Source organism: Homarus americanus, unplaced genomic scaffold (assembly GCF_018991925.1).
Source record: "Homarus americanus isolate GMGI-L3 unplaced genomic scaffold, GMGI_Hamer_2.0 scaffold43707, whole genome shotgun sequence".
Taxonomy (NCBI): domain Eukaryota; kingdom Metazoa; phylum Arthropoda; class Malacostraca; order Decapoda; family Nephropidae; genus Homarus; species Homarus americanus.
Genome location: NW_024724449.1, coordinates 73,723 through 212,500, shown reverse-complemented (window position 1 = coordinate 212,500; position 138,778 = coordinate 73,723). Strand labels below are relative to the sequence as shown.

The following is a 138,778-nucleotide window of genomic DNA, read 5'->3' as shown; positions in this document are numbered from 1 at the left end:
CACTCTGGGTCCCTTCCATCATTTTCTAATACTCTACGCTTTTGTTTTTCTATAGATACTTGAATCGCCTCCTCTGCTATTTTGTTCTTCTTTCCATAAATTTCTCTATTATTAAGTCTATATGTTTTTTTTACATCTGTACGTCTGTCAATATCCGTCACCTTAATTTACTGTACACACACACACACACAATATTTTCCACCTACTCTGCCAATACTGTATTGTACATTCCAGTTTAATGACCAATAATAACAGTCATATCTTGAAATACTCCCGAGTCACCAGCACTCACCAGCAAACACACAGACGATCTCAGCATAAACATACCCTCCTCCCCTCCTCTTGTTCTCTCTTCCTCTTCCCTCCCCCCTACTCCTGTCCCCTCCTCCTCTCTCTCTTCCCTGTACCTCTCTCCTCTCTCCTTCGTTACCCTAAACTCCTTCAAGATCAACATATCTTCTGGCTTTGTAATTTCAAGTCTCCTTTAAGACACACAAAGACACACGATCTGACACCCCTAGAATCACCCTCCTTCAGAAACTACAGACGGTGTAAGAAAGTCCATCAACGCGTTCGTCTTAGAGAAGTTATCATCAACGCGTTCGTCTTAGAGAAGTTATCGTCTTGTCGAGGTTAAGGTGTGTTGTGGGGGTGGGGGGAGAGATGTTGCTCGCGTTTTCTGTGTAATAAAAAGAAAAATATGTCATGGGAGTCAGAGGTTCCTCTCCTCTCCTTGTCTCTGCTGACGTCCTCAGCACCTTCTACCTGACCTGGAGGTGAGGCTTGCAGGTGTTGTGTTGAGGGAGGGGAGAGACACCTATGACCCCTCCAGGTGCCAGAGAGTAGTGGGGGATGGGGGGGTTGATGAGGGGGTAGGGGAAGGAGGAGGAAGTGCATTGTGAGAGTTTGGTTATGGTGTTGAGAGAGAGAGAGAGAGAGAGAGAGAGAGAGAGAGGTATGAATCTAGAAGACAACGGCGAGGGTCAGGAACGTGTACAGATGATGTTTAATTAAGGTAGAGATGATATTGTGTTAGAGATACTCTCTTCTCTCTCTCTCTCTCTCTCTCTCTCCCCCAGTTTTCTTACTCCTAGTATATTCTCCCCACATCTCCTGCCTCTTCCCCATTCCATCCTCCCTACTTCCTGTTCTTCATCCCTCTCACCCCATATAGACACTCTGGTCATTCCTTCATAAATTACCCTCCTTCCTTCCTTCCTTTCGTCCCTCTCCCCTACCAACCAACCACCACTATTAACCTACCAACCACACAACAAACTACCACTAGCCAGCTACCACCACCATCGCCATTAGCCTGACCAACCACAACAAACTACCACTAGCCAGCTACCACCACCATCGCCATTAGCCTGACCAACCACAACAAACTACCACTAGCCAGCCACCTTCAGTAGTCAGGGAGGTTTAGCAGCAGCATGAGGCCAAGGTAAACAAAGGCTTGAAGAGGTCAGCAGGTGAGAGCAGGAGTGAAGCAGGACACGTGACCTTCATCAGTCAAGGGGTCTCTCTCTCTCTCTCTCTCTCTCTCTCTCTCTCTCTCTCTCTCTGTGTCTGGATGTCTGTCAAGTGTTAAATAGAAAACAAATGATTACCTCGAGTAGTGTGTTTGATCAGTGAAACTCTGTAATGATTGGCTGTCATTATGCAGGTCAATCACAGTCCTGGTGTTGTCTGATAGTAGATGGAGATAATGGGACGTGTTAATGGGTGGGTAGGTGGGTAGGGGAGGGTGGTAATGGTAGTGGTGGTGGATGAGTGGGTGTAGTAGAGTGGGGGGTCAAGGAGTTAGTGACAGATGCCCCTACCACCACTACCACCACCCACTACCACTACTATTAACACTACTGCTCAAGGCCACCAACACCAGTCTCTCTCTCTCTCTCTCTCTCTCTCTCTCTCTCTCTCTCTCTCTCTCTCTCTCTCTCTCTCTCTTTCTGCCAGTCCTTGTGATTCAAATTGGTTGGGAATTATGAAGAAGGGAATGAAGTGGAAATTGACAAGAATGAAAGAGAAACTAGATTAAAACACGTAAGGATGTTTATAAATGGTTAAATTGTTGTTAATATCTCATCTTTTAACGATAAATTTATCTATTGTAGACAACACAAACTCACAAGTACGAGATTTTTAAAGTAAGGCGGAATAAACCAGCGCCATCTTGTTTCCATAGACACAACAACAACACCAACCCAACAAGAGAAGAAACAAATACGCATCGCATCGAGTCAACCAGAGCTCTGTGAGGACCTCTGGGTGGGGAGGGGGGGGATCAAGGAGTGCTAGTAGCGGGTTTAGACTCCTTGTAAACACCTTCCTCCCGTAAAATAAACACAGATGAACAACATAAGGGAATGATGATGACGGATGTTTACAGAGATGAGAGAGAGGTGAAGAGGGAGGTAGGAATGTGACCTGAAGACTGGACAATCTTGCAGGTGTTGTGTTAGTGTACACAGCGGGCTGTTGGCAGATAACCATCCTTAAAAGGCCAGGAGAGGAGAGGAGTGTCTATGACCATAACAAGATCGATATACAACATGGACAACATCCCCGGTAAAGTAAAAGAACAACCCTAGACTTATTTACTTATTAAAATCAATTGAAAGTAAGGCAACCATAATTCGTGAAAAATTATACAAATTTTATGTTTTAATTAGGAAATATATTGTCTTAAATGACTGAAGAATTTAACATTGAGTGAAAATGATCGTTGTCAAAAGAAATTCACCAAAAAATAAGTTTCTCAAGTCATTCTTTATTAGGTAGAGTATAATGTAAGGTTTACTGCACGGTGGTGTAATGTACAGGTGAGTCTCTGAAACTGTAAACACTGGGGCACTAATGATCACACCTGTTACCTGTCTCAAACTGAAACAGCTGATTTAACCTAAAACAAACAGAGATAACGACTGTACAATAACACACACAGTTTTTAACAAGGGGGGGTTTTAAGTGGTGGATAATCTTGTAAGCAACTCCTGATAAACACATTTGGAATTCTACGTTGAATTAGTGTGACTTACAATGTGGTAGCAGAGCGTGTAGCAGCGAGGGAGGGAGAGAGGGAGAGGGAGGGAGGGAGAGAGGGGAGAGAGGGGAGAGGGAGGGAGAGGGAGGGGAGGGGAGGGGAGGGAGAGAGGGGAGGGAGGGAGGGGAGGGAGGATGGAGGGAGGGAGGGAGGGAGAGAGGGAGGGGAGAGGAGGGAGAGAGGGAGGGGAGAGAGGGGAGGGAGAGAGGGGAGGGAGAGAGGGAGAGTGGGAGGGAGGGAGAGAGGGAGGGGAGGGAGGGGAGGGGATGGAGGGAGGGGAGAGAGGGAGGGAGGAGGGAGGGAGGGAGGGGAGGGGAGGGGAGGGAGGGAGGGAGGGGAGGAGGGAGGGAGGGAGGGTGGAGAGAGGGAGGGGAGGGAGGGAGGGAGGGAGGGAGGGAGGGGAGGGAGGGAGGGAGGGGAGGGAGGGAGGGAGGGAGGGAGGGAGGGAGGGAGGGAGGGAGGGAGGGGAGGGGAGGGAGGGAGGGAGGGAGGGAGGGAGAGAGGGAGGGAGGGAGGGAGGGAGGGAGGGGAGGAGGGAGGGAGGGAGGGAGGAGGGAGGGAGGGAGGGATGGAGGGAGGGAGGGAGGGGGGAGAGAGGGAGGGAGGGAGAAGAGGGAGAAAGCAGGAGAGATGGAGAGGGGAAGGGAAGAAGAGAGGGTAGGATGAAGAGAGGGAGAGAAGGAGGAAAACTGGGAGAGAGGGAGAGAAGGAGGAAGGATGGGAGAGAGATATGAAGGCAGGAGGAGTTGGAAAGAGAGAAGATGAGAGGAAGAAAGGTATGGACCAAAAGAAGACAAAGAAGAAGACTTCGATGCACCAGAAGCGAACAATCCTCACTGTTTACATTACCAACCCCGACTCCGGATTCTTAAGGATTCAGATGGATTCATGCGGATTTGTAAACACACGTGGATTATTACAGATATGAATTGCGGATATGAAATCACGTATGACTGACTAACTTAAAACATAAAAAAAAAATATGGCTAAAATGTCGCTAAAATCACACTGAGACTTGAGTTTATGTGATATGTAATTTGACTTCAAGGACGACTAAATTTCGACTCTAAAACGACATAGAAACTCCTCTGGCGCCGTATAGTAACTCGGGGGCGTTCACTTACCTTCAATCACCAGAGGAGAGGGAAAAGAACATGTAACATACGGGACTTTAATATGAATTACGACTCGGATTACGCCTCCATCTTGTTTACATCATGAGTCCGGAAGTACGACCCTTGTTTAGAGGGATCATAAGGCTGACAGGTGGGAGTGAAGGGAGAAATTAATGGGGTGGGAGGAGGGAGAGAAGAGGGAGGGAAGAGACGAAGAAGAGGGTGTGGGGGAGATGGGAAGAGGGGGTTGAGAGAGGAGAGAGGGGAGGAGAGGGGAGGAGAGAGGGATAGTAGGGAAAGGGGGAAGAGGAGAGAGAGTAAGGAGGGAGAGGAGAGAATGAAGGAGGGGAGAGTGGGAGGGCGGAGATAAGAGAGGAGAGAGGGGAAGGAGGGAGAGAAGAGAATGAAAGAGAGGAGAGGGGGAGGGCGGAGAGAAGAGAGGAGAGAGGGGAAGGAGAGAGAGAGGGAGGCGAGGTAGAGAAAAATTGGAGAGGTGGTTATGAGAAGGGCGTAAGAGAGGAGAGAAGAAAAGGGAAAGTGACGAAGAAGGCAGGAAGAGGAGAGAAGGAGAGAAGGAAAGAAAGAGAGAAGGTTAAGGAGTGACTAATGGCCTCTGTCTCTTGTAAGTCTTTTTATCAGATAACTAATAAATAAATGAGTTAAGAGTTACTATATACCGTAAAAGGAAGAGAAGGAGGATGAGGAAGACTAGGAGTAGGAGATGGCGGAGGAGGAGGAGGAAGAGGACCTCGTCACACATGACTGATGGTGTTTACGTCTCCCGCTGACGCTATGACTCCTCCGCCTTGATGGATTCACTCCTTGTCTAGATACTGTGTGTGTGTGTGTGTGTCGTCAGTAGCAGTAATTATGGGAGCTCCTGAAGGTGCCAACTCGTGGTGTACAGGCAACTAACCACCTTGATGATGTTATATTAGACAAACTCCCACAACAACATACAGCACGTGTTTTTGTTCCTCTCTACACTACACCATTTAGTGAACATACAACGCCAGACGCACCTTCGCCAGCCTCCTCATTTCGTGTTACCGGGATCCTTCTTCTATATAGTTTTAATCTGCTACACCTCTACCACTCTCCTCCGTGATTACAATGGTCTTGGTAGAAGCTTTCACCCACGACAGTAAAGTTTGGACGCTACGTGTGATGGCAGACTGACACACCCGGCCGCCTGTTGTATTGTACTAATTTTTCACGTGTCATTATTATTGCTTTATGGGTGCGTTTATTTGCCCTAATTTCCCGTAAGTATGAGAGAGAGAGAGAGAGAGAGATAATGTAAAGAGAAAGTGGCTTTTCATCGTCAATCTGGATACATCACCACACTGTACACAAACTGTTCGGTACACAAGGAGGTGGTGTGACTGTCATTGTGTTTCACCTCCGTCACTTCCTCAGGTACACACATACACACCTGGGTCAACTACACCTTCCCCGAGCCGATAATTCATTGTGATAATAAACGGTGTGCCAATGGTTCAGTATAATTTAAAGATAAAGAAACAAGTACTATTGATTAAAGGTGATTAAGCTAGACCTGTACCATAGCTTCAGGGTGATCCAGCGCCCCGTGTGTCGACATACTAACACTCTCCAGCAGGTGTTGCAAGACAGGATATTCACCACGGCGCCCAGGATATGACCCGGTGTTCCTGTCACCACCTACTGCGTCAGGCGGTGGTGGTGGTGGTGTGGACATTTCTAGTTTCCCGATGCCTTTCCTTCTATAGGAGTTATAGGGAACGTCAGGAATAGAGATTCTGGGGGGAGGGGTCGCTATCGCCTTCTCCAGCACCCTCCTGAAGGTGATTACTGCATGGGGGGGATGTGCTGCTTCCTAAATCGGCAGTTACCTCCTGTAGGCATACTGACGGGGGAATCTTTACCTCCTACGTCTGTAATTACCTCCTTCAGTTACCCTTCTCGTCAGTAGCTAAACACTCGCACAGGAGGAGGCCAAACAGGGTCATGGAAACACGGTGAGAAATCCAAGAAAAATAAGAGATTTACTGAGAAATTATTTGATAGATAATTAAGTTATGTTGTAAGATGGTGATATTTCCTGTGACCGGACCGACAGAATTAGGCGATTATTATTATTATTATTATTATTATTATTTTAAAACCAGAATATTTAAGAAAGTCACCAAGGAAGCCAATGCCTCCCCCCCCCCGCCCCACAAAAACAAACTTGGTAGGTAGGGGCGGCGCTCCACCTACCCCGTCCCTCCTCCTTCGTTATCGTCGGGGCGGGGGCGGGGCGGGGGAGGGGTGGTGGCACATTAGTCGTGAGCCGTGTTGATAATGTGGCTTAATGTTTGGAATGTTTGTAAACCTGCTCCCTCATGTAGCGTAAACATCGCCAGCCCCCACTCCATCTACCACCCACGTCACTACACAGCCCAACACACTAGGTCCCCGTCCAGAGAGATACATGTCAATGAGGTAGGAAGGTGAGAGGGAATGGAGAGAGTGGGCGGGGGAGGAGGGAGGTGGGTGGGGGGAGGGTGGGCGGGGGGGGAGAGGGCGGGGAGGGAGAGGCGGGGAGAGGAGAGGGCGGAGGAGGGGAGTAGGCGAGGTGGGGAAATGGGCTGGAGTGGGGAAGGAGGGAGTAGACTGGGGTAAGGGAAGGCACAGTGGGCGGAGGTTGGGAAGGAGGGAGTGGGTGGGAGTGGGGCAGTCGGCGAAAATGAGGTAGGAGTGGACAGAATGAACGGGGTGGGAAAGGAGGGAGAAGACGGGAGTGGGTAAGGGATATGAGTGGGAGTAGGGGAGTGGGCTGAGGTAAGGGAGAAAGGGGGGGGGTGGTGAACTTTTTAAAACAAATTGAATCAACGAATCAGAATAAATTTCCTGTAGTGACGGTTCTGAAGTAAACATTACCATTATCATTATTTTTTTTACTATAGACGCATTAAAAGTTATAATAAACAATATGTTCCTCTTATCCCCCACCCCCCACCCCCCCACACACAGTTTCAATTATTGTTACGTTTTAACCTAACTTAACCTTACATGTTCCGGTGTGTTGTTGATGACGGTAGTAACATTATTTTGAACCATTCTCTATAAAGTCTCGAACCTTGTGAACCTCAGTTGGTCCAGAAAATAACAGGGTGTAGTAACATCACTTTGAAGCATTCTCTATAAAGTTTCGAACCTAATGAACCCCAGATTCTCTATAAAGTACCCTGGTCTTGTGTCTGTTATTTTCATTTGTTCACTTTCTTTCAAACTCCTTTTCCCTTCCCTGACTCGAGACAAAACAAAACAAACTCGAAGACTCTATATTCTAAGTTCATTATTAACTACAAAGGTCAATTTACTATTCAACAAATTAAAAAAAAATCCACTAAACTTGGATTAAGTTGAGTTACTTACTTAACCACTTCATATAAGTTGAATTAAAATCATGATCAAAAGAGAATACAATATTTATTCTAATTAAAGCCTTTTGAGTCGAATCTGAAATGCTTATACACTACTTATTTTATAGAATACTGACCCGAATAAAAATTTTCACAGGATAATGAGATTTTTTTTTAAGTCAATGTAAGTCTTCCCATCTCCTCTGACCAGTTTTTTAAGGGAAGTCAATATATAAAACTACCTTAAAATACACCCTAAAACACCTTAATTCTTGAAGTGTAGTAATAACTCAGGTGGTGGGGGAGTACACAATATAGACATGTTTACCTTGTGTGTTGTGAAGCTCCGGGGTTGTATCTCTCTGTTGTTGGAGGTGTGATGAACAGTGTATGGTCAGCACTACACGGTGTAAGTTAGTTCCTGTATAGACACAAGGGGGGGAAGTCAGTCTCTCTTAGTACATCGTCTCCGTCTATTGTTGATTAATACTGTCACTTAGATCACCACTCACTCACACAGTCCACCACTCACTCATTCCCTCCCAGGTACTGACCCACCAAACTACACACAGGCTCATCTTTACAGTCAGTCCTCACCGCCAACACCTCACCTGAACTACCCGACTACATCGTTACAATCGTTAACATACTAAGTTAATTATTTATATTTATGTGTCAGATATTTTTTGGTCTTTAAACCTTCTGTTAAACTTTGGTGGATTTGTTTACATATTATTGAATTAGTTTTTTATTTATTTACTTTTATTTGAACACTTTGCATTTTACGTTAGGGAGAGAGGGAGGGGGGTGCGGATGGGGAGAAGGGAAGGGTGAGGATAGATGGGATAGGTGGGTATGGGTTGGGGACGAGAGGAGACAGGGTAAGGGTGGAGACAGGGGGAAGATGAAAAGAAGGGAAAGGGAGATAGGGAGCTTGTGGGTATGATTAGGGAGGGAAAGAAGAGTATAGAGTGGGGAGAGGGGAGGGTGGAGATGGGAGCTGGGTAGTAAGGGAGAGAGAGGGTTGGGGGCGGGGGGGGGGTTAAGCGATAGGTAAGAGAGGAAGAGATGGGGAGGGAAGAGTAGGAAGAGGTGGGTGAGAGAAGAGAAGGAGGGGGAGGAAGAGGAGGAGGAGGGACTCCCCACCACTGAGGAGAATCACTTCCTACTTAACTCTTTCACCGTGACCGCCTCCTCCTCCCCCCCCCCTTCTCATCCTCCTCCTCCTCAGCTTCTTTCTTCTTCTTCCCGTCTTTATGTTCCTCTTCATCCGTCTTTGTCTCTTCATTCCCGCATTTCTTCTTTCCTCTTCTTCCTAATTCTCTTGTATTCCTTCTCCTTCTTTTTCATCTCCCCTTTCACCTCCCCCTTTCCTTCCTCCTCTTGTTGATTTTCCTCCTCCTTCTCCCTTTCTTCTTCCTCTGTTTTCTTATTCACATCTTTATCGAATGACTTTTGCTTTTGGTTTTACAAGCAGCTCTATGTCTGCTTTACTTAACTTACTGATAAACGCTTTTCTGGGATAGGTGAGGGAGAAGAGGTGAGGGAGGAAGGAGGTGAGGGAGGAAGGAGGTGAGAGAGAAGCAGCTGCCTCTTCCTTCTCTCCCTCCTCTTCTCCTCCTGTTCCTCTTCTTCGAATTGCCTCTTCCATCCCTTCCACCACTCTGGCAACATCCCTTCCTTCTTTCCTCATTGTACCTTTTCCCTTCCAACCCTCTACTGCCCCCCCTGGGTGGCGGGTGTGGGTGGCCGCCCGGGCAGCGTGTCATCGGGTAATTTGGTGGGCGGCTGTGGTGGCACGCAGGAGCAGGGCGGCGCTCTCCTGTGTCGCCCTACCGCCCATCACGCCCACCGTGCCACCCATTATATGCCCAGGTCACCTATCATTTATTCAGGCAGCCCATCACGCCCATAAGATCTCCCATCACACCTACCACTCCGCCCACCACCCATTCATCACACCCACTCTTCCGCTTATCACCACCCACCAAGGCCACCCATTAACCCGCCCATTACCCACCCAGGACGCCCATTACGCCCAACAGGCTTTTCCATCATTCTTCTCTTGTATAACCAGCACCACCCACCACCACCATCCTCTACTAACACCATCCACCACTACCACCACTATCACCATCCCCCATCACCACCATTCTCCACCACCACCATCCCCACCATCCTTCACCACCATTTACCACTACCACCATCCCCACCACCATTCCCCACCATCTACCACTACCACCATCCCCACCACCACCATCTACCCTACCCACCACCCATCCACCACCACCACTACCACCATCCCCACCACCTCCACCTCCCCCTCATCACCCACTAACAAGGGGCTGGCGGCTCCTTCACAGGTACACACAAGAAAATAAACGATGATTATTACCTGACGGGGCAATACTCTCACCTTTAACTACCTGCTTAAGGCTATTTTACCACGCTATATTATATACAAATCAACCATATTATCAAGGTTATATTATGTGTGCTATTATGTGTGCTAGTTGATGGTTTACTATAACAAGACAATACTCCTTAACTCTACCTATTTAAAGGCTATTTTGATACGCTATTTTATTTATATACAGACAAATTGGCGATATTTCTAGAGGAGGGAAAATATAACAGTAATATAATTTAAGTAACGTTATACTATTTTCGTGTTATAATACTTATTATATTATATTTAGTCGATATTACCACTTAGAGCAATATCAATATGGTCAATGATATGTTTATTTACATCATATAGAACGATATCTTACACATATTATTTAGTAAGTTAGAATTATATAAAACACAATGTAATTATCCTTAACTACTCTTGTAAATATGTAACTACTTATTTATGAGGTTATTTCAAGGGTTGTGACACACACACACACACGCGCGCCACGCTGTGTCATGCTCCGTACACAAATTGGGTAGTTACTGCCATCTTGTTCCATACTTGTTGATAATACTGGAGATTATTCGACCTGTGTGGAATGGGGGGGTAGCTCTGAGAGTACGGGGAGGGGCTTCAGGAATCCAAGTAAGGAAAAAGGAAGGTAGGAGGGTAAGTAGGTAGGAAGGGAGGAGGTAGGAGGAGAGGGAGGGAGTTAGGGAGACGCCCTCTCATATATGCCAGTAACTGAGCATGTCTAACCCGCCATCCTTCCTGGGTATGTTGACCTGAGGGAGATGAGAGGGAGAAGAGGGAGAAGTGGGAGAAGGATGATAAGGAAGACGGGGGAGATGGGGAAGAGGATGACAGGGATATAAAGAGGGGAGGGAACGAGAGGAGGAGGAGGAGGAGGACGGGGAGGGGAGGAGGACGGGGAGGAGAAGGGGAAGGGTTGGAGGAGGAAGAGGTAAAGGAGAGGGTGGGGGGAGGGGGGAGGGGGGGGAGATATTGCACTTCTGGGACACCCTACCATCATCTGGGACACCCCGGGACATCAAACCATCTTCTGGGACACCCAAGGACACCCAACCATCCTCTGGAACACCCAACCATTCTCTGGGACACCATGGACACTCAACCATCCTTTGGGACACCCCGGGACACCCAACCATCCTCTGGACACCCCGGGACACCCAACCATCCTATGGACACTCCGGGACACCCAACCATCCTCAAGGACACCTCGACTGGACCACCCGGGTGCTCCCATTATCACTAGTTCCATGCTAATCTGTCCGATCCGTCTTGACCCTATTTCCACACCTGTAACTATCCAATTACCTGCCCACGCTCTACCTGGCTACCTGGAGAGGACCTGGTGCTGTATCTGGCTACTTGGAGAGGACCTGGTGCTGTATCTGGCTACTTGGAGAGGACCTGGTGCTGTATCTGGCTACTTGGAGAGGACCTGGTGCTGTATCTGGCTACTTGGAGAGGACCTGGTGCTGTATCTGGCTACTTGGAGAGGACCTTGGTGCTGTATCTGGCTACTTGGAGAGGACCTGGTGCTGTATCTGGCTTACCTGGTGCTGTATCTGGCTAGAGGACCTGGTGCTGTATCTGGCTACTTGCTGTATCTGGCTACTTGGAGAGGACCTGGTGCTGTATCTGGCTCTACCTTCTGAGGATCTGATGTATATGGCTACCTGCATACTGTTACCTGGTGCTGTAAGGCGGTGAGTTACCAGAGGTCGCAGCGTGTGTACTCTTTGTATCATCACCCCCCGCCGTCAGCCGCGTCCTGTGAGGCTACACACACACACACACAGGCGAGAACACCACCTTTGTGTCGGCCGCTCGCTCCTGGGGCGCCGCGACCAGCCAGGAAGTGCCCAGACCAGTATGGGAGGTGGAGGTGGTAGGGTCACGTTGGAGATGTTGGAGGTGGTGGGGGTGTCTTTGTAGGATGTGGGAGGTTTTGGAGGATTGTTGTGAGGTGGTATAAGGGTGGAGTGTATTAGTAATTGTGTAGTAGCTAGGGAGTGGGAGTTGGGGAGGCATAGGCGGGGGAGAGAGTAGGGGAGGTAATGGAGGTAGGGGATGTTAAAGCATATAGTTGGGGTGAATAGCGGGAAGTTGGTGGGGAGAATAGGGGAGAGTGGGGGAGGAGGGGGGGGGGGTTGAGTGCCAGTATACAAAGGGACATACTAGTAGTTAAACAGAAACTAAACAAAAATACATCGAGATACAATAATCATCACTTACCATCATCATGTTAACGAGGTTTGACTCATTCCTCCATACAGGTGATGCCTTGACGTGTAAATCAGTCAATCACGACACAGGTGACAGAAATCCCCCACCAACACAACACATCCAGAGGTGTAGACTTGTGTGTTAACGTTTGTATGGACCAATCATAGAGCAGGTAACAACTCTCGTCCAATCACACTCCACGAGACATCTAGGATAGAAAGGTTTTGTTATGGTTGAAGAAATAAATCAAACTTTTCTGAATGACTGTTATGATTTTATACATATTACCAATGCTACAGGAAATATATTTTTGTAGGATGTTTAAAATATACTTCATAGTTGTTCCTTTACCTTGAGCAAACTTTACTGATTATCTAAAGGGACGAATTATATAAACATTAGTCATCACAAATGGCTTTACAAAATGAATCTTCACTTATTCTCACATGAACATTTATTATTGGAAAGTGAACAAATGGCCTCAACTGTTTACACTGCTTTAACTGAGTTGAGACATAAATGAGATCCCGTATGAACAGAGGGCCGTGTTGGATCATAGGGCCGTGTGAGTGGATCAAAGAGTAGCGTTGGATGAGAGGGCCGTGTAAGTGGATGGGAGGGCCGTGTGGGTGGATGAGAAGGCCGTGTGGGTGGATCAGAGGTCAGTGTGGGTGGATCAGAGGGCCTTGTTAATGGATCAGAGAGCCCGAGTAACGTACTGTACAATGAACTACTAAAGTCCGTTCGCCTCTCCCACTGAACCACGAACCAGAAGATTCCGACTTATGAATCCGAAGCACCAAACTGATCAAATTAAACTACGGTGCAAAACAGGTTGGCTAAAATACTCGTGAACACATACCAAGACACGGACATAACCAGATATGGCTTTATGTCTTTTTGGCTGAACTAAAAAAATACGAAAACATAAATAATAAAAAAAAAAAAAATGACGTACGAAACTTTGAGGATCCGACTTAGAGGTATTAGACATCTTGAAGACATTGGCGGTATTGTACCTTAATGTCTGTTGACTAGCTGCTCATAACAAGACATAACTAACGCGAGAGAGAGAGAGAGAGGGGGGCAACTACATCCATATTTTAACACTACCAATTTATATTTTTTCTCTCCAAGTTTGATCTTACTTTAATTGTTAGGAATATATTGTTGTATTCTTTCCTCTTTAATTAAATGTTATGTTGGATTAGCGATAACGATTTGTTTTGTCTGTGTGTTTCAATGTTTGTCTTTTATTATTTGAGAGAAAGAAGAGATAATGAAGAGAAGAAACAATGGAGATAAGAGATAAATACGTAATAAGAAATGACAGAAAAATAGATGAGAGGAGAATGGAATAGAAAGTATAGGAACAAGGATAAAACGGGGGAATAAAATGGACAGAAAGGATCACCATCACTACTACTATCACTATCACTATCACTACCACCACCACTATCACCACCACCACCACCACCACCACCACCACCACCACCACTATCACCACTATCACCACCACCACCACCACCACTATCACCACCACTACTATCACCACCACTATCACCACTACCCACCACCAGCACCACCACCAGCACCACCACCACCACCACCACCACCACCACCACTACCACCACCACCACAACAATGCACCATTTTACTCCCAGGGGCTAACATGAAGGTGACCCAGAACTGATATATTGTATAGTACTTTTTCTCTCCTTTCTCTTTCGATCTCATTTCTTTCCCTTTCTATTTTTTTTTCTTTCTGTTCATTTTATTCCTCTTTTTGTCTCTGTTTCTGTCTCCAAATGATACTTTCGTACCCATTTTGAGACAACAACTACTACTACTAATACTACTACTACTTTGCTGCCACTCGGAATCGGGTATGACGATCATCCAGCCATGATACAATGATATGAGTTATTAAAGATGTCACCTAGGTTGGTGAGTTTTGAGGTGACTAAAGAGACCGATACGGGACCGGCAGGGTCGATTACAGAAGTTGCACATGTGGGGGGCTACATCTAGTGCGGGAGGGGCGACGGCGGGGGGCGAGGGGGGGTCACTAGACAGACATTAGCTCTTCCTCATCTCACACCCAAGTAGTCAGTTAAAACAATAATGTTATTTCAGCTTGGTGTGGGTGTAGTTAGGACAATATTTGTAGTTTGCAACATTTTTTTTTGTACTTGGTCCCGCCCAGTTAGTCATCTGGCATTTAAAATTCTTTACCATTATAACCTTTTATATAACTTACCTCAAATATTTTACGGCTTCATATCGACGACTTAACACTTTAAATGTATTTTCGTGAAGCTGCATTATTAAGTTCTTTAAAATAATTCAAATATACTTGCAATAGTGTTAATGTCAGAAGACGACACCCGTCCGTCCAAGGCTGGTGGGTGACTAACTCGCTCCCCTGCAGGTAACAGGTAATGGCGGGATGATGTGAGGGGAAACACACCTATAATATACTATTTTAATTTTTATTATAGCTATTCAACTTTATTTCTTATTCGCTTATATTTAAGATCATTCATATTTTTTGTTACTTTTTTATTTATATGATCAGTTGCGTAGATAACATAATAAAAGTGTTGAAAATTTTAAATGAATAATTCCGTTAAAACATGGATCGCTCTTTTATTTTATAACCAAGTAAAAATTAATAACATAAAATAAATCTAAATATATAAACAGAATAACAACATGGTTAATATTATAGAAAAAAAATACATACCTAACAATCAATAAATTAATTACATGAAAAAACCCCTAACATTAACCATCTAGTTCGTGGAATATCGTTAACACCGGCCATCATAACACTCGACAGCGTTTAAAGAACAAAATGATTTAATTAAGACTGATTAACTTAATAAACTGACTGACTAACTGACTTAAACTTACTAAACTGACTGACTGACTAGAACGAATGACTGTGGTGGTATAGTGAAGGTATTGGTGGTGGTGCTAGTGATGGTAATTAGTAATAGAGGTGATAATGATACCATACTTACCTGTATTGTACCTGTACCTGTATTTTATCAGTCCCTGTACCTGGAATTTTATCTATACCTGTAATATAATCCTTATCTATAACTGTATTTTAATCAAGATCTGTACCTTTATTTATATCAATATTTGTACCTGTAAATATTATCAATACCTGTAACCTGTACTTTATGTCATTACTAGTACGTGTATGTATGTATGTATGTATGTATGTATGTAATGTATGTATGTATGTATGTATGTATGTAATTCCTCCTAAAATCATGAAAAAAAATATATATAACTAGATTTCCCAAACATATTTTCCCCCGATTGGACAGACAGGCAGACAGACAGGCAGGCAGACAGACAGACAGGCAGACAGACAGACAGACAGATAATGACAGGCACGTGTATGACAGTATGTCTAAATATTGGTTCTGTCCCACATTAATGGTGCAGTGAGTGTGGCGTTTTGTTTATCACGGCGCCATTGTCCCAGTCTGTGAACTGACACACCACTCACCATCTCATTAACGAGGGGAGGGGGGCGGGGGATGGGGGAGGGGGAGGGAGGGGGCGGGGAGGGGGCGGAGGGGGATTTTTTTTTGTTTCATTGTCTATTGCATTAAGTTGACTGTTTGTTGTTGTTGTTGTTGTTGTTGTTGTTGTTGTTGTTGTTGTTGTTGTTGTTGTTGTTAGGTGTTTGTCTTTGTTGTGTCTGTCAGTTTGTCTGTCTGGGTAGTTTATTTTTGTCTATTTTTGTTATTGTTTACCAGTTCAATGGCTATATAAACTAGCCTGTGTGGCGTTATTATTATTATTATATCGCAAGGTCATATAGTAACGCACACACACACAGCCCCTGCCATAAAATATTAAGCGTGTATGATACAGTGTTTAGCGATGATCCCAGCGGCTCAGGACGTGATGTGAACAAGACACAAACTCATGTTATTAAATCTGGACGGGACTATGAACGTGTCACGGGGACGGGGAGTGATTCAGTGTGTGTGTGTGTGTGTGTGTGTGTGTGTGTGTGTGTGTGGAGGTATTCTGGTATAGTTCCTTGACTCGTTGACCTTATTACTCGACTACTTTACACACACACACACACACACACACACACACACACGTTTTTTCTCACATTTCCTTTATCAACTTTATTCATTGAAGACCTTAACAGAAGCCACCAAATGCGTTGTTTACAGTGATCCATCCCTCTGATCTCTTTACCTTACCTTGGCTCTTAGTGACCTTCTTCACCAATCCGGTATCAGCTTTTATATCAGAGTCTTTTATCATTGGTTGGAACCCCCCCCCGATGGATGATCCTCAGTGACGGGATTACGAATGAACCTTCTACACTAACACCGTAGGCAGCGGATTATACCAGAAGTTCTTTATCACAAGTCTTCACCCTTTATAGCCCACGTGACTCAAATTACAAGAAGCAAAATAGCGTAAAGAAACTGAACTATACTGAGAAACTACTATAATTGTTGTGGCCGAGTTGATAGAACACTCACCATGTATCCTAAGGGGGTGTTGGTTTGCATCAGACACCCACAGTACAGAACTAGGAATTAGGTGACCCGACTTTGCAGTTTGGGATAGGAAGGTTGGTCGAGTGCAGTGTTGGAATATACAGTATGAAGAGATAAGAGAAGGGAAGGTTTTATAAGGGAACCTAACACCTGTTGATGGTGATGTAGTTAGGTGAGGCAGGTAGGTAGTCAGGTAGTAGGTAGATGGTCAGGTAGGTTGATAATTATGTAGGTAGTCAAGTAGATAATTAGACCAGGTAAATAGGCAGGGTAGATAATTAAACAGGTTGAAGTCAGGTAGGTAGCTTAATTAGTTAGGTAGGTAGGTGCGTAGGTATTAGACAGGTATACAGGTAGGTACAAGTCCTCGTCCAGGTATCTGGTGGTGTGATAATGGTAATCCCTGTGTAGACTCAGTGTGGTATACAAGTGGGTGTCTTATAAGGTAACCATATAGTCCCCCCCTCCCTTGCACCTGGTGATAATATTTTTCACCAAGATGAATTAACTTAAACCATCCTCGTCATATAGTTAAACCTTAAACTTTCTTTCTCAAATAATTAAAACTTAAACCCTTATCAAATAGTTATAGAATCGAATATCCTAACCTAACCTAACCTGACCTACCCTAACCTAACCTACCACTGCTAGACCTGGTGACCGTGAGCCTCTGTAGTGCTGACGGTTATGTAAATAATTAGATGGTGATTTTTTTTTGGCCTCTGGTTTATGGCAGTGAGATGTGTGTGTGTGTGTGTGTGTGTGTGTGTGTGTGTATGTATGTGCATATTTCTGTGCAAAATATGCGTTCTTGTGCATGCGCCTACAATAAATGTATATGTATATATGCCTACGTGTGTATGTATATATGTCTCCGTGTGTATGTATATATGCCTCCGTGTGTATGTCGATCATTGTATGTGTGTGTGTGTGTGTATGTCGGATTCGGATTCATGTTTAGATCATGTTAACATCCTGACGTAGAAGGATAAACAAACCTTGGGATACCTGACGAATCACCTGTACCGGGTGTTGTCATCGTTACGTCATTCAACAATAGTCCACGTGTGTATAAGTCATCTCGGTCAGGTGGAGGTCAGTCATCATACTCATCATGTTTATCAGTCATCATTGTCATCGCAGTACTCTCTATCCCTATTGTATTATAATTATTCTTGTATTGCTGTATTAGTTCATTGTATTACAGCACTGTATTGTACACCCCTACTACACTAATGTATGATAATGTATTGTTGGTATTCTAGGTTATAAATATTATTGTATTATTGTAGTACTCAAAGATATTGTATTAACGAACTGTATTTCCCTTACCCATAATCCTTCTCACCTTACCTCACCACCATGTTGACTTCTTAAGATCTTACCTGCCACCTCACCTCACCTGTCTGTAAATCTTCACCTATAGTCTTCAAGATATTCACCGCCACGTCCTGAGCTGTGTCACTGGAGTATCACGCCGAGTTACCTGCTAATTTATGCATCCTGCCAGTGTCTCTGCTTTGCCTGCCTGCCTGCCTGCCTGCTTGGTTGCTCGATACCTCCTTGCTTCCGTCTGACCTGCTTGCTTGCTTGCTTGATCTCTCTCTCGTCTTTGCTTAAATAATTTTCTTTTGTCCTATTTTCTTTATATTTATTTTTTTTTCTTTAAGTAAAAATCTATGTTATTATCTTTTTAATTTAACAAAGATTTTTATTAGGGTATTATATTTGTGTTTATTTATTTATTTCCAATTTATTTGTATCTAATAATTTTTTCTATCTCTTTTAAATATTTACTTAATTCAGAAAAGACTTTTACTGTATTTAGTCAACTTTAAATAACGTCTCTCCTCAATGCCTTTCCAACCTGGATAGTCATTGATCAAATCACCAATTTCCATTTTTTAACACCGGGTTGCATTGCCGTAAAGAGGGAAGAGAGAAATGAAACACTCGTCAAAACAGTTCATTTTTTATTAACAAAATATAATTTATCAACGGGTTATGTACATCTACATTAACTACAGAGCATAAGTTAAAAATGAATACAGTTAAGGTCATTGCACACAACTCACACCTAGCGACTCTTGGCCTATCATAATTATTGGGGTTATTGGAAAAAATTTCACAAGAGGCAGAAAAAGGACAAACATGGAAAATCTATATAAAAAAAACATTATCTGCAGAGGTGACCCATTTATTCTAAATATTAAAATAAAGACACGAACTGAACACGAACGCACCAGGATTATCAACGTTGAGTTTCTGGTGTATTCTAGTTTCATACACGATAGATGATTGAAGTCTTTCTTTCATGTTTGTTTCCTTTAGATTAATTGAAAGAATTGACACATACACAACCTGAATTGATTAATGGGATGCTCTTGTTATTATTTTTGTTTAATTAGTCATTATTTCTCTGTCTTTGGTAACGTGATAAAATTTCCTCTAACCAGTGAAGCAATTATTTTTTGTTTCTGAATGCTGAATGAAAATACTTCTTTTATTTATACAATCTACTTATTTACAGGATAATTTTCTTTGATCATAAGGAAGAAAAACTCTTCCTTATGTGTAAATTGATTTAGATCCTTGAGAAATTGTGTGCATTAGTCCCCCTTCCCCTCCCCTCCCCCCAAGGTAGGGGAGGGGAGGGGGGTTGAGAGATACACACATAACCGGGATTTGGGATTTTTACTTTGATCACGGATGAAGTCGACTCCTCTGGTGTCTTAGCGGGTGATCCTCAGTCCAGCCCGCAGTGTGAGACGCGTCACTCACGACAATGTGAGCCCCGCGTCTGCGTGTGTCTGAGCCTTCGTCAGTCTTTTATGTACAAGTCCCACCTCGGGGTTCTTTTTGGCTTTTTTTAAGTTATAACTCTACACCAACGTCTGCTACTCCACTCGGACCCTCTTGACCGCACACTCGGCGCTAACGCTGTCGTCGTTCGAGGTAGTCACGTCGATGTGTTGTTCCTTGTCATCGTCGTCCTCGTCCACCGCCTCCTCGTCGCCGACAACACTGTCTGTGGTGGAGTCCGTTACCTTGTCCACGAAGGAACGGATCTCGTCGCTGAAGAAGTTGGCTGACGTGTCGACGGCGGAGCTGCTGGAGTCTGGAGCCTCGGGGGAGTCCGGTGGATTAGGTCCTTCAAGTTCGTGTTTCTTGAGGTGTCGGTCAAGGTTGGTCTGCTGGCCGAAGCAGCGGTCACACAGCGGACACTTGAAGGGCTTCTCCTTGTTGTGGATGTTGCGGACGTGACGCTGCAGGTTGGACGAGATGCTGAAGGAACGCTCGCAGTACTTACACTTGTAGGGCTGCTCCCCGGTGTGAGTCCGCAGGTGGCGGGTCAGATTGGCCGAGCGCGGGAACACTTTGCCGCAGAACTTACAGGAGTACCGGTCCTTAGCGCGAGGCATATGTGAGCCCATCAGGTCGTAGGGGCGACTAATGTCTCCGTAAGGACGTCCTGTGCTAGACATGTGAGCCTTCAGCATATCAAGACCTGTGTTGCGGTTGAGCCCGAGGCCCATACCAGCCATGCTAGTGGGAGGGAAGTAGGGTGGTAGCATAGGGTAGCGGCTGCCCGCCAGGCCGCCCCCTGGCAATAATGGACTGCGGTCTAAGCTGCGGTCGAGGGTGCGGTACATATCGAGGAGAGCTGCGGGGTGAAGAGGTCGAGGATATGCCAGAGGCAGTTTGGTGGGCGTGTCTAGTAATGAGGGTGGCTGGGGCGGAGCTGGGGTGACGGAGGTTGTGGTTGTGTCTTTCAGTAGCTCACTAATGCGTAGGAAGGGGTGGTCTGGGCGTGGCCGTGGCTCTTCTACTGATTTTACCTCGGGCGGCGCAGGAGAGCGAAGCCTCTCTTCTGCAGAGTCGCTACTGTGGGAGAGAATGTCGAACCTGCCGAGGAACAGTTCCTCTCTCTCTTCTTTACGCCGGAGAGTCAAGTCCAGTGGCTGTTCCTTTCTCTCGACAGGCCCCCGAGTTGACTCTGCCACGACCTCCTTTTTAAGCGGCTCTGGAGTCCGGCGCCGGAACTCTGGAAGTTCCCTGTGATCATCAGAGACGTCGTTGGGCTCTGATCTACGTGGGGACTCCCTCATGGGAAATACTGATGCTTGCTTTGGTGAGTGGGAAGGAGAGAGTCGAGGGGGTGGCTGTAAGGAGGCGGGCTCCCTCGTCGCAGACTCTGTGGACTCAGGTCGTGGAGATACTTGCATGGAACTACCAATGTCATTACACTCTTTCTCCTCTTTAAGAACTGAAAAAGAATGGTCACGAGAGCTCGCGTTCTGGAAGGGTAAGAGGAGGGAGGAAGTGAGGAGAGGGTGTTGAGGTCCGCCCACGAGGGAGGGAAGGGAAGGGAACATGGGATAACCTGGTAAAAGTGAGTGTGGTAGGAGGGGCAGCGGGGGTCGTGGGTACATCATGAACGGGTTTGGTGGTGAAGACGACATGTTACTCATGGACAGACCGGTATGAGATTGCTTGTTGTCGTGCATGGAGGGGGGGCCATGCGTTAGAGACAGTGATGGCGCAGTGTCGCAGAATCGTTTGTGCTTCGCTAGTGACGTCACTGTGGAGAACGCCTGCCCACACTTAGTACACTTGATCTGCAGGCGACAGTCGGCGTGCATGCGCTTATGGCGGCACAGGTTGCTGAACTGCGTGTAGGCCTTGAAGCAAACCTCGCACTGGAACGGTTTGACGGAGGAGTGGATGTGTGTGTGCTGCTTGAGGCCGGAGCTGGTGGCGAAGGTCTTGCCACACTCAGGGCAGGCGTGGGAGCGCGCCCCAGCGTGTTGGTTGCGGATATGTTTCTGCAGGACCATAGGATCCGTGAACACCCGCGGGCAGTTCTCACACGGGTACCGCTTGAACTCTCCGTGAACTGTCTTGTGCTGGATGAGGTTGGGGCGCCAGGCGAAGGCTCTCGGGCAGTAGTCACAGCGGTACTGGCCGGCGGCGTACCCGTGGGCGGTCACCAGATGGTCGTCCAGTCTGCAGGAGAAGAAGGTGGTGAGTGGGTCGTCATGGTACTAGTGTGTGTGTGTGCATGTGTGTGTATTGTGTGTGCGTGTATATATGTGTGTGTGTGTGTGTGTGTGTGTGTGTGTGTGCGTGCCTGTGTGTGTGTGTGTGTGCGTGTGTGCGTGTATGTGTGTGTGTGTGTGTGTGTGTGTGTGTGTGCGTGTATATGTGTGTGTGTGCGTTGTGTTCGTGTATATGTGTGTGTGTGTGTGTGTGTGTGTGTGGTGTTCACTCACATCCCAGAACAGATTTCAGTTTCAAAGACCAAACACACACTCGCGTTCCTGTCGACTCAGATATAATAACAAGGAATACATTTCATTACAATAGACTGATTTCAGAAACTGAGGCTTTGAGGCAGAAGGGCTGAGACTCATAAAGGTTTAAAGAGAATAAACATTGACCAAACTCGTCTTCCTCGTCAACTTACTCGTCATAGTCAGTGAAGTTCTTGTCACACTGGAGACACCTGAACCTGGAGAGCTCATCGTCCTCGTCCTCCTCCTCCTCGTCGTCACCTGTGTTCTCGGAGCGGTCCTCGGGGGAGCCTACCTCGACATGGTCATCTGCAGGAGGAGGAAGAGAGAGAGAGAGAGAGACACGTTAATAAGACTGTTGGTTGGGGAGGAGGGAGGGACGGAGGGAAAGAGGGAGGGGGAGAAGAAATAAGGAGGGAAGGAGGTAGAGTGGGAGGGAAGGAGGGAGGGAGAGAAGGAAAAAATTAGGGAGAGAAGGAAAAATGGAGGGAGGAAAGGAGAGAGGAGAAGAATGGAGGAAAATGGAGGGAGGAAAGGAGAAAAGGAAAATAAAAGGGGGAGAGAGAGGGGAAAGCATGGAGGAGAAGAGAGAGAGGGAGGGAGGGGAGAAAAGGAAAATTAGAAGGAGGAAAAGAGAGGGGGAGAATAAAAGAGGGAGAGAGGTAGAGAGGGAAGGATGGAGGGAAGGAGTAAGACAAGAAATGGGGGAAGAATGGAGGGAAGGTGAGAAGAAATAAAGAGGTGAAGGGAGGGAGGGATGGAGGGTGAGAGGGAAAGTGAGAGGATGTGAATGACAAGTTTTTTTGTGCATGTGTTCGTAGAGAGCACAATAACTAAACAAAAGCACAAATCCCCAAACAGATGAAGGGACAAATAGACAAACAGAAAAAAAAAGAAAAAGAAAAAGAAACAGGAAAAAACTTACACTCAAACAAACAGACAGACAGAGCCAAAAATAAATGCTAGACCCTCATTCTTTACAGCACAGGACATAAACAACGCCTCAACGCCTGTGTTAGTAAGCGTTCATCAGGCCCGCGTCCACCTCCAAGCGTTGATTTTCCATAATAAGAAACATTTTCACGAGAGACACCACACGCCACTCACCTATGGCTGTGGTGTCCAGGTCTATGATAGCCTTGCGGATGAGGAGTAACTCTTCTGAAGGTGGAATGTCACGCACTGCCTCGTAGAAGATCTGTACGAGTGGAGAGAAGAGGGAAGGTGTTATAGTGGACAGCAGGTGGGTGGATAAGACGCACACACGTACATACACAGACACGCACACGTACATAAGAATATATTAACTATAACAAATGCTGATTAGGACTGAGGCTTATCTGGGTAAGGTTAGGTTAGGTTAGGTTCCCGGAGTACATGTGACAGTTCGCTCTTAGGGATCAGGAAATGAATAGTCAGAGGTGTTACTGTCAATATTGTGTACAGAACCTGTCACTCTGTCGCTTCGAAGCCTCGTAATAAGCTAATCTAAGGAGGAGACAGCTACATGAAATAGACAGTAACATGAGACAGACAGCTACATCAGACAGACAGTTACATGACACTCACCTGACCAGCCAATAAGAGGTGACGCAAGTTGCCATACACAGGTGAGACTGCGACTCTAACATGCCGCAGCCAGTTGCCCATCTCGCCCGCGTCCAGCCATCCCCGCAGCCCTGACCGCATCGACACCACCTGCGGGAGGGAGAAAGCCTTCTATTAAGTTATAAAGGTCACGAAAATCCTGAGTATACTCATTGTTTATATATATTAAAAAAACATAAATTATTACAAATTATCTTTTACTTAAATATTTCTTCTTTATCTTAGTTTATCGATTTTTTTTTCAATTTATTTATCGAATACATTACAATACGACGATTTTTTTATATAAATAACATCTTAAGAATTCTTCCATCAACACGACACAACTTCAAAATCCCAACCAAACCTAAGTCTTTCTCTCCCTATGGACACTTAACCCCCCACCACAACCTACCTACCCTCCCCACCTACCCTATAGCTCTCATTCTCCCCTCCATATACCCCTCCCAATCACTAGAGATTACCCAGTCCCTTCCTCGAGGCCTCACACCCCTGGAGATTGGACACCGTGAGCTAATCAATTAAACACGAGAGCCATAAACCCAGATTCTTCAAGGGCTCCGGCGACTTCTGATGAGCTGAGAGAGAGAGAGAGAGAGAGGAGAGGTCATAAATACACGGTGTTCATTATGAGCCGCGACGAGTCCTCCAGCTCCGTGTTATCTTTACCGCTCTCACCCCGCGGATCAACACTAGTTATAACCTTATCGGTGTTGGCCTTCTCGTGTACAGTAGGTGCTAGGTACAATCCCTCCCTTCCTCCCTTCTCTATCTCTCCCTCCGTCCCACCGTCCCTCTCTCCCTCCCTCCGTTCCTCCCCCTCTATCCCTCTCTCCCCTGTCCCTCCACCCCATCTATCCCTCCATCCACCACCTCCAACACACTGATTACAGGTATCTACTGAGGTATAAACATCATGTCCCTCTGTAAATCTTGGGATACGCACACGCTACACTTTCGCCTTAATAAACAGTATCTTATCATAACAGGCTTCATCTAGTCGCGTTTTACACCCTCTAAATCAGCGATAATAACCCCCTACTTCTCCCACCAGAAGATATGTCCGTTCTCAGGGTATTGTCATGTAAGTTCTTTTCTTCGTTATAAGTTCAGAGATATAAAGTTTCTCTTGTGGGTACTCATGAGGCGGTCCTGTACACGGGCGAGCATGAGGTGGTGGTAAACTATGGCCTTCAGCTAACAGTCGTGTCCTCAAGAAAGTTTTAATTGCCAGGGCTTGAATTGAACTCAGGACTTAGCCGGAAGCTATACTTTAGACATGGTAGTAGTACTCTGTTGATTTACACCCCTGGCTAGAGTCCTGTTTGTACTCTCTTGTGGTCTGCAACTTTCCAAGAGTCGGTCAGAAGCGCAGCACCCAGAAATGTCGACAAAATCATTCAGTCAGTGCAACTACCACCAACAAACGGTTAGTAGAACACCTTAGAACATCACCACTAGAGAAGAACATCATCACAAAATCCTAGAACATCACCACAAACCCTAGAACATCACCATAACACCGTAGAACATCACCACAACACCCTAGAACACCAGGACGAGGCGGGAGTATCTGGCCGACGGTAGTAAGTTGTAAACACGAAATACATTTACGACCCCCAAGACTCTTACTTAACTCGGCACAATGACTTGATCATCTTCACACCCTAAAGTCTTATTACCTGGTGGCTTAAAGGCGCGTCCTGTGTGCCTTTATAAACCATGGTTGTAAGAAGTACCTGGTGGCTTAGTGACACATATTTTGTCTTTGGAAACATAAGCACATAGGTGGCTTCACATTTATGCAATTTTCGTTTTTTTTTCAAATATAAAATTACCCTTTAACCCCCCCCCCCCCTACCTTGACCTCCCCATTCCATCCTTCCCCTCCCTCAACCTTCCCCTCCCTCAACCTCCCTTCTCCCTCAACCTCCCTTCTCCCTCAACCTCCCTTCTCCCTCAACCTCCCTTCTCCCTCTCTCAAAATGACGCCTCTATACCTTCTCCCCCTCCCTCCCGCGCTGTAGATACCTGGTGTGGTCGACAAGATAAGCAAAAGTGTCATAAAAGTGACACCGACACTCGATAACAGAGATAACAACCAGGGAGGTGATCCTAGAGTTATCTTGGTAGACAGTAAACTACATTAAATGGGGAGGGGTGTATGGAGGAGGAGATGGGAACGGGAGGGGGAAGGAAGGGAGGATGGGGAGGGGAGGGTAGGGCAGTCGTCCAGGTGAAGGGGAGAAGGGGGAGAAGAGGGAGAATAGGTAGAAGGGGAGAAGAGTGTGAAGAGGAGAAGAGAGAGATAAACGAAGGTAAAAGAGAAAGAAAAAACAAGAGTAGTTAAAGATAAGTGTTGATGATACTTGGAATGGTGTCTGTCTGTCTGTCTGTGTGTCTGTCTGTCTGTGTGTCTGTCTGTCTGTGTGTCTGTCTGTCTGTCTGTCTGTCTGTCCTGAGTTGTGTGTTGCCAGGGAGGTAATATCTTAAGTCTCGCTGACAACACTCTCTCCCTTCCCTCCCTTCCCTCCCTTCCCCCCACCCCACACTGCCATCACCCCACCACCCCTGCCTGATAACACCACACCTCCATCACAACACATCCCCTCCCCTCTCCTCCCCCTCCCCCTCCTCCTTACCGTCCCCTCCTCCCCCCCTCCCCCTCCCCTTCTCTCTCACTCTCCTCCCTGGAAAATTAAATAATAATAATAATAATAAATCTAAAATATATTAAATAAAATGATAAATATAATGAAACAAAAAACATATGAAATAAAATGAGCAATCACCATCGTCTGCCACTAGCGCTCGTCAACGGAATGTACTGTACGTGTGTGAGTGTATCCATTACAAGCGTCAGTGATAACCCATCGAAGTGTCTTATCTAGGCCGGACGTGTTCATCAGTGACCTAAATTACAGCGTAGGTGGATTAAGTGGGTGGATTTAGGATGGAGGGGGGTGGATAAGGTGGATTAGGTGGGAGGATGAGGAGGAGGGGGGTGAGATGGAGGTAGATTAGGTGGGTGGATCTATAAGAGGAAGAGGGGGAGGAGTGGGTGGATCTAGGAGGATGAAGAGGATGAGGTGGATTGGTGGTGGATTAGGTGGGTGGATCTACGAGGAGGACGAGGATCAGGTGGTGGATTGATGGTGGATAGTAGTAGTAGTAGTAGTAGTCTAACATAAGCTGGGTTGGTATATCAAGCGTCATATCTCCCGGTTATATTTTCGTGATGTCTCGTGGAGTGGCGTTATATAAGTGGTTTATAAAACACTCTACGCATAATATACGCCAGATATAACACACTATGATATACACAACACAAACACCCATGCTTGATAAATACGCATATTCGCATACTCGACACAACACAAGCGCATAGTCGACACTTATACGCAATTTCAACATATGCGCATACATTACACACATACGCAGACTTCACACATAAACGCATTCTTGACATGAATACGCCGATTATGAAACATTACACCACACTAAGCACATCACATATTTACTGATAAAGACTAAAGCTCACTTATTACGTGCAACTAGACGTTACTTGAAGAATTAAGACTTTAAAAACTTCGTCAATATTACCATTAATTATATTTATTTAGATGAACGTTCATATGTGTCCAAACTGTGTTGTAACTAATAACAATAATAATAATAATAATAATAATAATAATAATAATAATAAAATAATAATAATAATAATAATAATAATAATAATAATAATAATAATAAAATAATAATAATAATAGTAATAAAATAATAATAATAATAATAATAATAAAATAATAGTAATACTAGTAATAATAGTAGTAATAATAATAATAATAATAATAATATTAATAATAATAATAATAATAATAATAAAATAATAGTAATACTAGTAATAATAATAATAATAATAATAATATTAATAATAATAATAATAATAATAATAACAGATCAATTGAACAGTTTATTGCTTCATTAGTTTGTTTGTTCACATAACGCTTACTGTTACATTGTCAATAACAGGGTCATAATATTGGCTTTGATAACTGTAATGACCCAATCACGTCATCAAAGGTATTGGGGGAGAGAGGGGAGGAGGGGGATAGGGGAGGGTGGGAGAGAAGAGGGAAAAGGGAGAGGTGAGAGGGGAGAAGGGGAGAGAGGGAGGAGGGGGGTCTCAGGTTGTTAGTGTGTAGGCCTTAACCCCTCCCTACCCCCCTCCTCACCCCCTCCCGATCTCCTCCTTCTCTCCTCCCCCTACCTATCTCCTCCCCTTCGTCCTTCTCCCTATACTCACCTCCTCCTCCTCTTCTTTCTCTTCTATCTCTTCTTTTCTTTAATTTCCTCCATTGTTATCCTTACTTTTGTCTTCCTTCCCCTCTTCTCCTCCCCTTACCGTATTTATCCTTTCCCCCTCCTTCTCCTCCCTCCTCTTCTCCTTCGCCCTCTCCCACAGGTAAGTCAGATAAGAATATAATCCTCGACGTCCGGGTTGTAGGCCTAGGGGGAGGGGGATGTGACAAAAAATTTAGGCTTAGGGGGGCATAATGTCATAGATATAGGCCTAGAGGAAATGATGTCATAGATAGGTCTGTATCTATGACATCGTGATGTACTCGTATATAGGCCTCAGAGGCATGGCGTCATAAATGTATGCCTAGAGGATCATGATGTCAGATATGTCGGCCTAGGGGATGTGACGTCAGAGGTGTAGGCCTAGGGGATGTGATGTCAGAGGTGTAGGCCTAGGGGGGTGTCGTGAGGTCTCATGGTGTGCTGGATTAGCCACAACACACCCCAGGGAACGCTACCGCTACATCGCCCGGATAAACCTGTCTGGCGACCTGGTGTTATCGGCTCTGTCCTGTGTGGCGGGGGGCTGGTGGGGAAGTGAAGTTATAGGAGGGGGAAGGGAAAGGGGAGGAGGGGATGAGGGAGGAAGGGAAGGGAAAATGGGAGGAGGGTAAAGGGAAAGGGGGAGGAGGGGAAGGGGGTAGAAGGAAGAAGAAGGAAGGGGAAGAAGGGAAGGAAGGGAAAGAGAGAAGAGGGTTGAGCAAGTAGGAAGAGATAGATAATGAATATCAAGTAAACTATATCACTATAAGCTTCACTTTTAAACAAACAAACTCAAAAGAAATCGAAGGAAATTATTCATCCTTCTGAGGCCTGAGACTCCTGAAAGAAAATTCCTCAGTCTCAAATGTTCTTAAGTCAGATTTTTTCCTGAATGTTTCGGATTTTTTTTATAATTTTTTTCTGTACGTGTTTCCCGAAATAACGACGTGACACAGACTATTTCTAGTTGACTCTCTTCAGCCTTGGCACAAATACGGTGGTCAAAAATGTCGTCGATATTACACTGAGACTCAAGAGTAATCTGATAATTTACCTTCTCTCTGATAAAATAAATGCTTCAGGATTCACCCCTTGTGGTAGAGACAGCCGGGGTGGCGTCAGTACCCTGGGTGGCCCTACAGCTGCTCGGGGTATTACCGCTGCTGCCCCCTATCATACCTACCTCACCCCTTCACGCCGGGCCCCTTCTCCTACTCACTCCCCTCCCCATACCAGACTCCCCTCCCCCCCCCTCACTCAGGCCCTCAGCTGAAGATAACTAACTAGCAGTGTAGGGAGCACCAACACCTTCTTGAGGGAGGGTGTTAATGTGTGCTCGAGCATGCACGGGCGGCGGGGGTGGTGGTATCCCTGACCTGGACACCCGACCCTCTACCCCTTCGTCAGGCACGTCCTGCTGGTCCTCTTACACGGTCAGGTGGGGCGCAACCCAAGCATCCTCGCTCACGGGCAAGATGGAGCAGGTCGGGCGCCACAACGACGGGTCAGTGTACTATTTCCTTCACCTTTACAAACTACTACAAAATACCAAGACTCCCATCGAGAGACAACGCCACCACGAGCAATCACAAGCGCCTGGCGTTCACCTGCACCAAGAACTAAGATTCTGGTAGCTATATCAGACGAGCTTACCACCTCTCTACAGGTGTGTCCAGTAATGGCACGAACAAGAGTCACTGTCCAGTAGTGTCAGGCTGAGGTCACCACACACAGCGGCCTGGAAGACTGACCAGCGGCGGTAATGTCTCTCTATGGTGGAAATATTACGAAGGGAAAAATAACCCACTTTTAATTACCATTGAACAGGAACCTCGCCCTCGTTATACACACAAATATCCTTGGACTGTATGAGCTCTGTTGGTAAAGGATTCATACAAACATACAGTGTTCGGTGATGAATGTATAGTTAATATTGTTCACTGTATATCACGTGGTTTACAGTGCGTATCTCCTTCCTCTCACTCATTCATGTATCAGTTTAAATGTATTACTAATATTCACTCAATTATACATTTATTAATTCATATTCACTCTGTATGTGTTGATGCATAACTCGACTATACATCACATGAACCTTATTCAATATCAATGCATTACATATTCACTATACACCTAACACTTCCTACTCACTATCCGTTGTTATCAAAGTATCATTCACTCACTATAATAACTCACCTTCACCCTATATTAACAAATCACACACTCACTATACATCACCATCAACACAGTAGTCACTCACTCACTCACCCTTCGTCACCAGCTTCTTGAGGCCGTACAGTATATGTGACCCACAGTGAGGACGGCGGGTCATTTTTCCACACCCCTTCTGGAGCTCACCGTGGTCACTCAACCCTTTTGTTCTTCGTGTTCTCCTTGTGTACACGCGTGAGTGTTTATTGTTCCCTGTGTGTACTGTACGTCTGTAATGTATTCCCGGCCAGGACATCACTGCCCTTGTTCTCGTGTGTGTGTGTGTGTGTGTGTGTGTGTGTGTGTGTGTGTGTGTGTGTGTGTGTGTGTGTGTGTGTGGTGTAAGAATGTCTCCCTCTCCTCCCTTCAAGAATGCAGACCCCATTCCCCCTCCCTTAACCTTCCTTCCCTTAACCTTCCCCCCGCCCTTACCCCCTCCCCCGCCGATGTTTACACTGAGCCCCACGTCTCTCTCCCTCACGTAATTGTTTCGAGTGAGTCTCTCCATGTCTCTCCCGTTGGCTAATTGGCACATCACACTGTAATTGACATACATCATTAAATCAGCACATTCCGGAGGAGGAGGAGGAGGAGGAGGGGGAACAGGAGGAGAGTGAATCATTGTTGCTAGGTCACATGAGGTCACTGATGAACTGGAAAACTCAAGACGATCAACGATAGGCAAGGGTCACCTTGTTCCTCAGAGCCACAGCGTGTTGCGTGGCTCCCTCCTGGTGGCGGCCCATGACACTACTAAAAGTAATCATTTGGTCACACAAACATTAACAACAGTGGCAAGAATGATGTTATTTAAGTGAGTGGAAGTAAGTCTTACTCCTGACAGTTAGAGGGAATGTGAATACAACACGCTGGATAATAATAATGATGATGATGATGATGATGATGATAACAACAACAACAACAATAATAATAATAATAATAATAATAATAATAATAATAATAATAATAATAATAATAATAATAAATAAAGAAACTTACATATCAAGTGCTCCAGGCAACGATTTAACTAACACTAAATAATTATATCTACTAATGAAGCTCTAATTGACCAGGTAGTACAGGTGAGCATCAAGATGAGTAGTAGAGGAGGACGGACTCTCCTAGTTACACCATCACCTGTGTTTTACCAGACAATAATTGGCATCCATCTTTCTACCTCCCCAATTGTCTCAGCTGACACAGCAACCATCCCTTGTATAGTCTATCATGAACATATATTTTTAATCTTTTAGGATGCATCTTGGTGATATTAAGTCTGAACACAGGTGTATACAATTACTCTAAGCTCTTTACCTAAACAAGTTAATGAGTGTTACCGGCTTGTTGTGTCCTCAGCTTACACCAACGGAGGGAATGAAAATAAAAATATATAGTTGGGTAAAGTGAGTGGGTTCTCTGTGGCTCCTTGTCGTACGCCTGTGAGTGCAGTGATGGTGCGGGAGTTTCAAGGTCTGTCTGTATGTTTGTCTCTTCTCTTGTTCAACCAGATGGGTGGGTGAACGATAGGAGTTGTTATGACTGTATGATAAGGTGGGTATGACCGAATGACTGTATAGTGTATGAGTTTGTATAACGATGATACATTCTTCACTAATCGACTGTAGTGTGATTGTATAGATAAGAACAATGTGTATGACGACTGTTGTGTGATCGTGTGGATAAGAACCATTAGATCTACAACAAGCTGGACGTTGCACATCTTGTAAGCGCTGCAGTGTTTAAGTAAACCCTCGTTACACTGCCTCTGTATTTGTCCTTCGTCTCGCCTCACACCATAGCAAGAGTCAGGAATGAAAAGCAAAAAATAATAAACAGGTGTATGGACACACACACATACACACACACACACACACACACACACACACACACACACACACACACACACACACACACACACACACAATGTACACTATGAAATAAGTTGATCAAGAGGCATTCATTGGTCTAAAAATCAAAACAACCTCAAGACATCTTTAACACAAGACAACGAAATACTTATTATACTTTCGAAAAATACTTACAGAGTCTTACTGGTGTGTGTGTGGGGGGGGGGGGGGGTGTTGGGTGTTCTCCGAGGTGTCTGTGTTTTGGTTCTTAATGCTGAAGTCACCCCTTGTATACCGCTCCCCTCCCCCCTTTATCACTTGCTTGTAAAACGACTTCGTCCATGTTACACGTTTCGAGAGACAGTGAGGGTTGTTAGTGTGAGTTGTTTAGGGCGAGACAACCTTGACATTCGCTCATGAGACAAGACAAGATTTGCATCGCCAGTCCGTGTCCTTTTGTTATGAAGTTGGATATGGCAACAGTCTGGTGAGGCAATGCTCTTGCTTACTCTTAATATCCTATACTTATCGCTGTGTTGCTGTTTGGTCTCTGTCAGCATCTCTCTCTCTCTCTCTTGAGTTTCTTTCTCTGTCACCTCAAGAAGCGATAATGAATCATATACCTTCGTCCAAGTTTTCTCCTGGTTGACTCCTTACTACCGTCCTATGCAGCAGCGAACTACTCTCCCCCTCGTCAGTGTGTGTGCAGCCTCTGGTAACTGCCACTACCTCCCATCTGAAGAGCTTACTCCAGTTTACCACTAATCTGCGCAGCGGGGACCCACGGATTACGTCGGGAATAATTTGGGGACTTTATTTCCCGAGCCCGTGCCCGCTATTGGCCCAGTCACATCCCATCGGCGGTGTGGCGGGTGATGGCCGGTCGCCGCCTCCCAACCCCTGGATTCTTGGCTTCCCTTGGCACCAATGACCATGTTATATTACCTAAGTTTTCCCCATTTGTGGTAACTAATACGTGTTTTAGGGTTTATTTTCCCATTTCTGAGTTATTTAAAAGCGAATGATGAGTTATGGAGGAATATTTGATGAGAGTAAATGGTTTGTGATGGGTTTAATCGTCGTTCTGTGTTGGGACTCAGAGGTGGCAGTGGTAACATGGGACTGTGGAGGCGCGGGGTAATCCCTCACGCGTCCTCGCCTCCACACAGACACGGCCACCACCTCCCCGCATCTCTTTCACACAACCTTTTCACGAAATCCCTCCGCCTCACTAACGCCTTTCACGCCAGAATCCCCGCGCGAATCATTCCCTCATCCTTTTCCCGCCTTTTTAAAACCGCGTGTGGATTCGCGCCAGGTGTGTAGGGTGACACTGAACAAACATGGCGGACAAAGGGGGCCGCTGATCCTGATGGTAATTGTCTTCATGTTATCATCTGGTGGTTGGCTAAAACCTCGACCAAGTTGATGATTAATGAAGAATTATGTGTCTTCATATAATATCTTCAGCGTCGAAGTTTTAACTGGCGCTCCATGAGAAAAAAAAATAAAGATTCTACCTTTGGTCTAAGAAAAATGGTCACAAATCCATGTTCCTCTTTTAGGCAGGAGGGAAAAGGAAAAGAAAATAGGGGCAAATAGAGCGATTACTGTGTGTGTAAGTCCATCCAATTCACGTCCCGGTACAAGACATCTATTTTTCTCCCTTTGCAGCCCCCCCGAGTCCAGGTATACGAAGGACGAAAAGGTCCGAACAATCATTAAGGCAGAATTCTCCAAATCTTCTTAACCATCGTCACCTTTTCAAAGACAAAATGAAAAACGATTGAAGAGCCTCACATCTCTCTCTCTCTCTCTCTCTCACTCTCTCTCTCTCTCTCTCTCTCTCTCTCCGCCGAACTGACCGACCTGGCGGAGGTATTAGGGAGGCCTTACCGCCGACTGGTCACACCTCCACTTTAACACTTCAAGGAGGTGGACGGGAAGTATTGCCTCTGTCACAGCTGAGGACTATAGCCCAGGGGAGGGGGGGGGTGATCTGTTTGACGTATAATGTTATTTTCTGGTGAGTGAGAGAAGTTAGAAGGATAGAGAAAGTATAAGTGAGGAAAAGAGATATAAAATGTGAGTGTTTAAAGGAGAGAGAGAGAGAGAGAGAGAGCATATTAAAGACCACTTTGAACCTGACAATTAGAGATAATGACGAGAATATATCAGATCACATAACAACTCGATGAAAATAATAAGAATAACCAAGAGTCAGAATCACAACCTAACGGAGACGAGAGGAGGAGCTGAGAGAGAGACACAAACAACTATTTCACAGAGGTGGAAAAGAGGACTAAACAGATGTCACAGCCCACCAAAGACGCCACCACGGAAGTCAGGGGAGGTGGAGGAGGGGGGGAGGACCAGTTAACCTTGACAAGAGTCTTTAAACCACAACAACTACCCAAAAAGATGTATAGTACTACACAAACACACAGTCACACAACCCCTTGATGGACACACACACACACACACACACACATATATATACTTGATCACTTAATTACGGTATCGGTGTGGCTTTGGGACACTTAATTTACCTGGTGGGCATTCCGGGGATTACAGAGCCACAGTATTTTCTGTCCTGGGCCGCGATTCTCCATTGAGAGGCGTTGGTGTGGAAGATCCCATTCAGAGCGAGGGATTCGACGGGACCCCAAGTCGTTGTTTATTGGCATTTAACAGCTATTTTCATCGATTTCCTCCGTCTATGATGCACGAAGCTTGACAGTTAATATTTACGTGACTTATTAAACATCTTAAGCAGTTATTAACACCGTGAATAGGTATATATATCTCTCCCCAGGATCGATGAGGGTGTGGTGGGTAAATTTCCCCGATCGACGTTTGATGCGGTCCGCGTCAGAGGTCTGTCCGCGTCACTGATGTATCTATTTAGATCCCCAGAGTTCCTTTCTGTGGGTCCCTACGGCGGGGTCCTGCTGGCGGGGCGTCCATCAAGGGGAGGAGGAAGAGGAGGAGGGACACAGTATCAGGAGGAGGCGGGATTCATGAGTTTTAGAAAGTTTCTTGACTACCACTATCATCACCTCTACCACTATCACCACCACTACCACTATCACCACCACTACCACTATCACCACCACTACCACTATCACTACCTCTACCACTATTATCACCACTACCACTATCACCACCACTAGCACTATGACCACCACTAGCACTATCACCACCACTATCACCATCACCACCACCACAATTACTAATACTATACAATTACCACCACCAGGAACTGTTTGTATGGCAGCTTTAAGGGTCCCATGATATAATTGGCACGGTGTATTGCTGTTGTTGTTGGGAATTTATAAAGGAAACACCTGAATGGGAGACGCCGACAGACATTTAGACATTTTATTGGCACGATGCAACACAAAATAAATGATTGTATTAGTGGTAAAGTATACCTTAGTAATAGGCCTATTATCGTATAAGCCTAAAAAAAATTATGTTTGTATAAGTAGTATGACACATGACTTAGATTATAGAAGTGACTTATATTATAGGAAATATACTTCAAGTTCAGTTTTATCACCCTCTTGATTATATAACCTGTATCAAACACTAACCTAACCTAACACTCGCTTATATAGTTGTGTTCTTTTGTTGCCTCGAGAGATTATGTTCGCTATTGAATGTGATAATAATAATAAGATTTTTTCTACATAGATTTTCCCTTACTCTCTCTCTCTCTCTCTCTCTCTCTCTCTCTCTCTGCTCTTCCTTTTTTATCTATCTTTATCTTTTCCCTCTTCTATCTTCCTCTTTATCTCTTTTCTTTTCTCTCTCTCTCTTTTTCCCTCACTTTCCTCTTTCTACCTCCCCCCTCCCACTCCACCGTATCTTACCAACCTCTCATCTCCCTCACCCCTCTCATCTCCCTCACCCCTCTCACCCCCTCACCCCTCTCACACCAACACAACAACATATTCGCAGCGTATCTGATCCGTCATACACAAAGCCCCCGACACACACACACACACACTTACGTAGCCCCGTTAAGGAGTTTCTTTCATCATTGAGGGAAAAATTTTTAACGTACAAAAAAAATAATGATATCACATGAGCTTTTGAGAGTCTGGAGTGAAGGCAGGAGTGTGTGTGTGACGGAGGTTAACCACAGGACTTCTCTCTACCTGTTAATTCATATTGTTAACTTAACCCACTGTTCACTATAGGACTAAGGGCCAATTGCAAGAACAGTCGTGGGGTGTACGACGCCATTTACGATGACCTTCTTGCCCTGATCTTGTTTCAGTTATACCATCCTTTTGAAGCTCTGGAGAGATCTCGAAGTTTCGATATTTTGAGTACAGCACTAGCTAATAATTCCCACCAGGAAACATGTTTCGAGACTCCTCCAAAGCTTCGAAAAGTGCAGAATTCCATGTGTTAAAGGCGATATTGCTGAAAAAAGACCAGGGCAAGAAGGTCATCGTAAATGGCGCCGTACACCCCATAACCGTTCTTGCAATTGGCCCTAACTACGATAGCTGAGAGGCGCTATTCTCTCTCTCTCTCTCGTTGACCGCAGCTGTACCGCTACTTCTCACCTCCTCTCAACCAGGAAATCTTAAGTGGTTCCTCCTCAGCAGCCCATGAACCGGTAATTCAGAACGGTTACCGGTAATTCAGAACGGTTACCGGAAAGTCCAAGATGTTACCTGCTCTCTTCCGGAAATTGTGAGCGGATTTGGGTAAGGAAATTATCCTGCTGGCTTGAGATGGCTCCTACCTGGATGAGCCATAGCTTACCTGGTACCTGATTTAATTAATAAGTGTAGCAGGTAAGTATATTATCATCCATCCTTAACAGCTAAACCTCCAGCTAAATATTCGTACAGCTAACTCCTTCGTCATCCCCGTAGCTGGCTCTATCATATCGAGAAGCTGTCTAATACCCAACAGCTAACTGTCTAATACCCAACAGCTAACCCCGTAATACCCCGCAGCTAACCCCGTAATACCCCGCAGCTAACCCCGTAATACCCAGCAGCTAAACCCGTAATACTCAGCAGCTAACCCCGTAATACCCAGCAGCTAACCCCGTAATACCACAGCTAACCCCGTAATACCCAGCAGCTAACCCCGTAATACCTTACAGCTAACCCCGTAATACCCAGCAGCTAACCCCGTAATACCCTGCAGCTAACCCCGTAATACCCAGCAGCTAACCTCTCGTGCAGCTAAGCTTATGGAGTTAGCTGATGATCACCCGAGTCACAGAGGACAGCCAAGCTAACCACCCGCGGCCTGGACCTAGAGGGACACACACACACACACGCACACACACACACACACACATCCCCACAATGGCGACCCATCATTCACTCCACCACCACCTCCTCACCTAAAACAACCCTCCCAACCCCCCATTTAACCCACCCATTCCCCATTTCCAACACCATAACCCCTCATTCCCACCCACAATAACACACCATTCCTCCATCTAACGTGAAATAATCTATAAATACCAGAATCAGTGGATAAGAGGGAGTGAGTTTTTAGCATCGGGGTCGACGACGTTGAATGGCGTTGGATTCACACTCTGGTATTCCATTGGCCAAGAATGCTACCGAATGCCGTTCCTAGACGATGGATGAGCTGGCGGGTCGCGTATCTATAGCTTCCCCAGATGTAACCAATCAATGAGGTGTATTCTCAGAGTGTCCTTCTCACACGCAAGTCCTTCCTCCTCCCCCCTCCCCCTTATAGAGGATTCATAAGGGGGTCGTTTCTTCGTTGTGACTGTTAACTGTAGTGACTGACCCTTCGAGGACTGTGTTGTCATACAGGTAGATGGGATATAGTCAGTTATACAGTAGTGACAGTTACACACACACGCACACACGTAGAGTCGTACTGGCTTCTAATGATCGACTCACCGCTTAAGAGTCATCCCCCCCAAGGCCAACTTCCCCCACTCACCCTATATTCTCATACTTGAGGGCCAGGTGAAGGACGCTTGAGCGGGAGAGGCGAGGAGACGCACAGAAGGCAGAGAGGGGAAGACAAAAGCGGAAGGGGAGATAGTTATAGGTACAGTAGGAGGAAGGGAGAGAGGATGGGAGAGGGAGAAAGGGGGGAGGGAGAGATAGGTAAAAAGGCAAGGAAAGGGAGACAAATGGAAGGGGGGAGGGAGATGGATAAAATGAAGGGATAGAATGGGGAATGGTGAGTGAGAGAGAGAGAGAGAGAGAGAGAGAGAGAGAGAGAGAGAGAGAGAGAGAGAGACCTTGACCTAACAGATCCCAGTCCAATTGGGTCCCAGTACCAATGTCAATCCCAGTGGGTCCCAAGACTAATGAACCCCAATCGTAAAAGGTCCCAATCTTAAAGGGAACCAATCGTAGGGGTTTTATTTGAGACTAAGACACAGTTAGGACCCATTATGACTGAGGTTAATTATGGGGTCTATTAGGACTCAAGGCTAATAGGGATGGGGCCCATTTGACTGCTGGAGGGAGGGAGTCATATTGTGAATACTCTCCCTCACTGAAAACTGGATGGAGGAGGCGAAGGAGGAGGAGAGAGGGAGGGCGGGAGGGAGAGGAGAGTGTGAGGAGGAGAGGAGAGAGGGAGGGCGGGAGGCGGGTGAGGAGAGGAGGGCGGAGGAGAGAGGGAGGAGAGAGTAGAGGGAAGGAGGGTTGGGAGGGAGGAGACATTACATATTTAATCGTAATTAAGGAGCCAAATAAAGAACAAGCTTAATTGATGCTATAGTGATGGAGAGAGGGGAGGGAGGGAGGGAGGAGGGAGGGAGGGAGGAGTGAGAAAGGGAATAGAGGGAGGGGAAGGAGGGAGGGAGCTAAACTAACCTTTCCTCCCTTCAACATAGATGGAACGCCTCATAGACCCATCATGTGCGTGTGTGTGTGTGTGTGTGTGTGTGTGTGTGTGTGTACAGGTCCCAACATCAGAAGGTAAAGGGATCTGGTCTGGCTATTGAAGTATAACAGGTCCAGTGGAGATGAATAAGACTCTGATGATTATCGAGAGGAGGAAGTTGACGTAATGAAGAGGTGAAGAGGAGAGAAGGGGGGGGGAGAAGGAGAGTGAGGGGGGGTGAGGAAAAGAGCGAGGAGTGGGAAGGAGAGGGAGGGGCTTGTGGGGGTAAGTGGAGAAGAGGAAGAGTGAGGGGGTGAGAAAGAGAGAGAGAGAGGAGGGGAGGGAGAGTTATAGAGAGAGTGGGTGAGAGGAGGGAAGAAGAGGGGTTGTGGTGGGGAGAAGATAGGTCAGTAAGAGTACTTGAGGAGGAGGAGGAGGAAGAGGTGGAGGAGGAGGAGGAAGAGGTGGAGGAGGGGGAGGAGAGCCAGGTTATAGGAGATGGCAATTTGAAGCCGGAGTTAGTTCTAGTAAACCCCGTGTGTGTGTGTGTGTGTGTGTGTGTGTGTGTGTGTCGGTGCACCTTCCTTGAAATAAATTTAAAATGAATCTTTTCCTCAAAATATATATCCCAATCTTTCACCTTCCAATCCACCACACCTTCCAATCGACCACACCACCAATCGACCACACCACCACACCTTCCAATCCACCACACCACCACACCTTCCAATCCACCACACCACCAATCCACCACACCACCAATCCACCACACCACCAATCCACTTAACACTGTATCATCCATAAACAACATAACTAAACCAAGGGACCTTCATAAACCCTTAAATAAAACGACAAAATAACACTCGGGTTTATTCACTCTATCATGAATAAATAACAGTCGAAAAAAAAAATTCCCATTCCCATTGAAACAGGAATCTCGCGTGGGAATATTCCATGTTATTACGTCAAAAGTGGGAATATTCCATGTTATTACGTAAGAAGTGGGAATATTCCATGTTATTACGTCAGATGGTGTGAGAATGACCCCCCTCCCTCCTCCCCCTCCCTCACATACTCTGCCATGTTTCATCTTATACACAAGACTCGGGGAGGGGGAGAGGGGGCGGGGAGGGGGAGAGGGGGCGGGGAGGGGGAGAGGGGGCGGGGGGGTGGAGGGGGGAAAAAATGTGCCTTTATATTTTACGAAAGACATTTGGGTAATGATCAGTTTGGGAATATAACAATATGGTGGGAAAGACCGACTATAGCAATTGGAATATATCTGGAGAAATGATGGTATTTTTTTAATGTAAATATATCGTAAATGACATATTGGAGATAGAGATAGAAGAGACTGGGAGAGATAGAAATAACCTAGAGATAGTGGCGATTAATTAGACAAAACCTCACCTCACACGAGCAGGTAAAGGTGTTCAAAGAGATTATTGAAGCCTCAGAAATACTTTGAAGCCTTATATATATATATTTACCGTCAAGGCTTCATAAATGGAGCGTCGCAAGTCATAAAGGAGCTCATAAACACAACAACAGAAAGGTGAAGAAGAAGAAGAATCAAAGAGAAAGAAGAAGAATGAAAGAAGAAAAAGACAAATCGTAAGGTAATAATATAAACCTAATAATTAGAAGAACAAATAAAACGTAAATAAAAAATAAAAAATAGCAATAATAATAATAATAATAATAATAATAATAATAAAAATAGGTCTTTCAAGATGGCGGATGATAAGATGACAGAGACATAAATAAAAAAATATAAAATCTTACAAAAAGTTAAGAGACATTGACACGTGATGATGATGATGATGATGATGATGAAATTTTAAAGGAAGACACACAAGAAAATACTAATATATCGAAAGAATAAAAATAATAAATGTTGAAACGAAGAAAAAAAATACCGATTTACCGTAAACGCAAAATCAAAATCATAACCACAAAGAAAAACAAATCTGGTATTCTGAAAAATAAAGTGAAATCCGTAAAGGAAATCCGGAAAGTTAAACGAAATCCACAATCCACAGAGAAGAAAGATCTATCTCACAGGATTAAAATAGAATTCCTTTAAAAACCTTTAGGATGAAGTCTGGAATCCACACCCACTACAGTAACTATATGTAGTCTTGTGGGTATGTGGTGTGGGTATGTGGTACACGGGTCGGCTACCACATACCCCCCCCAACATCCCCTCCCAAACTTAATGACATCCAGCATATGGTGATAAACCCACCTAGATAGTGTTATACCACAAGAATAGTACAAGGGAGAATAAACCCTGGAACAAGGGGACATTAAGCTCGTTTTCCCCTTCGCGTCGTAGTTCAAGAGACGACTCGTTCCATCACTAAAATGACGATCACGGAGCAGGAGAAAACGACGCGCTGGGGTTGACTGTGTTGTGGCTGACAGTTATTTATGTGAGTGTATTGTCAGCAAGCCCAGCTGACATCTATATCTCCCCTATCCCTCCCTCCTCTCCCTTCCCTTCCACTCCCCTCCTACCCTCCCTTGCCCCTCCCTTCCAGCCTGCAAGTTCATGGGTTATTGAAACCAATGCCCCCCCGCCATCTTTTTCGTTTTGTGTGTGTGTATGTGTGTATATGTGTGTGTGTGTGTGTGTGTGTGTGTGTGTGTGTGTGTGTGTGTGTGTGTGTGTGTGTGTATGTGTGTGTGTGAGCGTCCCGTTTCGTTTACATCTGTTGGTGATGTTGCTGATAGAGTTGACGGGAGTTGATTACTTGTAGGGGGACGTGGATGACTTTCTGGGGTGAAACTGGATGACTCTTGGGGATGGATGAGTTTCTATGGCCACGATTGACTCTCTGGAGGTGTGGGTGACTTTCTGGGGAGGGGGGGCTTTGAAGATGTGGATCAGATCACCAATTTAACCATTTCCCTTCGCTGTCGTTCGTGTGACGTCACTAAGAACGGGTCCCGGATTCTTGCATATTCTTGTTTGTGTTCTTCTGCCTAAAATAATGATCGTTCACCACCTCTAATTACGGTAGAGTCTTGGTGTAATTTTAGCACCATTCTAGTCATCTTTTATACAATGAGCCAATTAAATTTGCTCTCACATTCATTATATTTCATTACCTGTCAAGAGCCAGTACTGTCAAATCCTTGTCAAGTTACTGTCAAGCACAACGATTACTCATGCCAATTAAGGATAAAGACCCTTTGTTATTACTGCCTGTCAAGCAAATACACTCCTACCCTGTCATACCAATACTGTCAAGCCTCTGTCAAGCTAATTCCGCTAGACTACGACAAAGCCTCGTTCTCAAATCGATATCATCAGGTCCTGTTAAGCTATCGGTGTCAAACACAAGGATGACGCCCTCTCGTCCTGTCAAGCCAACACTGTCAAGGAGGATCATCATCAAGCCTCCCCCTCCCTCCCCATCAAGCGCTTCTCTCTCTCTGGGTCACAAGCATGGGGCGGGGTGGGGCGGGGCGGGGTGGGGCGGGGCGGGACGGTCAAACAGCTGCTGGCATGGCCGTACTTATGGATTATCTTCCACTAACATCTACCACGTCAAATAAGCTTGATGGATGACTCTCTCTCTCTCTCTCTCTCTCTCTCTCTCTCTTGTTGTCTATCTCATCCAGTAAACAGTAAGTCTTTATACAAACATCTTAATTAATCCTTCACTCTTCAGTAATTTCTCTCTATATAATCCGGTTAAAATAAAACTATATCCGTAATATTAATAAATTCGGGAGTTAATTCATTTATTTCCTCTATCTAATCCGAATAAGACAGGGTTTATATTCGGATAACTGAGTGAGAATTTGGATAACTGAGTGAGTATTCGGATAACTGAGTACGTATTCGGATAACTGAGTGAGTACTCGGATAACTGGGTCAGAATTCGGATAACTGAGTAAGAACTCGGATAACTGAGTGAGTATTCGGATAATTGAGTGAGAATTCGGATAACTGGGACGCTCATATTATGGACTTTCGGGGTAACTAATATTATGATTATTTTTTGTTACGGGCCGCCCCTCTTTCCCTGATTTCATGGATACAAGCCCCTGTGAGCATCCTGGCTGTGAGGGGCGGAGGGGGGGATGGGGTGAAGAGATGGGGAGATGGTGGGGGGACGGAGGGAGTGAAGGGGTGAAGAGGAGATGGGGAGGGAGTGAAGGAGGGAAGTGGGAGATGCAGGAAGGTGTATGATGGGATGAAGAGGGAGATGGGAGGGGAGGAGAGGAGGGGAAGGGGGAGGAGCAGCTGATGATGTGATATACTCTCCCCAACTTAGGATCTGAGGGAGAGGGGTAGGTATGAGGAAAGGTAGAAAAGGGGTTAGTGGCTTAGGGAGTTGATAGGAAAGGATAAGAAGGGGAAGCAAAGGAGAGATGAGTGAGGGGAAAAGGGATTGGGTATGAGGGGAGATTTGGGTACGAAAGAAAGGAGGAGAGAAGGAGGAGGGGAGAGAGGGAGAGGGAGGAGGAGGGTTCTCGTAGGGTGAGTCTGAATTACCGGGTATAATTTTGATAATTACCAGAGGGGTGAGGGTGTATATGACGTGAGGGGAGGGGGCTTAACAGAAGGACGTGAGGAGGGGGTTTAACAGAAGGGGACGTGAGGCGGAGGGGGCTTAACTGAAGGGATATGAGGGAGGCTTAACTGAAGGGATGAGGGGAGGAGGGGTTTAACTGAAGGGGATATGAGGGGAGGGGGTAACTGAAGGGGACATGGATGGGAGGGAAAGGTAAGGCTGAAGGGACATGAGAATAAAGGAATATGAGGAAGGAATGAAGTACGAATGAAGGAAAATGAAGGGAAGGAGGAACAGGAAGAAGAGAGGAAAGAAGACGATAATCATGAATACAAATCCTATTCCCTCTACATCGTGTAAGTCCCGTCAACTCTATACATACAAAACGAGATAATATGTGGGTTAATACATATGTAAACATGTATATTATTTATTCTATTTTATGAATATGTATAGCACAGGCAGGGGATAAAGAGAGAGAGAGAGAGAGAGAGAGAGAGAGAGAGAGAGAGAGAGAGAGGGAGAGAGAGAGAGAGAGAGAGAGAGAGAGAGAGAGAGAGAGAGAGAGACGTTACGAAAAGGGAAGAGGGGGGAGGGGGTGGGGAAGGGTGGTAATGCACACGATGACACCAGAATTGAGCGATCACTGTCCTAATCTTGACCGAAATCCTCCAGTAATTCCCATCCACTCCCACCCGTCAATCCACTTCTTCCCGCGTCTCGTTTCGGTGGTTTTCGTCCCTTATACCCTGACATGATCCTAATACTTGTCACTAATCTCGGGTTTTCGACACTATTCGACGGGTGTGTAATTGGGTTAAGGTGGTATCAGCCCCATCCCCCCCCCTATTTCATCCCCCTATTTTAAGCCAGTGAGTTAATTGGATAAGTACACAGGGATTGAATAATTGATCTTCTTATTTGTAACTGCTGCTCTAAGTCGTTGTATATTTAGGGTGGATGGTGGGGAGGAAGGATGGTGGGGAGGGGATGGTGGGGAGGAAGAATGTGGTGGGGGAGGAAGGATGGTGGGGAGTAGGATGGTAGGGGAGGGGTGTTTGATCTATATCTGATTATTGCTCAAAAATTTTCCTCCATTAATTTTAGACAAAGGTATTTTACAAATGACAAAATTTATTGGCAAAAGTTCTTCAATAAGGGGGATTTACACTTTACTCCCACGGAAATTCATAATACATATATAATATTTGACATTATACCACTGCATCATGACCTTTGACATCATATCATTATAAATCAACATTCCATCAGATTACTTTTACAGACTTGCCGATATTATTCACTGACAGATCACGGACAATACACAGTCAGCCGTAGGTATGAATATGGGTGTCTTATGGTACTCGGAGCCATAAGCCTCTCAAACAGTCTTCTAGCAGTACGGCATTCTATTTCCGATAATGTTACCGTGTATATATTGTAATATTATCAGTGTTATTAATATTTATCCTAGTGGGAGTAGAGTGCAAAAAAGGGTTTACAAGGGACATAGGATAGGTTATTGTGGTGACCTCATAGCTATAGGTGAAAGGTCAAGAGGTCAGTTGTTTGATGCCCCGTGTGGTGACTTTAGAGGTCTTCAAATATAGACCTTTTAACAATGACTTATGTTGGGGTGATGCTTGTTCAATTGTTTATCAAATTATATAAAAAAAATCTGGTATTTCTGTATTTCTTTCTGTCTATGTTTTTAGCTACATATCTCCATTTATCTCTCTACCTGCCTGTTCCTAACTTTATCTGGTACACACAACAACACGACTCTGGTGATGGGAGGAGCAGGACGCAGCGTTTATGTCATCCCAGAGTTGATGTCAACATAACGATGATGTCAGCACAATGTTCATGTCAGCCTCACACCTTCGCCCTGACCTCCTGACACTTTTGCAACAAGATGCTGATGCTAGCAACGCCTCTGTCAGCCGTCTTACATACAGACGGACAACGGTAGACGGGTTCTAATTCTTAAAGGGTTAAAGGTTCCACGTTAAAAAAAATATATATAAGACAAGACATTTAGTTACATTGGTCTCAGTATAATTCAAGCCATTATGTCCACCATTTTGGTCCACTATCACAGTATCTCACAACAAGAATTAGTGAACAAAAAATAAACTTAAGGGAGAAAATTGGATGTGTACAATATTATAAGAAACAAGTTATTATTATACCCAGTTGAAGTTTGTTGTTTTATTTCATTGTCGACGTAAATCAATTCCTCTTACCAGACCAGACAATCAATTTCTATTTCCAATCAATTTATTTCTCTATGTTTATCTCCACTCGTCGCAGCTGCCCCATAAACACCCACAGCACGACACAGACACAAACACAGACACGAGAGGAAGGCTTCATTACTAGCCATTCACCAGAGCCTTTGTACAGGACGCCTATCTCTGCCGTATCGCCCCACCAGGATTGTAAACAAGCGCTCTACCAACACCCCCTACCCTCCCTTACCTCACCTCTACCCTAGTCCCCTATCTCGTCTGCTTATGACCCTAGCATATGGACATGCCTCATAGGGGGAGGTGGGGGAAGAGTATAGGAAAAAAAGAAGGGGTGGAGGGGGGGATGCTAGGGAGGGAAGGGGTGAGGCGATGAGAGAGAAAATGATGGGGTTGGGAAGGGGTGGAATGAGAGAGGAAGGGGGAAGAGAGAAGAGGGGGGAAAGAAGGTAAGGGAGAGTATGGGAGAAAGGAAGAAAGTGAAGAAAGGGAAGATGGTGAGGGAAAGGAGGGAGGAAAATAGGAAAGAAGAGGAAGGGGAGATAAGGAAAGAGAGGAAATGGGGAAGGGGAAGAAAATGATGGAGAAAGGAGGAAGATGAGGGTGAAAGATGATAGGTAGAAGAAGAAGGAGGAGATGAGGGAGGAAGGGAACAAGTGAGGGGGAAGGGACAAGTGAAGGGGCATGTGAGGCGAGGTGAGGTGGGTAGACATGCACTCGGAAGCGCCCACGTCCTCGTCACGATGGTACGAGTCACGCCCACTGTTTGTTCCGGGGTGAGGGCGGATGGGCGGCCTTCCTCCCATACTGGCCTTATCTCGCCCCTACCCCCTCCCTCCATCCTCTCTTCCACCTCCTCTTCTCCCTTCACCTATACTCTACCTCCTTCCCCTTCCCGTCTTTCTATAATACAACCCCAATCTTCCTCCTCCTCTTCCATCTCCTTCCTCCTCCCCCTCCTCCTCTGTTATCGTATTATGGAGTATTAAATTCATTAACATATAAGTAATTGATTATTATTATTATCATCATCATCATCATTACTTACACCTGATACCTGTCACCCCCGTCGATGAATCACGTCAACTACCATCAATAACAAGCTACTGTCCTCTTAATGCCTCCCAACCACATTCCACCATGACTCCCCCTGGTGTTAGAATCCCCCTGGGAGGTGTTTAATCCCTTTATGATCATTTAAGGCGTCTATTGAAGGCTCTCGCTCCAGGTAAACATTAGTAATAACATCGGATTGAATCGCCTATGTCGACTTAACCGTCACTTTCGTCACTGTCACTGCCACCGTCACTGTCACTGTCACTATCACTGCCACCGTCACTGTCACTGCCACCGTCACTGTCACACACCATCACCCTATCCCCTGCCACTATCGTCTATATCCTGCCACCAAATGCTGTCACTGTCACTATACTTTTCCACCGTCCTGTCACTGCCACCGTCACTGTCCTGCCACCGTCCTGTCTGCCACCATCACTGTCACACGCATACTATCACTGCCACTATCGTCACTGTCACTGCTGTTCCCACTATCACTGCCGTCACTATCACTGCCACCGTCACTATCACTACCACCGTCACTGTCACTGCCGTCTGTCACCGCCACCGTCACTGTCACTGCCGTCACTTATCACTGCCACCGTCCTATCCACTGCCACCGTCACCGTCACTACCGTCTGCGTCCTGTCACCGTCACTGTCACTGTCTGCGTCACTGTCCTGCCACCGTCACTGTCCTGCCACCGTCCTGCCACCGTCACTGTCACTGCCACGTCACTGCCACCGTCACTGTCCTGCCTACCGTCACTGCCACCGCTGGTTGGTTTGTGTTGTTATCTTTATTACCTTTTGCCATTATCGTTATTAGTGTTATTATCATCTACCTGCCTCCTCCTCCTCCTCTTCCTCTTACTTTTTCCTTCTCCTTCTTCCTCTTTCTCCTCTCCTCCACATCACCTTTGTTTATCTTATATTTGCTAACTGCTGTCTCCATACCAGCTAACGTTTTACTATCATCACCTCAATCTGCATCATTCATCATAATCATCACTAACCACCACCACCACCACCACCACAGTCCGCCTACAGTCACCACCACCACCACAGTCACCACCACCACCACCACCAGTCACCACCACCACCACCACCACCAGTCACCACCACCAATATACAGTCTACCACCACCACAGTCCACCACCACCACCACCACAGTCCACCTACCAATACCACAGTCCACCACCCACCACCACCACAGTCACCACCCACACAGTCACCACCACCACCACCATTGTCAGAGTCGTCAGAAACTTTGAATTTATATTACCACTTGAGGTCGAGAAGGGCATAAGTGAGAGGGGGGGGGGGGCAAGTGGTCACCCCTCACCGGAAAGTCTTACCTGTAATTCACACCTGGGGATCAGCGCATCAAGGGCGTATATACTTAACGGAGATATCAATGTAAACATCCACACACACACACACACACACACACGGAATAACTCATATATAACTAAGGTGGACGAAGAGGCTCTAAGGTGGAGGATGAGGCTCTAAGATGGATGAGGCTCTAAGGTGGACGATGAGGCTCTAAGGTGGACGAAGAGGCTCTAAGGTGGACGAGTGGACGGTGGCGTTGGTATTCAGTGACAATAGAGTCCTCAACGTTTAGGGTCGTCCATGAGGCTTCACAAACAGTTAGAGGTCAATAGGCGGATTTAGGTCCCTCAGAAGCGATGTCTTTCACTTACTCACTCACCCACTCACTCACTCACTCACCCACTTACTCACTCACTCACCCACTCACCCACTCACTTACTCCCTCTCACTCACTCACCCACTCACTCACTCACCCACTCATCCACTCACTCACTCACCCACTCCCTCACTCACTCACTCACCCACTCACTCACTCACTCACTCACTCATTCACTCACTCAGGTATTTTGGTCGAACGAAGGTGTGTGATTGTAGAGGCTTGATGGTGAGTGGTGGTGATGATGGTGATAATGTTAGTGGTGTTGGTTATATTTAGTGTAAGTGTGGTAATGATGGTGGTGACGGGGTGTGGTGACAAGAATTTAGGTTATAATCGTTGTTGTAGTGATGATGATGATGATGATATAGATATTGTTATGAAATGAGTATGTTGTGGTGGTTGTTGTGGTGATGATGGTGATGAGATGGTCTGTGTTGTGGTGACTATTATTAGTGATGTTATTTATGCTGTTGTTATTGTGGTGATAATAATCTTGGTAAGTAATTAGTGTTCTTGTAACTATATAAAGGATAATTAATTGTGGTTCTTGTTAATGATCTTTGCCTAACTACCATGTTATTAAAGGTGATGTAGGAACACTTAGTATAAATAATAATAAAAAATCAACACAAACAATAGCTTATATGGTAAACAAAACAGAAAGTAAAAAATAAAAATAAAGTTATATGTACTTTTCAAAGACTTCCGTTGGCGGCCTCAGTCAAGGGCGACACCATACAGTACACACACACACACACACACACACACACACACACACACACACACACTGCCGCTGACCCTAAAGCTATCAAGAAACAATTTTACAGAACCCGGTGCATTTTGAGCGGTGGTGAGGCGGCTATACCCTGGCCTGCCACGACACACACACTGCACTAAATCTTCCTTTCACCACCAGCCTCTGAGCCACAACCAGAATACATAAAACCCATCGGAAACAACAACTAAAATGGTTCAGTCTCCTCGCCTCCTTTTCAGAAGCTAAAAACCGGTTATTCGGTTAACTTGGTAAAGGAACCTTACTGGTTTTTTTTAATATTTATAAGATCGTTTTCTATTTTTAGTTTGGTGTATTGTTAGTGTGTTGTTATAGTAATGTGATATATAAGTGACTTGAGAGTAGAGGTCTAGGGAGACATAATAAGGGGTTGGTCCGTGACTGAGAGAGACATCACAGGTATCGAAAAGAAAACGACGCGAGAGGATGAGGGCAAGAGGGACACTAAGCTTTACACTTCTACCAGCGTTTGGGGACCAGTATGACCGCGACAACAATAGTCCCCGGTAGGTCCCCATACGGGTCCCATAGTGGTCTCCATAGTGGTCCCACAGTGGTCCCGATCAGCGGCGACAATAGGGCCTGATCCAGCACCGTGGGCAGCCAGTCACGGAGGCCAGCCAGCCGCAGTAGATACTGACGGACAGAAGTGAAAAGTGAAGAGCTCGGAGGCTGGAGATAATTGATACACGGATGAAGAACATGGATGAGAGTCACCCAGATGAACACATCCATCACGAGGGCTGATAACAACCCACAACAACAGAACAAAGACCACTTCACCGTATCATCGTGAGTGTACGGCGGCGAAAAATGACATTGAATGATTAAAGCAAAACTAAGAATACAACCATGACAATATCCTTGGTGGAGACGCGAACGAGCTCCACAAAAGTCTTGTCCGCTCACTCCACCACTCTAGTCCATACTGATAAACCTCCTCCTCCACCGACCATCACACAGCATATCAATTCCACCCACTCACCCAATACGGAAAAAAAAAATAGAACTGGGAACTCCAACATTTCACTTGGAATATCAGACGCTCTAAAAACCTCCCGAGGTATTAATGGCAGCTGCTACTGCATCGCTGCAATAAAAGCCAAGCCCGACAAAGGCAATATAGCAAGCGGGTATTCACAAAAGCTGAAGCCATTGATAAAGACGTTTCGGGAAGACTCGATTCAAATGTCGAGGTGGTGTGAGCTGCGTCTGCCTGGCGTACGAGAGCCAGCCAGCAGGTACAGCAGGTAGGTGACGGGTGACATCCGAAGCTGATACAGTCTTTTGAGGGTGATTTTTCGACCGGTTCTCACGAGGGAGCTGACAGCGACGGTCTGAAGGGATTATACCGCCTCTGGGACAATGGCGGGGCGATCTTAGTGCGTTCATCAACAAGGAGAGTCGGTCGAGTCAGGATACAGGCGAGGGTCTGTTCTCTTGTTTTCTGTCTTGTCTCTTTATATATTTTCATTCCCTTTTCACCTTCCTATTTTCTTTTTCTCTCTTCCCCATTTCCCTTTTCTCCTCCCATTTCCTCTTTCTCTGCATCTTATTTACCCCCCCCTCTCTCTCTCTCTCTCTCATGGTCATTCTGTCGGCACTTATCTGTCTTTACCCTATTGTCTCTGTCACACCGTCTCTCTCACTGTCACTTTTTGGGACACTAATCTGCCTCTTGATTATTGTATTACCGTCTCTCGCATTATCTCTCTCTCTCTCTCTCTCACCGTCCCTCTCACATTATGTCTCTCTCTCTTTCTCTCACTGTCTCTCATACTATTAAGTGTGGGGTGATACAGGTGTGGGGTGATACAGGTGTGGGGTGATACAGGTGTGGGGTGATACAGGTGTGGGATGATACAGGTGTGTGGTGATACAGGTGTGGGATGATACAGGTGTGGGGTGATACAGGTGTGGGTGGAGACTGTGTTCACCTCTTGTCACTGGCAAGTCAGGTACAAGGGTTCGATTTCAAGTCATCAATGCGAGTCTGGGGTTCTTTGTCAACCTTTTGCTTTTATGTTGTTTTTTGTTTGTTTATTTGTTAGTTGTTTTGGGGGATTATTTTTGTATTTGTTGTGTTATAGATATGAAATTGAGAGAGAGTGTGTGTGTGTGTGTGTGTGTGTGTTATAGTGTTGTATGTTGTATTTCTGTCCTGTTTTCATCTTATACAGTTACTATACACACTTCCGTCTACACATACATACACACACACACACACACACAGGAACAAACACAAACATATCCGCCCCTCAAGGATCCCTCTACACATACACGGCTACACCCACACATATACGTACATGTACACAATCTCAAAACACTCACACATACATACCTGTACATCTCCCCTACACACACGAACCCACCTCTATATCCCCGTACACACACACACACACACACACACACACACTTATCCCCTCCCACCCACCTACCACACACGCACCCTACTCCCACACACCTCCCCACTCCCACCCACTCCACACCTACCCACACCCCCACTCCACACCTACCCATACACCTCCACAAACACACAGATTCGCGGCATCTTTTGATAAATTGATAAACAAGATCTGGTTTGAGACGGTAAACTGAGCCATTATCCTTGACGACACACACCAGGATAATCTTGTTTTCCCCAGTGTCAGAACTGATGTCTCTCTCTCTCTCTCTCCTCCCACCCCCTCCCTCTCTGTCATATTTCCCTCTCTCTCTCTCTACACCCCTCTCTCTCTCTCTCTCTCTCTCTCTCTCTCTACACCCCCCTCTCTCTCTCTCTCTCTACAGTACACCCCTCTCTCTTTCTATTTCTCTATTTCTTACCTTGTTATCTCCTCCATCTTTCTTTTCCATTGTAATTATTTCTTTACTTGAGAGAAAAAAATTATCTTACGATCATATTTTTGTATGAATTTTAGATGTGGTTTACCTGCTTATCACTACCCACTCCTCCACTACCCACTCTCTCACTACCCACTCCTCCCCTCCCCACTCTCTCTCCCCAACACCACTCCCACCCCGTGTTAATCTTCTTTCCTCCCCTCCTCACCCCGTATTAATCCTACTCACATGGAACAAATGGCCAGTAAGAGGAGGAGGAGGAGAACTAAAATGACAGTAAATGGCTAATTAGGCTTTTTGACCTCGTTAATGGTCGTTAGTGATGAAAAGAAAAGCTGAGGATTTCGATCGGTGAACACATGTCTATTTTGTGTTTAGCATTTATCTCCTCTTCATCTTCCTCTTCCTCCCCCTCCTCTTCCTCTTCTTCTTCCTCCTCCTCCTCTTCCTCTTCCTCCTCCTCCTCCTCCTTCTTGCGTCTCTATCTTGTGCCGGATCTATCGCCCTATCCAAATATTTTTCCCTCACACTTTTCTTCAATTTCTTCTTCTTCTTCTTCTCCTTTCATTTCAAGATTTCTTCCCTATTTACTTATTCTCATTCACTTTCTATAGTTTTCTCCCACTTTCTCCTTCCTACTTTTATTTATTTCATTTCCTTTTCTTTTATATTTACATTTGAATTTATCTTTTTTTTATTCCTTTCTTTATGTCGGGATTTTCTTAACGTCTTGAGTTGGGGATTTTCTTAAACATCTCTGGTTTAATGTTTTTAATTCTGTAGGTTTAAGGCACTTGGGATTGTCTTCGGGATTTGAGATTTTATATTAAATATTTTTTGTATATTTGGATTTTTTTCACCACATTTGAGTTAGGGATTTTTTTTAGGTCTTTTTTATAGGTTTAACTGACTTGGGGATTTTATTCAGCCTTCAAGCTTAAAGTCTATTGTATATAAGGGATTTTCTTTACATTCTCTATTATAAATTTTTGGGGGATTTAGGGATTTTATTAAAAGTCCTCTTGAATAAAAAAAAAAATCCGGGTTAAAATACTCCTAGGATGTTCCCCAACGACTGACTAATCCTACTGGTTAAAATTATTCACCAGTTTCATATACAACTATACACAAAAATATACGATATACACATTACCCAGAGGCAAGAAACCATCATTAAAATACCCCGAGAAAGGTCGTAAAGACGGCATTATATCTATTATTCTTACATTATACTCATTATACGCATCATATACTCATTATACGCACGTGGTTGACTCATTATCACACCCCCCCCTCACAGCGTTAATCATCCTAGGTGGTTGAATATCCCCAGGGACCCGAATGATAAGATATAATTCAATGGAGACGGTCATTAACGGGTGGATCTTTAGAGCAGGGATGCCTAGGTAGGTATAACATGGGGTGGGGGTGAAGAGGGTGTGGGTGAAGGAGGGGTGGGGGTGAGGGGTGGGGTGAAGAGGGTGGGGTGAGGAGGGGTGGGGTTAGGAAGGTGAGGGGAGAGGTGGTGGGTGGTAACACAGCATAATAGTTAACGAGGTTATGGTCTAATCACCTCTCCTCCCCCCCTCCCCGCCACCTACCCATTTACTATCCCTCCTCCTCTCTTGTTCCTCTCCTTCTCTAGTGATGAACAGCTGTTGAAGAGAGAGAGAGAGAGAGAGAGATTCTCCCCACACTTCCCCCCCTCGACACTCATGAACCAAGATAATCGCAAACCACAGCGGTAATTAGAGTCGTTAATCCCACTTGGGAAGACCTCTACTGCAGCTCTTAATGACTCTCAGACAGTTGGATCCCTGATGAGTGGAAGGACTTCGTTTAGTGATCATTATCTCCTTTAATCACTCTGAGTTGTACACTGAGTGAAGACTGCTATTACGAGTGCCAAGAGTGTGTTAGCGGTATTAATGTGGAGGGGGGGTGTGTGAGGGGAGGAGGGGGTGTGTGTGAGGGGAGGAGGTGTGTGAGGGGGAGGAGGGGAGGGGGTGTGGAGGGAGGGAGGAGGTGTGAGGGGAGGAGGAGGAGGAGATTTGGGGAAGAGAAAGAGGGAGTAGAGGTGGAGCCGTGGGAGGAGAGGGAGGTTGAGGAGTAGAAGTTGAGGTGTGGAGGGAGAGAAGAGGAGGGTGAGGGATGTGAGGAGAAGAAGATGTGGATGTTGGAGAGAGAGACAGAGAGAGTCATTACCTCTCTTAATTAAGGTACTTTAAGCTGGCCACACCCTTCAGAACAACCTTAAATTCTCCTCAAATACACCTCATCCCTAAAATAATATTTCACATCCCTAAAAAATAACATAATAATACTTAAAATCAACAAGGCTCCTTAAACCACACTTACCTATCCTAAACACGTGTTATTCCCCTTAGTCACTTCCCCTCTCACCCCCTTCCTCTGCCCCCTTCCCGAGAATGCGATCAGCTGTTACTGGAACAAGTGTGGGACGTGTTCGACCATCCGTGGCTCTGTGTACAGCTGTTTCTGACACCACACACACCCTCCCAGTCACTCACCCATAGCATAACACACTCACGCACCCTCTGACAATATATTAACACAACTACGCACTCAGCCACACACCCTCCCAGACACGCACCCATCTGACAACATATATTAACACAACCACGCACTGACGCACTCATCTGACAACATATATTAACACAACCACGCACCCACGCACTCATCTGACAGCATATTAACACAAACTACGCACTTATACACCCACCCAGACACATGCACCCAAACCGATGTTAATCTCACCCACTGTTAAATTCACCAACAAATTAACTTTATCATAGTTAACCCAACAGCAGTAAACCTTAACAGCTATTAAGAATCATCTATTGTTAACTACCGCTATGAGTCAGTTCGTTTGTCTTTAATTCCACTATGTTAATCTTACCCCTGATGTTAACCTGAGTTACTATTAAACTAACCTAAGTTTAATCTCTCTCTCTCTCTCTCTCTCTCTCCCGACATACCTGACCAAACTCACGGAAAATCATCCAATTTGTAAGCGACGTCTCCCACCCCCTTACTACAACCTGTTCCAAGATGCGTTAATGTAGCGGAAGCCAATAACCTCAATCACGGTCAGTCAGCCGGTAAGCCAGCCATCCATCTAGTCAGTAAGCCAGCCGGTAAGCCAGCCAGTACGCCAATCAGTAAGCCAACCTTCCATCCATCCAGCCAGTAGAGAGAGAGAGAGAAAGAGAGAGAGCGTATTGAGATGAAATATAGGGAGGGATAGAGGCGGAGGGAAGGGGAGGGGGGTGATGGGAGAGGGGAAGATGGATGGGGGAGAGAAGTGGATGGAGGAGGGGGTGGTGGGAGAGAGGAAGATGGATGGAGAGGAGAGAGGAGAGAAGTGGGAGGGAAGAGGAGTGGGGAAGGTGGGAGGGAGGAGGGAGGGGAGGGTAGAAGATGTTTAATGGAGGGGTCAGGTTGTGTGCAAAGAGGCTTCCGTCTCTCTCCGTCCTACTCCTCTGAGAGACAAAACAGGGCGGAAACTGTGTCTTTAACTTCCATCATCAGTGAGAGACGACAAGGGGGGGAGGGGGTGGTGAGGTGATGGTGAGGGGAGAAGGAGGGGGGGAGGAGGAGGAGGGGGTGAGGGTGGGAGGAATGAAAGTGAGGGAGGAGGCAGAAGTTAGGATTGAAGGTAGAGGGAGTAGTTTAAGAGGAAGGGAGGAAGAGGATGCATAGGCGGCATAAAGAGGAGGTAAAGGGGATTCAGGTGTTGTAGAAGGAGGTAATAAAGTGGAGGGGTGGAGATAAAGAGACTCAACCGACGACAGAGTTAAAGTAGAGGTGACAGCCGGGGGGTAAGTGAAGGAGGAGGCAATACAATTAAAATAGAGAGAAAGAGGAAGAAAATAGGAAGTAGATTTACATGAGAAGGGAAGAACACAGAGAGAGAGAGAGAGAGAGAGAGAGAGAGAGACGCAAAAATCCAGGCCAAAAATCTTTCTTCTTAAGTGTTGTGCGGCATTTCCACCATCCTTCCATTTGTTACCTTCTCCTGTGCGTCTCAACTCTGCTCACACCCGCGTAAAAACATGACCCCCACACACACACTAATGGCGGAGAGAGCAACATTTTGAAGCTTTTTCCAGCCTCGCGGCATCAAGGAAAGTGCCATGCCGAACACAACAATGACGGGGCACGACAAACTTCCCACCTCGACCAAAGAACCCACATCATTATTCCATCTGGCGCTGGAAATTTTGGAAGGAAAGCCTCCAGTACCCCCGAGAGTGTGACCTGTCGCTAATGGCTGGTGCTTCCTGGAAAGCTTAATGCCTCCTGCAGACAATGGACGACCTGCACCCGACCTCCACCACAAAAGGACTCCAGTTTCGATTCGCGGCCACTTAAGGTCTGACGATGACACATAATGACAAGACCCCTCAGGTCAGACAATCCTTTCTAACCTCCCTCCTCCCCTCTCTCCTTCTTCTACCTCACCCCCCTTCCCCTCAGCTACCTCCGCCCTCTCCTCCGTCACTACTTTTCCAGAAGACTTTTCAGTATTTCAATAGTTGTGGCGGAGAGCAAGAGCGCATAAGGACTTGTTCTTTTCTTTTTTTATCGTGAATCATCTCCCCCGGATTAAAGTTGAAGCTACTGGGGGGGCTGTGGAAATGGCTCAGGATGGAAGGATCTCTGCACTCACGGAGATAATTGTCGGGATTTGAAAACAGAAAATATAAAGAATTGTGAGTTACTTACCTCCCATGCGAGGCCAGGGTCTTTAGCGTTGGCTGTCCACTTGCCGAGGAAGGGGCCGTAGCGGGTGCCTCGGGCAATGTTCTGCTTGGTCCACACGCCCACGCCTACGCCCGTGCTAGAGGGCCGCACCTCCAGCTCCAGGGGCACAGCTGACAGCTGCTGTGTAATGAATCTCTCGGCGGCCGCACTCAGCTCTGCCGCTGCACCTGCAGCGTTCATGTTGAGATCGTGGGCGTCTGCGTTGGTGGGCGTGGAGGAGCCGCGGTGGGCGTGTGGCGAGGACAGAGGGTCACGGGGAGACACTGACCCACCTTCGGAGTCAGCCTCGCTCAAGTCACACAGGTCACGGAAGGAACGATCGCCTTCCTCGCCCGGGACTGGAAGAAAGATAAAAAATATTAAGTGATATTAACAGACCAACACAACAACACGGGTCTCCTCACCTCATCCTAATATTATATAAAAATCCTTTTACCAAACCCCGCATACAGGAACCATCATTAGCGTGACATCCTTTATCTCTTGGGCTCAGTGACGTGCCCGTTGGACATAACAAAGCCCCGGGGGAGCGCATGACACATTGCAGCAGATGCGCATCCCCCCGCCCTCAACACGCCAGGCGTCCGCCCCACACCTTCCCTGACGCGGCCCCGTCACCCCTATATCCATCACAACACCAATTACCACATTCAGCAGAAAATTAACCAGCAATTATAACCTCCTTAGCTTGCCTGCTCGCCACAATGCGCGTCATCTGGCGGGGTAAGCTAGGTCTACTCGCCCTCGCCCTGGGCATTGTGGCGCTCCAGGACCTCGCCTGCCGAGTGTGGGAGCCTTTGTTTTATGCCATTGTGCGCCGGCAGGGGGGTACGAGGGTGTCCTGAGGCCCCACGTGACACCCCTGGCTAATATACTCCTCCTTGTGTATGATGATGATGATGATGATAGTGAAGAAAGACTGGATTATAACTAACTAATATTGATGATAATGATGGTGAAGATGAGAGTGAGAGAGAACTTGCTACTGTCACCATGGTGTAACTACTTGACTTTGCTCTTTAAGGTGATGGTGATAGTGATGGTGAAAGACCTCCTGACGTTGATGATAGTGATGGTCATGACGTCTTTGATACCCCCTTTTGTTATTATTATTGTTCTCATCACCACAGCTGTTGTTGTTCTCATTACTGATATTGTTCCTATTGAAGTCACCGCCTTAAAAAAAAAGTCCTATTTAGACCACGAGACGCCGGTACCGGATCGCGTTTCCAAAGGTCTTTTTTTAATCTTGATTTTTTAAGTGGGGATTTTTTTTATATCAAGGGAATTGTTACTCTACGGAGGCTACTGTTTTTCTCGGCTTTTGTTTACCTCAAGTCCTTTTGTTTTTTCGGCTCTACGGTCGCGGGCGCACGTAACCTGAAGACTTTTTTGTCCATCTAATAATTCGAAAAAAAAGACAAGATTTAAAGGACTATTTTTTATTCCTACTCGGGGTCTTAGTTTGATATTTTGTAAACAAGAGAGAGGAACGGAACATAACTAACCCTTTGATGATTGTAGAACGAGTGTGTTTGCTTTTTTTTTTACACGGTGTCTTTGTTTTAGTTGATATTTGTAAACAAGAGAGGAGGAAAAGGGAATTTTTTTAAAGGTCTGTGTTTACCTGATCCTACGATACATTTCATATTTTCTATTTATGTTTTGTATGTATGTATGTATGTATGTGTGTATGTATGTATGTATGTATGTATGTATGTATGTATGTATGTGTGTGTATGTATGTATGCATGTGTGTATGTATGTATGTATGTATGTGTATGTATGTATGTATGTGTATGTTGTATGTATGTATGTATGTGTATGTATGTGTGTATGTATGTGTGTATGTATGTATGTATGTATGTATGTATGTATGTATGTATGTGTGTGTATGTATGTATGCATACAGTGTCGTTTTTCTCTCCACATGTACACATGAAATATCTCCGTGTACGGATATGTATGCACTGTATGTGTGTGTAAATATCGGTGTGTATGATTACGTCCGTCCACTGTGTACGTATATTCGACATGGGCGTGCGTGGGTTTGTATGCTTAAGGACAGTGTGCCCGTGTATGAGTGTGTACGTAAGTGAGTAGATATGAACGTGACAGTGAGTGAACGGGCGTGTGTGTGTGTGTCAGGCCTGTGAACGTGCGTGTACGTGACTTAGCGTGCGCACTTGTACGTGAGTTAGGTGTGTAATAGTGATGAGAGACACATGGTGAAGGGCGTGGGCATATGTGGGAGGGCGTGGGCATATGCGGGAGGGCGTGGGTATATGTGGGAGGGCGTGGGTATATGTCGGAGGGCGTGGGTATAAGTGAGAGGGCGTGAGTAGACGTGGGGAGAAGGTGGGGTATATGTGAGGGCGTGGGTATACGGGAGAGGAAAGCGTGGGAAGGGAGGGCGGAGTAGACGTGGGAGGCGTGGGAGCATGTGGAAGGGCGGGAAGACGTGGGGAGGGCGGGTAGACGTGGGGGAGTATGTGGGTATATGTGGGAGGGCGGGCATATGTGGGAGAGGGTGTGTGAGATATGGGAGGGCGTGGGGTGACATGGCAGGGCGTGGGTATACGTGGGAGTGGCGGGGTATATGTGGGAGGGTGTGAGTATATGTGTGGTGGGCGTGGGTATATGTGGAGGGTGTGAGTATATGTGGTAAGGGTAGATGGGAGGGCGTGGGTATGGGAGGGCGTGGGCAAGGGAGGGTGTGAGTATATGTGGCAGGGCGTGGGGTGACGTGGGAGGGCGGGGCATATGGGAGGGCGGGTATATGTGGGAGGGTGTGGAGTATATGTGGGAGGGCGTGGGTATACGTGGGAGGGCGTGGGTATACGTGGGAGGGCGTGGGTATACGTGGGAGGGCGTGGGTATACGTGGGAGGGCGTGCAACATCGCTGGAAGACACAGGGTGTGGGTGTGGCGACCATTGTGGCTCACTGGTGCACACTGCTGAAGGCTTTGTGTCCACATAATCACGCAGGCCACCCCGCTCCGGGAGGCGTCGCAGCAGCGGGCATGACCTGATTCCTGTGTAGGGTGGAGGAGGTGGGGGAGGGGCGCTTTGCTGTGTTGCTGTAAAGGGGGGTGGAGTGTTGTGTTGTTGGGAAACGGAGGTTGTATTGCCGTGAAAGGGGGATGCTTGTGAGAAATGGGGGGGAGGGGTAGGGTTGTGATTATACAATATTGGGGTCACTGGAATGTTGTGTTGCTGTGTCGGTGGAAGGATGTGTTGCAGTGAGAAGAATGCTGTGTTTGTGCTGTGTTTTCGCTGTGTGTTGTGTGAATCTGTTGGTGGCACACACAAACACACACACACTCGATCAAACAAGGGAAGGAAGGTTTTGAGGTAAAGCAGGTCCCCTTCTCCTCCCGGTGGTGGCGATGATCGTGGTGATAGTGGAGGTGATGGTGGTGGAAGTAGTTGTGTTTGTGGTGGTAATGATGGTGGTAGAAGAGGCGATGGTCGTCATTGGTGGTCGTTGGTGGGGTATTTAGCCAAGAACACTCACTCCACATTGTTTACCAGGCCCGAGGCTGTGTGCGTGGACGTGTCCCAGCACCTCCCCTACTCCTCCCCCCCCCCACCTTTGCTCATCACCCCACCGACATGCGTCCCCATAATCCTCCCCCATCAACACCCATTTCTCCCCATCCTATACAACATCCTGATTAATGTTTCTACCCATGAGGATGAATCAAGGAGGTTTCTGATGGGTCCGAGTGATGGGGAGGAAGCATAGAGTGAATAAATGAGGTGGAAAAATTGGAGATGATAGTGGAGGCACAGCGAGGATGTACGTGCTGTGGGAGACACTGGTGTTGACAGAGTGGAGATGGGCTGGCCGCGGCGTCGTCGCTACACTCACACACACACTTGGCTTGTTGGCTCGCTATCCCTTATCTACCTGCCTTATCTCTCTCTCTCTCTTTGTTGCTCTACAATTTATATCTTACGTTAAAACAAACAAGTATACTCTTAAAAGACGGCGTAGCACAGGTAATGTTTCTAGTGTATTACGTCCAACAGTGAAGAGAGAGAGAGAGAGAGAGAGAGAGAGAGAGAGAGAGAGAGAGAGAGAGAGAGAGAGAGAATAACAAACACCCCGTCCTAATAAACCTAACCGTCCCTCATCATCGACTTTACAACCCGGGATTAACAAAGTGCATCAAAGGTTCCCACTTACGTTATCGAGACGCTCTCAAAATGACTGAGGTATCAACAGCTGTTAATGGCGGTCGGTGATGTCATAGAGGATCTTGTCAGGTGTCCACGACAACCTGAGGCGGCCATCTTGGGAGACATTGAGACGGATATTGGAGTGTCGAAGAGGAGGGGAGGGGGAGAGGGGAGGACCTGGGGAGAGGGGAGGACCTGGGGAGAAGGGACGATGAGGGAGAGAGGAGGGCGGGGAGTGGGAAGAGGAATCTGTGGTTGCGAAGAGGGTGGTCAAAGGTACCTAAGTGACCGTGTTTAGGGAGGATTGTTAGTGCTGAACAGGAAGAGGTGGGGGGGAGGGGGAGAGTTGATGTCATGTGGACAGTCCGTGGGAGGTATAAGACTCGTCCGTAGATACTAAGAACCGTTCGTAGGAGAGTTGAAACTGTCTGTCCTTACCTCTCCTCCTTCACCGCCTGTTCAGACACCCACAGGGACCTCACACCCCGAAAATTTTACGTGTTTAGTCGAGAGTTATGCAGGGAGGAGTGCCGCCCATCTCTGACACCGCATTAATGCCCATTTATATCCCGTGTGTTGGGCGGCACCTTTGTCCTCCGGCTATCAAACGACCCGACCACCTCGTTCGCTCATCAAACTCTCCGCACATCTGGGTTTGAGGGTGATGACGGAAAGCTCTTTTATGTGCGGGCGAAGATGGGCATTGGCTGAACTCTTTGGGGGTTGGGCAACGGTTGTCAGGATCAGGGGCGTCCGTGTTGGGTGAGGAGGAGGTGTGTTGAGGGAGAGACTGGGGAGCAATATATGCTGGGAGGTGGAGCTTATCAAACCCCCCAGCCCCAGGGACAGGAGGTGTCGATGTGTGTGTGTGTGTGTGTGTGTGTGTGTGTGCCCGAGCGAGGCAAGCCCGTGTGTCACTCATACAAACATGGACCACAAACCCACATTCCACTCCCACTCTACCTGCACCCCTGACTCTACCCAGACCACCCATCACTCCCCTACTCAGACCACCCCATATCACCCCCACTCCAGACCACCCCATCACACCCCTACCTGTGACCACCCCATCACTCCCTCACTCAGACCACCCCATCACTCCCCTACCCGTGACCACCCCATCACTCCCTCACCTGCAGACCACTCCCATCACTCCCCTACCCGTGACCAATTCCCCATCACTCCCCTACCCGTGACCATCCCATCACTCCCCTACCCGTGACCACACCCCATCACTCCCACCCTCCCATCGCACCCTCCTGACCACCCCATCACTACTCCCCTCCCAGTAACCACCCCATCACACCCCACCCACTACTCACTCTTGCTTCACGTCCTGTGCCTCGACACCCTCCTCCTCCATCACCCAGCGTTATGTCCCCGCTGACAGTTGTTTGGTAACTCCTGAAGGAGGTAGGGGGAGGGGGAGGTGGAACCTGGCTGAGCATTTCGTCAATATTTTGGGTCTCGGAGCCCTGGCGACATCTTTGTTTCTCCTCGTTCCTGGCATTGAATCGCTGTTGATACCTACCTGAAGAAGTTGTCGCCGTCACCTCCTCAACTAACATATGAAGAACAAAAATAATCTATCTGTCCGGTCCACTGATAAATGCTCCCCCATATTCTATAACATATTTCGATTGACTCTTTAATTCGAAGCGTTTTTAGGTTCTCTCCAACGAAGCTTTATTTATGATTATATCTCAACCTAATTGGTTCATTTCGATACCGTGAACTTTGATCCTCTGCTTCGTTAGGTTGACCAGGTGTTCGATCTTCTGTGACTCAACTAATGGTTATTCGTACGTATATGATAACGATTGGCGGAAAATAGAGAATTATTTAAGGGAAAAAAGGGAAGTAGTATGTGTGTATGTATGTATGTATGTATGTATGTATGTATGTAGTGTGTGTGTGTGTGTGTGTGTGTCTGAGTTTGATCTTATCTAAAAATATCCACATATAAATAACACAAAAAAATTATCTTTAACAAATAGAAGCGACAACACCAAACTCTTCCACTTTCTCCTACCCTCAGTTACTCACCTCCCCAATTCCTTTCTCCTCAATTTATTGCCTCCTCCTACTGCCCCTCCGCTAATTCCATATTCTCACTATCAGGACTCTCCCCCCTTCTCCTATCCCCGTTACCGCCTCCCCCACCTTCTCCTACCCCCATTATCCCCCACCCCTTCTCCTACCTGTTACCCCCCTTCTTCCTATCCCTGTTACTCTCTTCCCTCAACACCACCACCATCAGTTTCTACTAAATCCGTGTTAAGTCATGATGGTATCAGACATCCTACTTGACCCATTTCTGCTAAATCCGTGTTTCATTGTGGCTCTCAACACAGTATCTCTCCATTATGATTGTACTAAATCCGTGTTCCATCGTAACTCCAAAGAATAACAAAAATAATAATTCCGTGTTATATTACAAGTATACACACACACACACACACACTTGCCCAACCCGTTTGTATTAAATCTTCTTAATATCCAGGTTAAAAAAACTAAAGATCTCATATCATTATTACTAAACCCGGGTCGTGTCATGGCTTACGAGAAAAAAAAATACTTCTCGACCAAATTCTGCTAAATCAGTGTTGCGTTGTGAGTTTGAGTGACTGAGAAAACACCCTTAAGTTTGTCATTTTCCTTTGTTCCAGTTCACATAATCAGCATTATAAAAGACAAGGCAGAGAAGTTTAAGAGTTTGTTTACAGATGACAGGTTGCAGAGTTGGTGCTGGGTAGTGTGTGGCGTCAGCACCTCTTAAGAGTCTAATAGCGTCAGAACCATTATAGGAGGATTGTACCACCAGCACCTCTGAGTCTCATAACGTCAGCGCCACTAGAAGCAATATGCCGCCAGCACCTCTAAGAATCTAATACTCAAGGCGACAAGAGGTTTAATGGCGCTTTATATTTATAATTATTCATAGATAAATATTTATTTATATTGGCGTCTTAATGGTGTTGATTATTCACGTCAGGAAGAACAAATCTAACCATAAAATAAAAAATAAAATATTTTGTTTGTCAGAGATTGAAATAAGTTATGACGTCCTTTTAGGTAATTATTTTATAACTTTATTATCAATAAAATTCCTATCACGTCTGAAAGGTTATAAGATTAGTTAATTAGACAAATACCACCAATCTAATTATGGATTATTTAAAGTTAATTATCATGCCTAATAAAATATTATGACGTATGTAAAGATTAATAATGGAATAAAACACTTAATTACGGATGATTGAGAATGATAATTAAATATCTCTGAAACATTACGACGAAAGATGGAGATAGAACTATAAAAATTAATTGGAATCATAACTAATTATAAATCTAATTGCCAAGGTGCTTAAAGTATCTCGATGAATGAAGTAACTAAGATAATTATACACGATTAATTATACACAATTATTTATCAACGATTATAGAAATAATAATTGAGAACGTAAACAACTGTAGTGGAAGGTCAATGAGTCATGGAAATTGTTGTTAATGAGAGATGTAAACAAGCGGCGCGAGAGACGGAGAGATAGATGGAGAGATAGAGAGAAAGACGCATGGTAGACGATCAGACATGAAGGAGTATTTTTAAACAGACTAACGGATAGTTTTCGTGCTGTTAAAAAGTAGACAAAGGAAAGACAGACAGAAAGAGATAAGAGGGTGTATGAAAATAAATAAAATCCAGGCTGATAAAATTGATAATAATATTTTCATTACCTCTAAGCCCCCAGTCTCTCTCTCTATCTCTCTCTCTCTCTCTCCCTTAACTGTTTGAGTAGAGAGGACCGGTCACTCAGTCTTGGAACAGTTCACAGTCACGTTCTGCCTGGCCTGGGGTCGGTCTAAGGCGGGACTCTGCGACCATCTCTGTTTACATCCCCAGGTGTTTTTCTTTCATTACCTCAGGTGAACCCACGAAAGTTCGAAGGCATCACAAAAGTCCAATTATTTCACAAAAAAAGTTCTTCTACTTCATATAAATTAACTTTTTTTCACGATACGTCTAACAGTTTCATAAAAATTAATATTACCCCAAAAAATACAACTATCACTGATATAAAGAGTCTTATTCCGTGTAAGTCCATCTGAGTTTAGGAATATCTACGCAGCTGTTATAATATAAGGACAATTACATCAAAACAAAAGTTAATCTCCACATACATACATACATACATACATAAATACACACATACATACACGACACAACAAAATACAACACGACACAACAACAAAACACGACACAACACAACACAACATATCACGACACGACAAAACTACGTCAGGAGAGGAGGCGAGAGGAGTCCTTTTTTTTTCATTTAATTAGTTCGTCCTTTGTCCCTTAAAATCCCTTATATTGTTCAAGGCTTAACTAAGGGTTCCCTCAATAGGTGAGATGATACGGACCATAACCCTGTCAAGTACCGTCCCCCCCCCCTCACTGATGGTGCACCGTATGTTTGTTATGTTGTACCGTGTTCCTATGTTGTTGTACCGTATTTCTGTCTATGTTGTACCGTATGTTTGCTATGCTGTACCGTGTTCCTCATGTTGTTGTACCGTATATTTGTGTTCATGTTGTACCGCATTCCTGTCTCAGTCGTTGTACCGTATGTTTGTTATGCTGTACCGTGTTCCTATGTTGTTGTACCGTATTCCTGTCTATGTTGGTAACGGTATGTTTGTTATGTTGTACCGTGTTCCTATGTTGTTGTACCGTATTCCTGTCTATGTTGTACCGTGTTCCTGTCTCAGTCGTTGTACCGTATGTTTGTTATGTTGTACCGTGTTCCTATATTGTTGTACCGTATTCCTGTCTATGTTGTGGACGAGTCATTAGTGTAACGAGTCCCAGTTTAACGAGTGTGTGTGTGTGTGTGTGTGTGTCCGCTATACGCTACAGATTATGCGCATTATAACCACTGATAAGATGTTCATTACAGTATCGGCCGAAGATATAATGTGGAGAGAGACGTTGTATTGTACCATAAGAGAAAATATTTGGTATTAGGTTAGTATGAGAATTGAATTTGGGGGATTAATTTTTGTTATGTTTTTGTTATTTTATTTGTGGTTATTGATTGTTATTTATGGTGTTGTTATAGTTTGGTTATTGTCGTTGTTGTTGTTGTTATTATTATTAGTAGTAGTAAATATGATTAATTATCCATAAAATACAATAATAATATATGTAAAAAAAGTTGAAGAAAAGTTTATTAAAGAAAATATAACAATCTCCAACCCTCATTATAATTTCCCTGAAGAGATATTGATTAAAATAAATACTCTCATTGACCACAATACTTGAGAACTATTCCTCTTCATGTGCTCTTTAACTCTTCCTTCAAGTGTCACGCTGATGAATGATAAGATTATTTCAAGAGTTTTTTTTTTAATTATTGTTCAAAGTGGATGAAGAGCCTCGAGTGTCAGGTAGATTGTGAGTATTTGGTATTAGCTCGTTTATATAGTATGTGTAATGTGATTGGAGGGTTGGTTTTATCTGCAGGGTTATCATTGGTTAGTTTCGAATCAGTGAACGACCCTTCCGAACCAATGAGATCTCGACCTGATGAATTTTCGAACTACATATACATATTAGAGTCACACTCACACACACAGACACACTCACACACACACACACAGACTCACACTCACACACAGACACACTCACACACACACACAGACACACTCACACACTCAAGGCTGTTCTTATTGACGTTTCCGACGACATAATTCAACATCAGAATTCTACAAATTTCTTCGTTCACTTAACAAACACTTAACACTCAACAAGCTTCTACATGTAACACTTTAGAATGAGGATTTAGTGAGCACTTAAATCTGTCACACTTTACACATCCTGTCTTACTTAGAACACTGCGAGGACAGGAAACAAACCTCTACTTACATGTGTTTAAGTATTAAGTATTAGGTAACATGTCACTTAACAACTTACACTTTGTTTTGATTCTTTAACCAATGAAATACGTTTTTTCTAATAAGTCTAGATTTTGATTGGCTAAACACACGTTAACTACTTACACTATACCACTCTTCGTAAATTTGTCTCAGATGTTTTGACGGAAATAGCCAATGAAATTAACTATACCCATGATATTCCCTTGTGATTGGTTGTTTTATATAGGTCATATGTATGTATTTTCGCCTTAATATAAAACAAAATAATTACCTTGTCTCTATAACCTTCGTATTACTACTTAACAAAGGATTTTTTTTTTACATGATACTAAAAAGAAAATATTAAGTTCATTCTACTTTATTTGTTTACAGATGGCGTTGGTGAGGGTTGAGCTCGTGTGTGGAGGGTCCGGGAAATACATTATGACAATACTGTAGACAAAATACAATAAGGTTAAGCTTAGAATTATATGCTTAAGGTTTGATAGTTGATATTTAGTATATGGTTAAGCTTAGACTTCACGCTTAAGCTTTAAGTGTTGATGTTTTGTGTATGATTAAGCTTATACAACAACACGCAAAGCACTAACACTATTTTATATGTAAACTTCTGTCGTATATTAATAAACACACACACACACACACACACACACACATAAACACATATATAAACACACACACACACACACACACATAAACACACACACACACACACACACACAAGCACTAACACATTATACACCATATATATTCTATTAAACCTCTATCATAATCCTCACTATAGTATATAATTATAAACGCTCTTCCGTCTAATTAAATAATACTTTTTGTTAATGATACCTTTCAATATTAATTATCACTCTCCTATATATAATCTATAATGACTATATTCTAGGTAATTACGTGACGGTTAAGTAATTAAGGGATAATGATTGATGGGTCTGGCTCTTAAATATCGCCAGTGTACTTGACGGCGAAGAGTCTCTTGGGTAGATTCTTAAAACCTAACCTAACCTCATCTAAAACTTAACCAAACCTAACCCCCCCAAAAATAGCATTAGACAATTATAGAATGAATATATACGTTGAAAATTGTACGTTGGTCTTAAATTACGATAAATATTTGTAGATACGAGGTTTTGTGAAGCAAGACAAAGGCCTCACGTTAACCCCTGGTGACTCTGATTATGTTCTCAATATATGATTTTTTTTTATTTTATCGTCGTGTGTGTGAGTGTGTGGGTGTGTGTGTGTGTGTGTGTGTGTGTGTGTGTGTGTGTGTGTGTGTGTGTGTGTGTGAGTGTGTGGGTGTGTGTCTGACTCCTTGATTGCAAAAGATGATGAAAGGGACTTGTTGCATTGTTGATAGTTAAGAGGTCATGCAACTGCTTAACTATTGTGGTTATGAGAGAAAGATATAACTTATTTTGTCTCAGGTTAGGTTCATGTGTCGCCTTTAATTATTTTTTGTATTATAATCTATATTTATACTTGTTGATATCTGTTATAGAGATATAATTTCTATTGAATTATCTGAGTGTTTGTTATAGCTCTTATATATTAAATGTTTCTATAATTTTTGACATAAGCTTTTCTTTACTTTATATAATTAAGAATTTTTTTTTATTTCCACCCTAAGATTTTATTCTTAAGTTGAATCCATTGTTATAGATTTTATTTTATCACTATTCTATATTTTTCTATCCACCTCTTACCGTCTGTTAACATGTTTAGTACTCGTGTTTATATTTTCATCTAATTATGTTTATATATGTTTTCTACTCTCTCTCTCTCTCTCTCTCTTTTAGGGGGTTTGTGGCCGCTGGTTCCCTTACATACATCACCTCGCATTATTATTATTTACAACCTACTGTACTACCACCTAAACAAGCCAGTTATCAAGGTAATGACCAACCGGGGTCGTTACGTCACTCACACCGCCAATACGTGCGCCACTTGGGACGCAAATTGCTTAATCAGTCGTATGCAACATTTATTTACACGTAACTATACCCCTCACGCGGTAAATTCACGTAAAAATGCTCTTAAATTCACGTAAGAGGGGGTGATAAATTTGGCATGATAGTCATAAATTTACGTGAAAATGGTCTTAATTTAACGTAACTCTATTCTAAATATACACGTATGAATCATAAATACATTCAGTTAAAAGAGAAATACTATTATATTCACGTATTTAAAAAGTTACTAATAAATTTCTAATAAATTAAAAAAAAAATTGACCTAATGATTTTTGTAATGACTTCGCTGTTAAAATACTGTGATACTAACTTAATACACATAAATTCACGTTAAAATATAGTAATAAATTCAGGCAGAGATACTAATCCACTCACGTTAAAACACCCATAAACCAAATTACTTAAAACACCAATATATTCACGTAACTGTACCAATAAATTCACGTAAATATACCAATAAATTCACGTCACTCCACTAATAAATTCATATAAATACACGTAAATACAGCTAATAAATTCACGTAGAAATAATCATAAAGTAGAAACCTTAAACCGAATAAATAATCGATTGTATTAAACACCGGCCCAAAACATCACCTTAATTGCCAGGTGTCAGCTGTAAATTAACAATCGATAAGGTGTACTTTCTCTCCTCCTCCCCTCACTGTCCCTCCCCCCCCTTAACTAGCTTACTGATGAAATTGAGCTTAATGACTAGGGAACAAGCGAACGAGGGTCACAAAAGTCTAAGAACAAAAAAAAAATAAAAAGAACAATAGGCTATTATTTACATACCAAGATAGAAAGTTGTTTTTGTTTTTGGGGAGAAGAAGCATTTGTTAGGGAGTGATTGGAGTCTTGGAGGTGTTAGTTGAAGGGAGACGAAGGGAGACGAAGGGAGACGAAGGGAGACGAAGGGAGGATGATGATGGTGGTGGTGGTAGAAGAAAAAATATTGAGTGGGGAAGAAGTTGATGAGGATGAGGAAGAAGAACAAAGAAGAAAAAGAAGAAGATGAAGAAGAAGAAGAAGAAGAAGATGAAGAAGAAGAAGAAGAAGAAATAACTATACCGGTAATTGAAAAAAAAATACTCATCACTTGAAATATTCTACAAGACATAATTCTTAGATACCAGTTAGACAAGTCAGTCCTAGACACCAGTCAGACATATTCCTAGACACCAGCCAGACATATTCCTAGACACCAGCCAGACATATTCCTAGACACCAGTCAGACATATATCTAGACACCAGTCAGACATATTCCTAGACACCAGCCAGACATATTCCTAGACACCAGTCAGACATATATCTAGACACCAGTCAGACATATTCCTAGACACCAGCCAGACATATTCCTAGACACCAGTCAGACATATATCTAGACACCAGCCAGACATATATCTAGACACCAGTCAGACATATTCCTAGACACCAGCCAGACATATTCCTAGACACCAATTAGATACCTGAAAACAAGCCACTGTAACATCACTAACTTCAATAATACAAAAAATTACAATAAAATAAATATTCCCAATTAAACAATGAACCAATTTAATCCTATACATAAAATTACGATAACGTGAAATATTTTCCTTATTATTTCTTTTATTTTTACATAAACTTGGAAACCTTTTACGAAAAATAATAAACAATGATAATAAAAAAAATCCCTGGGCAATATAACCCATTTGAATCACTTAATCCTTGAAACTGAACCCAATTGAACCACTAAATCTATGATACGAAACTCAGATGAACCATTGAATCCTTTCCCTGCATGGCTGTATCAACCAACCATTTAATATCTGCTAAATCCACGCAAATCCGAAGCACTTACTCGAATTCTCAAAAGCTGGATGGTTCGATCACCTCTTTAGTTCAATATCTAAAACAATGATTCGAAGCCATGCAGTCTAGGCTCGACAGTTTAATTTCTACATTCTATTTTGTTTCAGTCTTTGTCCGACAGTTTAATTTCCAGTCTAATTTTTTACAGTCTAATATAAATTTTTCCTACCATCATGAAGAATATTAACCTGACTTAACCTAACCTAACCAAACATAACGTAAACTAACTATATACACATTGAATTTCAGTTGTTACGGGTCACTTCCTCCTAACCACAAAGCTGACCAATCAAAGGCTTTACGAAGTCTGAAACGTCGATTACTCTAAGTGCGAACGATCCTCTGGAATTGTATTTACGACTATTGTATGAAGGATTTGTTATTGCATTTACGAGTGTCTATTGTATTTCCGATTTAGTGATGTATTTTCACCTTTGGACGAATGATTTTATACCTTCACATTTCTGAATACATCCGTTGAATTTTTACTAACGAATTACTGACATTAATACAATTCTAAATACATTATTGTTATATATCACAAAATTATTAAAATGCAGAATATATCTTAGAAAATTATATAATAATTTGAGTTAATAAAAATAATTCCGATTAATAATACTGTAATTATTTTGATGGAAAGTTATACTAATTACGTTAACTAAATTATTAATGAAAAGTAATTTCCATTGATATTTGTTCTTCAGGCAGCCAGTACTTTGTTCATAGTATTTACTGTCCCTAGGGAATTGGACCCTTTACTGTAGTACCCTGAAATGATTGGCTAATTCCCCTTCGTCCCTGATATGATTAGGTTACTGTACTTCCACGCTTCACTCCCTGAGATAATGAAGCACTCCAACGCCCTCCTCCCTGAAACGCTATAAGGATTCACAACAGATTCTGAAAAGACTAAATACTTCAGTAAGATTCCTGATTAGTTCCAAGACGTTTCAACGCGGTCCCTCAAACACCGAATCATTCAACAACGTCTCACCTGAAGATTAACCACCCCAATGCTATACTTAAGAGAGAGGGTTAAGTTAAGGTGTATTAATCTTCAAATGACATAAGCTGAGGGGGGAGGTGGGATGGGGGGTGAATCTTCAGGTGATCCGAAAGCAATAAAGGAATTCTATAAATATTTCAATGCAGTTCTTTAGATTACAATTCCCTGAAGATCTGGACCCTGATAGAATAAAACCCTTGAACCCTGACCTTGTATAGCCTCAGCAACAACAGCCAATACAAAGCAACTCCCTAACACATACACACAGACGCATACACACACACACACACAGACGCATACACACACATAGATGAACCAAGATAGAAATAACATTCCCATTCTTGAACCAAAAATATAAAACAAAGATAAAAAAAAAACAAAAAAATCTGGGAAATGTTAAAAAAAAAACCATTAAAAAAACAACAAAATGGTCCCAGAAAAAACACAGAAGGTAAAAGCGAACATAATCTCCACAACGACACAACATTTAAATACGAGGTCTGGGGCAGGTATTAAGTAGATAAACAGCCGGTGTACATTAGCGGGATAATCAACAGAGCGCTAAGTGGCCACGAGTTCCCTCAATCTCTAATCCGGGGTCACAATTACGCACCTTATCGATTCGCGGGAAGTAAATGACATTATGCGCCAATTACATTTCCGTCGCTACCAATTCGCGGTGTGTAATCTGCCGGTGTCATGTGTGTGTGTGTGTGTACGTGTGTGTCATGTGTGTGTGTCGTGTGTGTGTGTGTGTCGTGTGTATGTGTGTATTGTTTGCTTCACACACTATATCATTGTTCACAGGTGTTCAGTAGAGAGTGAACGCGTGTGAACAAATGATCACCTAATCGTTGAACACAATAATGAACACGCTTGACAATGTGGTTTTCAGTATATATTTCACCGCTACACTACAGGAAAGGGTGAACGAGGCAATTACCCGCCAAACAAAATTGAAGAAAAAACCGCAATAGTTTAATTGTACACGCACGGTAACTGCTCAATTAACCCGTGTAATAGTTATGCTTTAAAGTCATCTCACTCTAATATCTGACTTCCCCCCCCCCCCTTTCCCTCACAGTGTCTGGTGTGGCTGCATAGTCTAAGGTTGTTGTCAAACTTTAGGTGATTCAACTATTAGGATCGTTAAGGGCAGGTCATATAGTTCCATACCACATCATCACACGGGGTCGTAAGAATTTAAGTTCGGCACAAAGTCATTAACGTGATGGTGGTGGTAATGTCACCTCAACACACCTAAATAATTGGTTAAAATAATCTTTCTCTCTTCAAATATACCACAAAAAGTTGAATTTGTGATATGTTAAAATTACGATGGAGGAATTAATTATATGGAGGGAGGCGAGGGAGGGCGACAGTGGCGAAGACTTACCTAAGTTGTCTTGTTGTGGTGGGAAGAGCAGGGACGTCATTGCCTGAGCGTCTCCCACCTGCTGCTGCCCAGATAACGGTTATTGGCACTGGCACTCTCTCTAGCTTGGCACTCTCTTACATTTACCACTATCCTTGTTCTTGGGAGAGTTATCGCGGCACTAACAACAGATGTCTCTCTCTCTAGTGTCTCTGGCTGTTACAGTTCACGGCACATGATCACAAGGTCTTGTTGAGATGGTTTGTTCCTTGAGGGGGTGACTAGAGTCTGGGGTGGGTGGGTAGTAGGGGGGCTGAGCCTACACAGGACACGGAAGGACAGTCGCCACGTCCTCCCAGGTCCAGGCCGCGAATGAATCTCGGCAGAAGAAACGTCTTGTGCTCATCTCCGGCGCGTCGCAGGGGGCGGAGCCAGAGACTAGTAGGAGGAGCTATTGGCAGGGGGCCGAGCCTTGCTAACACCCAGCGACCAATAGGAGAGCGCGACACATCCCAACCCGGGCGGCCGCTATCGCTTTACCAGCATGTAAAACCACCTCTATATTGAAGTTGATTCCTAATGGAAAGGGACGGAAATCACGTACTTGGGTGTTCATAACCACGTCCGCATGTGAGGTGAGGGAGGGGAGCAGATCTCTCGGATTGGCACCGACTTACCCTCACCCTTCGTGTCTCTCTCTCTCTCTCCTTCTCTCTCTCTCTCCTCTCTCTCTCCTTCTCTCTCTCTCTCCTCTACCCTCTCTCTCTATCTTTCTCTCCTTCTTTCTCTCTCTCTTCTCTCTCTCTCTCTCTCTCTCTCTCTCTCTCTCTCTCTCTCTCTCTCTCTCTCTCTCTCTCTCTCTCTCTCTCTCTCCCCCCCTCTCTCTCTCTCCTCTCCCACTCCCCCTCTCGCATCAGCACGGTCTGAAACCTTCCGAGACAATCCGATATTGTCGAAGCGCCGAGAGTAATGCGTCTCTCCACAGCGGTCTTTAACAGCCTCGTTATAAATTCGGTCGGGGACTGGTCGGGGAGGTCCTTGTTGGGGCATCTCACGGCCCATTAGCTCTTGCTCAAGTAGGAGGAGTTGTGTGGAGGGAGGTGAGGGAGTGTGGGGGAGGTGAGGGAGTGTGGGGGAGGAGAGAGAGGGAGACGGAACTTACAATACCAGCACCACGCCATCCAACTCCAGCTCACATTTGCAATATTTAAAAAATTATATATAAAATGTTCTTTTGCACCGCCTTCGGGGGGTGTGGTGGGAGGTAGAAGGTCCTGTGAGGGTTGAGTGTCTACCGTGTTGTTGTACTTAGCTCGGTGACACCTTCTGCATGTTCCTGGCCGTGTCGTGTGTTCCGTTCCTTCCTCCTGACCACTACCTTAACATAATCTGTGGATCGGGTCTTCAGCTAATGAGATGTCTTATACCAACTACATTTCAACCACTAAGGTCTTCCACGTACTGTCCGTCTTGCTCTACCCGCGGCCCCACTCCATGGCGTGTCTTCTGTGCCACCACACCAGACCCGCACGCTCGTCCTTGTCTGAGGTCCTCCACACAATGTTCTTCTTTTCCATCCACAATACTTACATGGCCTATGTTTATCCTGTGTCTGGCCTCCAGGTCGTGCCACAATGCCCAACTACGACTGGCGGTGATACGGTGCGCTAAAGAGCCTCCACACAATATCGTCCCATTATGTCCACTTAAAGTCCATTACTGTAAGTGATCAATAGAGGAACATGTCGAGTCTTCAGACCTCTGGTGTTGACACAGCGCCGCCGTACCCTCACTTCCGTCTCGTAAATCCTGTCAACTGATGGGAATTTTTGAATAATTATTGTTCAGCGTCTTGCAGTGGCCACACACTCGCCCACACCATCGACAATCAATGGCTTATTACTTTCCTACACACAAATCGACGCTAGGGGAGAGGTCATATTTTCTTCCTGTCGGCGTGTGTCTGTCTGTATATCTGGAATGTGTTTGTCTGCTTCTGACATTAGTTATTTACGAGGACATGTTTTGGAGGAATAGCTTTAGTCATCATCAAGAACCATCAATAATTATTTTTTTGGAGGGGGAGGTGAGAGGTGAGGGGTAAGGGGAGGGGTACTTTCTCTCCCTTCGTCTGTTCCTCGTTCAATAGTTATAAAAGAGAATATGTAAACAAAAAGTATACCCCGACCTTGAGAGCTGTACAGTGACTACAACAACTGTGTGGGCGAGAAACAACACAACCCTCGTCCACACATCAAAGGCTTTCTTAAAACGCCAGTAATTGTTGTTATAAACCTGTTGTTGTTTTTTTGCTCTCTCTCTCTCTCTCTCCTGCGGGTTTAAGGACACGTCTGTGTTAATGTTTTAATGGTAGAGTTTCCTTACATGTTGATAAAGGTTTTAGCGTTGATTGTTACCTTTGTTGTGATGATGATGATGATGATGATGATGATGATGATGATGATGATGATGATGATAATGATGATGATGATGATATGTTGGGAAATAGACTTAAAAATTTTTTTCAATACACCTGGCATATTTTTTCCTCTAACTTCAGGTGTTCAGAATTATTAACACTGATATTTAGGTCCATAAACACTACACTACACACACACACACACACACACTCACACACACACAGCTTCATTTTCAACTGTTGACATTCCTGTTTTTTTTATGAATCTTTTCTCAGTGAGTAAAAAAAAAATCAACAGGTCAGCAGAGAACCGCAACTCTATTTCTGTCCACCTGTGAGTGAGTGACAGTGACAAAGGACAGGTATAGAGCTGCTGACACACTGAATTTAGTTATAACTTATAGATCAATTTAGAATAGAATGAGGTCATATCAAGTCGAACTTAGTATGTTGTAGTAATCTATAACAGAGAGTAATCTATAATGTATTTTTTCCTGTGAGTGAGCGAGTGAGCGAGTGAGTGAGTGAGTGAGGTCAAACAGGAGGTAGGGAGGGAAGGAGAGGAGGGGAAGTTAGGAGACCTCGAGAGAGTGATAAATAAGGTAATAAAGAAAATAGGAAGAGGAAATGAAAAACAGAGAAATAATAAGAAAGAAAAAGAAAGGAAAAAAAAGAAAGAAGTGTAAAAAAAGAGACAGGGGGAAGAGAAAGAGAGAGAAAAAAAGAGAATAAGAGAAAAGAGAAGGAGAAAATGAGAATAAGAAAAAGTAAAGGAATAAACAACGCAAGACATAACACGATAAAGAAGGGGAGGAAGAGAAAGGAAAAGGTACAACAACAGAATGGAGAGAGAGAGAGAGAGAGGATAAAAGTAAATGAAAGTACGAACCAACGATTCTTAGCACACGGGTCGAGTGTTGTAGCCATTCATCCAACGTACTCCAGAGGTTAAGGAAGATTACATAAATGAAGGAAGGACTGAAAAAAGGAATGAGAGAAGAAATGAAAGAAGGGTAATGAAGGAAAAAATGAAAAGAAGGATTGAAAGAAAAGTAATGAAGGAAGGAATGAAGGAAGAAATGAGAGAAGGGTAATGAAGGAAGGAATGAAAGAAGGAATGAAGGAAGAAATGAAAGAAAGAATGAAGGAAGGAAAGAAAGAAGGACTGAAAAAGGGAATGATGGAAGGAATGAAAGAAAGGTAATGAATGAAGGAATGAAAGAAGGAATGGTTAAGATTAGATTGCGTTAATTCAAGTTATAGGTTATGTCGAATTTGATCACTTTAAGATAGAGTAAATTTAGATTATGTTAACTTAAGTTAGGTTGGGACTTATTATTAGACTAGGACCCGTTCGACTAATCAACTTTAGAGTCAGGTAAGATCCCCCACCCATCCACCCCCACACCCCTATCCCCTCACACACCCCATCACCCACCTACCACCCCGGCCAGGTAGGTGTCACACTCTGGGAATCTGTGGAGGTAAACGCTGGCTGAGAGGTGGATGATGGATCAATGAGAAGCGTCAACACACACGGCGATGACACGAGGGGAGGGAAGGGGGAGAGGGGGAGGGAGGGAGGGGAGAGGGGGAGGGAGGGTAGAAGAGGGGGAAGAGAGCGGAGGAGAGAGAGTGAGAAAGGGAAAAGAGAAGGAGGCAGGGAGGGAGGGGGAAGAAAATGGTGGAATAAGGAGAGGGGGGAAGGAGGGAGAGGAAGAGGAAGGGAAGATGGGAGTAGTGAGGAGAAAATGACAGCCGGGGAGGGACTAGAGAGGAAGAGAGAGGCATAGATAGATAGATAGATAGATAGATAGATAGTAAACACAGTGGGCCTACAATCGCCGGTGTTCAGGTAAGGCCGGAAAGGTGTTTCTCGCACAGGTATAACAACTCATACTTGACGACACGCATCCGGGACCCGCGAGTAGAGAGACAGAGAGAGAGAGAGAGAGTGTGATATGGTGAAGAATTCCGATATTTACACACACACACACACACACACATATTGGAGAGTGTGATGATGCCAGACCCACAGTGTCACATTACCTGGCCAAATTACCCCCTCATTAAGTTACGTAACCAGGTATATATATATATATATATATATATATATATATATATATATATATATATATATATATATATATATATATATATATATATATATATATATATATATATATATATATATATATATATATATATATATATATATATATATATATATGTATATATATATTATCGTAGTGTCCCCCCCGGTCCTACAACCACAGAAAACGGGATACACATACACTCATGACAAATAATATAATATACACGCCTGATCAAACTCATTAGAGTGTGTGTGTGTGTGTTATCAGTATTACCCACATACATCGACCAGGTGGGAAGCCAATTTTATCACCAGTGTACACCTGAGGGTGTTAGTTAGTTCGTCAGTCTCTCTCTCTCTCTCTTTCGATCTTACCTGACCTCAGCTCAGTGACCTATTCTGGCACCGACATGCTCATTAAGACCTCCCTGACCTAGCTAATGACCTCGTCCCATGACACCCGTGGTTCTGATATACTCATTACCACCTTGTTTGACCTGTGTGGCGACCTGATAATGACACCTGCCGTAATTGCCTTTATAATAATAACAGTAATATCGAATTAAGAATGATGGTTATAATATAAAATACCGATAATAATAATAATAATAATAATAATATTAATAATGATAATAATAATAATAATAATAATAATAATAATAATAATAACAATAATAATAATAATAATAATAATAACAATAATGTACCGGTACAGCTACAGTCACAGGTACATTAAGTTACTTAGCAATTACAGGTACAGACTCGGGTACAGATGCAGATAAAAGTACAGGTACAGAAATCCTAATATGGCAACAATTCACAAACATTATTTCAAATCATAATATCATCACACCATCTTGTACACACGCACACACACACACACACACACACACACACACGCACACACACACGCACGCACACACACACGCACGCACACACACACACAGAAAACGGACGAGGGCACACAATAATATTTCACTCACTTGAACATTTTATTCGAATCAAATCATCAGGAGAGACTATTGAAGTTTGAGAGAGAGAGGGAGAGAGAGAGAGACCCATTAGTCAATACACTGTGGGCTCTTGAAGCGTGTTTCAATAATTGGTCTTTATTTCATCCTACTTGGGCTGGGATAAAAGTGTGTGTGTGTGTGTGTGTGTGTGCGTAGTGAGGATAAAGTGCAATACGTAATAAGTCTCAGTACACAGGGATATAATGTGACCGGCACTGCACTCGACCATCTTCACGTCCTCAGCTGTAAAGTTAGGTGCAGCTATTTACACCTGGGTCGACCGGAGGTGCCCAAGGCTTGAACTAACGAGTCTAACTCTTAAGGTATAAGGCGAGTGTTGTATCCACTTGGCCACATTTCTACAAGTTAAATTACCGCAAATACACACACACACACACACACACACATCACACACACACACACACACACCACAGATCAGGAGAATCTCTCTCTGTTAGGTCAATGACTGTGACAAATTGGGTCACGTGCCGGAGTGTCGGTGACCTGAGCGGGAGGAAAGTGACCTTGATGGATCACCTGTTGACCTGAGGTGACCCATGGAGGGGCGGGGTCATGTTACAAGAGGTCAAATAGCGAGACTGGGGCGGTTTGTTGACATTGACGGATACACGGAGTCTGGTGAAGTAATTGTAGGGGTTAGGGAGAGGGTTAAAGGGATGGTGGCTGCTGGTCATAATATACATAAGAGGTACTGTAACTTTTTATAATTTTTCCTCATAGAAAAACATATTATTTATCTTAGGGTCCAGTTTGTGAGTTGAAGTTGAAGGTGTGAATACTGTGGGGCCTGGGCGTGAATACTCTGGGGCCTGGGCGTGAATACTCTGGGGCCTAGCTGGACATTACTTAAAAATAAAGTCCATATGGCGGCTCTTTGATAATTTTATTTTCAGTGGATATCATTGTTAAAGCAGATAATCCGTCATTCACCGCGGTGTTCAACAGGAAAGTTTGGATTCTTTTCAAGGTTCAAAAACACCTTTCTGCCTCAGCCATTGGTGAGTTATCACTATCTTAATAAGCTTTACAGTTTCTGAGAATGTTAACTGTAGAAAGCTTTCATTATGCACGGAACAAAGTCTGTCTACTGTTTAGTCTAAGCGCTGCTGTTTCACCCCTCCACCGCACCATCAGACACTCACTGGACTGCAGAGATCGCAGCCCAAATTTTAGTGCAACACGGGAGGTAACTGCGTCAACAGAGCGTACAGTTGCTGACTTGCTGTGAGTATCAGCTGAGTTTAGGTGTGTTATTCTTATTGAAACAGTGTCAATATATAGTGAAGACAACATTCTAACTACAGCCGTTATGGACGAGTCGCCACGGGTAGAAGGCTAAGGGATTAAGGAAGAGGTATAAAGTTCTAAGGGAGAGGAGAAAAGGTTAGGGGAGAGGGATAGGACGATGAGAGGTTCAATAAAGGAAAGGTGAAAGGTTTAGGGATAAGAGGTGGAGAGGAGGATGAGGGGCTATTATTATTATTATTATTATTATTATTATTATCGTCGTATTTCTTATGATAAGTAATATACCCGAATAATTTTTCTTCATTCTTTCTAAGGAAAACTAACACATTTAACCCCCCAAAAAATAACTAATACTTTTCCTTTTCCTTTCAAGCAAAATTAAACTAACTTAGATTAACATCAAACATAATTAACACCTATTAAAAAAATATTCACAATATAAACACGAAAGAGAGTAATGTCCTTCAATTGCTGGCTATTTACTGGTTAATATAGACAATTAACCTGTAATTTACACTTGATCTTTCCTTTCAATAATATTTCCACCTCTAAGCCTCGTCACAGGACCTGGTAGGAGTGAGTGAGTACCTCAGGCCAAGACCATCGACACGTGAGGGGTATTTAGGTCTTATTGACGCGAAATATAACACCTGTTTGACACTTCCGTCGGCCCCCCATCACCTGTAAGTGCCACGTGTCTGAGGCTTGGTTCACTACGGTCCAAGTAATTTATAAATCCGGTCCACTGTCGTCCATATAAGGGTTAAATTCGGTTCAATGAGGTCCACATATGAGTAAATGAAGGTCAAGTTTGGTCCAGTCAGGCGTTAATTATGGCCCACTTTGGTCCACTTTGGTTCAGTCAGGCGGTAGTTATAAGGCAAAAATCAACTGATATAAAGGTAATGAATAATGAATGACTCCATAAATAAACAAATGTATGAACGATGAAAGCCTACTACTACTACTACTACTACTACTACTACTACTATTACTAATAACAACAACAACAATAATAATAATAGCTAAATACATAAAACGATTAACAATAAACAAAGATAAACTAAATAAATCAGTACTCTATTATCCTTATATAACATTAATATACACTTTATATATGCACACAGGTACAGTATATATTCCATACCTGTTTTTGTAATCAGTAGAAATGTTTTGTCAGTAAAATTGTTGGTACTTTAATATTTTCTTAGGATAGGGTAGGATAGGTAGAGTTAATTTAGGATTGGTTTGGTCTGGTGAGTACACAGCTCTAGCTCTCTGAACACAGCCCTCCATCACCCTGAACACAGCCCCCATCCTACTGAACACAGTCCTATCTCCCCGAACACATCCCCCATACCCCCGAACACAGCCCCATCCCCTAAACACAGCCCCCATCTCTCAGCACTACCTAGGGCCCTTAGTTCCCTTAACCCAATCCACAATCCTATGGCCTAAGCAGTCAGTCAGCCTCTTGTTTCCAGCCCCCAGACCTTCCCAGTGGTACAATGGCCCCCGGAGCCCCCCTGAACCCAGCCACCCCAAAGGAATTTGAGGAACCCTTCTTCAGCTCCTCCAGCTCCCCAGGAACTCGATAATCCCCCCTTCAGCGCCTCCGTCTCCCTACAGACGCAGCTCCGCCCCCAGAACTCGAGCGTCCCCCCTTCTTCAGCGCCTCCATTCCCTGAACTCAGACCCCCCCTTCAATAGGTCCCCAGGCCTCGAGGACCCCCAAGGACCCCTTCTTCAGCGCCCTCGTGCGGCGCAGCCATAAAACAGAGGACGTGGGCCAAGATGTGGAGCGCCTTCTCTCGAGCTCTCTCACTTTATGCCCAGCCTGAATGGCATTTCGCGGACGAGCTTCCGGTTGCAAAGGATCCCTAGATTCGGTTTCACGGGCGGCTGGTCATCTTTGGGTCTCGACTACATCATTAAAACGGCCGGGTCGGTGCCTCGGGGGCCGGAGTATACAGAGCACTTGGTGTTAGTAGACCCGCTATGGCTCCTGACCCCTTGTAAATCCTACTTTAGAAGGGTTTATTGTTATTATTTTCGTCTCTCTTCCTGGTTTATTGTGAGTTTCTTGTTGTAGTTTGGCTCTGGGTGTAGTGTGGAGGTGGGAAGTAAGGTGTAGGTGGCGGTGTAGTGTGGGCAGCAACTGGTAGCGCGGTTAAATGGCGGTGAGGGGAAGCCCACTATCTGGTGTTTAGCTGGTTCACGCCTGAGGGAGTCGAGGTAAAGACATGTGAGGGGAGTGGGGTTAGCGAGGCCCTTCTGCTGATGCTGGCACTCCCCCCTGGCGCCCCCCTCTGACACCCCCCTGGCACCACCCCTCCTGGCACTCCCTCTCACTCGTCTCTCCTCCGACCCACTCGACTCCTCGACCTCATAACAACCACCAGGTCGACTCACAGATGACTTGACCTGCCGCCTCCACTCTCACGCTGAATATAAATGCAGACAGGTAGAAAACCCGTCTATAATGAGTATATAAATGCTGCGTTATATATATAAATAAATAAATATATATATACTGCATTTAATGTTCAGTATAAGGTATCGAATTGTGGCTTAACTACCCATAATAGTTCTTCATTTAATCATTATTTACTATTTATCATATATAATGTTCTAATAATATCTGTGAGTGTTTGTTTGTGTCTAACTTCCGTTTACCGTCTCTCAGTAGTACCAGAGGACGCTCGTTCAACACTGGTAAAATCTTCAGGCGCTAACTTTCTGTCCTTTTATGGTATAGAAATTACTTATGTTTTAGTCTATGTCTGTCTCTCCACTGCTCTCCCTCGCTCTCCCAAGCATCTGTTCTCTTACCCTCTCCTTCAATTTTCTCCCCTTTCTCTCTGTTTCCCCTCACTCACCCTTCATCTTCTCCCCTTGTCCCATGCTTCCCCCCTACCTCCTCCCTCTTACCTCATCCTCTCTTCCTCTTCCATCTCTTTACCCTCCTCCTCCCCCTCACTCTCCTCTCCTGTTTCTTCTTCCACCACCCTCTCCCCACCCTTACTCTTGCCTTCCCTTCCTTCCTACCTACCTCCCTTCTTCCTCTCCTCTCCTCTCTCTATCCTCTCGTTCCCTCCTCCATATCTCCCCTCCCTCCCTCACCCTCCCTCACTCTCCCTCACCCTCCCAGTCGTTTAGTGGCCCCCTCACCACCACCCATAATGATCACTCACCGGAGACGTAATTCACACAGAATTATTTGATGTCTTTTCCAGGTTCAGTGTTCACCGCCTGTCTAACTGTCTGACTGTCTGGTAGACTTTGCGGTTAGGTGACTGACTGACTGGTAAGTTACTGGATGGCTGGCATGCTGACAGTCCAATGTACTGGTTGACTGAGTTGATTTACAGACTGGCTGATTGACTGACTGACTGACTGACGGAGCGGCTCGCCACCTCTAGTAATGAGTGTTTAAGTGAACACTGTTAGTAGGCTACCCTCTCCTCCCCCCTACGTCAGGTTCACCAATCATCTCCAACCCTGGTGTGTGTGTGTGTGTGTGTGTGTGTGTGTATGTGTGTGTATGTATGTATGTATGTGTGTGTGTGTGGGGTGTGTGTGTGTGTGTATGTGTGTATGTATGTGTGTGTGTGTGTGTGTGTTGATATCTGATTATCTCCTTCTCTCCTTCTCTCTCTCTAATTCCCCTTACTTTCTTCCTTATTCCTTTCACTTTTTTCCTTAATTAACTACCATGTCCTCTCTTCCTCTTTCTCTTTGTATCTTTCCCTCCCCCTTTCTCCCTCTATCTCTCTCTCTCTCTTCCCACTGTCACTAGAACTGTTTGAGCCTTCACACAAATGCCATTAACTACCAGATTAGTAATTACTGAAGGAGTTGTTTACTAAATGAGCTGTTCGCGTGATATACAGACGCCTTCGTGGATTCATTCGGATATATTCAAGAACGCTATTTTTATCTCCTCTCGTAAACTAAGATAAATTTCTCGTAGGTAAATGGAATGTTATTATTTTTTCAAGAGAAGTTTAGTTTATAGTTAGATTAAGAAACTATTTTAGAGAGTGATTATGGTGAACAATAGTTATGATCGTTTAGACTAGGTCCCGCATAGAACCATTCACCAAGTCCTGGGAGTCTCTTGTTCGCGTCAACACACAGTCAGTGATTGAAACTCTTAGAGACATATAGTCGGTGATTATTAACTCGTGTTATAGTAAATCCACTGTGATATTAACCTTGTGATGACATAGTGAATAACACATACTATAAAATCTTGAATATTAACTCAATAAGTGAGAGTTACCTGTGTTAATATACGTGTTTATTAACGGTGAATACGGAACACCATCACGTCAACCAACACCGCTCACGAATGGACGGTCTTCCCTCTCCCCTCCCAAAATGGTAAGTGTTATTTTTTTATCTGTCATTATGGGAAAAGTATTTATGTATTAGGAATTGCTTTTATTGATATACACCTACAGCGTCCAGGTTCGTTGTCAGGTGATATACTGAACCAAGAGGTAACGTTTTAATGGATTGTTTTGATGACATGAATTGGTAGTTTAGTGATTATCGTGTAGGAGTAGTGACCTATGGGTGTCCCTTGAGTTACAGGGTATATGATAACCTGTTTGATATCTATCTAACGTGATATCAATCTCGGCTAAATGTTATCTTCTGTACTCAAGGTGATAAGTTTCCGCTGAGTACATCACCTGGCAAAAGTCATCATCCAGGTACCCTTAACGAGATCATTAACGAGTTTCTTTACCTCTCGTTAACCCTCTGACCGAAGAAAATGGCGCTGGTATTGCCCTGAGACTCTAACCAACCTCGTGTACTAGATGTGTTTGTGTGTCCCAAATTAGGATGAAAACAAACCCGATGAATCCGACACTTGGGAAATCCGAATCCATAAAGCGAATCCAACTCGGTGAGATTTAGCGCTAAGAACAAAGCTTAATATATTGTAATAACGATACGAGTTAAGATTCCGAATTTTCACATAGAGTTTAGGATTTGTCAGTGAAAATGGGTTTAGAAATTTGCGTTAAAAATGGCTTTGGAATTTCACTGTGACAATTGAGGGTTGTGTGTTTTCCTACCCCTCACACACCACGCCCTACCAACCCATCTCCTACACCCTTCAACCCCCAACCCACCCTCTCCATCCCTACCCTCCCCAATCCTACCCCACCCCACCCCTCACCCTCTCCTCCCCCACCATCCCCTCCCTCACCATCCCCTCCCCCACCACTACCAAAATTGATTTCGCGTCCTGGTTCATGACACCTTTCACAGGATAGATGTCGTCGGGGTGATGGTTTGAACAAGATCGATCCGTAAGAGTGTGTGGCCCAGGGAGGCTTTTGAACAGGTGTGTGTGTGTGTGTGTGTGTGTGTGTGTGTTGTGTGTGTGTGTGTGTGTGTGTGAGAGAGTGTGAGTGAAGGATATGCAGTGTCTTGGGGGGATAGGCCTACCTTACCGTATTTAAATTTATCGATTTTAAACTAACTTAATCTAAAGTAACTTAATATAATTTAAAGTAGCTTAGTTTCACCTGAAGTAACTTAAATTAACTTAAAGTAGCTTGTACAAACCTAACCTGACCTCAGCCTAGGTAAACAAATTTAATCTTAATTTAGCTAAGCCCTAATTAAATTTGCTTGATACTACCCCCTTCACTACCCCTTCTTTACTGCCCCCCTACTCTCCCCCCTTTCTTTACTGCCCCCCTACTTCAATACTGCCCCCTTCCTACTGCCCCCCCTTCCTCCTTCAATACTGCTGCCCCTCTACCCTCCCTCCTTACTCCCTCCACCATCTTTCCCTTTAAAAAAAGCCACTAAGTATAATTGTTTTTATATATAACGGAACATCCACACCACAGCCACGGAGCAGGAGATTAGTTACCAAGTATCACGTAACACATCTCATTTGCATACGTGCATTCCCAGGCCACTCCCTCCTCCTCCCTCCCTCCACACTCCCTCCCTCCACACTCCCTCCCTCCCTCCCTCCCTCCTTAACCCAGTTACCAGCTACTCCGAGAAATGAATTTTTAAGTCAGTCTCTCACGCCTGCATACCCTCGCCCCCTCTTGGGAAATTTCCTCTCTTTGTTTCTGGGGTGAAAATATATGCTTCTGCTTGTCTGACAGTGTGAGAGGGAGGGCGAGAGGGAGGGAGGGAGGGAAAGAGGAAGGGTGGGTGGGTGGATATTTGAGTAGAGTGGATTTTCTTGGAGGTGAAGCAGTTCGTTTGGAGGGAAGGGAGTTTTGTTGGAGAGGAGGGAGTTTTGTTGGATAGGAGGGAGTTTTGTTGGAGGGGAGGGAGTTTTGTTGGAGAAAAGGGAGTTTTATTGGAGGAGAGATGGTGATATTTTGAGACCAAGAATTTTCTAGGGAAGGTTGAGAGCATTTCGGGGGGAAGGAAGATTTTTGTCCCTGACAAAAATAAAAAATTCTGAGATAAATTTTCTGGGATTTTTAGCTTATACCTCCCGGGTCATCCGTCTGTCCGTCCGTGCGTCCGTCTGTTGTGTCACTGCCGACAACTGCAGGCAGGCGACTCAGCAGCAACCAACTGGGGTTATGTTTGAGTGTGTATTTTGACGTGAATATTTGAGTGTTCTATGTATCTACGTGTCTTCCTGTATGTATACGAGTATAACTACCTGTATGTATCCTATAGTGTGTTTATGTATGCATCCTTATGTATATGTACGTGTCTGTATACATGTACGTTTATGTATAGATACGCGTTTCTAAGTAACTCGCTCCCCAAAAAGTATCTTGGTGATTTGGTGTGAGACAATATGACACAACGGACGAAGGATTTTGACAACCCTACCGAGACAACAGGAGTTACAGTGTTCATTGTGAAATTTATCGGATCCCATCGTAAAGGCAAATTTTGGAGAGAGTTACATACATACATTCGTGTCTCCTCGTTTTATGCAAGAGTACCCCCCTCCCCCTCCCTCCTACCATCCCCCTCCCCTCTCACCCTCCCCCTCCTACCGTCCCCCCCCCTCTACCGTCCCCTGAAGAAGGAATATGATAGTGTGTACATAATCTTCCCTGTCAATATTACATGTGTACATATACTTCACCCACTGCAACGTGTTTAAACAGTGATCATAATGCTCCCATAGGAACCACGGCAAGTTAAAAGTCTTCATAAACATTGTACCACCACTACTACTACTACCACCACTATCACTACTATTACTATCACCACCATCATTACTACTACTACTACTCCTACCACCAACCACCCTCCGCTACCACCCTCCCTCCTTCCTACACCTCCTTCCCTCTTACACCACCATCCATCCGAACTGTCGAAGCACCTTATCGACCTCTTCCCCCATCTACAACGAACAACTATTTGGTACAGAAGTGATAGAGGAGCGCCGATGTATATAGCAGTGGGCGGTCCATGACGGAGTGGTCGGGACGCTGTACAAACACCCACCCTTCAGATACATCATGTGAATCCAGCAATTACGGCGGCAGGCAGGTAAACACGCTGGTGGTCACTTCGGTGGCATTAGTCATGGCCCCAGGTAAACAAGAAGACGCTCTGACCTGACTCACCTGATTGACTGAGTTGACTTGACTGACTGACTGACTTAAAGATCCTGGGAAGAAGCTCTTATCTGAATCACCTGAGTGACTGAACTGACTGACTGATTAGCTGACTTACAGATCCTGGAAAGACGCTCACCTGATTGACTGAATGAGTTAACTTGACTGGCTGACTGACTTAAAGATTCTGGGAAATCGGTCACCTGACTCGACCGATTGACTGACTTTAAAATCCGGGGAAGATACTCACATGACGTATCTCACTGACTGACTGACTGACATGATTGATTAACTGACTGACTTCACTTGACTAACTGACTCCTTCCTGCCTCTCAAAAAAAAAATCAATAAAATAAATCCGACGCTCGCCTGACTAGTTTCTCGAGAGTAAAACTAAATGAGAAACGGACACTCGCTTGACACTGACTTTGTTTTTTTTTACGTGAGAAATACAGTCAGCTACTAGAGACCATTCACCTCTCCACCCTGAACCCCGAACCCCTGAACCCCAAGAGATTCACCATTCAGACTCACGAACCCGAAGCAATATACCGATACATTACTCTATCCATAAATGCTTCGGAATCGTGAGTCTGATGAATCTCTCGGGGTTCAGGGGTTCAGTTATCTATCTAGTCACACCCCATTGCTTTCATTATTTCCGGAAGGAGGAGGAAAGCCACACTCGTTTAGCTATTTATCTTCGTTTCCTTCCCCACCATTCACTGTAGAGGAAGAGAAGGTGAAAAAAGGATTAATGATGGAGGAAGGAGATTAAAAAATTATATTAAACAGAGAGATAAATAAAAAGAAATTATAGAAAGAACGATAGTTAATGAGTTGAACACCTGGCTACTGTGGTGACTAATTAAGGTAAACAGGTGGATGTAAGGTAGTAAATAGATGGTCTTAGATGGTCTTGGATGGTCGGTAAATGGTCATAAAACTGGTTATCTGGTTGGCTGGTCAAGTGGCTACTAAGTTTTGATTCTCGTTGACGGGAGGATGACGGGAGGGAGGGAAGGGAAGGGAAGGGAAGGGAGAGGCGGGAGGATGAGGGGAAGTTTAGGTTAGGTTAGGTGAGTGACGAGTGAGTGACGAGTGAGTGATAGTTTTCAAATCCTTATAAAATTTCTCCCGTTCTTTTAATCTTATTTATTGACTTTATTTGTGTCACTAATTTTCGTTATACTGAAAATTTTGTCTCAATTTTTTTTATCAACGAGAATTTTGTCTGTTTATTAAAGCTCTTTCTCTCCATTGTTTATTATTAATGAATCAACTTAATTAATAGTGGGTTTGAAGATTCGGAGTTCCGTCAGATAGCTCTATGCATGTCCATCCTGACTACGTGATTGGCATGGACTTGAGAGAACCTTTTTGTCTAGCCAACACTGAAGCGGTTTATAGCCAATTTTGGTTATGTGACTCTTGATTATACGTGAGTTTGGTATCCTACTTAAATTTAACCCCTTTGGATATGCATTCCTACATTACCACTTTGGACATGTATTACCTACACTATCACTTTGGACACTCACCACCCTCCACCACCTCTTTGGACACTCATCTCCCCCACCACCACCACTTTGGACACTCACCACCCCCACCACCCCTTTGGATACTCACCACTCCCACCACCACTTTGGACACTCACCACCCCACTTTAGACACACCCCACCCCCCACCCCTTTGGACACTCACCACCCCCACCACCACCCCTTTTGGACACTCACCACCCACACCACCTTTGGACACACCCCACCCACCACCACCACTTTGGACACACCCCACCCCCACCCCTTGGACACTCACCACCCCCACCTCACCACCCCTTTGGACACCCACCACCCCTTTGGACACTCTTGGACACTCACCACCCCACCACCCCTTTGGACACTCACCACTCCCACCACCACTTTGGACACACCCCACCCCACCACCACCCCCTTTGGACACTCACCACCCCCACGGACACTCACCACCCCCACCACCCCACCACCCCTTTGGACACTCACCACCCCCACCACCACCCCTTTGGACACTCACCACCCCCACCCCTTTGGACACTCACCACCCCCACCCCTTTGGACACTCACCACCACCCCACCACTTTGGAAACTCACCACCACCCCTTTGGACACTCACCACCCCCACCACCACTTTGGACACGCATCCTGGCTAGCTAGAGTGACCCTGGGGACGCGTATCACAGAAGGGGAGGTTATACTTGTGGTAAGTCGATAGTAATGTCCTCCTGGTGTCCCTCTGCTATCTCTATACCTGCCCTCATTACACCTGACTTCCTCCCTCCCTCCCTCCCTCCCTCCCTCCCTCCCTCCTCCCTCCCTCATATTCCTCCTCCCTCATGCTCCTCCCTCCTCTCTCACTCTCTCTCTCTCCTTCACCTCTTTCTACTGCTCTCTCCCTCGCTCCCTCTACTTCTTCCTTCCTCTCCCTTCCTCTTGCTCCTTCTTCCCTCCCTTTTGCGCCTCTCTCCCTCTTCCTCGCTCCCTTCTGTTTCTTCTTCATTCCCTCCACCTCCTCCTCCCTATCTCCCTCCTCCTCCTCCTCCTTCTTCACCAAACCTTCTCTCCTTCCCTCTTACTTCTCCTCCATCCTTCTTTTCATATATCCTCCCTATCTCCTCACTTTTCCAACGTTCCTTCCTCTTCCCTCCCCCTCCCTCCACTCCCTCCATTCCCTCCCTCCCTCCACTCCCTCACTCCCTCCACTCCCTCACTCCCCCCTCCCTCCCTCCCTCCCTTCCTTCCTCCTTCCCTCTCCCCTCCCTCCACTCCCTCCATTCCCTCCCTCCCTCCACTCCCTCACTCCCTCCACTCCCTCACTCCCTCCCTGCAAGTAAGTAGAGGGTAAGGGAGAGGGAAGCAAGCAGGGAGACGAAGATAATGAGACAGTAAACCCCTGATATATTGGATAAGAGGTGGCCGGTATAAGTGGCAGTGCAGGGGGGAGGACGATGGTAAGTAGAGGGAACAGGAGAATAAAAGAGGGAAGAGAGAGGGCAATAATGGAGAAGTGAGATAGTAGGAGAAAGCAATGAAAGGGAGAATAAGATATAGAGGAAAAAGTAATGAAAGGGAGAATAAGAGGGGAAGCAATAGAGGATAAATATGATAGAGAGGAAATGGGGATAAAGGAAAGGAATATATAGAAGGAGATAATAAATGGATAATATCATATATAAAAGGATGAGGGGAAGAACCATGTATGTAGGATAAGAGACGAGGAAAAAGAGGAAACAGAGTGTGTGGAAGAAAGTATTGATAGAATAGGGGAATAAGAGGAGGGAAGATGAGAGTAACCAAGAGAGAAATATGTTAAAAATGTAAATAGGAAGAGAGTAAATGAATCAAAATAACTAGAGAGGAAGAAAAGAGATAGAAAATAATAAATAATAATAATAAAAAAAGAAAAAAAAATGAGGGTTGGAGAAAAAACTAAATTGGTGATTAATAAGTAAACAAAGGGTAATTACACAATAAAACAATTATGGTAAAGTAAACATGTAAATGAGTTTAAGGAGGAATGATAATAATTATTTTAGAATATTGTGTCAGTATAGCGGAGCTGAGGTGATATGGGTGAAGTCTTAAGATGATCGATAATGAAAAAAACAGAAGAGGTAAAGAGAAGATGATAAATAAGGCAGAGGAACATTAGAGAGACATCCTCCTCATCCCTTCTCTCCCTCCTACCTCTATCTTTCTCTCCCTCCTCCTCCATCATTCCTTCCTCCTCTTCCTCCCTTCCTTCCCTCCTCCTCCATAATTCCCTCCTTCCTCCTTTTAGTCTTTTATACTTTTTTCTCTCCCCCTCTTCACCCCCTCCCTCCCACCCTCCTTCCTACCCCAACCATCACAACAACTTGTGATAAAATTACCCCTGGCGAGGGAGGGAGGGAGCGAGGGAGGGAGTCAGCTCACTCCTGTAATTTATTGGTGATGTGACACGTGTCGTGGCCCCCTGTGGCTTCACCCTCCCTCCACTCTTCCCTCCACCCACCCTCCCTCCCTTCCTCCCTCCATCCCAAAACACTCCACTCATCCTCCCGTTACCATCTTCACCTTCCCTCCATCCACCTGCCCTCCATCCACCTGCCCTCCACCACCACCATATCTGGACACCACCACCACACCTGTCCTCCACCATTACCACACCTGCACACCACCACCACACCTGTCCTCCACCATCACCACACCTGCCCACCACAACCACACCTGCCTTTCACCACCACCACACCTGCCCACCACCACCACCACCACCACCACCACACCTGCCTTCACCTGACGTCCGTGACAGACACTCGAGTATCCAGGTTTATTACAGGTATATATGTGAGTAATTGGAGAGATTATGGAGAGTTACCTACGTGATGAAGGAGACGCCCTTTACCACTCTGTCCTCGCTAAGGGGGAGGTGAAGGAAGAGGGGGTAGGGGTAATGGAAGGATGAAGGAGAGGGTGAAGGAAGGAGGGGAAGGGGACTGGAAGGGAAGGAAGGTGGAGGGAGGAAAGTAACTGGAAGAGGTGGGGGAGGATGGGAGGGAACTGGGAGGGAAGTGTAATAAATTCGTAGGGAATGGAGAGGAAAGTGGGAAGAAAGAAGGAAAGGAAAGATAAAGAAGGATAAGGAGATGGAGATAGGTTAGGACATACGATAGGGAGGAAGGAAAGGGTGGGGAGTGGGGATGGGGGAAGGTGTAGGGGTGAGGAGAACGAGTTGAGGTAGGAGTGAGGGTAGGGGTGAGGGGTAGGGGTAGGGGTGAGGGGTAGGGATAGAAGGCGACCATCGTTAATGAGGAAAAGTGGTGAGCTCGATTGATTTGAGTGCGAGGAACGAGTTGTGCATTAGTGGTAGAGGGGAGAGAGGCACACCCACTACCACACACACACACACCAACTCCCCCCACACACCGCTCCACCCCACACACACCAACTCTCCCCCCCACACACCAACTCTCCCCCACACACACACCAACTCTCCCCCCCACACCAACTCTCCCCCCACACACACACAGCTCCCTCCCCACACACACACCAACTCCCCCACACACCAATCCCCACACACCAGCTCCCCCACACCAGCTCCCCCCTCCCCACACACACAACTCCCCACACACACGCAACTCCCCCACACACACCAACTCCCCCACACACACACCAACTCCCCCACACACACACAACTCCCCCCCACACACACACACCAACTCCCCCACACACACACAACTCCCCACACACACCTCCCCCACACCTCCCCCACACCTCCCCCACACACACACCTCCCCCACACACACCTCCCCCCCACACACACACACACACTGGGACCCTAGCTACATGGATTCCGAAGCTAAAACTCCAGCTTTTGTATTAGGGTGAAGCGTTCGAACCTATATTTATGAGTGTAAAGGAGCGATTGAACCTGTGCTTCATTTCGAGTCCTGGAAGCATCAAACATTTGGATCAAACTCTCTAAGACACCGAAACATTCAGCTTAATCTTCTGTAAAGTCAATTATTCGAACCCTGGATTTTGAGGTATCGAACGTTTGAACTTGAACTGTCTGAACCACCAAACGTTCCAACATTATTTAGGACGCGACAGTCAATATGATAAACACAGGAAAGTTAGATGTGCACACTAATAACCAACAACAAGTATAATTATGATGATGATGATGGTTATTAATGATGAACACACTTATTGCTCATCATGAATTATTACACAAATACTAATTCATTACCTCACAATAGACCAGCAGAATTATTACTGTCCACGACAATAATAATAATAATAATAATAATAATATACATATAAATAATAACAATAATAACAACAGTAATAACAACAAAAACAACAACGAAAACAACAACAATAACAACAGTAATAACAACAACAACAATAATACTCACAAATAATAAATGAACAAGAGAAACCCAAATAAAAAAACTGAAGGGGGTGCTGCCTCTCTTTGCCCTGAGACTGTGGTAAGACAAACTGCAGAAGGCGCAGCAGAAGTAAGAGAGGTTGAGGGCGGGCCGCCGTGTACCTGTGTTGTGTATTCATGAAAAGCAAATACGGAGTTGATGAGCTAATGGGTGAGGTTAATGGCTTGTAATTACCTGCCCTTAATATGTCTCTCTCTCTCTCTCTCTCTCTCTCTCTCTCTCTCTCTCTCTCTCTCTCTCTCTCTCTCTCTCTCTCACACCCTTTCCTCAATCTTTCGCACTTAACCTACTCCAGCCTCATGCACTCACGCACCCAACACACTTACTTAGTGATTTCATACTTATCGTGTTTTTGTTGTTGTTGTTTTGTTGTTGCTCATTTGATCGTTTATTTGTTGATTTTGTTCTTGTTGTCATTGTTGCTAATTTTGTCGTTATTGTTGTTGTTGATGTTTTTGTTCTTGTTGTCATTGTTGTTTTTGTTGTCATTGTATATTTTTGATGTTGTTGTTGTTATTTTTGTTATTATATTACTTATGCATAACTTAAATATTATCATTAAGTAACTGCCTCATTATATATTCACGAAATTACAAACTTTTATTTTTGTTTACTTATCTTAGTACAAACACACACACACATATCCACACCAATCACCCACATACCCATCCATCACCCACATACCCATCCATCACCCACACGCCCACCCATCAAACATCACACCCGCCCATCAAACACACCTTCCCATGCCAACGCCCAGCGAGGCAACGATTCACTTAAGCTTACACCTCCATAACAGCTGACATGTGACGTATACAGCAGTCATCCTTCATTCCCTTTTTAAAGCTGTGTGTATGTATGTGTGTGTGTGTAGGTGTGTTTGTATGTGTGTTAGGTACCCTCACGCGCCCGTAAGTTCCCACGCCCACGCTGAGCGGTTCGCGTGACGCCGCCCATCCCTCGTATCACTGCCATTATCCCGACATCGATTCCCTCAGCCAGAGTAAACAGGCGGCGACGGTAGGTTACCCTCAGTGTTGCCAACCTCCTCCGTCAACGTGACACCTTCGCTGCTCAGTTGACCGCAGATTATTTTTCGGATCTTGTTACCAATTTCTTTGTTATTAATCGTTGGTTTTGAGGTTTATTAACAATTCTTATATGTCTTGATATTATGGTATGACTCGTAAGGAACTGGGAATAATTGTAGGCTTTTATTAACTGTTTAATTTAGGTTTTTAAAGGATGAAGGTTTTCTTTGGCAACACAGGTCATGGCGTCTATAGATCCCTGATGGTGGGAAGGATTCGTTCACATACTCTATACAGAACAACAAAGACCAATATGTTATCAATTTAACCAATAAATTTAGTCTGAATGGAGTGAAATTATCTACAGAAATGTATTTGGTTACAAGATCTGTATATATTGTTAGTTAATAAGCGTTTGGGGTAGTAAATATACCATTGAGAAAACTGTTTTGTCTGGTTGAATGTATCGCGTAGATGTAAATATGTTTCCGTGAGCATTTTTAATTTCTTATTATTGATATTTATTATTTGAACTGTTTACACGATTTTAACTATTTCAAAATGAATTGATATAAACTTAATTATAAACTTACCTGGACAATAAACATTACTGCATACCTGTAATATTATATCTAAATCATTACCTTTTTTTTTTCTCTTTCATAATGACGTAATTTGAGTATATTTACCTCAAGACTTAACACACTTTAACATAAGGTTCGTGTTATAACCGACCTTCCACATTCTCAAATTATCTTACGTTATTTTCATTTTACCTTAAGTGGAGACAAAACAGTCATCTCCTTACGTTAAAATCCGAGAGCAATGATGAGTTAGTATGTTAGTTGAAATGGACCAGTTAGACGTATCATCAAGTCTTAAGTTACGAGGAAAAATATATCGTAAGAACCTTTATGTATACAACTGTTGGTGATCGGGTGGAGAAGGGGTGGTGATGGTGGTGGGAATGGGAGGGTAGGGGTGATGATGGTGGTGGGAATGGGAGGGTAGGGGTGATGATGGTGGTGGGAATGGGAGGGTAGGGGTGATGATGGTGGTGGTGATCGGGTGGAGGAGGAGGGGTGGTGATGGTGGGGAAAAGAGGATGATGGTGGTAGTGGTGGGGGGGGTGGGAGTGATGGTAGTGGTTGGGGGTGGGGGCGATGGGGGGTCTCTAGGGGTGTGGCAAGAGCGTGTTAATGATAATACCTGCCCATTTACCTGTGGCCGCCTAAATGGGGGAGTAATTGGCCGTAGAGTTTGCCCAGGTGATTAGCTAGGTAGGTAGGTAGGCGTCGCGTGTTAGGAGGCAGAAATGGACTCGACTGTGATGCAACTGTGGGTACTCAAGATCCTTCAGGACTCGTGAGGATCCAACTGCGTCTACAGCTCTACGGATGCTGCTCCTACCCGCAGCTGACGACCATGCAAGTTTATATTATTATTATTATTATTATTATTATTATTATTATTATTATTATTATCATTATTATTATTATTATTATTATTATTATTATTATTATTATCCTGAATCAGAGCTGAAAATCATTCTGTATCATGAGCACAAAAAAGTGAGTGAGTGAGCGAGTGAGTGAGTGAAAGAACAATGAGTAAGAAAATATAGGTCAATGTGTGGCTGGTGGTGGAGAGAGACAATAGAGAGGAGAGGAAAAACATGGTAATTGAGAGAGAGAGAGAGAGAGAGAGAGAGAGAGAGAGAGAGAGAGAGAGAGAGGTACACGAGCTCACCAATCATGTCTGGCTGTCACCTCGCTCGTAGGGAAATAATTTGAGCGGTAATTACCCCAGGTAGTACAGGTAGGCGCGTGACGCTCCCCGCCCGCTGTCTCACGCTAGCACTCTGCTCTCCATGATATTCGCACACGTCGGCGAGATTCTCGTAATAGTTGACGATTTTTGCATTTTTGACGATTTTCGCGCATTTCTTGACGAGGTCAGAGCATTTCCACCGACATTTGATAATCTGTACAAAACTCCTTCACATTTAAGCAGACAATATTTGTGTATTTATCGACAGTATAATTATGACGCACATATCGACAGTCATGAAGGGGGATAAGTATACACGTGTCGACAGTCATGTAGGTGAGCACGAGTGTCGACAGTCATGTAGACGAGCACGAGTGTCGACAATGTCCTCGTGATTCTTCAGGATTTGTGAGGATCCAACTGCACCAGCAGCTCTATGGACGCCTTTTATGACTATTTATAACCCCCTAACCTAACCTAACCTAACCTCATGACAGACTCTAGTATTGGTGACACATACGAGTTAAGCTTCTTTTGGTGTTGTCGTCAATTTTACGACAGGTAACCATGTCGACGCTAATGGAGTCGACCACTGGTGTGTTTATCCGTCCTGAGAAAACTTACGACGGTGAGAGTGTATGAGTGTATGAGTGTATGAATGAGTGTATGAGTAGTGTATGCAGTTATCGCGTAAAGAGAGAGGGAACGAAGGAGGAAGGAGAAGAAGAAGAAGTAGTAGTAGAGGAAGGAAGAAGAGCTGGAAGGGGAGGGAGAAGGAAGAGAAGAAGAAAGAGGATGAAGATGAGAAATGGGGAAGAAGAAGAGAAGTAAGGTGGAAAAGGAGATAGGATGAAAATAAAAGGGAGAAGGAAAAGAGATACGGAAATATAAACAGGAAAAGACTTGAATTATCGTCCCTCTGAAGCCTCAAACCATACATACATACATACATACATACATACATACATACATACATACATACAGTACATACATATATACATACATTTCACTCGTCTCAGTTTTTACCTTTCCTTAATTGACAGGTGAAATACAGGTTTGATTATACCTGTTAAGGAATTTGTCACTGAAGTCAGAGCTAGACACGCCCATTAGAGATACTTTTAGACCACGCCCATTAGAGATACTTTTAGACACGCCCATTATAGATACTTTTAGACACGCCCATTATAGATACTTTTAGACACGCCCATTATAGATACTTTTAGACCACGCCCATTATAGATACTTTTAGACACGCCCTTTATAGATACTTTTAGACCACGCCCATTATAGATACTTTTAGACACGCCCATTAGAGATACTTTTAGACCACGCTCATTAGAGATACTTTTAGACACGCCCATTATAGATACTTTTAGACACGCCCATTATAGATACTTTTAGACACGCCCATTATAGATACTTTTAGACCACGCCCATTATAGATACTTTTAGACACGCCCTTTATAGATACTTTTAGACCACGCCCATTATAGATACTTTTAGACACGCCCATTAGAGATACTTTTAGACCACGCTCATTAGAGATACTTTTAGACACGCCCATTATAGATACTTTTAGACACGCCCATTAGAGATACTCTTAGACACGCCCATTATAGATACTTTTAGACCACGCCCATTATAGATACTTTTAGACACGTACTGTAAGGTTTTTTTTTTTTGGGCGTTACATAAAAATTACGAACAAAATTATATCACACCGATTGTTAGGTGAGGTGAGGTGAGGTGAGGTTAGGTTAGGTTAGGTGGAGGAGGTGAGAGGTGGGAGGTGAGGTGAGGTGGAGGTGAGGTGGAGGTGGAGGTTAGGGCTGTATTGTGTTAGGTGAGGTGAGGTGAGGTGAGGTTAGGTTAGGTTAGGTTAGGTTAGGTTAGGTTAGGTTAAAGACATTGGTTTATTATTACTAACGGCTTGATTATTTTTTGCTTCACATATTGCGTCTCTCTTACCTTGTGATAGAGATTTTAGTTACTTGAAAATTATAGGAGTAGAAATATGTCTTATATTATGTGTTCATTAATTTCTTGTTATTTATGTCTACTGAGGCGATAATTTCTTTGTGTTTCTCTTTAGTATATTTCTCTAATTAGAAAGAAAGGTACAGGTGTGATAGTTAGTTAGCACCTGGTGTTCTCTCACGAAAATATATGTTGACAGGTAAGCTGAGGTGAACACACACCTACCTACACACACCTACAGCTACACCTACACACCTACACACACACACACACACACACATACACACACACAAACACACACACACACATACACACACACACACACACACGTCTTTCTATCCTGCTTCTTCCTCCTCACCCCCTTTCCTCACCCAATTTCTCTCACCCCTCACCCCCATACTCCCCACCCCTTCCCCTCACCCCCTTCCTCACCCCTCACCCCCATACTCCCTCACCCCTTGAACCAAGTACCAGAACACAAGTGACCCAGAACCACCTGGAAAACAATAACACTAAAAGCATTGTTATTGACCCGAGTGTAACATTCACTCCTCACACCTGTACACACCTGTCTAAGTCGACTCATACCTGTCTATACCTGTGCACACCTGTTCACACCTGTCTACTCTTTTCCACATCTGTTTATACTGTACATGTTTACTTCTGTAGATAACGCTCCACACCTGTTATCTTCCTTACACCTGCTACACCTCTCTACACCTGCTACACCTCCCCACACCTGCTACACCTCTCTACACCTGCTACACCTCCCCACACCTGCTACACCTCCCCACACCTGCTACACCTCCCCACACCTGCCACCTCCTCCCCACACCTGCTGGCACCTCCCCACACCTACCACACCTCCCCACTCCTGCTGTCTCTCCCCACACCTGCTACACCTCCCGACACCCACACACCTCTCTACACTCCACACTTCACACTGCTACACTCTGACACCCACACACCTCCCCACACCTGCTACACCTCCCCACACCTGCTACACCTCCCCACACCTGCTACACCTCCCCACACCTACTGCACCTCCCCACACCTGCTACACCTCCCCACACCTGCTACACCTCCCCACACCTCCCCACACCTGCTGCTTATATAGTTCACATAAGCTATTACAGTGACAGAAGTTAATGCAGTTATTCTCTACAGTATAATACAAGACACTTCACCATTACAGTTACAGCTGAAGTGTAAGTTACAGTTTTATGAATGATATAATTAATTACAGGTGATATTACAGGTTTACGTTACAACACTAATCATAGAGTTAAAGATGCTATACTCTACTGAGGTTGTTAGTAAGTGGTTATAGTTGTTAGGTGTGAGTTGCAGGTATGGGATTCAGGTTTAAGTTACAGGTGTGAATTACAGGTGTGGGAGTCAGGTGTAAATTGCATGTGTGAATTACAGGTATGAATTACAGGTATGAGATGTAGGTGTAAGGTACAGGTGTGAATTACAGTTGTGGGAGTCAGGTGTAAATTGCATGTGTGAATTACAGGTATGAATTACAGGTGTGAGATGTAGGCGTAAGGTACAGGTGTGAATTACAGTTGTGGGAGTCAGGTGTAAATTGCATGTGTGAATTACAGGTATGAATTACAGGTGTGAGATGTAGGTGTAAGGTACAGGTGTGAATTACAGGTGTGGGATGTAGGTGTAAGTTACAGGTGTGAGTTACAGGTGTGAATTACAGGTGTGGGAATGTAGGTGTAAGTTACAAGTGTAAATTACAGGTGTGGGAGTCAGGTGTAAATTGCATGTGTGAATTACAGGTATGAATTACAGGTGTGAGATGTAGGTGTAATTAGTAAATTACAGATGTGGAAGCTACGGTTTTATCCTATAAGTGCTACAGTTTGTTATTAGAATGTTACAAATTACAGCTACAGGTACAAAGGTGTTACAGTTCATTCAAATTATTAATTATTTCAGGTAGATTTTATGTATGTGTGCGTGATTTATAAGTCACACACACACACACACACACACACACACACACACACACACACACACACACACACACACAGTCCCTCTCCCCATAACTCATCTTCATCCCTCATTACTGCACCCAGTAATTACTTACTGATAATCTCCTTTCGTTGTTCATGATCGATGCTAATTAAGTAGCGTCAGAGCCGTATAAAAAGAACGGCAGATTTCAGGCCCTGGATCAATGGGGAGTCATGTTTTGTGTCGTTTTGTAAATCAAGTGTCGATATGCTCAAAATGCAGATTGCTATTCGGGACATGGGGGTGGGGGGTGGGGGTGGGTGGGGGTAGGTGGGTGAGGGTGGTAAGGGCGGCCCAATTTCATGTTTGTGGCCCATTGGTGCGTGGTAGGTGAAGGCTTGGTGACTTGGTTGAGTGGTGGTTGTGGTTGAGTGGTGGTTGTGGTTAGGATTGACTTCATGAGGAAAGAGGGTTTGGAAAGCAACTGATATACGTATTCCTGTGGTTTATGAGGTGATTTTGAGGGTGGGTTAGGTTAGGTTAGGTTAAAAAAGGTAAATTTTCCTGTATTTCTGTATTTTTTTTTATACTGACGTGTATACTGTATATTTATGCATGAGAATAACTACAGTAACTAAAAAAGAAAAATTTGAGCCAGACTTATCGTAACTACATACTGTGGGAGGGACTTTAGATGTTACTTGAGGAAGATCATATATAATTTTTGATAGGTCACAGGTGGTCAGGAGTTAGGGATCAAGGTCATGGGTCAGGAGGGGTCAGAGGTCATGGGTCTAGGTCATTACAAGAAGACTATTTTAAGTGATTTTGGTAAGTTGCGTGAGTGAGTGAGTGAGTGAGTGAGTGAGTGAGAGAGAGTAAGCAAGTGACTGACTGACTGACTGACTGAAAAGGTACAAACAAGGAGGAAAATACAGTACAAGTCATGACGATGGTACAGTACAATAACAAAAAATACCGATATATACATGTACTGTACCCGTCTTGATGAAGGAAGTAAATATTGACTGTTCATTTAGGTTAGATTAGGTTAGGTTAGGTTACTTTATTCTTATCTTTGGTTTATGTCTTAAGGGTGTGTGTGTGTGTGTGTGTGTGTGTGTGTGTGTGTGTGTGTGTGTGTGTGTGTGTGTGTGTCTGTCTGTCTGTCTGTCTGTCTGTGTTATTTAACCTTTTAATATATAGACAAAATTTACAACTGTTATTAACTATATATAATAACAAGTCCGTGTCTATGGCGTAATTTTTCTGCTATCTTGGATAACACACAAACATATATCGAGTTACAGTGGTTATCGTCCGCAGTTATCGTCCACAGTTATCGTCCGCAGTTATCATCCGCAGTTATCGTCCGCAGTTATCATTACAGTGACTAATGGGTGAATTGTTTAGTGTCACTCCTCCTGTAACTGTTTATAAGGATTACATCATCATCATCATCATCATCATCATCATCATCATCATCATCATCGACGTCAACTGTTAAACCCATATTGACATCTATCTAACTTTGACATCATTATATTTTTCTCCACCATCTATCAATCTACACCTGACATCAATCACACCTCGAATTAAACCACAATACTACATTTAATATCAATCACCCATCAACTTTAAACTCTCTAACTCTAGCTATCAATCACTGCACTCCATGACACTCTCAAACACACCCCCCCTCCCCTCATGGCAATAACCTCCCTCCCCCCTTCCCATCCCACAGCAATAACCCCTTCCTTCCCCCTCCCCATCAACCACTTTACAGCTGAATATCAATCACCATTCCACCCCGAGCACACCATTCCACCCCGAGTTAAGCACACCAAACCATGCACCTGAACCATCACGACTCAATATCGACATCTACTTACCCTGACATCAATCTGACTCTATCCTGCCCTCACACAACATGCATAATGAGCTCATCAATAAGGGGGGGAGGGGTGATGTCACTGTCGAGGTGAGGTGTGTGACGAGATAAATGTTACTACGAGATTGGAAATATGAATATTAGATGTCCGTGGGGGGGGCAGGGAGGGGGTGAGGGGGGTGATGGGGGGTGAGGGTGATGTGGGAGGAGGGGTGATGTGGAGTGGAGGGGTGATGGAGGAGGTGTGATGGGGGTGATGGGTGATGGGAGGAGGGGTGATGGGGGGATGGGGGTGAGGGGTGGTGGGGGTGGAGGAGGAGAGAGAGGAGGATGAAAACGATTATTTAACAAGGAGGTGAGAAGGTCTCCCCCACTACTACTCTTAATTGGTAATGATTATGACTGAGATTGAAGAGGAGGAGGAGGAGGATTTAAAGGGGATTTTCAGTAGGATTTGGAGGATCTTGGAGGTGTGAGAGATTACATTGCTATAGATAGGGATTTGGAGTACTTGAAATTGTTAGGAATAAAATTTAATATTCTAGTTAAATATTTACTGTATATATCAATTTGGTCTTATTACAGGAAGAGACATGACTTATGATGATACTGTGGATGTGGATGTGGATGTGGATGTGGATGTGGATAAAGTAGGACAAGAAAATATCAAACAAACACAATATTTAATTATTATAGAAATTTTGTTAGTTAAAGGAAGATTGAAATGATAACATGGACAATATATTTTAAGATTGGGATATGTGGATATTTAAGGCAGACATCAGGAGGTTAGGTTAGGTTAGGTTAGGTTAGGTGCAAACACTGGGGAGATTATTAAAAACAGACTGAAAAAAATGTTTGGGGTGGGGGGCCGTGGTCGCCAACCCTCAAAAATGAATGTGATACCCTGATAGACTGACTGACTGATGTTTATATGAAGCTAAACATTCACTAAACATTTTGAACTTAATAACAAACATTTGTGACTCTTTGATACCACGTTACATTAAACATTCCTATTAATTGTTGATTTATTTCACATTTTTACTATTAGATGACACGGTAATGTTTATGATGTACAACTTAGGTAAAGAATAAAGGAAAACATCTAGGGGGAAGTTTGGTATTTCAATAATCAAATATTTTCCCTAGATTTCCCCTACAAAGCTGGACTCAATTTCCCTATACTGTACTGCGAGCATTACTGACCATGACGTGTAATTCTGGACATATTTCCCATATTTCATCACCGAGCAATAATAACATCTTTGCCGTTAACTAATAACATATTAGGTCATATTTTTTTCGTAGTGACGTAATTGATAACATAATGATAACTATGAGTGAGGGCGTGGTAGAGAGAGAGAGAGAGAGAGAGAGAGAGAGAGAGAGAGAGAGAGAGAGAGAGAGAGAGAGAGAGAGAGAGAGAGAGAGAGAGAGAGACCCCTGGATATAACCTATTCATACACACTCACAAACTCTATATGGTAATTAATAACAATGGAATCTTAAAGCGATAACAACACAATCTATCGTAACTTCTCTCGTAGATAATAACTTCGCGTGTCGCGGTTCTTGATACAATGTATTTACTATCGTATAAGTTCTATCGTAAATAATAACATAATAATAATAATAATAAGGTTCAACACAGGAGCGTCATAGAACAACTGAAGCGATAATTTGTTTCGTAAGTTTTGTCGTAAATAATAGCAAGGTCCCCCGCCCATCTGGAGCCTTGAGATGCCAGATTCAGCAACACTCTCTCAGCATCGCTTGTCAAGGGCACTGTCGACTGTGTGGTAAACATACAATTACCCTTTAACTTATGTTCCAAGGACTATTATTAATATTTTTATTCTCTTTGGTAATATTGATAGGCATAGGGGAGTGTTATAGGCTGGTGGGTATGTGTCAAGGTGTTGTGTGGGTGGGTGTGGGTGTATATAATATGACACAAGCTGTTATTGTACCCGCTTTTCATGGTACTGTCACTCCATGCTGCGGGTATAGCAAGAGGTAGATTGATATATCACCTCGGCTATTGATTTCTTCTTGTTTATCTGTAAAGGTGACCAGCCTTTACACCTGGGTCTATACTACCGACCTCACCTGGTGTTTCGTTCAGCGTTCATTAGCAAGAGGTGTGTCAGGTGAACCCGTCTGTCTGTGAGTGAGTGAGTGACTATTGTTATTTGGACACACGCATATACTTTCCACACACACATACATACATTATGCACACACAGACACACACATAAACACTTACACACACACATACACCTACACACACACACACACACCTACACACACGCACACACACACACACACACACCTACACACACACACACACACACACCTACACACACACACAGGCTCGCTCAGCCGTTCATAAAATGCTCTTTGATACGTTCTAGTTTAATGTTAACACAGCGATTTTTACCCCCGTTAACAAAGGCCCCACCACTGTTAACGGCGCCTCTCTGTTTATCCCTCTGTTGACTTGGTTCCAAATTTTTTCTCTGGATGAAAATTTTTGCTGAATGGCGTTTTTATTGTTGTTGTGTTTTTGAATGCGTGATTTTTTTTGTATATTTTTGTGTATTTTTTGTTTTCGTTGTTTTTAATGTTTTTTGTTTTGTGTTTGTGATTTTGGTGTTTATTTGTAGGTTTTTATTTTTTGTGAAGTGATTTTCTTAACGATTATCTTTTGTGTATTTTATTTTTTCGATTTTTATTTCTTTTGAGTAAATATCTTATGCATTAATAATTTGATTTTAATTCACGAACTTTTTTTTGCTTGATTTTTTTGTTTTAATTTTAAATTTTTTATTGAAACTGCACAGTCATATTGAGGTACACACACGCACACGCACACACACACACGCACACAGAGTAAAGTTTAATCGTACTTTACCATGAACGACCTACATAAGCACTCATTAATGTACATGCCACACCCACATACCACACCCACATGACACACCCACATGACACACCCACATGACACACCCGCATGACACACCCGCATGACACACCCGCATGACACACCCACATGCCACACCCACATGACACACCCACGACACACCCACATGACACACTCAACAAATACCACTTAAATAACATAACCACATGACATACACGACACACTCTCATGATACACTCACGACACACTCATATAACACACTCATAGAAACACACTCGCATGGCACAAAAAACCAGGTCACACGGCAAGGACTTAAGAAGCTAGGGAGCTATTTCATTCAGTAAGACACACACACACACACACACACACACACACACACACACACACACACACACACACACACACACACACACACACACACACACACACACACACACACACACACACACCCCACACACACACACACACACACACACACACACACACACACACACACACACACACACACAGGTCACTCAGTATAAGTGGTCAGGAGCTGTGAGTTGACTGCCAAACATCAGTTGATCCTAAATCAAAACAAAACCGTAATTTGGTTCCTACACGCAGCGCCACTCAGTCCGTCTTTAATCTGCTCCCGAGTGTCAAGTTCTTCTGAAATATCTATTAATTCGTCAATGTGAAAGAAAATGGCGAAATTCTTGAAAAAATATATATATATAAATGTCTTTATATTTGTACATGCTCATCAACCTGAACGAAAACAATCTATTATATATATATATTTTTATTATTATTATTATTATTTTTATGGTTAAGGTGACACGTTGAATGTGTGGTGCTTTGAATCTTCCGTACAGCTAACTTTCAGATAGATTCATTCTCTATTATATAGTTTGACTGCAAACACCAGTAACATATAAACGACATCATTCTAGCAATTTATTTCAAGAGAATGACAAAGCCAAACATGTATCTGTCATCGTTGTACATCATCCATTCGTCACAATTTTGGCGGGAAATTGTGCGTCAAGAATGGCGACCTCCAACTCTAACCTTCTTCGTCATTTTTTTTGCGCCAGTTTTCTTTCACGATTGGCTATTTAAAAGATTGAATCGCTTTATGGAGTTATTTATGCGGCACGCACGGATCACCCCTTTGTGGCAGCTCCTTGATCAATACAACAAACTTATCACTGAATTATAAAAAATTTATAAGACTACCGAGATACATAAAGGAGTTTGGGATTCGATGAGTAACGTTCAAGGTAAAACGACCCTAGTGACGTCCGCACACAAGAGCCATTCTGGCCTAAATCAGGATGAATAGAACGAATTATAATGCCTAAATCGATAACTGCACTGCAGACACTATTACCCGCTGTTGAACCCTGGTCGACGGAATCACAGAAAATCTTTCATTTCTTTTAACATACTTGACTGTTTTTCTTTTTTTTAATGGCATCTGGACACGCGTTTGACCTTTAAATCTGTAATTATCATACGAACAGGCCATTAGGTAGTTATTTCAATTATAGACTCGGGGTCAATTTTCCTAAACAGTGATTGGCGCTGCCATTTTTTGGGGGAGCATTAGGACCCACCTGTAATCAGCTGGTCCGTCACCTGCTGATGTTTGTTGACATGAGGTGAGTGAGCCGCCACGCCCCCCTCAACACTAACCTACCCTACTGCTGACACTTACACGATCATATGATACTTACGGGGTTACTTACCTGCTGTCACTTAAACGATTACTTACCTGCTGCTACTCACTGGATCACCTAAGTGCTTTTGTGATAGGATTATTAAAGAGCTTGACGTACAGTAGGTTTCTCAGTCAGTGTTCCTTCAAAAAGTCATCCTCCACTCCTTCCTTCTCCCTCCCTCCCTCCCTCCCTCCCTCCCTCCCTCGCATGACCTGGTAGGAGTGCCAAGGGTTTACTCCAACAGGTAATGAGCTTTTATAAGTTCGAACGTCACCTGGTCACGCGCCTGTCTCACACAGGACCCTTCACCTACTCAGGAACACACACACACACACACACACACACACACACATTACCGGAGCAAACACTTGTGGTGGTGTTTTGGTGGATATTGTGTCGGTGTGGATTAGGGAAGAAGGAGGAGGAAGGGGAAGAGGGGAAGTAAGAGGAGGGAAAGGAGTAGGAGGAGGAAAAGGAGTAGGAGGAGGGAGAGGAGGAGGAGGAAGAGGAAGAGTAGGAAGAGGAAAAGTAGGAAGAGGAAGAGAAGAGGAAGAGGAACAGAAGGAGGAGGAAAAGGCGTAGGAGGAAGATGAGGAAGAGGAAGAGGAGTAGGAGTAAGAAGAGTTGGAGGGGTGTAGAGGACAGTGGCGGGTCGATAGCCTACAGGTAAGTCAACAGAGCTCCACCTGTGACCGAGATAATAAAGGTATTCAATAAACCGGACCAGCAGCCCTTAACTCACAGGTACGCCAGGTAAACAATGGCGACAATGACTTTCCTTAATTACCTTTCACACCTGGTGGGGGAGCCGCTTAACGGGATGGAAAGGTAATGGTCGCACCTGTTGGACATAAGATAATATGATGGACAGGCAACTTTCTCACACCTGTTGGACATAACATAATATGTCAGGCAGGTAATTTTCACACCTGTGGAGACCGTCCATAAGAATAGATTAATGAAGTATTAATTAAGGAGTTAATGAATGAGTCATTGAATTAATGATTGGTGATCTGAATTTATGAGTGCCAGGGTGAGAGTGCCAGTGTGAGAGTGCCATGGTCAGAGTGCCAGGGTCAGAATGTCACCAACGTAATACATTAAGTGAACCATCATTCCTTTAATATTACAGTACACACACACACACACACACACACACACACACACACTAATCAAAACAACACGGAAGAAAAACCTAAATTCTCCCATTATCCCCACCAGCTTCCATTAAACTTGAATACGATCTTAGTGAGACTCAACCCATCAGCTTCCATAACATCTACAGCGCCTTCGTCTGGTGTTAATTAAAAACTACTGCCGAAGGACCACAAGGCCGGGGTGTATCTAGGCCTAGGGTGACGTGCCAACAGCGGCCCTTGTTGTGTGGGTGTGAGTGATGCGAGCTGTCTCGGGTTATGGGGTTTTTGCGGCTCTTAAAATGGCGCAAATGGTGATGGGGGTTGACGTGGTGATGGGGGGGTGTAGGATTCTTTGATTTGTTGGCTGAGTTATGGGGGTGGTGGTGGGGGATGGTTGTGGTGGTGATAATGATGATGTTGGTGGTAGTAGTAGTGGTGGTGGTGGTAATGGTGGAGGTAGTGGTTGTAATGGTGTTGTTAATGTTAACTGTGGTGGTAATGGTGATGGTAGTAATGTTAATAATTATGGTGAGGGGTAGTAATGGTGTCGTGTGGGGGTAAGTAATGGTTGTGATGATGGTGGTGGTGGTGGTGGTGGTGGTGATGATGGTAAAACTAAAACTCTACTTTATGACCAAAACCAAACACTGACTTAACCATTGCCTCACAAAACACTAACCGTTGTCATCTAAACAGACCGATTTGTTTAACAACCACAACGACAGAACTATGACCAAAACACAGACTAACTTTATTAACAACCGGGAATAATCATAATGGTAATATAATATCACCTTTGTCTCTAAAATTTACCTTACCTTTACTGTCAGAGGAGGAAAATAACTTACCTGGTGATTAACAGGTAAATTAATTAGTGTCTACCTGAGTAATAAGTCGAGGAAGTGTGTTGTGATTGGAGGAAATTTGAGAATAAGTAGGAATCAGTTTTTACAAGATTTCCCCATCCTGTAGTGGAAGCAACATGAAATATCCTACGTGAGTGAGTGAGTCATAGATGCTGCATAGATAGGGTGCAGATAATGCTTTACCACTATTAACCCAAAGTCGTATGTATATGGTAAGCATCATAAGGTATAATTACCTTTATTTACATTTGGTAGACAATTAAATAAGAAAAAAACAGAAAATCATTTTTTTTTATGTTAAAACTTTCATAAAATATTTCGAAATGTTTAACTGCCTCATCAAGGTATTGTTTACACCGTGTGATAAACTTTCTTTACCAAGGAGTTTAAGTTTTCTTCCTTATCACAAAACTCTCCATCTTGTCGGAGGTGTTTGACTGTTTGACTGAGGAATAAATATTTTAAAACACTCTTTCCGTCAAACTCATATTGTGAAAGGAGTTTTGTCGAAGGTTCCGGTGTTTTAGCGATGTTTTGCGGTGTTTTTTTCCCCCTTCATGATATAAGTGTGTTTAAGGAGAGTGTATGTCCTTGGTAATCATTATTTACATCCACTTGGTACAGCAGTCTCGGTGTTTTTTTAAATTCGTGTGGTTTTGTTTTTCAGGTAATCTGTGTCTTTCAAAACACCTTACGTTTGGAATCCGTATTTTTGTATGTTGTTTTGTCTTTAATTCTGTTTTATTGTTTTTAATCTTGGAATCTGTATCATATATATATTTTAATTACATCTAGGCGACCATGTTGATATAACTCTACTGAAGAAATCCTCATTCCTAGACATCAGTTATTCATTTGTTTTAGTTCACTGTTGCCTTCCATAATAATTTTCGTTTTAGGATTTATTTCTATAATTTGGAAACAATCTTTTTGCTTTAGTCTTTACACCATTAACTCTTAAACCATATTTTTCACTTTTTTTCCGTTTTTGTAACAGAAAAAGATAAATAAGTTACTTTGGTCATATAATTAGAGAAGAGGGAATAATTACAGAAATATTATTGGACATAGTTGATGGTATAGGAGGGCCAGGGGAAGGTAGAGACTGGGATGGATGAATGAAATTATAAACTGTGTCCCCAGAGAGATACAAAGCCTTAGAGGATTAGTAAAAACAGCCCGGGAACGTTTAGAGTGGAGGACTGTGGTCGCCAACCCTCAGATATAAGGACGGTACTCTGATTGGTTGATTCGCCACGGAGACTTTGTGACGCCTGTAGCTGTGTGTACTACAAAGGTCCAAACTTATTTCCGGAACGTATTTATAAACATACACACTAACCCTTTCAATACGATGTCTAACTCTTGAGTACAATGATTTAACCCCTTGAGGAAGATCTATCAACTCCTGATGAACAGTAACTTAACCCCTTGAGTACAATGACTTAACCCCTTGAGTACAATGACTTAATCCCTTAAGTACTGTGTCCCCCAACCCTTTAAATATCATAAAGACATTCCCCTGAGTACAATGACAATGTACTCATGGTGTTGAAGCCATTGTATTCAAATAGGTTAACGACAACAGGTGAACAGAGGTGGAAAAGAAAAGAAGCCAAACAAGAAACAAAAGCAACAGTGTTGGTTCTGCCTGATGCACACTCCAGCTCAGTAAACAAACTTGGTCTTACGATCTATAATTTACATAACGTTATTAAGTGAAAGTTAAACTGAATTATACGTAGTCACAAATAGCAAATCAGACCCCCCTCCCCCTCAGGAAATCTAACCTAACCTAACCTAACCTAACCCTAACCTAACCTAACCTAACCTAACCTAACCTAACCTAACCTAACCTAACCCTAACCTAACCTAACCTAACCTAACCTAACCTAAACCTAACCTAGCGTCGGTAAAGAGGAAATTCACACCAAATTTTGACTTTTCTCTCTTGGTTCTTCCTTTACAACACGGGGATATGCACTAACAGATCGGACAGACAGACAGACAGACAGACAGACAGACAGGTGGTAATGAAAATGCTGACAATTTACCTTCATGTTTGTTCATTACCTGTTTTGTAGACGTCTTGTTTAGAATTGCTTTTGGGGAGGACTGAGTGTGTGGTGTGTGTGTGTGTGTGTGTGTGTGTGTGTGTGTGTGTGTGTGTGTGTGTGTGTGTGTGTATGTGTGTGTGTGTGTGTGTGTGTGTGTGTGTGTGTTAGTGTGTGTGTGTGTGTGTGTGTGTGTGTGTGTGTGTGTGTGTGTGTGTGTGTGTGTGTGTGTGTTACCAATCTCGATTAACTTTTTTCTGTTGCTTTACTCAAACCACAACTTTTCACTCCCTGCCCCTCTCCCCACTATCCTCTTTCTCTCTCCTCTCCCTCTCAATCTCTCCCCCCCCCAGCACGTGTCTCTGACGGGTCAATCCGGGTGGCAAGAGTGATCGAGATTCCTGTAAAAATAACCCCCTGTCTCTCACACTGGGCCCCCACCTCCCCCACCACTGTCCCCTTCCTCGTCTTTCTCTTCCTCTCCTCCTCTTCTCTCTCCTTTCTCCTCTTCCTCCTCCTTTCTCTCCTCTCTCCTCTCCCCCTCTCCTCTCCCCCACTCTCCTCCCTCCCCCCTCTCTCCCCCTCCCTGACACCATCTACCAGCTGGTGTTGAGTGATCCAGGGTAAACCTTCCACTCATTTTCTTATACCCAACTCCCACTCCCACCCAATACTACTCCCTCTCCCAGTCTCAGTCTCCCAACTCCTATTTACTCCCTATTCCATGCGTGTGTGTGTCTACCTACGTGTGTTTGTACCATGTGTGTGTGTCTACCTACGTGTGTGTGTCTACCTACGTGTGTGTGTGTGTCTACCTACGTGTGTGTTTGTCTACCCACGTGTGTGTGTGTGTCTACCTACGTGTGTGTGTGTGTCTGTGTGTTTGTCTACCTACGTGTGTGTGTCTACCTACGTGTGTGTGTGTGTCTACCTACGTGTGTGTTTGTCTACGTGTGTGTGTGTGTGTGTGTGTGTCTACCTACGTGTGTGTTTGTCTACCTACGTGTGTTTGTCTACCTACGTGTGTGTTTGTCTAACGTGTGTGTGTGTGTCTACCTACGTGTGTGTGTGTGTCTACCTACGTGTGTGTGTGTGTCTACCTACGTGTGTGTGTGTGTCTACCTACGTGTGTGTGTGTGTCTACCTACGTGTGTGTGTGTCTACCTACGTGTGTGTGTGTGTGTCTACCTACGTGTGTGTGTGTGTGTCTACCTACGTGTGTGTGTGTCTACGCTATTTTATTCGTCGTTTTGTTATTTGGTATATTTTTTCATTTTTTTCTATATTCTTACGTTTTTTCTTTCCTTTCTCTCATTCTTTATTTCCGTTTCCTTTATTATTGTCTTATTCCATTCGTCTTCCTTACATCTCTTACCTATTTCTTCTTCTTCCTCTCTTTGTCTACAGAATAATCCAATAATCCCTAAGTAGATAAGATAATTCTCTTAAGTTAATAATCCTTTTTAATTTCCTCATTTTTTTTTATCAATTTCCGTCTTCGTAGTGAGATAGAACAAGCACAAACATCATTCCAGCGTTTCTCTCCGTCTTTCTTTCCTCGCTGGCTGTGTTTGGTTGCGGTAAACATTAGCGTCAATGAGATGTCGGAGGCAGAATACGACCCCTGAAGCGTGTTTTTGATAGTGAGCTAAACTAACAGACTCTGTAATACGCTCCTGAATAAATCTGATCTTTATTTTAGCGATATTAGCTAGAATAAACTCGGGGTGGGTGTTTTCTTTTACCCCTCCCCCTCCCCCCTCCTCCTCCTCACTCCTCTCACCCCTATCACCCTTCCCCTCACCCCCTACCCCGTCCCCTCACCCCCTACTCCGTCCCCTCCTCCCGCGCCTGTAATCCTAGATACAGAAAACGCGTGAGTATTTACCCAGCGTCGACGGGCTCAAAGCTAACATTTAAATACCAATAAGACTGGCATTAAAAAAAAAAAAAACTCCGGCCATTGGAGTGTAAAAGACAAACAGGACTGTGCGTCGTGTACACACATTATGCGTGTCTGTCTTTATTCTAATCAAGCGCTATTACACGTTCTCTGAAACAAACCCCAATGTTCGTTTTCACTCGACCTAAACAGCGAGCGACTTCGAACCTTGGGATTCGATACCTCCCGAGAGTGAGCTAGACGTCAACATGCTTCAGACACGGCTGGGAGAGGAGAGACCAATCAGTGCTCTTGGTTCACACTCAGAGGGCCAATGGGAGACGAGGATCAGGGTTTGTTTACATGGGTGCCTCGCCTTCAGGTTCAGACGGTGGGTGTTGGGGAGAGAGAAGAGCAAGAGAGGCGGGTGTGTGGCAGCGCTCCCTGAGTCAACACACACACACCCTGGCAATCTGTTTGTTGGTAAAATATAAGCGTTTATAGGCGCTGCTTACGTATATTCTCCTCCTTCTGCTGCTACTGAGGGAGGAAGTGATGAGGGAGAAGGGGTAGGAGGGAGGGAGGGAGGTAGTGATAGTGATAATGATGGTGATAGTTGCCTTGATGGTGATGGTAGTGACGTAAGTGGAAGTTATTGTGATGATGGTGCTAATGATGATGATTTTCACTTCATCTTAACGTACACTTCATTTCATCTTAAATACACTTCACTTTCCCACCTCCTTCTTGTCTTCCCTAATTTACTTCACATATCCCACTCACTTCACCTTGCTATATTTCAATTACTGGTACCTTGCCTTACTTCACGTCACCTCACTTAATTTATTCACTTCATCTCACCTAAATCTTCTACCTTTTATCATGTCTTCTTCACATCTCACTTCATAACATTTCACCTAAACATCACTTCACTTTAATATCACGTCATCTAAATTTATCTGATGTCACTTTATGTCACTTCAATTCTTTTACACGTCGCTTAACCTCACCTGTCTTCACCTAATAACATCTCACTTCACCTTAGATCACTTCATACTCACCTCAGGCCAAACAGCGTGTGCTAGACTTGACAGCTCACCTGAGAACAGAAGGATTACTATTATTATTATTATTATTATTATTATTATTATTATTATTATTATTGTTGTTGTTGTTGTTGTTGTTGTTGTTGTTGTTGTTGTTGTTGTTGTTGTTGTTTATATCACTGTTCGTATTCCCTATCAACATAGTCGCTATCTTGTATTGGCTACCCTACTGTAATTAAAAAAGAAATGCAATACTATTTTTGGTCACTTTCGTAATTTTTTTTCTCGAATTTTTACTGTATAGTTTTTCTTAATCACTTTTTTTTATTCATACATTTATTTTTTCTCCTATTTTGCTATCATGTGTTGGGGATGTTTTTTATTTTGATTTTCGATTTTTTTTTTAAATTTTCGAGTTTTTTCACCACAATTAGTTACGTCTCCTCCAGGTTGTTATTCTTCACGCCTGAACGAAACACTTAGCGTCACATGTCTTGAGGCTTTATGGCGGTGTTGTCCTCCGGCCTCACTTACACCACCAGCCGATAATTTGACCCGACGATAATAATTTTTCACAGTGCGATCGTCCAGCAAAGGGGGTGGGGGGGGGGGATGGGGGTTCTGAAGTGAGATGTAGAGGAAGGGAGGTATAAGAGGAGGGAACGGAGGAGGAGGAGGAGGAGGGGAAGTGAGGAGAGAGAGAGAGAGAGAGATGACTTGTAATACACTGACTCGAGGGGAGGGAGGTGAGGAGCAAGAGGGGTGAAGTGAGAGGAAAAGGGAGGGAAGGGAAGGGGTGGGAGAGGTAGGGAAGAGTGAAAGACGGGATAGGGGAGAGATGGAAGGAGTGAAGGAAGGAGAAAAGTTGGAGAAGGAGAGAGAATGAAAGGGAAGGAGGAAAGGTTGGAAGAAAGGAGACAGACGAATATCACCTTTTTATAATGTTTTAACTCGCTCACATTCTCAATATTTTCTTCTCAAAAAATATCTTCTGTTTCTTCTCCACCTTGTGTGTTCGTTTATTTTCCTCTCATCTTCATCCCCCTTTCTTATTTCACCTCCTCTGCGTCCCTCATTCGTTTTTGTGTTTCTTCTCTTCCTCTTTGGCGTCTGTCTCTTGCTTATCGCTTCTTCTTTCCTATTCCCACTTGCAACTCCTCTTTTCCCTCCTCCTCCTCCTCTTTTCCCTCCTTCTCATACTCCTTGTTCCACCTCCCCTTCCACCATCCTCCTCTCTTTCTTACTCCCCTCTTCCACAGCTCCCCCCCCACTCCTCCTCCCCCTCCCCAGCTCCACTTCTCCCCCGTCCAATCTGAGTTACACTGTTCAACTCCTTCGCCAAGTCACGTCGAGGTTCCCTGAATTAGACCGCGAGGAAAAGAGGTTGAGAGAAAAAAAAAGTGTATATAATTCCTAGGAGCAAAAGTTTCCGTACATCAAAATAATAACATCAAATTATTTAACTAGAGGTGGTGGTGATGAGGTGGTGGTGAGGGTGTGGTGGTGGTGGTGAGGGTGTGGTGGTGGTGGTGATGGTGTGGTGGTGAGGGGCTGGTGTGAGGGGGATGGGGTGGTGGTAGTGATGAGGGGTAGGTAGGGAAAGGAAAATTAATCCTCTTGAGTTTACGGGAATTTCTAATAATACTGGTGACAAATCCCATTAGTCTGTTTTGTAAGGGGGGGTGAGGGAAGTGAGGGAGGTGAGGGAGGTGATGGAAGTGAGGGAGGTGATGGAAGTGAGGGAGGTGATGAGGAAGGTGAGGGAGGTGAGGGAGGGAGTGAGGGAGGGAGGAGTGAGGGAGGTGGGGAGGTGAGGGAGGTGATGGAAGGTGAGGTGAGGTTCTCTCTGAAGGCTCTTAAGGCGCTGTTTAATGTTGAGGTTTTAATTATTTATTTACTTATTTATTTATTATTATCTATTTTTGAGTAAAGACAACAATGTGTGTTTGTTTGTGTTTTCTCTTGATGTGATGCTTGTTTTAATGCGGTTTTATCCTCTTGTGACGGTGGTTTTATTGCGGTTTTCTCTTGACGTGACGGCGGTTTTGACATTGAGGTTTTTGATCTAGTTTTCTTGTGCCGACAATTTCGATTCAGTTTTCTTCTCCTGTACACTGAGATAATGCTACGAGTTGTATAGTTGTTGTAGATTGTTGTTGTACGCATGCTGAGATTGTCGTACGCATACTGAGATTGTTGTCGTACGCATACTGAGATTGTCGTACGCATGCTGAGTGTCGTACGCATGAAGATATATTATTGTTATAAGAATGATGAGAACGTTGTAAATACCGTCATAGTTATAGCAGCGTAGAGAAGCAATTACTGTCTAATGGTTTCTACCCGGGCGAGGCAGTACCCACCATCAAACACCAGGGCAGCGAACATCGAACATTTCCCGCGCTTCTCAGCCTTTGTAGTTACTGACGCCCCGGGGTGACAATTTGGCGCCAAAAAGGAGGCCGTTAATTGGTCCACACGCGCCTGTCGTCACCAGCGGATAGCACTATTTACATATAGATGAAAATGATGGCTTGTGAAATTATAAAAAAAAAAAAAATTAGTTTGGTAGATTCATTCTGATAAATAACGTTGCAATTAATTTAGTGATGCAATATGTTTGGTTGATGTGATTGAGGTTTTTTGTTTTTTGTTTTTTAATTATTTTTATTTATTTTCTTATTATTGATTCCTTATTATTTTTTTTAATATGAAATAACTTTTTTCTGTCTTTGTATCCACTGTAAAAAAAAAGCTCGTGGTATTCTATAAGTCAAAGGAGGTGACCTTAACCCATGGAACTACCAATCACATTTAGACTTCGGGGTTGGCACTCTATTTCTGAGGTTTTTATTGGTGGAGGGCGTGGCACTGGAGACATTTCCTTAATCTTTCGGTGTTTTAAGATTACTTCAAAACCAAGTTTGTAAAGAGAGATCCAACCTAACCTAACCTAACCTAACCTAACCTAAATATAGAGACAAAAGTTTATTACAGTAAATATAATTAGTATATGTATGAAAGTGTAGCTGAAAAACACACATACATACATACATGCATACATACATACATACATACATACATACATACATACATACATACACGCTTCTGAGATCAAGATGATATTTAGAAACTTGCAACGAGAATTCCCAAATTCTGTCACGCGGTGTGAAATGCTTAGAAACACACGGGTCAAGTTGGCAAACCATTTCTACTTGGTTAGGGAACTTCCGGGCACAAAAATCTTATTTATTTACCAAAAGTTTGCAGACGTTTTGCAGTATTTTGATAACATAGCGACTGTCGAGTGTGGTGGTAGTGGTGATGGTGTCCAAGTGTGGTAGTGGTAGTGATGGTAGTAGTGTCCAAGTTATGGTTGTGGTGGTGTCTTAAGTTGTGGTGGTAGTTGTGATGGTAGTGTCCAAGTTGTGGTGGTTACGGTGATGGTGGTAGTGGTGGTGTACATATTGTGGTAGTAGTGGTGTCCATATTGTGGTAGTAGTGGTGTTGACGGTAAATTAAATCATCACACACAAAAAGAAAAAAAAACTCAAAAACAACAAAAGATAGAGACTAAAGACACGTCAGTACAGTATGTCCGTCCGTCACGAAACAGGTCACCAACTAGACCTCGAGGGCGACTCATTTATACGACTATGAGGGCCGTAAAAACTTGATAAAGCTCGAGTATTAGTGTTTTATACATCTAGTAATAAGAGTCTTGTTGATAACTACACCAGATAAAATGAAGAGAGTTTTCGGGGGGTCGTATGTAGTGGAGAGTCGGAATGTCTGCTTTATGAGTGTTATAATGAGAGTACTGGCAGGAAGGGAAGGAGGGAAGGACGAAGGAGGGAAGGACGAAGGAGGGAAGGACGAAGAAGGGAAGGACGAAGGAGGGAAGGACAAAGGGGAAGGACGAAGGAGGGAAGGACGAAGGAGGGAAGGAGGGAAGGATGAAGGAGAGAAGGACGAAGGAGGGAAGGACGAAGGAGGAAGGACGAAGGAGGGAAGGACGAAGGAGGGAAGGACGAAGGATGAAGGAGGAAGGATGAAGGAGGAAGGACGAAGGATGAAGGAGGGAAGGATGAAGGAGGGAAGGACGAAGGAGGGAAGGACGAAGGAGGAAGGATGAAGGAGGGAAGGACGAAGGAGGGAAGGACGAAGGAGGAAGGACGAAGGATGAAGGAGGGAAGGATGAAGGAGGAAGGATGGAGGAGGGAAGGAAGGAGGGAAGGACGAAGGAGGGAAGGACGAAGGAGGGAAGGACGAAGGATGAAGGAGGAAGGATGAAGGAGGGAAGGACGAAGGATGAAGGAGAGAAGGACGAAGGAGGAAGGACGAAGGAGGGAAGGACGAAGGAGGAAGGACGAAGGAGGGAAGGATGAAGACAGGAGGAAGGATGAAGGAGGAAGGACGAAGGAGGGAAGGACGAAGGAGGGAAGGACGAAGGAGGGAAGGATGAAGGAGGAAGGACGAAGGAGGAAGGACGAAGGAGGGAAGGATGAAGGAGGGAAGGACGAAGGAGGGAAGGATGAAGGAGGAAGGACGAAGGAAGGATGGAGGAAAGGACGAAGGAGGAAGACGAAGGAGGAAGGACGAAGGACGAAGGAGGGAAGGACGAAGGAGGGAAGGACGAAGGAGGGAAGGATGAAGGAGGGAAGGATGGAGGAAAGGACGAAGGAGGGAAGGACGAAGGAGGGAAGGACGAAGGATGAAGGAGGGAAGGATGGAGGAAAGGACGAAGGAGGGAAGGACGAAGGAGGGAAGGACGAAGGAGGGAAGCTCTCCTGAAGGTTGGAGCTTGTCACCGTCTCTCTCTCTGCAGGGTGACTATACCTGACCTCTCACACGACCTTCCTGAGGCGTCTAAATACATTAATGGTTAACTTTAATTGGACGGGATATAAACGTGATTTGTGTTTCTCATAAAGTAGTTCGGATTGACGTAGTTTTCAGAGTTGACCAATTATCTTGTTAAGGGAGTCCAATGACCTGTACTAGTCTAGGATATAACAGTAACTGATAGTCATAATGGTAACGAGCCGACCTGATCAATGACCATCTCAGGTAACTTTCTGTCTCATATCACCTGAATTAACCCCCCCCCTCCCCTCCCCCCCCCAAAAAAAAATATACCATAACCTTTTTTGCTCTAAACTAAGTCACGATGACGTCAATATATAGTGTCTGATTAAAATACAATTAAATAAAAATGAAATTATAATATAGAAGTTTGTTATACTGTAAAGTCCATCGCCCTCAAGACAGATCAGGTGAACACTATACTTAATAAAGGTAGAATTGTAAAAGGAATTCTAATTAACCTTTTTGCCCAGGTGTTTAGAATCTGTCCCCTACATTGTTCTGTTGCATATGTCTTGTTGTTTACTAAGAAATTACTAATGGCGATGGTTACCTATTAATACGGGGTAGGTAATATCTTATGCCTTATGTTTTATATCAGTACACTCTTATATATTACACTAATCACTATATACCACACCAACATACTCTATTCCACAACACTATATTCTACACCATACTTTACACAATACCAACATCATACATCAAAACTACAAATACCATACTACTTTTAACACACACACACACACACACACACACACACACACACACCCCTCTGTGGTGTGACTAATTTTATCCTATAGTCTTTTAATTACCTCCAAAAACCATTAAACCCAAATCCCTCCCAAATGATCTAAATACCTAATGTCAAAGCTAATCACTCCCCTTCCCCCCCCCTCCCCTCCCCCTCCTCCCCCTCCCCCTTAAAAAGAAATAGAAAAATAAATGCAGACACCGAGGAAAGGTTTCAAACACGTTAAGTACAAATGAAGAATTCGTGAATTAAATTAAGTTTATTGAGTCGAGGAAACAGTAGCAGTTTGGTATATATCTTGACGAGGATATATTGAAGTGTCTCGTGTTGCCTCTGTTGTACCGCTAATCCATTAATCTTTATTCTGACTGCATTTTTATACATTAATTTGCAAGGTTTGAGTCTCGCTTCAGGTGTGTGTGTAAAGGGAGGTTAGTTCTCACAGGCTGTATGGTAGTGTTATTTCTGGCTAACTTTTGTAAAGATATTGGCATGATTTTTGGCTATGTTTATAAATCTGTTTGCGGCGTGATTTTTCAATAAAACTACAAACTATAAACGTGATTTTCATTTTTCTTTTATTTCTTTTTAACGGGGTGAATATTTGACAGTATTCCGTTAATATGAGAGTAGACAGGCAGACAGGCAGACAGGCATGTAGACGGAAAGTGCACGCCAATCATATATTCGAGTGGTCCATCGTCAATTGTCACACACACACACACACACACACACACACACACGCGCGCACGACTTCACTGCCTTATACTTATCAACTACAGGAAAAGGAAGGTCTATGTCACACCGGCCAGCTGAAGCGTATGTGTGTGTGTGTGTGACAGAGAGAGAGAGAGAGAGAGAGAGAGAGAGAGAGAGAGAGAGAGTGATTGAAAGCCAATCTATCACTACCTATCGCTGTTCGACCATCATCACCCTCAACACATATACGTCAATAAAATAAAATATACTCGCCAAAATATATTAAAAAAACACACACACACACACATATATACTCACATATATATATCCACATTTATACGTATATATGTGATGTGAATATATTTAAAAGAACACACTATGGAAAACACTCAGAGTCCAGCTGATAAAAAAAAACTTATTGCACCAGTAAAAGGTCCAGCAAAAAAAAAAGTCGACTTGTTTTTATATATATTTTTCCCTCAATGTATTTGCACATGTCTGTATAAAGGGGTGTGTGTGTGTGTGTGTGTGTGTGTGTGTGTGTGTGTGTGTGTGTGTGTGCGTGCGTGTGCCGGCTCACTCTTATCCATACGTCTGTTTACAATATGTCAACACAGATTACAATACATTATGACTATAATTATATTTTGAGGAATAAAATGTACTGACTGTGTTATACTGTTGTGTTGATATAACGAATTATTTAATAAGTCACAGGTACTATGGTAGGGGACCGTGTACAGGTGTTTTGTTGACTGTAGCTTAAGCCTTTTGATGTGACCTTTTTATACAGTATTTACAGTGTGGAATATAATAAAAATCCAGTTTGTATCTCTCTCTCTCTCTCTCTCTCGCTCTCGCTCTCGCTCTCTCTCTCTCTCTCTCTATCTGTCTCTCTCTCGTGATCGTAAACTGTCTCGTGTGATGTTTGTTTCTTATCAACAGTTCCGACTCTGAGAATAACTTTGTTTTGGTTGAGCTCTCAAAATATTTACACAGACTCATTATAAAATTTCTTGTGTGATTAACAACAAATAGCCTGAACCTGGTGGTCTTACCTGTGTGTGTGTATGTGTGTGTGTGTGTGTGTGTGTGATCCAGGCTACCATGTCTCTCCTCCCTTCTCTTTATATCGTCAACTTTCTCTCAGTATCTCTATTCTCGCCTCGCAAGCGAGCGAACTCGGGTTCGATCCCCGTGCAGGGTGAAACTATGGGCAAGTTTCTTTACGCCATTTGCCTCTGTCTACCCAGCAGTAAGTAATTGGGGACCTGGATGTTAATCGAGTTGCGGATCGTGTTCCGGGGTAATGGTTAGCCAATGCAGTTGGCGAGCTGTCCAGTCGTCTCGGACTATTCTTTGGCATTGGATCCTGCAGCTTGTTAACTCATGGTGAGGTTGTTGTGTTGGCGACAGCTTCTACACCTTAAACAAATTCACGCCGAGGTGGACCTTGGGCCGGCCATCCTTGTTACACGAGCGGCAACCATTATATATCTCGTTAAATGTTGTGATTTTGGTTATCGAGGTCATTATACCTATTAATTATACGACTCTCACGTCTTCAATACTGTAAGGCCAAAAGTCATTATCATACGTATTTTATGTTTCTGTGATTTTTAAGGAATATTTTAGTTTTTTATTCGTATATTTTAATATCTCTCACATAAACCTATATTGTGTAACCTTTATGATTTGTCTAAATTTCTAATGATTAAAACTTTTACAAACAATACTCTAGGATTTGGTAACAAGCTTATGTCATTTTATCTAACCTAACCGAACCTTATGTTATGGAAGGAGTGTCCTGTTCGTAGGATTTAATCAGCTACGTGCTGGACACAAACTGTTTTCTTTAGGATTTAATTCCCTACACGAAGGTTTCATTAAATGCGAGGGTTTCATTTTGCGCGCCCGAGTATAGCATTCAGTCTTTCACATGTCGGAGTTAAACCCACAAGTGCAGAATTCAATCTTCCATACGTGCGAGTCGAGTAAACATCCATTCGAAGACTTTTATAGTGCATTAAACTCCAAGGTTCTATATCGGAATGACTGTCAGCTGACTATTTTACCGAGACACAGGAAAGGTCGCATTTCAACAGCTCACCTCCGCCAAGTTTAATATAGCAGTTGTAAAATGAAGGTAAACTTAAATGCGAAAAAGTGAGTGTTTACATTGCCGTGAATGGAACATTGAAATGTCGTCGTTGTTAGGGAATAATACTTCACAGAAATACAGCGTTTGTGGTATAATGCGTCCGGGAGGTGAGGGTGGCGGGTAGCGTGCAGGGCTGCCAACATATGACTGTACTAACAAGCATGCAATTCCTTGTTTTAACTTCATATATCACTGCCGGACCAATGACTAACACTGACTATACTTATACACCACAATATTTAGATAAACACGATGGAAACAGGTGTTCACTATGAGCAGTCCCCTTAATATTATTAAGAGTAAAATGATACAAGGTTGGCAAGCCTCGGCGGGGTTTGTTTAGGAGACGGGTGTGAGGGAGGATCGTAAACAAGCCACAGCTCCACCAAGGCAGATTTTCCCGCAAGATGGCTAATTATTTTCATGGCTGCGTATCTCAACCTCCCTGATGTAAGACTTTGCTCTCCAAGTTGATAGTTTGTTCATACTGTACATCAACTGTGCCTCTGGAGTGTGACGCAATAACTTATTTGTTTTTCTCTCTCTCTCGTTATCTTGTTTACTTTGAAAGAAGTTGGAAGGACAAGTTAAAATAAGCAACGATGAAATGTAACTCGAACACTGGTAGATGCAGATCCCAGCTTGACTTAATTTCGACTTGACCTTTGACCTAATCTTAAAAAACTGACCTGGGGTGACTCCTCTTATTCATAATTCTTTAACTTTACTGTTTCTTTGAGGTTTATCCCTTGACACAGAACTTAACCCTTGGCACAGAACTTAACCTTTGACACAGAACTTAACCCTTGACACAGAACTTAACCCTTGACACAGAACTTAACCTTTGACACAGAACTTAACCCTTGACACAGAACTTAACCCTTGACACAGAACTTAACCCTTGACACAGAACTTAACCCTTGACCCAGAACTTAACCCTTGACACAGAACTTAACCCTTGACACACAACTTAACCCTTGACACAGAACTTAACCCTTGACACAGACTTGACCTTTGACCTAATCGATATATGACCTGACTGACCCTTGCCTACATCACCCTCACCTGCAACAGACAAGAAGAGATAAAGAGTTAAGACACGAAAAATAATAAATTGATGAAAAACTGAAGATAAAAGTTGAATTAAGAAACTAATATAATATCACCAGCAGAGAGATGATTGAATACATTTTTGTTAATTAGACTCTCTGCTTACAAACACCCAGCCACATCGCCTCCTCCTCCTTCCCAGCACGATCCTAGCAGACATTCTCCTCTCCTTCTCCTCCCCATGACGATCCTAGCAGACATTCTCCTCTCCTTCTCCTCCCCATGCCGATCCTAGCAGACATTCTCCTCTCCTCCTCCCCATGCCGATCCTAGCAGACATTCTCCTCTCCTCCTCCCCATGCCGATCCTAGCAGACATTCGCCTCTTCTTCCCCTCCCCATGCCGAGACATTCCCTCTTCTTCCCCTCCCCAGCCGATCCTAGCAGACATTCTCCTCTCCTCCTCCCCATGCCGATCCTAGCAGACATTCTCCTCTCCTCCTCCCCATGCCGATCCTAGCAGACATTCTCCTCATCTTCCCCTCCCCAGCACGATCCTAGCAGACATGTGACAGCTGAGCAAACATTCTTTATCAGTCCCATTGCAGGATACAAGGCGAGGCTGTATCAACACTAATTGCTAGTGAGGTGACGGACTAACAAGAGGAAGACAACAAGAGGAAGTCAACAAGAGGAAGACAACAAGAGGGAGACAACAAGAGGAAGACAACAAGAGGGAGACAACAAGAGGAAGACAACAAGAGGAAGACAACAAGAGGGAGACAACAAGAGGGAGACAACAAGAGGGAGACAACAAGAGGGAGACAACAAGAGGAAGACAACAAGAGGGAGACAACAAGAGGAAGACAACAAGAGGAGGAAGACAACAAGAGGAAGACAACAAGAGGAGACAACAAGAGGAGGAAGACAACAAGAGGAGGAAGACAACAAGAGGAGGAAGACAAAGGGAAGACAACAACAGGAACACAACCAGTGGAAGAGAACAAGAGAAAGACAAGAAAATTGGTACTTAAAAGACAAAAGAATAAAAAACTTTATAATTGGTGCCCACTAGGATAAAGACCTATTAGGACTTGGGGCTCATTAGAACTTGGGGCCCATTAGAATAGCAATTAATTAGGACAGCAACCCATTATGATAAAAGTCCATTAGTACTGGTGTCCATCTAACCAATTACAGGTGACAGACAAAGAAACATCAACAAGAGTACTCAACACAATACATACATACAGTACATACATACATACATACATACATACATACATACATACATACATACATCTGTACTCACCCGCCTGTACTAAGTGCGTATATACTGAGTCCTAGAACACAGATGGTGAAGACACGAGTGTATTATTTATGTATACTGTATAATTATGTATATCTGTGGTCCAAATTCACTTGACAGTAGGTAGTATCTAGTTGTGGTTTATACATGAGTGTTGTTTTGTGTTTGGACTGTGGTTTTTACATGTGGGGATTACAAAAAAGTGGAAAATATTATACTAAGTAAATATAGATGTGGGAATTCTAATCTGTCTGTCTGTCTGTCTGTCTGTCTCTCTTTCCTTCCCTCGCTTGTCCTTACTCCCCTTTCCCTCTCTTTCTTCCCTCTCTCTCTTCTCTTTTTTTCCACCCTCCTTCACCCCCACCCCTCTCAGTCCCTCACCACCCTCCTCCCACTCTTTGCTTTCCTTTTCCTTCTCCCTCCCTCCCTCTCCCCCCTCACCCCTCCCCCTCACCCCCCCATCTGCCAGCATCAGCAAACACAAAAAATGGAGGTGTTGTTGACCAACGTGCCTGTCCGACTGCCTACTTCCGCCCACCCACCCACCCACCCACCCACCACCACCACCACCCAGTTCCTATCTCCTTCTGTCGTAGTTGTTTGTGTTACCCACCATCGCAGTTGTTTTTGCTTACCCACCCTACTATCACCACACCCACCACTGCCACCCACCACACAGTTGTGCCACCCGCCTGCCACCCCACCACCCACCCACCCACCACCCCACCACAGCAACACTGTATACTTACCTGTAACACTAAATATTTCCCTTCACAGGTGGATAATTTCCCTGCATCAATAGATACTTGTGCCGCCTGCCACCATCTGCAACACTGTATACTTACCTGTAACACTAAATATTTCCCTACACAGGTGGATAATTTCCCTGCATCAATATATAAACTTGTGTGTATCGTCGTATAGATCCTTGTAATACGGAGAAAACAACTTGCAACATTGGACAGTTTCTTGCAATGCTGTTTCATGCAACACTGAATAATTTTTTTCTTCTCTTATGTGGATAGTTCTTTGCAACATTTAACAGGTTTTTCTTCAATGATGGACATATTTTGAAACACTGATTTCTTGTTTGCAACACTCGATAGCTTCTCAAAACACTTATCGGTTTCTTGTAATACTTCAATTTTGTTCAATAATTATTCTTTGCTACAGTCACGAGTTCTTTGCAACACTTAAGAGCTCTCTGCAACACTGGATAACACCTTGCAACACTCTTCTTCTTGTAGCAAAGTTTATTTTTGTGATGTTGGCTGACAATAAATACAAATGCTAAAATGTAATATATTATTGTTCATGTTGGTCTTGTCCCAGTTAAGAGGGACACAATATGACCTGACCTGACCTGACCTGACCTAACCTTACCAAAGAAGTCGATACACAGTAAGAGGAGGAAATGGTAAAAGGTGAAGGATAAGAATGGGGAGAAGACGAAGGAGAAGAAAAGAGAGGAGGAGAAGGAGGAGGCAGATGACGAGTCAGAGGAGAAGGCGATAGAAGAGAAGGAAAACGAGAAAGAGAAGGAGGAGGAGGAGCTGGAAAGGAGAAGCAGAAGAAGACGGAGTTGGATGAAAAGGCGAAGAGAGGAAGATGAGAAAGGGGAGACACAAGAGACAAAGAGAGAAAGGCAGAAGTAGACGAAGACGAAGAAGACAAAGGAGAAGAAGAAAACGAATAAAAAGAATATGAAGGCAAATGAGATGGCGGCAACGTAGAAGGAGAAAGACAAATAAAGAGATAAGGAAATGGAGATAGAAAGTCAGAGTGAATGGGGTATAGAAGGAGAGGAGAAGAAGGGACCCCCCCAAAAAAACTAAAGCTGCTTCTGATGGCTTGGGTGATGGCTTGATGGCTTGGGTGATGGCTTGGGTGATGGCTTGGGTGATGGCTTGGGTGGCTGAGTGTTGGTGTGTGTGTGTGCGTGCCTCCACCAACGCCCTTCCCCCGCCCATGTCTCGTAAACCTTAGCTCATACACCCCCCTCAACACTCACACACCTGCGCCTTGGAGGGTTTTTTCTCCACTCTGCCTCCTCCTCTGGGCGAAGAACTCAGGGTGCAGGAGGAAGAGGAAGGGGGAGAGAGGGTTAGATAAGAGAAAAAAAGAGAGGGGGGAAGAAGGGGCGAGGAGGAAGGAACGAAAACAAGGGGTGAGAGAGAGAGAGAGAGAGAGAGAGAGAGAGAGAGAGAGAGAGAGAGAGAGAGAGAGCCTCTATATAATTTCTAATAAATATACTCCACAGAAAATGGGAAACTACAGTACAGCCTCGTGACAAAGAACAGGACCAGGCCATTGGACTACCTTGTTAATTAGAGACCCTTAATGGCGTGTACTGGTGTATAATTATATAATATAACTATCTTGAAGCATTATAGTCAGGAATAACTCTCTGGTAGGCTATACTGTTCATATACTAATTCTTATTAAAATACGCTGCATTCCTTTATATATTACGGTATGGTTTTTACCTATACTATTATTAGGATGGAAATATAACCTTTTTTATAATAACATTTCATTCAAACAAGTATGTTTATTTCACCCAATAATTATATTCAAATTAAAGTTGAGTATTACCTTTTTCCACGATCATATTTAAAATCGAATAACCAATTACACAAACATTATTATTATTTCCCCAATTCGTAACACACTGTGAAAGTAATTAACGCAGGATGTTAAATTACCTTTCCCTTTTCAGATATGTTTACATGGGGAGGTAATTTGTGAAGAGTTGGCAACACTGGAATCTATGTCATTGTAGGGTTGATGACGTCATAGCTGCCCGTTGATTGGTCAGGTATGGAAGTGATTTTTTTTGCATTTAATTAAAAAAGGTATTTATATATTATGATGGTGATATTGTTGACTGCGGTGGTGATTGTGGTGATGAGTTATGATGGTGATAACGGTGGTAGTAATGATGATGATGATGATAGCAAACAAGTATATGCATAAACAAAAACATTAAAAAAGCAACAAAAGCCTCTTATAATAAATGACTAAAAAGAACTTTGTAAACAATAATAAACAAGGCAGACAGACAGACACACACACACACAAATCTCATTATTTCCGAGTCTAAATCACGATGCAATTGAAGCTTTGCAATGGACAGTTTTACCTCATGTAACACAACAACGAAGTGGTGGTGGTGATAGTGATGGTGGTGGTGGTGGTGATAGTGATGGTGGTGGTGATGATGGTGGTTGTGGTGGTGGTGATGGTGGTGATTGTAGTGATAGTGGTGGTGGTGGTGATGGTGGTGATGGTGGTGGATGGTGGTGGTGATGATGGTGATTGTAGTGATAGTGGTGGTGGTGATAGTGATGGTGGTGATGGTGGTAGTGATGGTGGTGGTGATGATGGTGATGTGATAGTGGTGGTGGTGATGTGATATTGTGGTGGTGGTGATGGTGGTGATTGGGTGGATAATAATGGTGGTGGTGGTGATAGTGGTTGTGGTGGTGGTGATGGTGGTGATTGTAGTGATAGTGGTGGTGGTGGTAGTGATGGTGGTGGTGATGATGGTGGTTGTGGTATTGATGATAATGATAATAATAATAATAATAATAATAATAATAATAGTAGTAGTTATAGTAATAATGATAAAATAATAATAGTATAAGTGGCAGTGATGATGATAATAATAATAACAACAACAATTATAATACTAGTGGTAACAGCACCAGGTAGAAGCAACAAGGAGGGGGGGGGGTTATTGGGGTTATAATTTGCATATACCTGTACCTGGATTATTTATTAATGATCGATCTCCACTAAATTTCCTCCTTTTACTGAGCGATACATTAATCACACCACCTGGCCCCTCTGTCCTTTGTAACCTAGAGACACCCATTGTCACCTGAGGGAGGAGAACTTTGTTACCTGAAGAAGGAGAACTTGCCCCACGGAACAGAAGGGCGAGAGTTTGTATCAGTGATTAACCGACCACAACATAAATATATAAGGGAATCCCTATTATGGTCTAATCAGTTCCTCTTATTGAAAAGGATTTGAGGGGGATTAGGTAGAGGGGATTGGAGGTGATTGATATAGTGAAGGTTGGTGATTGGAGGTGATTGATATAGTGAAGGTTGGTGATTGGAGGGGTTGGATTCGATGTAGAGGTTTCGAATCCCTGATGAAATCCCTAAAGGCTATAGAGAGAGTCTAGGGGGATTTATGGTAATCATCACCTCTCGCTATTAATTCCTTGAGTACTGTGATTTAATCCCCCTTGAGTACTATGACGAGCAGTCCTTGAATATAATATCATCGTACTCAGGGATCAAGCTATAGTACTCAAACGCTTAAGACATCATCCTTCTTAAAGAGATAATCCATCGTACTCAGAGAGGAGAGAGGGTAGGTGACATTGTACTCAAGGGGTTAATATATCCATCGTACTCAAGGGGTTAAGGATTTTATAAGGAGGGGGGGAAGGGAGGGGAATGGAAGGGAGAGGAAGGGAATGAAAGGGAAGGAGGAAAGGAAAGAGGAAGGGAAGGGAAAGGAGACAGGAAAGGAAATCGGAATATTCAGAGTTACATAATTAATGCCACACCTGAATGAAATATTACCTGAGGTGGGGGGGACAAGTAATCTTTTCTGCCCTGTAGCAGCAGTAACAACTCCTGACGGTGTTCATAGTGAAGATACATAAAGATCAATACATTTTTTTGTAGTAAGTAATATCTCCTTGATAGAGAGGTCAATAATATCGTTCTTTATGGTTATCTTGTAAAAAAGACTTATGATATATTTTCTTCAATATATTCCGCATATTTCCTCTATAAATTAATACATATAACTGATAACCATTTCATAGTAAAGGTAAAAATACAGATACTTTTTTCAATAACTAATTCGTCACAGTTGGGTAAAAACAAACAATTACGTTATTATACAAGAAATTTCGTTCTGGGGATTGGAACACCATATAGCGAATCATCAACAAACACAAATTACCTGGAGGAGAAAGTACAGGTGAGAGTGAATGACGTTACACTAATGATCATACCTGTACAGTAATGCTGCTTTGTTTTTGGGTGATGAGGTGATGGATTAAATAGGTGGCGGATTAAATGGGTGACTAATGGGGTGACGGTTTAATGGGGTCACGTTCCTAATTGGCCCCACTAAAAACAATCTTAATGAACAAGATTCTAAATAAATCATCATCATATCATGGTTACTTTAGGTCCGATTACAGTCTATTAGGATTGGAAGCCTTTAAAACCCAAGGCCAATTAGGACTGTAACCTATTCGAATTGGAATACATTTGTCTATCAATGAGGTAATGAAGAAGAAAAAAAAATAGTATGAACTGACCCTTATTAATATTTCGAATCACCATTACACACACACACACACACACACACAGGTAACACTCACAGGTAACACTCACAGGTAACACACACACACACACACACAGGTAACACACACTCTGGGTAATACACACACACACACACACACACACACACTCACAGTCTGGGTAACACTCACAGGTAACACACACACACACACACACACACACACACACATGTAACACTCTGAGTAGCACACACACACACACACAGGTAACACTCACAGGTAACACACACACACACACACACACACAGTACTCACAGGTAACACTCTGGGTAGCACACACACACACACACACAGTAACACTCTGCTTACACACACACACACACACACACACACACACACACACACACACACATAAAAGATGGTGTTTATATCCTTCTCGGTTCATAATATTAATATGCAAATGACTATCAGGGGGAAGGGGAGGGGAAGGGGCGATGATATGGTTCGAAATATATTATAGAGTGTAATAGGTGTGTTATGGTATACTTTCTTTGTGTTATAGTCTCTCTGTTATGTCTTGTGACAGATCTGTTGTATTTTATGTCGTGTTATGAATAAGCGAAATATGTAGGAGGTTAATAACTGAGTATTACTTTGTGTGGTGATGGCGGCGGTGGTGGTGGTGGTGATGGCGGTGGTGGTGGTGGTGGTGGTGGTGATGGTGGTGGTGTGGTGGTGGCGGCGGTGGTGGTGGTGGTGTCGGTGGTGGTGGTGGTGGTGGTGATGGTGATGTTTGTGACATTAATAATATTCTACAACATAGGTTAGGTAAGACTAGGCTAGGCTAGGTTAGGTTAGGTTCACATTGTTTTGAGAATTTAGTGACGTGTTTGACCACCTAACCATTATAGTCTAACTCAGGTAAATTCCATCTATCAGATATAAGTCCAGTGTGACTTAGTAAATTCAATATTTACTTTGAGATGACAAACTGGTGTACGTTCAGTATGTTGTTGTTTACTCTCTCTCTCTCTCTCTCTCTCTCTCTCTCTCTCTCTAATCTATAAAAGCTCACCTTAGATTGGGGAGACAGGCTACCTGTTGGTACTTATATATTAAGGAGCAACACCGAGGCTCTCACCTGGTAAATATACACCTGAGGGATTACACCTGCCCTAATGACATGATCTTCACTACGGCTTACTGGCACGACGACGATCTGTCTGGATAAGAAGAGGGGGAGATAAGATGAAGGAAGGAAGGAAGGAAGGAAGGAAGGAAGGATTGATTTAAGAAAGAAATTAGAGAACGGGGAAGAAGGAGGAACGGAAACGACAGAGTAAGGAAGAAGGAAAACTGGGAGAATGGAAGGGGAGGAGGAAATAGAGGGGTGGAAGGAGTGTATGGGAGAGAGGAAGAAAAGAGTGTGTAGCAAGTGGGTGGAGAGAGAGAGAGAGAACGAGAGGGATGGAGGGAGTAGAAAGAAGAGGGGAGAAAAGCAATGAGGGGATAGAGGGGAAGAGACAAGAGAGTAGGGGAGTGGGGAGAGGGGAGGGGGATGGACTCACTTGGTCTTCGTGTTAGGTAATGACGGACTAGGCATGCAATCCTCCCCCTCCCCCCGTTGCTAAGGGTGGGGGGTGGGGGGAAGGGAGAAGGGAGAGATGGATGAGGGAGTGGGGGGGAGGAGAGAGTAGGAGAAGGAAGGAGAGAGAGAGAAAATATTTTTGGTTGTTTCACGTTATCTCTCTCTCTCTCTCTCTCTCTCTCTCTTATCTTTCTTCTCGTTCCTCTCCCTTTGCCATTCTGTATTACATCTTTTCTTTTTTATTCATTGTTGCTTTAGGTTAGGTCAGGCTAGTCTAGGTCAGGTCAGGTCAGGTCAGGTCAGGTTAGGTTAGGTTAGGTTAAGCTGACCTGGCTCCCCTCCTTTAACCTAGTGTCATATTTTCTCTATTTTCTTCTAATTTGATAATTGTCCCATTTTTCCTACATTCAAATACATTTATATACTGTACAAAAACACTGACTGTGCTTAGGAGTGAATACATTGTCATCGTAGTAGAGTGTGTGTGCGTGTGTGTGTGTGTGTACATAACCTGTAGTTCCACCAGACCTTGTACAATGGAACGACAGTAGCACCAAAGAGTGTACAATGGAACCACAGTAGCACCAAAGAGTGTACAATGGAACGACAGTAGCGCCAGTTGTTCATTTGTTCGGCTGAGTTAAATGCCACGTTATATATGTATAACAATTACCATATTGCGTGTTGTTTGGACTGTTGGTGTGTTTATGATACTAGTTAATTCAGCAGTTATGTGTGTGTGTGCGTGTGTGCGTGTGCGTGTGTGTGCGTGTGCGTGTGTGTGTGTTTCATATATGAGGATGTGTGTTTACATGTATACCCTATCATTCATTCAAGTCTGTGACGTCACCAGCACCACCACTCGTCCGAATACGTGCATATCCATTACCTATCGACCACGACTTCGACTTGATACACCTCCTACAGAAGTTCTCCCCCTCATTATGCTGCGTGATACATGGCGATTAAGACTACACACTAGAGCACTTTAAGAGTCATTTACGAATGTGTTGTATTTATACCCGATACGTGGCGTTGCCTAGTAGCCAAAGTCACTGATCGACCTTTGAAACAAACACAGGTATTAAAAGGTGATTCCGGGAATGACCAATGTGTCCTATAGTAACTTCCTGGTGAGCCCTTGTGGTGACCATGTCCTCAGTGTTATTAATATTTGTACATAACCATTTAATACCAATTAGGTAGTCCACTTTGATGTTTGATGCTGACCATTATACCTTTAATTAGAACACTTGTTTTAGGCTAAATTAATTCCTTATTATAGTTGTTGTAGCCGCCATATACCTATTACCACCTACGAGAAAATCGAAGGTATTATTCTTGACGCGGGGTAGAAGGTAGACAGTTATGTCTTAAGCTCAGTAATTGTGTCTCGTTTTACATTGTCGTTAAGGTCTACTGCATTATGGGTGGACATTGTGTTGATACGGCTGTAGGTGACGTCATTAGGAGAGAATAACTTAAGATCTCTGGTTATACATAAAGTTAATAATGTTTTTTATAACACTCAATCGAAGAACAAAATATTTATTCACTCCCCCAAAAAAAAACTTAATCCGAAAAACTGATGCCAAATTTGTCGTTGTATGTTTCGGAAGCCAAGCGAACTAGGACACATTTTGTTCTTCCAAGCAAGTTATGAAAAAGTCCTTCTTGTTCTTCCTCTTAGTGGTGAACATGTTATAATCCTGAGTAGAAGCAGAGGAACAGTTCAGCGATGGAGGGTCTTTCTTAGGTGATATAATTATTTTATATCTATCTATCTCTCTCTCTCTCTATCTCTCTCTCTCTCTCTCTCTCTAAGGGAAGGAACAGACCACAACGAACAGTAATAAGAACATGAATAAATTATGTTCAAGTGCTGCTCGACCCATCAATACCAGAGGGACATAAAGGCCAGGAAGGAGGAGGAGGAGGGGGGGGGGATGGATCAGTCAATGAATGTCAACAAGCTGGTGGTGTCCTCGTCATCTGTGAGGGAAGCTTTGTTGACACTGATCAGCTGACACCCAGGCCAGGCCACAGGTGACACGCACGGTTGAGAGACACGACACGACAGCCTAACACAAGTACAGGGGCATAGAGATACAAATTACAGGTATACACAATTAAAGGTGTAGGTACAGGTAATTTGATACACAGATATAGGTAACAACTTGACACGTTAAGTGATATTCAGGTGCACAGGTAACTAGCACTGGTACAGTCACTGAAAGAAGAGTCTTGTCAGTCCATGAACCTGAAGCCTCATGAACCATGCAGTGAATCCGAGACCTCACCACTACACATTGTTGGGTTCATAGATGGTGGTGCACTGTGTGAGGTCTCGGATTCACTGATTCATTGTTTCAGGGTTCGTGGATAAGAGAGAGAACTGACAGGATATTAATATAAATTGATGAAAATATTTGCGATCCAAAAATCCCAAATGAAGTGAAATTATAAATATGTACAGGTTGTTTACAGTACCTCTAGTTGGTAGTGTTGTTGGTATTGCAGCTACAGGATACAGGTTAGGTTAGGTCAGGTTAGGTTAGGTTAGGTTATATGGAATTTCGATTTTTTTCGCTAAAGTCATTTATTCATATTTTAATCCGTTTTCTTATGTATTTGTTTTCATTTTCTGTGTTGTGATGTGTTTACTAACGCCTGATCGTGCCTGCCATAAATCAGGGTCAGTGAGGCGATGATGAGTCGTAATTATCTCGGCATCTGAGTCATTAGTGAGGTAATGAGGTAGTTAAGTGGTAATCAACTCAGTTCATGATAAGGAGGATGTATCTTAGATTAAGTTATTTTGGTGTTTGTTTGTTTCTCTAAGGTAGGTGTGTGTGTGTGTGTGTGTGTGTGTGTGTGTGTGTGTGTGTGTGTGTGCGCGCGCGCGCGCGTAAGACTCCCTATACAAGATACTGTGTACAACAACTTTGGTGACTCGGTGATTAAAAAAAAATAGTATGACTTTAATGAATAGAGTGAGGGAGTGTTGGTGAGAGGTGAGGTGAAGGTAGAGAGTGAACCTGACTAATTAGTGGCTATTTATGTTTGGGTATTAACGTATAACTACATTAAATAAAAAAATAAAAAACATTCAATTGCCCTATTTCTCACTCTTACACGTACAGAACACGTTAGGGAGAAAGCAGGACGTGTTGTGTCGTGTTCTGGGTCACACACGTCTCGAGGTGGTCAGGTGGGTCGATCACACCTGTTGTTATGACGCAATCAATACCTCCACGTCACCGTTTGTTGACATAAGAGACGAATGAAGATCTCTTGTTGATGTACTTTTATATACGTTCTCTCTCTCTCTCTCTCTCTCTCTCTCTCTCTCTCTCTCTCTCTCTCTCTCTCTCTCTCTCTCTCTCTCTCTCACACCCTTATCCCTGTATTTCCTCTCTCTGGGTATAGCCATTGGTGATTTCTCTGGGGCATTTTATTTTATTTTCATCGTAAAGGGAGAGACGAAAGAAAGGGAGAGAGACGGGGGAGATACAGAAGGAAAGGAGAGAGAGAGAGAGGGGAGGGGGAGAGGAAGGGATAATTTCGTCACGCTACGTGTCGTCAGAAGCCGTCATTACCTCGTCGGTGAACTGGGATTGCTAATTACGGAACATCTTATTTGCGACGGACAGATTACAAGACTAGCCAAGCCGAGCCACGCATTCCTCCTCTTCCTCCCTCCCTCTCCCCCTTCCTCTCCCTCTTCCCCTTTCTCTCTCCTTTCCTTCCCCCTCCCTCTCCCCTCCTCCTTTCCCCTCCCTCTCCCCTCCTCCTTTCCCCTCTCTCCCCCCTGGGTACTATTCCCCCTCTCCCTCTCTCCTATCCACCACTATCCCCAGGACACAGAGCCTTATTATCTATAGAATGTCTTGGTCCATAGTTTATTATTATTATTATTATTATTATTATTATTATTATTATTATTATTATTATTATTATTATTATTATTATTATTATTATTATTATTATTATTATTATTATTCCTCCTTCTCCTCTTCGTCTTTCTCTTGTTTATTTTATCATCATCGTTGCCACACTAGACGTTAATGCCACCACAGACTAACCTGAGACCTAAAGATATATTACTTGTTTCTTCTCTATGTAACAAAGGGTAAAATTAATGATGTACTTGGTAACGCCCCGAGACGCTGTGTTGGTCGTGTCTGACTCATCACCCTGCCAGAGACTGTGTTATGGAGACTTGTTATTATGGAACCTGTTGCTGACTGTGTGTTATGGGCGTAATATGATAGCCTTGTACACACACACACACACACACACACACACACACACACACACACGTTCTTATTTTCTTATATTGATGAGAGTTATTATCGAATTCCGGCCCTAATTCCGTCCTAATCGTCCTATTGTCCTGTCCTAATCTTGCTCTTGTCTTGTCCTAATCCTGACCTAATCGTGCCCCAATCTTGTCTTAATCTTACCCTATTTATACATTAATCTTGTCCTAATCTTGTTTACATCCTCCACCCTCATGTTCCTTTCCGCCCCAACGTGTCCCAGATATGACAGCGTTACCAACTCTTCATTATATATTCAAAGGTGCCACTAAATTTCTGGCTATATTTACAAGGGAGTCGCCATACTAGACTGTGCTTCAACCAGTGTTACCAATACGAGGGAGTGTTTACGGGAGTGCCCCATCAACTCCTGGCTATGATGACAGCAGCGTTAGCAACTCTTAGGAAGGTCATAGCGGCTATATTTGAAGTAGCACTACCAACAACTCTCAGCTATATTTACAGTACTACCAACACACTCTAAGCTACTGCATATTTAGAAGAATACCAACAGAGTCTGGCTATGTTAACAACAGTATTGCCAACTCGGCTATATTTACAAAAGTCATACCAATTCCCCGTTATATCTACAACTGTTTCCTGGCTAAGGTTACAACAGTACCATCAACTCCCTCTTGCCCAATTTACAGCAACGCTTAACAGTTCCTTTCTGGTTTATTTACAACAGGGCTACAAACTCTCTGGCTATACTTAAAGTAATGCCTTTAATTCCCGCCGGCTATATTTGCAGCAATATTGCTAACTCCTCGTGGCTATATTCACAGCAGAGTTACCAAAAATCCCCACCTATATTTTAGCAGCACTACCAACGCCTTCCCAGCTATATTTACAACAGCACTACCAAGAATTTTTGGCTACATTAAAAACACCACAACCAGTAGCTTCTTCTGGCTATGTTTAAAGCAGTGCTACCAAAGGCTCCCCGACTATATTGACAGCAGCGCCACCAATACTCCTCACTCTTGCAGGAGGGCCACATTGAGGAAGATTGTCGCCACGGGAGAGTTGTAAATCAGACGACGAAGGAGGAGAATCAAGGGTGTAAATCTGTCTCCAGCAGCGATCCGTAAACTAAACCGGAGACTCGACAGTGATGCCAGACACGCGACGGATCTCCTCCAAGTGCCGCCCGTCACGGTTTGGCAACATTGTCAAACGCCAACCTCGACTCTCTCTCTCTCTCTCTCTCTCTCTCTCTCTCTCTCTCTCTCTCTCTCACACACCCATTGATGTGTAAAAAAAACGTGAATTCTTTTGTTTTATAAGTTTTTCTGTAAATGAATTTTGAGTTTTATGTCCATTGTATCTGTAAATATATCTCCCAGCAACAGAAGCAATAATAGTAGTAGTAATAGTAATAGTAATAGTATATAGTAATAGTAATAGTAGTAGTAGTAGTGTCATTACTATCTGCACTAACAATCGACAACTATGAACTCATCATCTCCCACTCACGAAAAATAAACATCCACATTTTTTCAACACTTTTCGTAAATTTTCACTTAATTGAGAATAAAAACAGAAAATAATCCTTGAAAACAACATAAAACACCTACACGCCGTACACTATATAAGTCATATAGACATGTATAGCCTCGACGTATATATGTATAGCCTCGACGTATATATGTATAGCCTCGACGTATATATGTATTATGCATATGTATAATAGTCTATATATGAATAAATCACAATAACACTAACCTAAGTGATCAGCTGATATATATGACGTCACTGAGGGTTGAGTACATATTGTAGGGGTTAAAGCGATCATTAACAAACACACTAAACAATAAAATAAATGAAAACAATTATTATCCAACTATAAACAATTTATTAAGGTCGTAAACAGAAATTTGTGTGTGTGTGAGAGAGAGAGAGAGAGAGAGAGAGAGAGAGAGAGAGAACTCCTCTTTCAGCCTCTCCCTCCACCCCCCTCTCCCCCCCCACCCCCCTCACCTCCCTCTCCACCCTCTCTCTTACTGAGGTATTTTCAACACTCATTAGCGACATATAATCACAGCAATGTTATGATAGTTTTGTGTCTGTCTGTCTGTCTGTCTTGTTTAATATTCCCATTACGAGTGGTTATGTAAAACAGACTCTTTTGGTTAGGTTAGGTTAGGTAACAGACGTCTTAGACCTGACGCTGTATTGGTGTTTCTCAGCGCCACGATAACAACATTGCTTTAACTTGGCCGTTGTAACGTGATAGCCGCTGAGCCCCCCATCGAGATTTTCATCCCAGTGGTTACGACGGCGCGGGGAGGGGGGTGGGGGGGACGGAAAGAGGGGGCGGCGCGCCTTGGGGAAGTGTGAGTAGGCAGCCGGTCTCTGGTCCTTCCTCCCTTCCCCGCTAACTCCCCCTCCCTCCCCCTCCCTTTACCCCTCGCGGCCGATCATCCGCTCTTCTCCTTGTTTCTTCCCAGTCCCACCGTATTGATCGCACGCAGGAGCTTCGGACGAGAGTAAACGCAGCCAGGAGGAGGAGGAGGAGCTGGGGACGAGACCTGCCGCCGCGACGTGTGTGTGGGTGTGTGTGTGTTTGTATGTATGTGTGGAAGATTCACCAAACAGACACTAGGATGAGTCTACGCTCCGCCCACAAGCCAAACGCTCCACGTCTATTGGTGGCTTACAGATATAAACCCCGCCCCTGGGTGAATCTTCGCCAATAGTCAATGGATAGGACAGCGGATCGTCCAGCCTATGGGATGCGGCAGAGGCTACAATAGGAAGATGTTACGGAGAGATACAAGAAAGGGGAGGATCTTCTTAAGTGCTTCATCATCATGGCGACTATGTTACGTAACGCCCGAGAGAGAGAGAGAGAGAGA

General features: G+C 43.9%; 1 protein-coding gene across 1 annotated transcript; it reads right to left on the bottom strand.

The window, feature by feature from the left end:
* Nucleotides 1–18,709: 18,709 nt before the first annotated feature.
* LOC121864391 (histone-lysine N-methyltransferase PRDM16-like) lies at nt 18,710–73,588 on the bottom strand. Its single transcript, XM_042363413.1, has 6 exons — nt 73,256–73,588; nt 56,850–57,226; nt 23,615–23,743; nt 23,153–23,243; nt 22,219–22,354; nt 18,710–21,758 (listed from the first exon to the last, which is right to left on the bottom strand). The coding sequence occupies exons 1-6, from the start codon at nt 73,293–73,295 to the stop codon at nt 19,649–19,651; spliced, it is 2,883 nt and encodes a 960-aa protein (XP_042219347.1). The 5' UTR covers nt 73,296–73,588; the 3' UTR covers nt 18,710–19,648.
* Nucleotides 73,589–138,778: the final 65,190 nt, after the last annotated feature.

Excerpts from the sequence above, each read along its gene's own strand:
- LOC121864391 (XM_042363413.1), bottom strand. The coding sequence starts at position 73,295 with ATGACGTCCCTGCTCTTCCCACCACAACAAGACAACTTAG. Across the intron at positions 23,244-23,614 it reads ACCTCTTATTGGCTGGTCAG|ATCTTCTACGAGGCAGTGCG; the intron begins GTGAGTGTCATG and ends CCACTCGTACAG. Across the intron at positions 21,759-22,218 it reads AACTTCACTGACTATGACGA|ACTGGACGACCATCTGGTGA; the intron begins GTAAGTTGACGA and ends CTTCTCCTGCAG.